The 144179-nt window shown below is 47.0% G+C and overlaps 1 protein-coding gene across 3 annotated transcripts; it reads right to left on the bottom strand.

The window, feature by feature from the left end:
• Window positions 1-30265: 30265 nt before the first annotated feature.
• PTP4A3 (protein tyrosine phosphatase 4A3) lies at window positions 30266-129984 on the bottom strand. Of its 3 annotated transcripts, XM_060277567.1 has the most exons (7): window positions 129831-129984; window positions 115347-115469; window positions 59512-60372; window positions 53996-54088; window positions 39569-39699; window positions 37284-37358; window positions 30266-35087 (listed from the first exon to the last, which is right to left on the bottom strand). In XM_060277567.1, exons 3-7 carry the CDS (start codon window positions 59614-59616, stop codon window positions 34970-34972), a joined length of 522 nt encoding a protein of 173 aa, XP_060133550.1. In that variant the 5' UTR covers window positions 59617-60372; window positions 115347-115469; window positions 129831-129984; the 3' UTR covers window positions 30266-34969. The 3 variants fall into 3 exon arrangements, with proteins under 3 accessions (XP_060133550.1, XP_060133551.1, XP_060133553.1); XM_060277568.1 differs by lacking the exons at window positions 115347-115469; window positions 129831-129984 and adding an exon at window positions 70077-70707; XM_060277570.1 differs by lacking the exons at window positions 115347-115469; window positions 129831-129984 and adding an exon at window positions 68123-69658.
• Window positions 129985-144179: the final 14195 nt, after the last annotated feature.

The raw sequence follows: 144179 nt of genomic DNA, 5'->3' as shown, positions 1-144179 counted from the left end.
TCTCATGCATGAGAAAAGAAACAGAGCTGTAGATTTGAGACTGTGGCTGTGATGCAACAATAAACAATGGTTTAGCTTTATGAAAATCGCCCTAGGCTGATAATAATAATAATAATAATAATAATAATAATAATAATAATAATAAAAACTGGGCTGAGGACGGCTAACAGCAAATATAATACATTGATTAAAATTTGACTTTAAAACAGCATAAAATACAACATAAAATACAGCATCAATATCAATAAAATTCAAAAATTCAGGAGACATTTTTTTTGGGGGGGGGAACCCCAGTCAGAAGACATCAAATGATCACCAGAGCTAACTGCCCAACTAGGGCCAGCAAGGAGGTGTGTGGGGTCCCAGAAAGGGTTTCTTCATAGAAAAAGGAAAGGGAAAATGGAATAGAGGATCAGGCTAATTCAAATTGAAGGCCAGGCGGAATAGCTCTGTCTTACAGGCCCTGCGGAAGGAGATCAAGGGGCTCCTCCATCCTTTCCTTTCATCTTATGTGGCCTGTAGGAAGAATTATGAAGCTTGTGCTTCAGCCTAACCACAGTTTGGCATTATGTCTAAACCCAGACTAACTGTGGTTAGTCTTAACTACGTGTAGTTGAAAGAAGCCAACTTCAGGCAGTAGAATATGAAGCATAGGAGCCAACTCCTAGGGGCCATGGGGGCTTTGGCCCCCACAATAAAATATTTGAGGGGGTCGGGCTCCCACAAAGTTGATGGGCATTCCTATTGAAATGGTGTGTGTGTGCATTGCATCATGTGATTAATTATGCAGGGTGGGGCTTCCCTGGGCCCCCACAATATTTTATTCAAGTTGGCCCACTTGCTGCCTTGTTTCAACTAGCCATAGTTATGATTAACCACAGTTTAGGGTTTGGATGCAACACTAAACAGTGGTTAATTGGGAGTGAAAGATTCCAATCTCCCCTTCTTGGAAAAGTCACAGGGACTATCAGTTTCCATGCCATTTCCGTACATAGATGGCCTTCCACTTTGCATTGGAACCAGCCCATTAGGAAGAATCAGGTCTAATGTGAAGGAAAACATTAGGGCAACTTTAGGGCTGCTTAGATGAGAGGTTCCCAAACTGGGACTTGTGAGCCTCATTCAGGTGGTCCACAGTGAATCTCTAAAAATACAATTAAAAATAACACAGCTCTAGTACTGCCAGGACCCTCAGAAATTTTCAGGTGACTCATTGGGGGAGGGGAAAGTTAGGGAAGGGCTGGCTTAGAGAGATTCACCATATTCTGATTCCCCCCCCCCCCAGTACTTGAATTATTCTACATTTTCCTTACAGTGCATGACTTGGGAGCTCTCAGCTGAAAGACCCGCCAGCATGAGAAGGAGAGGACATATGAAGGGGGAATTGTCTTCCATGGCTAAAGTTCAGGTAGTTGGAATGTTCAGGTAGTATGGAAGGCGGTGGTCTTTTAGGTCAGTGGTTCCCAACAGGTGGTGCCAGAGGGGTTCGCAAGATGCTATTAGAATAAAAAATATATTAAACATATTTCGTATGATAACAGATTTTTTGTTTTTGCCGCTTCCTGCATGAGCAGAGTCTAGCGCAAAACTAGAATTAGATAGAGGCAGTAGTTCTGCTGTATGCCGTTAGGTGGCACTTTACAAACACTACTGTTTTGCAAAGAGGCAGCGCGCGCATTCTACTAACGCTCACCTCCCCAATATGCTTTGCACGCGTCGGCTTCATTTGTGCACTACTGCGCAGGTACCTTGTCTTCTCCATTCCCCTCCCTCCTCCCCGGCGCGCACTGCCTCTTCGCAAAACAGTAGTGTTTGTAAACAAAGCGTTGTTTTTCGTGGAAGCTACAGTTCGCGTAGTTAAAAATGGACCGTTGGTTAAAAAGTGGTTCGTCTCATTAAGAACTGAAAATTAAAACTAACTGTATACTGATGGAGTACTCTGTTGTAACTGTAAAAAAACGTATAAATATAAAATATAAAAAGACTCTTAATTTGGCTCTCACTTTTTAATTTTAGGATTAGGAATTAATGGGGGTCCTTGTCACAATAGCGGCTCGATGAGGGGTCCTCGAGAAAATTTTGTTGGGAACCCCTGTTTTAGGTAACCAGGTCTGGCTATGTGTTTTCGTTTTCTATATGGCACTGATTATGGGGCCAGCTCTACCATTGGGCAAAGTGAGGTGTTTGCCTCAGCTGGAAGATTCTGGTGGGTAGGAGGAGCTACCGGACCACAAGTCCCATCATCCCTGTCCATTGGCCATACTGGCTGGGCCTGATGGGAATTGGAGTCCAGCAACACCTTAGCAGCTTAGCCAACCCAACCTTAAAGTAGTTGTGTGTTGTTGGTGGGAGGTGCACTTCATTCCTGTGTGTCCTTTGACCCCCAGGATTCCCAAAACAAGGAAAGCAGCTTCTTCTCCCCCTTGACTATCAAAGAGAGCTTTGTTCCACCGTGTTTCCATCTTTGCCAATTTGGATTTCCACCTTTGTCCGTTTGCACCGGCCACGTTTGGGTCTGTTGTTCAACGGCTGCAAAGCAACTGACATTCAATAAATGCCTTCCTCTGATGGAGATTTCAGCCCGTTTCCAGGACTGGGTCTCCGTGGGACACCGGCCAAGGACTCATCGCTGGGAGATGCTGTCAGGCTCTAGTCGAGTTTTATCTATCCCCATGAAAACTGCTCACAGGCTACGGGCTCATCATAAACCAGCAGAAACTCCTTTCATGAATCACTCTTTCCCATCAGTCCCTGAAACCTAGCACTAGCCCGAGTCCAGCAGGATACAGAGAGATGAGCGATTTATAACTTGGCGAAGTACTATAAAGTGGAAAGGGTATCCCCCCCCCCCAAGACTATGTACGTGCTTTCAGAGAAGGTGCAGGATTTGAGTTATGTTGGTACAGAGACTTCATTTTTGTGGAAGAGAGCATACTGGGAAAGGGCAGAGATCCTGCTTGTAGACCGCATTTTGCACTGTGCTAAGAAATATAAGATATAAATAATATCTTAAGGCAGCTCAGCTAGGCTGCCTCTCTGCTTGTTGTCTTTCCTGCAGCAGGTGAAGACTGCTTTATTCCGACAGGCCTCTGGGAATAGTGCTGTTTTTCTATCATTTGTATTTTAATAGATTTGTTGTTGTTGTTGTTTTTACATTGTTTTAATTCTGAGTTGAATTGGTTCTGGGAGACAAGGCGGGAGGGGAGGTTGTCTGGTTCTGGGAGACAAGGCGGGAGGGGAGGTTGTCGCAATTGGAAGGGGAGACACCTGTGACTCTTCACCAGCCTGACTCATCTCTGCCTCTTGGTCTCCGTAATCCCTTTCTCCTGCTTCAGCCTCTGCCTCTGATTCTGGAGATCTCTCTGCCCCAGACTCTGCCTGCTCACCAAGTCCTCTTCAGTTTCCAACAGCTCCTCTTCCCAGTCTGCTCCCTCTTCTCCCTCTGATCACTCATCATTCTCCCGCCACTGATCCCTGGGCTCTGAGCCTTCTTCCCCCCGGGGTTCCCTAGCTGGTTCCTCCCAGCATTCCTCTGCTCTGTGAGAGCAGGGCGTTTTTCTTTTTCCTTCTTAGATGAACCGGATCATTCTGATCAGAGAGAGGATAGCAGATTCCTGGAAGCTGGGGATGAGTTCAGCTAAGAGAAAGAAGGTCGCTGAAAATACAAGCATTTCAGAGGGATAGTCAGGTCAGGGGCTCACACATCTGGGGTTTCGCCACACTGGGGAAGAATTGTGGGGTGGAAAATCAGACGTCACGGTACAGTTTGGGAGTCTCTATAAGATGCTGTGAAAATGATAGTAGTATTGAGGCAGAGGAGATCCGGGAAGCATTGGTTCAATTCCCATTTCCTCTACACACACACACACACACACACACACACACACACAGGGTGAGCTTTTTGCTACTGGATGAAATCCACAAAAGATTTGGCACTGGCCATCTTCGATGTGCCTTGCCCTTTGATATCTTCTTGAATTGTTTTAAGAGGCAAAATATCATTTGAACCCAGAGTGTAGGAAGTAAACTAGGAATGTTTCATACTGGGGAGAACCCACAGCCCAAAAGTGTGGGGGCAAATACTACCCCCCCCCACAGCCCTACAACTCACAAATTACACAATGTGTTGTTGTTGTTTGTTTTTTAAAAAACCCACTTTATTCCCCCCCCTTTGAATTCCTGGGTAGCGCCGGGCACTTCTGGCTAGTTTTATTTTCACCACCTTTCTCAAAGGCTGTCCAGCCTTTGCTTTGCTAACTCTGAACTTCACCTCTTTCCAACATTTCAGGCTCCTAAAAGCAAACGCATGGAGTTTTTAAACAGTTATTTTTAACCAGCTGTCAACAATGACAGGAGAAAGAGAAGTGCGGGGAGTGTGGAGACCTGCCAGAAAACTAAACATCCGTTCATAATGCCTGTCGAAACGGGATGGCAATAAATTACGTCCATGTGTATCTTTTTCTTTTTCTTGTTAAAATAAGCAACGCGAGACACAAAACAGAGTAACGCGGCATGAGTTGTGATGGTTGGCGCAAACACAGGGAGGTGTAAATTCTCCTGTTGCTGCTAAGAACAGCTCAGTAAACTCCGAGCTCAACTTAAAATGTAAAAGGACAGAACTACCTAAGGGGGTTTCGTTTTTGCCAGCAGCCTCATTACTGACGTAGCCTCATCCTGGTTAGGAAATGCGTCTGCATCTTCAAAACTTTTCCTAAAATACCTGGGTGGGTTGCATTCTGCAAACACCCCAGCTGATGATGTCGAGATGCATCTTCAGATATTTTCCTGAATTGCCTAAGTGGATTACGTTTTACAAATGTCCTAGTGACGTAGCATTGTCCCTGGTATGGAACGCATCTGAATCTTCCAGACTTTTCCTAAAATACCTAGGTGAATTACATTCTGCAAACATCCTAGTTATTAACGTAGTGATGCATTTGAATGTGGCAGCTAGACTGGTGACTGGGAGCGGCCACCGAGAACATATAACACCGGTCTTGAAAGACCTACATTGCCTCTCAGTACGTTTCCGAGCACAATTCAAAGTGTTGGTGCTGACTTTTAAAGCCCTAAACAGTCTTGGCCCAGTATACCTGAAGGAGTGTCTCTCTCCCCCCCCCCAATCGTCCAGCCTGGACACTGAGGTCCTCCTCTGAGGGCCTTCCGGCGGTTCCCTCACTGCAAGAAATGAGGTTACAGGGTACCAGGCAGAGGGCCTTCTTGGTGGTGGCGCCCGCCCTGTGGAATGCCCTCCCATCAGATGCCAAGAAAATAAACAACTACAGTGGTACCTTGGTTTACGAACTTAATCCGTTCCAGAAGTCCGTTCTTAAATCAAAGCATTCTTAAACCAAGGCGTGCTTTCCCATAGCAGCGGGGGACTCAATTTACAAATGGAACACACTCAACAAGAAGCGGAACATGTTTTGCTTCCAAGGCAAAGTTCTCAAACCAAAACACCTACTTCTGGGTTTGCAACGTTCTTAATCCAAGTTGCAGACCTGTTTAGGGAAGTTTTTAATGTTTGAAGTTTTGTCGTGTTTTTAATATTTTTAAAAATATTCTGTTGTGAGCCGCCCAGAGTGGCTGGGAAAACCCAGCCAGATGGGCGGAGTATAAATAATAAATGGTTGTTGTTGTTGTTGTTGTTTTGGGGTGAAATCCTCTGTAAAGGCTTTTTGCCATGCTCTCTTATAACAGGACATTATGGTACAGTAGCTACCTTGAGGTCCTCAATGGCTAAGTTCTACCTCCACCACTGGAGGCAGAAGACCTCTGGATTCCAGTTACTGGGAATCCCACAGGGGAGGAGACGGTCTGGCTGGCGGGCTTCCTCTTGGAATGTCTGTTTGGCCACAGTTAGAATGGAAAGCTGGGCTACATGATCCTCTCATGTTCTTGAGGAGGCCCAACCGATGAGGAAGTAGACTCACTGTAGAATCATAGAGTTGGAAGAAACCACAAGGGCCATCCAGTCCAACCCCCTGCCAAGCAGGAAACACCATCAAAGCATTCCTGACAGATGCCTGTCAAGCCTCTGCTTAAGGACCTCCAAAGAAGGAGACTCCGCCACACTCCTTGGTAGCAAATTCCACTGCCAAACAGCTCTTACTGTCAGGTGAAGGTGAGCAGAATGGCCTCTTCTTCAAAGACCCTCCAAAAGCTGGAGCCAACCCTGGCTGGAAAGATCCACGAGGCTGCGTTATTTTCTCTTGGCAAAATAAAACAAAAAAATAAAGAAGGCAAGGAACTAAGCACACAAGCTGCCCTAGCAATGATAACAGCCTCCAGGCCAACTGCAACCCTCTTCCCACTGCGCTAGCATCCCAGTGAGTAAACGACTCCTTTGCCAATAACTCTCAGGGAAATACGAAGCCAAGTAACCTCTAGCCTCTGCAGTCTGGAAAAACCTGCCCCCTCCCAAAACCCTGCTAACTTTGAAGTTGGTCACACTGGGCTGCTGGAAAGAGCTTGGGGAGATTGGAAAGGGCAAACCATTCCAACCTAGATAGAGAGAGAGAGAGAAAGAGAACAATTTCAATGTACTGTACCATACGAGCTCTGTGATGTGAGAAATGTTGGCATCCTATTCTTAGAGCGAGTCTGCCATTTTACCTGTGTCCTTTAATTAGGCAGAGTGACTCTTTCAGTAAATCTTGATGATGTCTGGTTGGTAATGGGCCAACAAGCGGGTCTGTATGCTAGACACCACAAGGGCAGATAAAGAATTTCACACACTCCTTCCCAGGTGAGAGCAAAGGCTAGCTTTCGACTTTGGTCTGGGAGGGACAGCTTGACTTTGGTGAGAGAAGCAAAAACAGTTCGGAGGTTTGGAAGGAGTTTGAGAACAAGCCAGGATCTGAAATCATGGTTTGAACTTGGCTTGTTCTTACTAGGCATTGTTTAAACAAGCCATGGTTTCTTAAATTTGGACATCACAGGGAACTGTGGTTAGCTTAAAGCAGAATGTGAAAACTGCTACTCTCCTTTCTCTCCAAAGAGAATGAACACGCAAATTTACAGTGCCTTGAGGTCTCATTTGACACAACACTAGTCAAAATATTGACATATTATGGCTCTCCATAATCATTATGCCATCACACAAATCTATGACATAACTGCACTTGGAATACTTCGTACAGTTCTGGTTGCTGAACCTCAGAAAGGACATTGTAGAGTTGGGAAAAGATTCAGAAAATGAAACCAAAATGTTTCAGGGGCTGAAACAACTCCATTCTGAGGAATTGTTACAACATTTGGGAATTTTTAGTTTTGAGAAAATGAGAATATAAAATTATTCATGGTGTGGAGAGTGGATTGGGAGACGTTTCTCTTGAGAGACTGAGGGCAGGCAAAAGAAAGTACTTCTTCACAGAACATAGAACTGAATGATGAAATTTGCTCCCCCAGGAGAAAGGGATGGCCACTAATTTGGATGGCTTTGAAAGTGGATTAGACCAGTGGTTCCAAATCTGGAGTCCGCAGAACGCACCCAGGGGATCCACGGCCCCATCCTTTGTATTCCCCCCAACTAATTTTTTTAGTCATTTTTGCATGGTAATATCACAGGTTTTATGGTCTGTTTAAGCGCTGTGTGGTTTTTCAATGTATCAGCCAAAATTGCTTTTGGAATCACACCGCGGTAACGATTTCGACACGGCAATAGATCGCTCCTCGCGCAAGGGAGAGCAGGGCAGCACGATGATCTCCGCCAATAACACTGCTGGTCTGAGGCACCTTCCCCTCATGCTGAGGTCATGGAGGTTAAGGCTATGAGCCACAAAAGCTGTGCACTTGTATCGGAGGCCATATGCGTTTGAATACCAGGTTCCTGAGGAACGTGAAAGAGCAACAATTTGTACATTAGGGGGAAAGCGTGCATGGATGTCTGGAAGAAATGTACAAAAGTGTGTTCTGTTGGGGGTCAATTGCTGGCAAAAATGTTCATATTAGGTAGGGTTGCCATATTTCAAATAGTGAAAATCAGGGCAGAAAAGTTGAGGGTTTTTTTTGGCAAATTTGCAAAATCTAGAAGAGGAGGTGGAGGAGGAGGAGGAGGAGGAGGAGGAGGAGAAGAAGAAGAAGACGTTTTGAGCCATTTTTAAAAGAAAATTGCTAAAAACAACATCGCCGACATGGGTTGCCATACATCCAGATTTTCCCAGACATTTTAGTGATTTCTGCCCAGACACTGCTTCCGACTGCGATATTCTGGATATGTCTGGGAAATAACAGACGTATGGCAAAATAGAAAACTACATATTAGGGAAAATCTTTACTAAAATGCAAATTTTCATGAGTTTTCTTTTTAAAAACACAAACAAATAAAAAACTGATGCATAAATGAGGCAAACTGAACTTAAATTCAGCTATCCCTAAGAGGAGTGTTATGTATTGGTTCAATTTGTGTACATGAGTTTCTCTGCTAGTCCTGTAACTACCTTTCCCGCTCCTGGGCGATTCAAATGGGTGCGGTGATAGTTGCTATTGGTTAACTTGTTAGCACAATTTGGATCCTCACTCTGATAGGTTCCCGCCAAAATCTAAATGTATCCTTTCTCCAACCCCTGCTCCTGAGAGTATAAAAGGAGCTCACCCTTTCCCTCCAGTTCAGTCAAGATTCCTACTGCAATAAAGAAGACTGTTCCTGTTATACTTGACTCCTAGCAGTTCCTTGCTAGTATGCTGAATCACTATTCTGAGCTGACTTCACGAAGAGCTGAAATCACACTCACGACTTAACAACTGGCGACGAGGATGGGATCGGAATACTGAGGCTGCAAGGAGACATTCCCTTGGCCCAGGTTCCGAGTTTGAGGGTTGAGTAACGAAAACTGCTGTTCACGCTCAAGCCCTCACCGACCAGCATCAGTAAACCTGACCAGCCGCGGAATGGAGGCTGGCAGAATGTTGGAAACCTTCCAGCTCAGCTCTCCACACAAATGGGAGGATTATGCAGAGCGGTTCGAGTTCTATGCAACAGCAAGGGGTATTACAGACGCCGCCAAGAAGAGGGCCACGTTTCTCAGTTGTTGTGGCCCAGAGACCTTCGAGCTAGCAAAGGCACTGCTGGCGCCAGTTAAACTACAGGATGCCTCTTTGAGAGACATCATAGCCAAAATGACTAGTCATTTGGCTCCGACCGCAACCAAGATGTCCAGGCGGGTCGATTTCTACAAACGGCAGCAGCAAGCAGGGGAGCCTGCGGCAACGTTTCTAGCTGAGCTCCGGAAGCTTGCACAGCATTGTGGGTTCTCCAATCTTGAGGAAAGCCTGAGAGACCGTTTTGTCTGTGGCCTCAGTAGCAGCAAGGCCCGCTGCCGCATCATCGCGAAAGAAGAGGTCACCCTTGCCTCCGCTCTGCAGGAAGCCATTGCCACGGAAGCCACAGAGAAGGAAGAGTCCGCCGACGTACTCAAGCCAGCGAAAGCACCGTTGAACACCACCCATTTCACGGGAGACCCTGTAGCCAGTCCAGAGCGGAGCCCCGTGCGAGGGGTTGAGTTGGTCCGCCAGAGTACCACTGCATCCAAAAACCATCGCCCCGCTTGTGCGGGAAAAAATGCCATTTCCGTGACGTCACGTGCCGGGCATGTGGCCGGTTGGGCCACCTTGCAAGGGTCTGTCGTTCTGCCACCTCTGATTCTGCAGTGTCCCCGAGATCTTCGCACCTCAGATCTGCATCCAGCACTCACCTCGTTGATGACTGCAACTACCTCACCGTAATAAATGGGAAGACCGTACCCTTCCCCGCACAGGAGAAGACAACCATCCGGGTCCAGATTGAAGGGCATCCCTGCGACATGGAAGTGGACTCTGGGTCAGGATTTTCCATGGTCTCTGACCGAACTGCCCGCTCCTTCTTTCCGGGGGGTAAGTTTCCCTCATTGGAGACTTTTCCAGCCACACTGCAGTCATACACGGCAGGCCGCATTTCAATTTTGGGAATGTGCTCCATCAAGGTACAGTTCAGAGCCAGGACAGCCGTACTGAAGCTTGTGATTGCTAAGGGTAACCGTCCCAGTCTGTTGGGCACGGACTGGTTTCCAGCATTGGGACTGGGGATTTCGGGGCTTAATTCTGTTACAGTGACTAATGAAAAATTTGATGTATTGTACCAGGAGTTTGCAATGCTTTTTGATGGATCCCTGGGGTGTTACAAGGGGGCCCCTATTGATTTTGCCCTTGATCCAAGTATTGCTCCCATCCGGCTTAAGCCCAGGCGAGTTCCTTTTGCCCTTAAGCCAAAAATTGATGCTGAATTAGATAAACTTGTAGCCCAAGGGGTATTAGAACCTGTTGAATCCGCCAGATGGGAGACCCCGATTGTCACGCCCTTGAAGGCAAATGGGGAAGTGCGCATATGCGCAGATTACAAGTGTACAATTAACAAAGCGTTACGGGGCAATTCATACCCCATTCCAGTAGTTTCTCAGTTGCTGGCCACGTTATCTGGGGGCACGGTATTTGCAAAGCTTGACTTGGCTCAGGCATACCAACAACTGCCAGTGTCGGAGCACTCTGCTGAGGCTCAGACCATTGTCACCCACAAGGGTGCATTTAGCGTAAAAAGGCTCCAGTTTGGGGTCAGTGTGGCACCGGGAATCTTTCAGGGGCTTATGGAGCGCCTCTTACGAGGGCTTCCGGGGGTCTTGCCCTATTTTGATGATGTTCTTATCGCTGGGGAAAATGCCCAGGACCTGCTTGAGCGTGTCCGTGCTGTTTTAATCAGATTGCAGGATGCGGGGCTTAAGCTTAAAAAGGAGAAGTGCATTTTCGGGGTGCCCAAAGTCGATTTTTTAGGGTACGAGATTGATGCAGCTGGCATCCACCCCACAGCGGCCAAAACAAGGGCCATTGTGGAGGCCCCTCGGCCAGGGAACAAAACAGAACTTCAGGCCTTCTTAGGCCTTCTCAACTTTTACCACGCCTTTCTCCCTCATAAGGCGACCATTGCGGAGCCCCTCCACAGATTGTTAGAAAAAAAAGTAGTTGGTGTTGGACCCAGGTCCATCAGAGGGCTTTTGATGCGCTTAGGGGTATGCTTTCGAACTGGAGTGTTCTCACCCATTTTGACGAGTCCAAGCCACTGGTGTTGGCATGTGACGCATCACAGTATGGTCTGGGGGCCGTCCTTAGTCACAGGGACCCTGACGGGAGTGAGAGGCCAATTTCGTTTTACTCACGGACTCTGTCCGATACAGAGCGCAACTATGCTCAAATAGACAAGGAGGCTCTGGCCATTGTGGCAGGTGTTAAAAAACTCCATGATTATGTCTACAGTCGGCCTTTTACCATTCAGACTGATCACAAGCCCCTGCTAGGGTTGTTCGTCCCTCACAAACAGACCGCTCAGATGCTCTCTCCTCGCATGCTACGTTGGTCCATATTTTTAAATGGGTATCAGTATGAGTTGTGTCATGTAAAGGGTACACATCTATGCCATGCGGATGCCCTAAGCCGTTTGCCCTTGCCCCATATTTCCGACAGGGACCCTGCACCTGCTGAGTGTGTCATGATGCTAGAGGCGCTGCCGGGCCCTCTGGTCAAGGCCCCCGAAATTGCCACCCGAACAATGAGAGACCCCGTCCTTGCCCGTGTCCTTGCTTGGGTGGGGAGGGGATGGCCAGAGGGTCCCCAGCCAGAGTGTTTCAGGGCATTCAAAACCAGGCAGCATGAGCTCTCCCTGCACCGGGGGTGTCTGCTGTGGGGGGACAGAGTGATTATTCCAGAACCCCTCAGGAACAGGGTGCTGGGCACGCTCCACATGGGGCACCCAGGTATGGTCCGAATGAAATCCTTGGCTAGGTGCTATGTGTGGTGGCCTGGAATGGACCAGGACATTGAGAAATGGGTACGAACATGCACCTCATGTCAGGAGGTGAGACCCAATGTACCAAGAGCACCAGTCCACTGGTGGGAGCAGGCACGGACTCCCTGGAGCCGTCTGCACATTGACTTTGCGGGACCCCATCAAGGGAAAGTATTCCTGGTAGTAGTGGATGCCTACTCAAAGTGGTTGGAAGTGGCAGTAGTTCCCAGCATGACCTCCGCTGCGGTCATTCGGGTGTTGAGGCAGCTGTTCGCAACCCACGGTCTGCCAGAGACTATCGTGTCAGATAATGGAATGGCCTTTGTGTCTCAGGAGTTTAAGGCATTCCTGGCAGACAACTTCATTAGGGGGGCAACGTCGGCCCCGTTCCACCCATCGTCTAATGGACAGGCAGAGCGGATGGTACGGACGGCAAAAGAGGCTATCGCTCACCTGCTGGAGGGGGACTGGGCAGCCTGAACTGCCCGGATGCTATTTGTGCAGCATGCCACGCCCTGCACTGTCACGGGCAAGTCACCCGCTGAACTATTGATGGGCCATCGGTTGGTCACCATCATGGACTTTGTACACCCGGACAAAAACCCGTCCCGTCCTGCTCGAGCTCAGCCAGAGCCCGAAAGGGACACCACACGCTACCTCACCCCAGAAGAGCTAGTCTGGGTGCGAAACTATGCCAGAGGTCCGGCATGGGTGCCAGGTGTTGTCACCCGTGCCAGTGGTCCAGTCTCGTATTTCGTTACGCTGGACGACGGTCGAGTGATGCGACGCCATATAGACCAGCTGCGTCGGTGTGCCCCCAACAGTACCCAAAGTGATGGGAACTCGGCCGACCTAGAGGAAACACTGCCTGACACCGAATCCTTGCAGCCTCCTACCCAGGCCAGTTCCAGCGATTTGGAAATGCCTCCGCCAGAAGGTAGCAGCATCCCCGCTTCCTCAGAGATGCTGCCCCCAGCCAGGGACGTGTCTCCACCGCCCATCCTGCCTGCAACACCACCGTCACCCCAAGTTCCGGTGCAGCAGACTCCAGCCACTCCTGTTCCTAGGAGGCCCCAGCGGAAACGCCGGCCACCTAATTACTTAAGGGACTTTGAGTGCTTTGCGCACTAGGAGGGAAGGGGTGTTATGTATTGGTTTAATTTGTGTACAGGAGTTTCTCTGCTAGTCCTGTAACTACCTTTCCCGCTCCTGGGCGATTCAAATGGGTGCGGTGATAGTTGCTATTGGTTAACTTGTTAGCACAATTTGGATCCTCACTCTGATAGGTTCCCGCCAAAATCTAAATGTATCCTTTCTCCAACCCCTGCTCCTGAGAGTATAAAAGGACCTCACCCTTCCCCTCCAGTTCAGTCAAGATTCCTACTGCAATAAAGAAGACTGTTCCTGTTATACTTGACTTCTAGCAGTTCCTTGCTAGTATGCTGAATCACTATTCTGAGCTGACTTCACGAAGAGCTGAAATCACACTCACGACTTAACAAGGAGAAATCATTTTTACTGTACCAGCCTTCAACCAGTTCCCAAAATCATCTGTGATAAGGGTGTGCATTTGCCTAAATCGGTGGACCGTTAAAGCAACATCACTGCTCATCTTGTGTGAGCATTTTTGTAAATACTGTAATTACCATATTTTTCTGGGTATATGATGTTTTTCGCTTTAAAAGTTCATTCCGAAATTGGGGGTTGTCTTACCTTTAAGGGGACGTGGGTGGCGAGGGGACACGAGTGGTGCTGTGGTGTAAACTACTGAGCTTTGGGCTTGCCGATTGGAAGGTCAGCGGTTCGAATCCCTGTGATGGGGTGAGCTTCCTTCGCTCGGTCCCAGCTCCTGCCCACCTAGCACTTCGAAAGGTACCGCTCCTATTTCCGTGCGCTGCTCTGGTTTTGCCAGAAGTGGCTTAGTTCTGTTGGCCACATGACCCGGGAAAACTGTCTGCGGACAAACTCTGGCTCCCTCGGCAGGTAAAGCGAGATGAGCGCCACAACCCCAGAGTCGTTCGTGACTGGACTTAACTGTCAGGGGTCCTTTACCTTGTACACGGATGGTGAATGCGGAGGAGTGAAAAACAACACTACTCACATTGCCTTGGCTGCTGTGAAGAAGCGCAGTCTTATACACTGAAAAATATGGTACAGTATCCCCTTTTAGGCATGAACCAATGGATAGGACTCTGCCGCCACCTCTTGGGCATTGTTTGGTATGACACCACAATCTTGGTCAAAGTTTTTCCGTCTCCACCCTCTGCAGCAGAATAATAATAATAATAATAATAATAATAATAATAATAATAATAAATACCCTGCCCATCTGGCTGGGTTTCCCCAGCCACTCTGTGCAGCTTCCAGCAGAATAATAAAAACACGGTAAAACATCAAACATTAAAAACTTCCCTAAACAGGGAACTGGAAAATGGAATGTCCAATTGCAGATATTTTCTGCAGCATGCTCTTGACAGAATAATAGATTTATTCCGCTTTGTTGGTTGTTCTGTGGTGCTTCCCCACACTAATGCCTTATAGGAGGGCTTATAATGCAACGAAACCAGGACAAATAACCCTCCCTGAAATATTTGTGGTATGAAAGGTTGTGGCACTTCAGCAAAAAGTTACAGGGCGTGGACCAATCGGAAATGAAGTGGCATCACATGAATACTAACACACCTGAATAAAATGAGCCAGTGTAGTGGTTAGAGCATTGGACTAGGACCTGGAAGACCTGGGTTCGAATCCCCACTCGGCCATGAAGCAGCCTGGGGCCAGTGGCTGCCTCTCAGCTCGACCTACCTCACAGGGATGTTGGGAGGATTCAATGAGGAAGCGGAGCTCTTTGGACAAAAAAAGGTGGGCTATAAATGCAATCAATCAATCAATCAATCAAAAAGGAGATCAGGAAGCACTGCAGATTTGGCTACTCAAGGGAAGATGTGGATCCAACTGTGAGATGCCCCCTGCAGGGATGTCTTTACCATTGGGCGTAGTAGTGCAGTGAGCCAGGGCGTCAAGCAGTGGAGTCCAGGGAGGGGAGAGCAGGGAGGTAAGCGAGGCGAAGTGGGGGGCTTGGTGCCTGCGCACCTCCAGCGCCCGTCAGAGGCGGGAAGGGTCTGGATTAGGGTGATGACTTTTTTACAACCTCATTTCCCTGTATCATAATTTGATGAGCTTTCATTAAAGATTAGATAAAATCTTACTTTCAAAGAGATTTGATTAAAAAAAACCTCACGCACAAAATGATTTTAAAATTTTTATTTATCAGATTTTGACCGTTTTTGAAGTCACTGTAAGCAGATATAAAATTGAACCCAAGCTTTAGAGTCACATATATAAAACATTATATAGGGTCATCAAACACACAAGGAAGCCTTTTTTAGCTGCAGTAACAGTATAGACGCCGCTAGAGGACGATGTTTTGCTGGGTTCTTTTCCCAGCATGCCCGGCAGGGTCTGCCGACTGAGTTTTGAGGTCCCCAAAAGGGGCTTTTACCTTGCACAGGTGTGACATTTGCATACCCTATGTTGCTAAGAACATTCCCCATTGTGGAATGTGGTGTTGTGTCCAAATTTGATACGAAATATATAAAGAATTGTTAATACAATTTTATGAAATGGTAAAACATCACCCAAAATTTTTTTAAACGGTTTGTGCGTAACCTTTTAAAATATTTCAATGGAATATACCTCATTTTAGTCATTAATAGGCAAAAGTTCATCCACAGAAAATAATTTTTGAGAAAAAAAAATGAAAAAGTTACCACCCTAGTCCGGATGCTTTGCCGCAGCCCGGAGCTCTCTCCGTTGGCTCCGCGAAACACCACCTCCTTGGTTGTGTGGTGTGTGCTTGCATCCCAAGCTCTGCACATAATCAACGTGACGCTACCACCGCTCCTCCCATCCACTCTTGAAAGATGCCTGCGCTCGAGGCTACACACTGCAACCGCTGCCCCTAGCGCCCCTCCCTCCTTCCCCTGCTTCTCCACCACCTTGCAACAGAGCCTGCCTCCTCCCGCTGCCCCCACCACTTCTGCACTCCTTCACACTAACCGTGTTTCCTTCCCCTGCCCGATCCCCTCCCAGTCACGCTCTCTCATCCCCCCCTTCCTCCCCAAGCAAGGATGGCGAGACTGCGGCTGAGTGAGTGCGCTTCTCTGCTGTGGCGACGTGGACGGCCCAGCTCAGCATATCTGTGCCTGCCCGGACGAGACCCCCGCCTGCCTCCCGTGCCGCCCCCATTGCCCCCAGATGCCCAGCCCCACATCATAATCCCACCGCGGGAGCTGATGTCCGGCCACACGCGAGCAGCATGGGGCAGCAACGTGAGGGCGGGAGCAGCCTTTCCTAAAAAAAGGTCAACAACTTTGGGGTCACCCCTCCCTTCAAAAAGGTCGACAACTCTGGGAAAGGTGGGGGGCGCCGGAGGGATCGTTGTACCACGGCACTGGATATGCTTAAAACGGCCCTGATTCTATTCTATTTGGGAGAATTGCTTTGGAAAAAATCTGCATGTATAAGGAAAAACTGCATGCAGAAATGTGTTTATTAAGGGATATTAATAATGAAATCCTGATAAATTTTCCTAAGAAAATGTCCCCCTCTACCCAAAAAACACACACACCCTGATATAGAAATGTAGGGAACTGAACCTGAGGCTGCAAAAACAAGAAACTGAAATTCAGAGTTGTCCCTCCTGAAGTGACATCCGATTCTACAGCTACTCCAAAGCAAGCCACACCCAAGTTCAATGGTCCTTATTGCTAGACAAGGACTAAAGCCTAAAACAGAGCTGACATATGCCAGAATTTGCCGGACATAGCCAGGATTCTTTTGTCAAAAATGGCATCTGAGAGGGATTTTTGGAAAGCGGCCAAATGTCTGGGGAAACCCGAGCATATGGCATCCCATATCAGAAGTGTTAATTTTTGGGGGGCAATTTTCCTAAAAAACAAATAGGTTAAAAACTTCAATTGGAGGGAGGGGGAGATTTTGAAGGAAAAAACAGACCCACCTCAACAACTTTGGCCAAATAACAACTTTGCCAAACAAAGCTCAACAACTTTGATGTCAGGATTTCCCCCTTTTGAAATATGGCAACCCTACTAGAATCATAGAATCGTAGAGTTGGAAGAGACCACAAGGGCCATCCAGTCCAACCCCTTGCCGAGCAGGAAACACCATCAAAGCATTCTTGACATATGCCTGTCAAGCCTCTGCTTAAAGACCTCCAAAGAAGGACACTCCACCACACTCCTTGGTAGCAAATTCCACTGCTGAACAGCTCTTACTGTTTACTGGTTTACAACCATTCCCAGGAAGTTGTTGGTGATGATTATCTTTATATGCCTCCTATCTGCTGGGTTGCCCCAGCCACTCTGGGTGACTCCCAACAAAATGTTCAAAACACTCTGCGATGTCAGAGTGGGGCTAAAAGCACAGCCCCACTCCTTGCTTAAGCAGCATTGCTTAAAAGGGTTAAAGAAAACACACAGAGAGGTCCCATTTGTAAAGAAAAAAAGGCTACTTAATTACAGTTTCTTCACATTTACAAGGATGGGTTGGATCTGAAGTCTAGTGGTGAGACCTAGTTTTTTAATGGTTGCTTCATGCAGGTAGAGAAAGAGGTTGTGCTTGCAAATTTAGAATCATAGAATCATAGAGTTGGAAGAGACCACAAGGGCCATCCAGTCCAACCCCCTACCAAGCAGGAAACACCATCAAAGCATTCTTGACATATGGCTGTCAAGCCTCTGCTTAAAGACCTCCAAAGAAGGAGACTCCACCACACTTCTTGGTAGCAAATTCCACTGCCGAACAGCTCTTACTGTCAGGAAGTTCTTCCTAATGTTCTTCCTAATGTTTAGGTGGAATCTTCTTTCTTGTAGCTTGAGTCCATTGCTCCGTGTCCGCTTCTCTGGAGCAGCAGAAAACAACCTTTCTCCCTCCTCTATATGACATCCTTTTATATATTTGAACATGGCTATCATATCACCCCTTAACCTTCTCTTCTCCAGGCTAATAAATAATGTATTACAAAATGAATGATGAAGACGATAAGTAACTTTATGTGGGAAGCAAATAAGCAAGCAAGTGATAAGGCATGAAAAAAAACCCTATTTTAAACAGGGATGCACAGATGAATAGGATTCAGGCACTTTTATGTCGTACTTTGTAAGAGCTGGTTCTGTATAGGCAAAGACAGCTGCTAGTGAACTGTTAATGATGATTTATCACACTTCCTCATTGTAGATTTGATGTTATTCCTTAAATAACTGCCTTTAGCAAAATCCCATCGGGTCTATGCTGTACAGGCCTTGACAACTCTTTACCTTTAATTAAAAACCAGAGGAAACTGGTATTTGTGAGCAATTCCACACTGAAAACAACTCCCAGGTTTCCGTGGCTGGTGGCACCATTTTATGTCTCCCAGGATTCCCACAGTGAAGGTGTTATAAGAATTCTAAGGTCTCAGATACAGAATAAATATTCATAAATGCACACGTAGCTAAATATATGAACCATGTGTCTGAAATAGTACGGGAGAGCAATCCTGAAGCCATTTTGACTCTCCCAGTGACCTCAAACATTCCTCTGCAGTAAGGGAGGCAAATGGGGAAAGCCTTCCCATTGTCTTTCCCCTTACAAATCCTGTTTTAAGGGCGTATTTGCATATGAATAGGGTGAGCCTGTGACCTGGATTCAGAAACTAAAATATTAACTATCACAAAAGAATGGCCAGGCTGCCCAGGTAATGCAATCAGCAACCATTATCAGGTATCCTGGCAGGCAGGATTTCTGCTGTAGACCTCCTCCTATGAAGTGTGTATGATAATTTTGTGGTGGTCTTTAGCTAAGGGGGTTGGGCCATGTCAAAAGCCTTAAATGTTTCCTGCACACCGTTGTTCAGGGTCTCTCGCTCCTTGGAAGGAGGGGATGGGAACTCGGTTGCATCTGAAAAATAAGTATCTGCCTTGCTTTCTACTGGATCCTGCCTCCATCCATTCTTCTCTGACCGATCATGGACTTAGCGGACTCAGAGTCCCATGGGGAGCTGGGCAGCGAAAGCCAAACCCCAATTTTTACATCAAAGGCAATAGCACTGGGAATCCTGGGATTATTTTTTAAAGGCAGTTGCAGGTCCCTAAGATGTAGTAAAGAAGAAATGGAGGCAGTGAGAGATTTTACTTTCTTGGGCTCCTTGATCACTGCAGATGGTGACAGCAGTCACGAAATTAAAAGACGCCTGCTTCTTGGGAGAAAAGCAATGAAAAAACCTAGACAGCATCTTAAAAAGCAGAGACATCACCTTGCCGACAAAGGTCTGTATAGTTAAAGCTATGGTTTTCCTAGTAGTGATGTATGGAAGTGAGAGCTGGACCAGAAAGAAGGCTGATCGCCGAAGAATTGATGCTTTTGAATTATGGTGCTGGAGGAGACTCTTGAGAGTCCCATGGACTGCAAGAAGATCAAACCTATCCATTCTGAAGGAAATCAGCCCTGAGTGCTCACTGGAAGGACAGATCCTGAAGCTGAAGTTCCAATACTTTGGCCACCTCATGAGAAGAGAAGACTCCCTGGAAAAGACCCTGATGTTGGGAAAGATTGAGGGCACTAGGAGAAGGGGACGACAGAGGACAAGATGGTTGGACAGTGTTCTCGAAGCTACGAACATGAGTTTGACCAAACTGCGGGAGGCAGTGCAAGACAGGAGTGCCTGGCGTGCTCTGGTCCATGGGGTCACGAAGAGTCGGACACGACTAAACGACTAAACAACAAGATGTAGTGAAGTGCCATTCAGCCGCAGCCAGACTCTTGAATTAGACAGTGATGACCAACACAGTTTGCTTTGAGGTTCAGTTTCTTTTAAGGACTAGGTAATATAGAAAGGAAGAGGGGAATCCTCTCTAGCTATTCTTCTTCTGTTGTAACTTATTTTTCAGTCGTTTAGTCGTCTCCGACTCTTCGTGACCCCATGGACCTGAGCACGCCAGGCACTCCTGTCTTCCACTGCCTCCCGCAGTTTGGTCAAACTGTTCCTCTACTTGCATGCAATGCTCATGCACAGCCGAGAGGTGGCATCCCTGAACCATTATTCCAACACAGCAAAGGTGAGAAAGGATGGACGTGAGGAGAGCCCTGCAGGATCAGAGCAAGACAGCATCTTTCTTCATCTAGCGGCTAAGCAGATGCCTCCAGGATACCCACATAGGCAGAAGACCTCCTGATCAAGGAAGGAAATTGATGAAATCAGGCTCATTCGTGGAAAAGAGGACTATCAGTGGCTCCTAGCAAGGGTGGTTGTGCTCTCGCTCAATGCTTCTGAATACAGTACTAGTTGCTGGAAACCATTGGAATAATGCTTGTTTACAAAGTTGGTGTACTACCAACCTTACTGCATGCTTGTGAAACGTGGACCGCTTATAAACGCCATCTCCAACTCCTTGAAAGATTCCATCAACTGTGTCTCCGAAAAATTCTACACATCACTTGGAAAGACAGGCAAACTATTGGCAGTGTACTGGAAGAAGCAAAGATCACCCGTGTCGAAGCAATGATTCTTCAGAATCAACTTCGTTGGACTGGTCATGTTGTGCGGATGCCCGATGATCGTCTTCCAAAGCAACTACTCTATTCCCAACTTAAAAATGGAAAGTGTAATGCTGGCGGTCAACAAAAGAGGTTCAAAGACTCTCTCAAGGCAATGTAGTGTAAATACCAACAACTGGGAAACACTAGCCTGTGAGCCAGGAGCGTCTTACCCATAGAGGCTAGTGGCGCAGGGCTCCAGGGCGCCAAGTTCTGGAGGGCACCAGGGAAGAGGTGGAGGCTGGACGCGGTGCCTCCTGGCATCAGCTCGCCACCCTCGCTTCCACCATGCCACGCCGAAGCAGCGCTGCGCTCGGAGCCTCTGTCTGCCATGGCCACTGCGGCACGAAGCAGCCAGCTAAGCCGGAAGGCGCTGCATCCAGCCTCCACCTCTTCCCAGTCAGAGGAGCCGCCCTCCAGCCACTGCCCGCCTCCTCCAGCCCCGCCAGCAGTGCTGTCCTCCCTTTAAAAAACCTCTGGGAAACCGGTGTGTGTGTGTGTGTGTGTGTGTGTGTGTGTGTGTGTGTGTGTGTGTGCTAGAAGGAGCTTTGCACCACAGTGTTGGATATGCTTAAGATGGCCCTGCTGCGAGTGCTCCAATTGGAGACCAGCCTTTACCAAAGGTGTCATGGACTTTGAAGACACTCGAACTCAGGATGCAAGGGAGAAACATGCTAAGAGGAAGGCACGCTTGGCAAACCCTCACCCTCACATTTGAATAACGTCCAGTTCAAGGCCTCTTTACCGAAATCTGACCTTGCATTGCGGCAGCATTCCATTTTTTATTAAAGGCCGGCTTTGAACATTGGCCTAATGCGCCGGAACAGTCACGGTCCCCGGGAACGTCTCTCCTGTGTTAGTGCTTGCCTTGAGTTTGGCCTCGGACGTCCTTCACTTCCCAGCCATATGTTTCGCATCCAGGACTGAACAAAAGCTTCCTTTTGCAGGCTGTGCCCTTGAAAGCAGGAAGGGCATGCAGAGGTCTATGTTGCGCACACAGAGGCATTTAGGGGAGGAGAAAAGGGGGAGAGATGCCTCGTGCGATTGAAGAAGAAGAAGAGTTTGGATTTGATACCCCGCTTTATCACTACCCGAAGGAGTCTCAAAGCGGCTAACATTCTCCTTTCCCTTCCCCCCCCACAACAAACACTCTGTGAGGTGAGTGGGGCTGAGAGACTTCAGAGAAGTGTGACTAGCCCAAGGTCACCCAGCAGCTGCATGTGGAGGAGCGGGGAAGCGAACCCGGTTCACCAGATTACGAGTCTACCGCTCTTAACCACTACACCACACTGACAAACAAAGGACAACTGGACCTATAAAGGGCCCCATCACCTTCAGGAGCTTAGGGCCTCATCCAACTTAAATCCAGCCCTGGCGGTGAGGACCCAGAACAGCACCCAAGCACCCACCCCCTCCTCCCCCGGACGTAGCCGGCGGCAGGAATGTCAACCCAAAACTCCAGCCAGGTTTTCCTAGTGCAAACGGAGGGCAGAGTGTCTGAGCGCAGTTGGGCCAGCAGAAAGGGCCTCTCCTCTTCCCTGCTTGCGATAGCTCTGGTGCCAAATAGCACATGGAGCTCAAGCTGAGATTTAACCTCTGTTTGACTTTTGAGTTTCCACCCTCTGATAACTTCAGCAGATGTGCATTTATGGGTGGGACTTGTGAGCGGGGAAATCCAGCCTTCCTCTGTCTTCCTTCATGGATTGAGGAGGGGGGGGGGAGAGAGAGAGAGCTCAAAGGGTCCACAGCGAACAGAAGAAATCGGCTTTCTTTTTGCAAAGGTCTAGTCTTCTGAAGGAAGCAAGAAAAACAAAAAGACCTATCCCTTTGATGGGCCACCACAAATATATAAAAAGGGCAGGGGTTTGCCCCTGCCAACCGTCTTTCCGCACTGACCTGCGTCTGGCTCCTGATTTATGGCACTTTTATTGTGGCACCGCCACAGAGTGTTCTCCAGCCCCTTCAACCTTCAAGCCAGGGCCCAAAACTCCAGGCGGCACTCGGTCAACTTGCAGGGCCCCCAGCCAAGGTGTCACAAGGGGGTTGCACAGGTGATAAGGATAAATGCTGCATCGGTTTAAGCTCAAAAGCGGGAAATATATACTGTAATTTATCAGGAAAAGTGCATAATCTGCTGTCTTTTATTTTAGCTAGACTGCCTCCCTGCTTGTCCTTCCACCAGCAGGTGAAGACTTTCTTGTTCCAACAGGCAGTTGGGAACTGGCTGCTTTTAATGAAAGGGCTGGTGCTGTTTTATTGTAATTATCTGTTTTAAACATAGTCTGAAGCATAGTGTTTTAATTCTGTCCATGTTTACATGTTCGGTTCGGTTTTGTCTATGTTTTTATCCGTGAGCCACCTCGAGTCCCATCATGGGGAAAGGCTGGGAATGAATGAATGAATGAATGAATGAATATTTATTTTAGTGCAGCACCAGATGCCACCTCAAAATTCAGAGGTGTTATGATTTCCAGTTACGGAGTTATGGTGCTCTTAACTAACGCAACAGGCATTGCAGGAATCTAACTGCAAATCTAGTTTGGTTTGTAATCCTTGCTTCTATATTCTTAAGGCAGCTTGCCAATAATTTATCTGACTTGTTGCCATGTTCCTTATTACGGAGATACGTAACCTGTCGGACTCCAAGCCCCCATCACCCTTAGCATGGCCAATGGTCAGGGTTGATGGGAGTTGTAGTTCAGTAGCACCCGGATTCAGTAGCTTCTTGGGAGAAAAGCAACAACAAACCTAGACAGTGTCTTAAAAAGCAGAGACATCACCTTGCCGACAAAGGTCCGTATAGTTAAAGCTATGGTTTCCCCAGTAGTGATGTATGGAAGTGAGAGCTGGACCATCAAGAAGGCTGATCGCCGAAGAATTGATGCTTTTGAATTATGGTGCTGGAGGAGACTCTTGAGAGTCCCATGGACTGCAAGAAGATCAAACCTATCCATTCTGAAGGAAATCAGCCCTGAGTGCTCACTGGAAGGACAAATCGTGAAGCTGAGGCTCCAATACTTTGGCCACCTCATGAGAAGAAAAGACTCCCTGGAAAAAACCCTGATGTTGGGAAAGATTGAGGGCACTAGGAGAAGGGGACGACAGAGGACGAGATGGTTGGACAGTGTTCTCGAAGCTACGAACATGAGTTTGACCAAACTGCGGGAGGCAGTGGAAGACAGGAGTGCCTGGTGTGCTCTGGTCGGACACGACTAAATGACAAGCACCCGGATGGTGTCAGGTTCACAATCCCTAAATTAACCCAATAGCTGCAGGAAGAGTTCTCTGCTCTTGACTTTTATTCCCTCACCTCTTCCACTCTTTAAAGATCTCCTTGATTTCTGCCTCTGTCAGATTGTGAGGCTGTGTGGGCTGGAACTTTCTTTATTATTATTACTTTTAAAGAAAATTAATCCGAGGTTAAAGTGCTTGTTTTTCCGAAGTATATTGCACCTAGCAATAAATATCACTTTTGCCAAATGAAATCCTAACAGCAGGACGAGATTTCTTTGGCAATCACTCGTAATTGAAACTATCAACAGAACTGTACGGAACAAGCTTACATTTACAGAGAAAAATATCCTCTTGAATTATATACCCAGCACATGGATTATATACCCAGCACAAAAGGACAATACGAGTGGAGTCTGTGTGCCCTTACCACAGCAAAAAGATGATCCTAATGAATTGGAAAAAATAAAAGTGCAGCTCCCTTCTACGATTGGATTGATGACTTATATAAACTTGCAACATATGTACAACTTGCATACAAACGCAGACTTGCCATGGACAAATTCAATGAAATTTAGAATCCATTCTTACAAATACTGTAATAGGTTAAGAACTGGTGAAGTACAATAACAAGGTTCTACAGTGGTACCTCTGGTTACAAACTTAATTCATTCTGGAGGTCTGTTCTTAAGTTGAAACCGTTCCTATCCGGAAGCGCGCTTTTGCTAATGGCGCCTCCAACTGTGCATGCGCCTCTGGCACGCGACTTCCGCTTGCATCCTGGGGCAAAGTTTGCAACCGGGAGCAACTACCTCCGGGTTAGTGGAGCTTGTAACCCGAAGAGTGCGTAACCAGAGGTTCCACTGTAAAATATACAGTTTGGGGTTTTAATTGTGTACTTTTTGAACTTTCAGTAAAGATGTTTTTTTTTTTAAAAAAAGGATTGTCTTTCATGAACACGGTTTTAACAGTGAGAGGACGAGATAAGGCAAATTCCATACCAGGAGTCATGGCAATTTCCACACCGTTTGCCATAATGAGCTTTAATGAGTCTCTTGCGTCATTCGCAAGTTTATGAAAAGTTCTGGCTGTTGACTTTGCTTCAGATGGCTTGCCTCTCGATTCCCAACAGATGTCAAAGAGGAAAACAACTACCAGACTTTTAGAAGACACCTGAAGGCAACCCTGTTCAGGGAGGCTTTTAATGTTTAATAGATTATTGTGTTTTATTCTTCTGTTGGAAGCCGCCCAGAGTGGCTGGGGAAACCCAGCCAGATGGGCGGGGTATAAATAATAAATTATTATTATTATTCGTGACCCCATGGACCATAGCACGCCAGGCATTCCTATCCATAGGAGAATGTAATAGAGGTGGTACCTTGGTTCTCAAATTTAATCTGTTCTGGAAGTCCATTCCAAAACCAAAGCGTTCCAAAACCAAGGCACGCTTTCCCTTAGAAAGTAATGCAAAATGGGTTAAATCCGTTCCATACTTTTAAAAACAACCCCTAAAACAGCAATTTAACATGAATTTTACTGTCTAATGAGACCATTGATCCATAAAAAATGAAAGCAAAGGACAATGTACTGCAGTCACACAATCAATCAATCAATCAATCAGCTGAACTGGGTTCCACACAGTCACAAAAACAAAACAAAAAAAGAGCCGCAAAAACGCAAAACAAATAGCAAAAACAAACAGACCTCAGCGTAACACTCAAAACGGAAGTGTGGCACTCAAAACAGAGCATGTTCGGCTTCTGAAAAAAGTTCACAAACTGGAACACTTCCTTCCTGGTCTGCAGTGTTTGGGTTCCAAGTTGTTTGAGTACCAAGACGTTTGAGAACCAAGGTGCCGCTGTAAAGGATCCCTGATAGGTAGCTTTCAATGGGATGCTTTTGGGAAATATTAGAGTGGGGGCCCTGGAATCAATAAGCAGCATGCAATTTGTCTTCAGGTAGACTGCATGAAAACTGATTGCACTTTGGAACACGTAGAAGTTTGTAGAGTTCGAAGGGAACCCCGAGAGCCATCTAGTCCAGCCCCCTGCAACGCTAAAGAATCCTCGACAGATGGCCATCCAACCCCTGCTTCAAAACCTCCAGGGAAGGACAGCAAAGTATAGGATAAAGTTCCCCTGCTTCTCAGTGCATGGCCCACACAGCATTATGACAAAGGAAACGAAAAGCGAAGGCACACCCAGAGATTTCAAGGATGCCTGTCCACATTCCAGCCCTTAGCCGTGCCCTGCAAAACAGGTGGGCATTATCGTCTGGGAAAATCAAGAGATGCCAACAGCAAAGCTAACTCTGGCCAGGCAGAAATGTGTTTGAGCTGGCAGGCAGAGCCCCACAGCTGCTGAATGCAGCTCACGTGGCGCACAGAAGAGAGCTAGCCTGTGTCTGCGTTGTTGCTAGCGGAGCAAGTGGCCTGCCTTTTTTAAGGAAGAAGCTACTGTCGGAGGGGGGGGGGGAGTCCACTCCAGTTGCAAATATTACCCCCAGAGCAGGGATGGGGCTACTGCAATGCAGATTTGCCACCGCTTCTTTAAGCAGCTTAAGATAGCCATCTTAATTGCGCTGCTCTCTGGGGGCGAGCAATGCCATCGCTGTACATGTGTGATCGCGAACTTTCCCACCCTTAAAAGGATCTGAATCACTTCTACTCATGTTCCACCTGGGCTTTTGGTGCATTCCAGCGCCTGCTCTTCCCCTCCCCTCCCTCCCTCCCCCAGCCACCCACGCCAATCTTTAAATGACCCGAGGCTGCCAGGTGCCCAATTGCAATTTCACTTTGCTTTCTACACAGTACAAGGGTGCTTTCTATCTTCTTAGGCCATTGCTCCATCAAGCCTAGTACTGTCAGCACTGGCTGGCAGTGGCTCTCTAGGGGTTTCAGGCAGGGAGAGTTCCCAGGCCTACATAGAGATGGCGTTGCAAGTTTGAATCTGGAATTTTCCAACATGCAAAACTCTGCCACTGACCCACAAAATCTCTCCAAGGGCACCTGCCCCATTATTACCTATTTTATTTTTTAAAATAATTTTTAAATTAGTTGTTACACATATTTACCCCAGAGTCGGACACGACTGGACCTGATGGTCAGGGGGCCCTTTACCTTCTTACCAGCATAACATCCTTTTAAACATCATTTCGAAATTTATGGCTGTCACAGCCTAAGGCTTCCTTCAGCTGCGACTGATGGTTTTCTAAAGTCTAATGATGCATTTTACTATAATTATTGCTATAAACTCAAATTTCCAACACAGTACATCTATTCTTAATTCTTTTCACAATAACTTATAAATTACTCTTTACAAAACTTCTTTTAACCCTACAAGTGATGCCAATTGATTACAATTGCTTTCCAAATATATGGAAAACTTCTTCCATTCCTTTAGGAAAGTCTGGTCCTGCTGGGTCCGATTTTTCCCTGTTAGTCTCGCCATCTCAGCATAGTTCATCCGCTTCTCTAGCCAGTCTTCTTTAACTGGTATTTCTTCTGGTTTCCATCTTTGGGCTAATAGTATCTTTGCTGCAGTTATCGCATATAAAAACAATATTTTTATCATTCTTATGAATTTCTGTACCCACAATACCCAATAGAAGGGCTTCTGGTTTTTTAACAAATGCATATTTCAACATTTTTTTCATCTCATTATAAATCATATCCCGGAAGTCCTTCACTTTCTTACATTCCCACCATATGGTAAAAGGTATCCTCTTTTTCATTTCCAACATTTATTATCTGTTTTCGCTGGTGTTATATACCACCTATATATCATTTTCATGATGTTTTCTTTCAATGCACTGCAGGCAGTAAATTCCATTATTATCCATTTTAAATACTGGTCTCCAGACCTAGCATTCCTCCCAACCTCTGTCTCCTCCTTCCCCCAGTTTAACTGTCCTATTTTGTGGTGTGCTGCACCAAGGTATCTCAGTAGAGTATGCAGCTCTTAATCTCAGGGTTGCGGGTTCAAGTCCCATGTTGGGCAAGAGATTCCTGCATGGCAGGGGATTGGACTAGATGGCCCTCGGGGTCCCTTCCAGCTCTGCAACTCCATGATATGTGGATAGAATGAGAGATGGGGTGGGGCCCCTGAACATTTGTAGACGAAGTGCTGGACCCAAACTGTTGGTAGTGTATGTGGACCTTTTGCATAGTATTTTTATTTCTGTGTTAACTCATTATTCTCCCCCATTTGGTTTTAAGCTGTTGATTATTTTATACTGCAATGCAGAACTGGTCTCCAAATTTCAGCTAATCTAGGATTGCCCAAGTCCAGATTTTCAAGGCGGAATTGACATGCGATGGGAATTTCTGAAAGAGGGCTCTTTGTCCTGGATGCTAGGCAGGAAAAACTGTGGTGGGTTTTTTTTTTGTGTATGTTTTTATAATAAAGAAAGCTCAACCACTCTTGGGTAAAAAAAGAGAAGCAAACCTTTAAAAAGCTAACAATTTCGGTGGTTTCCTAAAAAGGCAGCTCAACAACTTTCAGGGTGTCCTGGTTTTTACTTTTTGAAATTTGGTGCTGTGGTCTAAACCACAGAGCCTAGGGCTTTCCGATTATAAGGTTGGCGGTTTGAATCCCCGTGACAGGGTGAGCTCCTGTTGCTCGGTCCCAGCTCCTGCCAACCTAGCAGTTCGAAAGTTCGTCAAAGTGCAAGTAGATAAATAGGTACCGTTCCAGCAGGAAGGTAAACAGCATTTCCATGTGCTGCTCTGGTTTGCCAGAAGTGGCTTAGTCATGCTGGCCACATGACCCGGAAGCTGTCTGTGGACAAACGCAGGCTCCCTCGGCCAGTAAAGCGAGATGAGCACCGCCAGCCCAGAGTCATTCGCGACTGGACCTAATGGTCAGGGGTCCCTTTACCTTTAAGATAGAACCAAAGGTGCAGAAAGGTTGCTGACCCCCCCCCCCCCCGCCCCAAACCAAGATAGCAGATAGAAATTAGCCAGGCACATTTTGTGATTGGCACGTGTCCAACTGCGACCACACGGAGATCTCTGGATGCCAGTGATCTGGTCTGACCCCTCCACCTGTCTGGTCCCCTCCAGCAGATCAGCAGAAGAGCTTATTCATTGCATTTATATTGCACCTTTTCCTTCAAGGACTACATGGTTCCCCCCCCAAAAAAGTTAATCCCTACAACGACCCTGTGAGGTAGGTTAAGGGACTGCAACAGACTCCAAGGTCACCTCGTGGGTTTCATGACAGAGGGGGGATTTGAACCCTGATCTCCCAGTTCCTAGGTCTGTCCCTCTAGCCACTACCCCCCATTGGCTTCTTAAAGGACTTCTGCTATGAAGCAGCTCTACAAAGTCAGTAAATAAATATGAGGAAAGCAAAATGTTACGTAGAAAAGGATCTGAAATATTTTCCATGAAGTTTGAATTTTATTCTGGATTCGTTTTCTTTGCTGTTTTAATGTGTTGTGAATAGCTTTGAGATAACCCCCCTTTAAAATATAAAGCCGTATAGAAATGAAATGAACAACAATAATTTTCGCAACAAAAAAAGGCACCTAGACATTATGTTGTGGTGACCACAATGTAAGTTTTAAAGTGCCACTTGGAGATTAGCTGATATATCTGGTTTTCTACCTAGAATGAGCAATTTAGGAGGCGTCTAAGCTCAGAGTTCAAACCACAATGACTTGGAAAGGAGTCAGATTGTGGTTATTTCAATGGACAGCTTCTAGTTTCACCGTAAGGGAAGGAGAGATAAATAAATAAATAAATACACTACAACACAAGAGTCTCATACAAAACAGTGAAGCCTTTTTATTTTTTAAATTTTCCTTTGTTGTTGCGGTCGGAGGCAAGGACAGCCTTATTACACTTTTAAGGAAACCTCTCACAACTAAAAAAAAGTGAATACTTTAAAAAAGGCATTGACAGTTTTACACAGGACTTGAGCAGAAAAACAGACAAGTTTTCACTTTTTTTTTTATAATTCTTCTTTTAAAAAAGGGTTATAAAGTGTCTGGACCTCGTTGGCGTCTACCAAAGTGATGCTTGCCCGATATAAAAGCACTGGGTATAATAGTAAAAACCAACAATAATAATTTAGCTATGGCTCAGAGGAAAAACGAACAAGCCAACAAAAAAAAAAATTGCCCCAAATAACTGTTCTCCGCCTAAAACAGCCTTCCCCAACCTGGCGCTCTATGTTCCGAATTACAACTCCCAGCTGAGGGCGGGGCTGATGGGAGTGGCAGGACGTCAAATTAGGGAAGGCAGACCAATGAACTAATGGCGCACCAAGTTTTTAAAAAAGGGAGCCATGGAAAATCCCACTGCTGAAGGCATCAGAAGGATCCTACGATGTATCTTTGGGAAAACACATTTAAAAAAGAAACATATTGAAGCCAGGCGTACCAGTCTGGAAACATGCCCCCTTGTGCCCTCAAGCTTACAGCAGGGATTAGAAGTTGCCCTCGATTAAAACATTAACCTTTCGCCAGCGATTTCACCAAGGTTTAATTCGCTTCCCCGCCGCCAGGGCAAGGCAAGGTGGGAGCTGTTTTTCCGTGACATCTTCCCACACTAGCCTGGGAACATTGGTGTGCCAGGCCAACTGCATGGCTGCCCCCCGCTTGCTCGGCCGCTTGGGGTCAGGTGATGCTTAAGCTAGGACACCCCCCCCCGTCGCGATAGCGCAAAAGCAGTGTGGGAAGAAGCCGGCGGAATTTAAGGCGCTCCCAGGCTGCTGGAAGATTGAACGGGGGTGTGAGGTCCATGTGGCGGAAGCCGTTCCAATTTCCTTCCTGCCAGGTCTGTCCCTTTCCTCCCCTCTCTTCCCAAAAGGCTCTTTCAATGCCCCGAAAGATGCCATCGGACCCCACCGTGCTGCACGTTCAATGCAATTGTTTGCTTTCAGGTGGGAAAAACCTGCGCATGGGGAAATGTTGGAAAAACTGTACACCCATCACTTCCAGGATGTTACATCGAGGGTGCAACAGAGGAGGGTCTGAGCAATTCTCTGGTTGCCTTGGGGTGGAACGACCCTTGGAGCTATGCTGGAAGCCCCCTTTCTCCCCTGATCTCGATCTCCTTGAACATAAAACGTCATTTCATCGCAAAGTTTGCATTAGCAGTTGGAAATCCCCCCTCTGAAACACATTATTGTCGTTTTTAATAATCATAATAATAGTAGAAAACACACACACCATTTAAATTCACATTCCTGGACATTGTAATGAGCCATATACCAGAGCTAAGAGGGTGTTTCAAATCCCCACTTTGGGCTGCAATGCCAGTGCACAGCGCCTTGAGATCTGCGGAGGAACATGATCACTTTTGCTTTACAACAGTCGGGAGAGAGAAATCACCTCTCCCAGTACCACACACACAAAAACCACAAGAGGCATTGCAAATTTATATATATGTTCCCCCCACCCTCCCTGCTAGAGGATACACGCAAGCTTTCGTTTTTTAAATTTGAATTCAAGATTTCCACACTATAAGGCTATTTAAAATGCTGGTATGTCTCGTGTCTGGGCTGAGCCGGAGCTCTGAAGTAAGGTCTGAAGACATTTTATGTGCTATGATTTTTTAAATTTTATTTTTCTAAAAAGAGACCTATGGGGGATTTTTATTTTGCAAAAGGTGCACGTTTGAGGGATAGAACAGCGCTTTTCGGAAAGGATCTTTAAAAAAAGTTGGCGCTTGTGCCCTTTTAAAGAACATTCTTGATGCAGCAGGTAGATAAAAATAACTTCCCCCTGCCTGGGCTGACCATTGCTCTCCACCCCCACCCGCCACCAGGTCGTGGTCTGCACAAATGGTGGTCACTTTTAATTTGAGGGAGGGCACTGTGTTCCCAGAGACTTCTCTTGGGCTCTGGAGCAAGCTGAGTGGCGGCCAGACTCTACCGTAAAGATGGCATCTCCAGGCTATGAAGTTTCACCACGTTTGGGTACATTATGTGCTGATGGCAGAAGGTTGCTAACTAGGGGCTAAAATGAGGAGCGAGCTTCTTGAAAGACCCCCTCAACCTGGAGGCTGGCAGTGACATACATGAACCGGAACAATGCTTCTCTCCTTGGAAGGGAAAACTACAAGCAACATTTAAAAAATAAAATTTAAAAAATTAAAACCAGGAGGTCAGGAACGGTCGGGTGAAGTTGTGTTGGCACGACCACCTCTTTCCGAGGCAGGCATCCCTTTCCTAATTTGCACCACTTGAGTCTGAGGGAAGAGGAAATCCATTATCTGAATGGTTCACATGGGAGGCAGGATGGGGGGGGGAGGAGAATCCCAGCAGTGCACATGAAAGCCATATGCCAGAAGAGGCGGGTGGGCCGAGTCTTCTTTCTCCCTGACAGGCTAGCTGTCTACATGCAAGGATCCCATGTGCGTGAAAGCTTCCGCACAACACAGCCTCTCTGCCTGCAGCCTGAAACCCTGGGGAAATGGTGCAATCCTGCTTCTGCCACAATAGTTAGCCCAAATTCTGGCGCAGGCGCAAAGCCATGCACATTTTGTGCTGCGATCTGCTTGAGTCCACCCTAGTCAGCAAAGCTCCCCGCCCCAAGTCTCACCCCCCCAATTTGGTAGAAGCTCACCCAAAGCAGCTGCCTGCCTGCCCCCCCCAAAAAACTGTTCCATCCACCAAGTCACGCCCTTTGCAGGCTGAACAATTCCCACCCTTCCTCCACCCCATAACCTGCTGGCTGCACACTTGAGCTCTCAGCACAGGAAATCGCTCCCACCCACGCATGGAAGCTGCGAGCGATTTTTCACCAAGAGGACTGCACATTTATCGTCAACCGGAAGAAAGCTTTCTGGGCCAAGGAAGACAACCTTCAAAGTTTAAAAGCAAAAATGCTGAACTTTTTGCTTGAAGGTATTAAAAACGCAACTGAAACTTCTGCTACAAAACCAAGAGGGAAGCATTAGCTTCGCGGCATCTGCACCACAGCTGTGGGGTCTCTGTGGGCTGCGCATCTCAGATTGGGGCAAGTTCACCTTCAGAGCACTAATAATACCAAGGCTTACAGGGAGAGGCAGGGCAAATCTCAGTGCACGTTTGCCAAAAGCAAAGATCCTCGATTTGCTCATGGGGACTTTAATTCATCTATTTCCGACACGGATTACCACTTCAGCCAGGGTCTTCTGCATGCAGATGAAATGTGTGCACCTCCAAACAGTTGCATGACTGTGATAACATTGCATGCCACTCCGAAGTGCCAGAAAAGGAGGAGAGCGCACAAAAAGTGGCTATGTACTCAGAACTCCCATTTTTGGTAGCAAATCAAAACCAAGTTTCTGGATCTCATGACTTTTGAGCAATCCCTGAAGATTTTCACGATTTGGAAGTGTGGCTTCAGTAGCCAAGCTGCAAAATAGAGGACTAGGGAAACCAGAATGAGGCAAGAGGGACAGAATTATTATTCCTCACCCGCCCCCCTGGCAGTCCCCTGATTTCTTGGCCCATAATATATTGGGGGGTAGAATTGTTACCGTTGTTTTTTGCACCGAGGGGCACATAGCCTTAGTCCTCTTTCAGGGAAGAGACAGTGAGCGGCTCCCTAGAACAGCCATTTCCCTGCTGAGGAACGCCGAGGCAGAACGGATGCTTTGGGGGCTGTGATTTCTGCAATGCAGGAGGTTGGACTAGTTGACCCTTGGGGGTCCCTTCCAACTCTACAATTCTACGAATCCAGTATAGGACCAGCCGCTGCTGCTATTCTCACACAGCCCATTGCTGGGGCAGCAAATCTGCAGGAACCCAGATGGCAATGGCGCGATTTAGCTGCGCAAAGACAAAATCACCAGAAATAACTTGTGCGTTTAATAGAGATTAAAAATGTTAAGCATCAAAACAGAAGGTGTGGCTTGGGTGCTCTCGACAAGGGCAAAACCGCAGCACGGAAATGGATTTTAAATCTTCTGGTAACCTCCTCACAACCTGTGAAGAGTCAAGAGAAGATTTATTACTTCTCCTGGGTCAAGCTCCCTCTGTCTCTGAAAACTGGGCCTATGAGGTCCCGGGATCTCCCTGGGTGCCAAAATTACATCGCAGGCTCATTTATTCTTCTCCCGCGAAGTGGGATCTCCTCGCAAACTTCCCGCGACCACAGGAATAGCTGCAAGGGGCAAGAGCGGTTGCTATCTCCTGGCCTGATCTCTTCAGGCCTAGGGCGGAGAGAGGAATAAATTGTGCAGTCCTCCATGTCAAAACCCGGTGTCGTTCCATGCACGAAACAGTTTTCTCTGTCTCACGCCTCTTCCCAATTCCTGAGCCCAATGCCAAACATTCCTGAAGCCCTCTGTTCTCAGACCAAAAACCATTTTTTACTAGCTCCCTGCCTCCCCTGAACTCACTCTGTTTCTCGTGCAGGTAAGCCAAACCTTTGCCAATGAGATACAACCCTAGGATGTCCTTGCAAGGAGGGGCAAGGGTGGGAAATGGATGAGAGGAATTATAGCACCTGGGGGACGAAATCTCACAAGGTAGAACTATGGTGCCTTTGGCAGAGAGCCCGTTTGCTTTCCTGATGTGCATTGCAGAGAAATTTCCCTGTACCTTTCCCAAATGGAGTGAGGAAACCCCCCCCCCTCATGGAGTTAGATCAAAGAGCAGGTCACCCAAGATGACCACAGGACTACCTTGCAAGAAAGGCTACTTTGCAAGAAGGTGGCAACTAAGCCATCACCCCATTACCCAATCGATGCCATCCCTCCGACCAAAGCCAGCTTTCCACCTGGGTTCCAGAAGGCCTGGCAAAAACTGTGGTGCCCACCAAGTCAATCTGAGACACCCCCCCGAGCAGAAAGGGGAGGCAGTGGCAGAGTGGCACTGCCAAAAGACAGCTTTTGGCTTGGTGGGTCGGAACCCACGCTGGCATCAGAGAGAGGGGAGGCAGTGGCAAAGGGTCTGAGCTACAAGAAGTCTATCCCACCCAAAGCAATCCCACTCGGCCCCTGCTGGGGCCTGCCCCTGCCTGGAAAGGAAGTTTTTTTGGGGGAGGATGTGGTGGTCCCAGATAGATACACCCCCGCACCAAGGAAAAAAAGCACAATTGCATTGTGGTTTGCCATCATCGCAAGGTACTCTTGGCAAGTGTTCTGCGAAGAGAGAGGGACCGGGGGGGGGGGGGGAACCAACAACATAATTTCTAGATTTTTTGCGGGGGGAACTCAGCCACCTTCCCTCCTAGGCTCAGATCCCAGCGCTGCCAGATTTGGCGCCGCCGAACAAGGGGAATCTGGCCAGGTGGGAAAGGTAGTCACCGCCTGTGACTTCAGAGATCAAGCCCTGTGTTTGTTTTTGCGGAGTTTGTGTGTGTGTGTGTTTTGGCAAGAGGCTATTACTGAGGTTACATGATGCAGCATTTGTTCTTGTGGTTCTGAGGGTCCTTGAAGCGCAGCCGCTGCTTGGGCCGGTACTTCTCCAGGTACGTCAGCTGCTTGCTGTTGATGGCTCCGCGGCGTTTCCTGGCGAGGCGAGAGAAGGGAGGGGATACAAAAAAAGCAAAGCTTTGGCGTGCTGGTCAAAAACACCTTGCAAGTGTTTGAACAGACACACATGGCTTCTTGACACCCCCCCCCCGGAGTAAAACCTTTCCTGCGGTCCTGGCCTACCAAGAGACGCTCACATGCCACAAGAAAAAGCTCTTTGCCAGCCCTAGTTGGGTGCTTCCGAGGCTGTGCAGCAGCAAAACTCTTTTCTTCCGCGGAGGGTCGGGGGAAAAGGGCTGCGGGTTGGTCGGAGCAGGCCCAGCTGCGCCCTCGACTCCAGATATGGGAGGGTGGGGCTTAGAAGCGAGACCCCCTGACGTTTACGGCCATTCAGCCCCTTCCCCAAGGTCCTTGTTCTGCCAAGAGCACGAGGGAAAGACTGAAGGAACAATCCCCGTTCCGTGGCCGGAGCAGAACACGCTAAGGAGATTAGAGGAAGGGATTGAGAACAGGGCGCCCAGCTGCAGCTCCTAAGGAGAGCTGGCTGCGATGAAGGGCTCACACAGCTATTACAGTTGCAAGCCAGGCGATGCGGCCAGATGGACAGTAATCCTCGCCGGATCCGGCCGGACAGTTTTCACTGGATTCCACACACACACACACACCAGGTTCATTTTAGTCCTTCCCTAACCCCAGATGACTTTCTGGCAGGGCAACAACGCCCCTCTCCCCACAAATAACCCCCCTGAAAGGAAGAGGCGTGGGTGTGTGTGCCATGCGACAGCACAATGGGCTGCACCTCGGAGGGAGAGCAGTTGCTTGGCATGCAGAAGGCTCCCAATGGCATTGGTTATTGCAGAATTCTGCAGCTTCCCTTGCCATGGGATCAAAACATCCCTGACCCAGACTGACTGTTTCTCAGTAGATTGGCAGGGTCTCTCTTTAGATACTGTTTCTGCTAGCGATGTGGGATTTGGGGAAGGGTTGTAGCTCAGCCGGAGAGCATCTGCTCAGCATGCAGAACGCTCAGGGTTCAATCCCCCAAGGGCGTCTTAGGGTGCAGCTAGAAAAAGACTCCCTGCCCGAAAACCTCAAGAATGCTGCCAGTCAGTGTAGACAGCACTAAGTTAGAGAAGACCAATAGCCTGGCCTGTATAACACAGCTTCCTATATCGATGTGATGCTGTCACTGTTACAGGATTACAGGAATCCTCTTGCATCTTTGCATGGGAAAGGTTAGCCTCTCAGGGAGAACAAGGCTAAGCTAAATCCTACTTCTTGATACGCTAGCTTTCTCCATTTAGGTTTTCTGCCGCCGTAGGAAGGGCATTCATTAGATGTGACACACTGCTTAGGACTATGAAGCGGTACAGCCACTTCTATGACTCCAGCGGAGTAGAATGATAGAATCTTAAGAGTGGGAAGGGGCCCCAAGGGTCATCCAGCCCAACCCCCTGCTACACAGGAATCTCAACTAAGCATCCGTGACAGGTGGCCATCCAACCTCTGCTTTAAAAAACCTCCAAGGAAGGAGAGTCCACCACCTTCTGAGGGAGACCGTTCCACTGCCAAACAGATCGCTACTGTCAGAAAGTTCTTCCCGATGTTTAGCAACAGGACCAGAACTGAGATCATCATCAGGTATGTCGAGAGTTGAGTTGTTGAGGACAGGAGGAGAAAGCTGAGTGGCTTGTCATAACAAAAGCCAGCCCCCTAAAGTCAGTCCATTTACAACCCAAGCAGTATATACCCATTACCTTGATCAACTATGGAAGACCAAGGATGGGGTCCAAAAGCTGCGTCTTGAGACATGGGAGTGCCCAGAAACATTTTACAAAGTGCTTTTCAAAGTCCCCTCCGTAGCACAAGAGCAATTTTGGGGAGGAGGGGGAAGACTGCTGTTTAAATTTCCATGAGCCTTGGATCCTGGCCATAAACAAACAGCTTTGTCTGTGTAAATTTGTAGATCAAGTTCTGATTCATTCAGCTAAACCGAAATAAAGAGTTAAAGAGAAGGGGGGGGGGGAAGAGACACTCGTCCCAGCCTTCTTTTATGAGTCTGCACCCAATCGGCTTTCTGAGTGGAACGCACCCATGCCAGCGAGCCGCACTCTCGTCATTTTTGGTGCGTTCCTTAGGCCGAACGACCCCTGCCTTTTCCATAAGTTCTCCCCACAAGCATCAAACCAGCCTGGGAACGCTGGGCAATTGATCTGGATCAGAGGCACTTACTGTCTAATAAACTGAATGGCATCTTCGTATTTCATCCCGCTCTCAATCAGCGCCAGCGCGACAAGAACCGGAGCTCTGGTTAAAGAGAGAGAGAGAGAGAGAGAGAGAGAGAGAGAGAGAGAGAGAGAGAGAGAGAGAGAGAGAGAGAGAGGATTAAACTATCGCACTAGAAAGAAGAAAGAGGGTTCAACTAGAGAAAAACGACTGGCATTTTTAATTTTGCAGGGGGGAGGAGGAGGAGGAAGGCACAGGACTTCATTCACAGCTGCAGTAAACGTAATTAAACACACATCCCTTTCCAACTTGAGCATTTAGATATTTACAGCTGGTTAAAGCCCTGCACAGGCCCTTGTCACTCTCCCTATAAGCCTAGATGGTTGCCTCTTTGGCATTTTGCTCTATGCTTGCACCTCACACTTTTTTCTTCCTAAAAAGTAAGGAGAAATGTCTGTGCGTCTTATGGAGTGAATGCGGGAATGGAGCTGAATTGCCCAGGGGCAAAAAGCAGATGCTTTTTTTTTTTAAAAAAAGAAAGAGCTAAAGGCTAGCAAGAGGGAAAGAGGATTGCAAGAGATCGGGGAGGGAGATAAGGGACACTAGCTCCCTTCCGCCCCGCCCCCTTGTCCAGGCCTCCATTGTTGAATGTTCTGCAGAGGGAGGCTGTTTGTTTCCCCAGCAACATGTGACTGGCTGATTGGATATACTGGCTGATTAGATTATCAGAAGCTGCAGAACTCTTGAGTTGAACAGGATTTTTTCCCTTTGCACAGTAACCTCAACAACTTTGAGCTGATCTTTTAAAAATGGGGCTTTCCCTCTTTCCAAAAGAACCTGCACAATTGTGAGCTGACCCCCCCCCCCAAAACGGGGCTTCCCTGCTTTCCTCCTCAGAAAACTAAGTGCGACTTATGGTCCGGTGCGTCTTATGGAGCGAAAAATACGGTGTTGCCCCGGACCGGTTTGAAGCCCGTATCATGATCTTGTTTCATAACACATTTTGGCTTCCGTCATGATCTCTTCAGCTGGGGGATGGGTGGGTTTTCATCTTGGGGGGTGGGGGTGGATAGCCATCTGTCATGGACATTTCAGTTGAAATTCCTGGAGTGCCCCCTCCCACAATATGATCTAGCTGAGATAGAACTGCAGAGTTGGAGGAGTCATCTTGACCCAACCCCCTGCATTGCAGAGCTCAAATAAATCATACATGACAGGTGGCAATATCCTTCTCCAGTCTAAACAGACCCAGCTCCTTTAAACGCTCCTCATAGGGCTTGGTCTCCAGACCCTTGATCATCTTGGTCGCCCTCCTCTGCACACCTTCCAGCTTGTCAACATCATTCTTAAACTGTGCTGCCCAGAATTGGGCACAGTATTCGCCTGAGTGGTGCATGCTCTGGTTATCTCCCGCTAGGACTACTGCAATGCGGTCTACGTGGGGCTACCTTTGAAGGTGACCTGGAAACTACAACTAATCCAGAATGTGGCAGCTAGACTGGTGACTTCGAGCGGCCACCGAGACCACACAACACCAGTCCTGAAAGACCTACATTGACTCCCAGTACATTTCCGAGCACAATTCAAAGTGTTGGTGCTGATCTTGAAAGCCCTAAACGACCTCGGCCCAGTATACCTGAAGGAGCGTCTCCACCCCCATTTTTCTGCCCGGACACTGAGGTCCAGCTCCGAAGGCCTTCTGGTGGCTCCCTCACTGTGAGAAGTGAGGTTACAGGGAACCAGGCAGAGGGCATTCTCGGTAGTGGCACCCGCCCTGTGGAATGCCCTCCCATCAGATGTCAAGGAAATAAACAACTATTTGACTTTTAGAAGACATCTGAAGGCAATCCTGTTTGGGGGTGTTTTTAATGTTTGATGTCTTATGGTGTTTTTAATATTCTGTTGGCAGCCCCCCAGAGTGGCTGGGGAATGAATGAATAAATTATTACTATTACTATTATTATTAGACAATTATTTCCCTTGATCTAGTCCTGGGTTTCCAAAACGTGGGTCTCCAGCTCTCTTTGGACTACAACTCCCATCATCCCTGACCACGGGTCTTGCTAGCTAGGGATGATGGAAGCTGTAGTCCAAAAAAGACCCAAGTTTGGGAAACCCCCATCTAGTCTGACCCCTGGAAATGCAGGATTCTTCCGTCCAATGCGGGGCCTGAACCCACGACCCTGAGATGAAGAGCCTCATACTTTCCCGAGAGAAGAATGGCCCGACTTAGACTGAGGGGAGTTCCATGTATTCACAGGCTCTTTTGAGAGTGGCAAGCTCCGGCTTACCGTCCCAGGCCAGCCACGCAATGGACAGCCACACAGCAGCCGGGGTCTTCACAGAACTTTGTTTTCAGCAGGTTGAGCCAGTCGTCCACAATCTTGGTGGGTGGCGGAGCACCGTCGTCAAAGGGCCAGTCCTGGAGAAGAAGGGGCAGAGAGAGAGGGGGGGGGAGTTATTCTCAGAATTACTCTAAGCACCCTAATGAGACTGATACCGATGAACTGGAAGAATAGAGATACGATTCCCCTTAATTAATGGCTTTGGCAACCTAACAACATATGAACATAACAATATACGTTGTTTTTTTTTTACAAGCAGTTTACAGTGGTACCTCTGGTTGCGAACGGGATCCGTTCTGGAGGCCCATTCGCAACCTGAAAAGGCTGCATCCTGAAGTGCTGCGTCTGCGCAGGCATGTGACATAATTCGGCGCTTCTGCGCATAGCACGATTTAGCGTTTCTGTGCATGCATGCACGCCGAACCCGGAAGTACCCTGTTCCGGGACATCTGGGTTCGGCGCGTCCGTATCCCGAAAAGATGCATCCTGAAGCAGACGTAACATGAGGTATGACTGTGTTGATTTTATATATATCATAAACACATTTTAAAACCGTAACATCTTGCTTTCCACTCCCCTTCTTGGTTCCATTATTTTATACTTGTTCATGCACGTCTATAACACCTTATATTTTTAACAATCCATTTTTAAAACCTTCTCCGTTGTGATATCAGTTCCATAATTTCTGACCTGGCAATATATCGCAAATCAAGATGCGTGTGTTTCGTGTGCTACGCGAAAAAAACACAACGCAGGAAAAAACTGTGCAGCCAGCCAATGCACAGCTCCATCCTTATTTCAGACATCGTGATATATCAGTACATCACAATACAGATGTAATATACAGAGACTTTCTTTGGATAAATACAATGATATTTGGAGTGAGTTTTACACAAACTATATTAGGTTATTGATAACTATATGTGTATTAAGGACAGGGCATAAAGTAATAATCTGAAGGCAATCCTGTTTAGGGAAGTTTTTAATGTTTGATGTTTAATCATGTTTTTAATATTCTGTTGGAAGCTACCCACAGTGGCTGGGGAAACCCCGTCAGATGGGTGTGGTATAAATATATTATTATTATTATTATTATTATTATTATTATTATTATTATTATTATTCCATAACAATCTATAGAAATGTAACTTTTTTCTCCTTTTCATTTTTCCATTCTTCTTTGTCACACTATCCTTCCATAAATCAAATTCTTCCAATACTGTAAAATATATTTTTAGAAGAGCTTTGGAGAGCTTCTGCCATTCAGTGCAGACAAAACTGAGCCAGACGGGACGTGGGTCTGACTATATAACACACCGTTCCTGGTTGCTAGGTGCTATGTGGCATGGGATAAATCCGTCTGGATTTCACTGTGCAACCGTGTTGGGATCATCCACGAGTTCCAGGGTTGACAAAAGGATTTCAGCCCTGGACTGATTCCACCCCTTTGCAAACAAGAGCACACACAGGCACACGAAAAACCTTCTGCACCATAAACGGCCACCGAACGAAGACAGGCTTGGATAGGAAAGGGAACAGGGAGGAGGCGGGGGGCAGCCAAGCCTGAAGAAGGCTTTCTCCCAGGGGGCCTGCGATAAATCCACTGGTTGTGCGTAATCGGCGAGGCACCGACCCAAGGAGGAGGTTTCACAGATGCAGCTCGTAAATAGTTCATTTCTAGGACGCGGCCCGTCTTCTCTCCGGGCTACGGAGACCTGGAACGCAGGCTCTTATGAGCAGCCTTGCAGCAGAGCCCGTTTTGCAAAAATGAGAAAGAAAAGCCTGTCAGCAACAACCCCCCCCCCGAAAAAGCAAGATTGGTGCCCTCAAAGAGGGTTGCGGAGAGAGAGAGAAAGGGAAAAGACAAAACTCCGAGTGATCTGATTTCTCTCTGGAGCCCCAAAGCTGCATCTTGCAAACAGGCTTGCTCTCTCTTCTTGCGCACAGTGAGAAAATGTTTGCAAGCTGGCCGGTGTCCAGGGGTGGACCGAGAGGCAGCTCTCGACAAGCTGCCCATTTAGAACGGGTTTGGGGTTAGGCAGGGGGAAGAGACAGAGAGAGAGAGAGAGAGAGAGAGAGAGAGAGAGAGAGAGAGAGAGAGAGAGAGAGAGAGAGAGAGAGAGAGAGAGGAGTTCACCAACCAAGCCTCTGCGGATCCTTTCCAAGGACCGGGCGGGTCGGGGAGGAAAAGGGCTATCCAAGGTAAATAGGACAGCCAGTTTTCAGGCTCCTGGCCGCAAAACGCGATGTGAGGCCGATAAGGAGGAAACCACAATGTTGCCTTGTTCGACGTGAAACGAGAACCATGTGGGGGACGCAATCCCCACCGGCACTCGCACAAAGCAGAAACAGATTCAGGTGCATGAAAGCCCCCTTTTGTTTCGTCTCTTAAGAACAAGGAAGCAGGATGTTGAGAACGTGTGTGCAGGGGGAGGGACGATCCCAGAACGAGAGTTAAAACGGCTCCACGTGTCCAAAATTCAGTGGTGGACTTTGGGCTTTGAAATTTCAGTGGTGCCCAGTGTGACGCCAAAATTGGGTGCCTCCACCTTGCCCGCCATTGTTGGGGCACCCAGGGCAGGCAAAGCAGTCAAGCACCCCTGTATTTGCCTCTGCCAAAATTTCACTTGCCATTCGTTTATTGCATTTATGTATCACCATTTTCTTCCAAGGAGCCTAAGGTGGTGCAGATGCCACACCCCCCCTTGCAAAAAATAAAATAAAAATCCATCCTCACAACAACCATGCAAAAATGCATCGCAGGGGGTTGGGCTAAATGACCCTCGAGGGTCCCTCCCAACTCTACGAATAACAGCAGCAACATACACCCCAGCACAACAACGATGTACACACAACACAACTCATCGGCTGCAACCGAATGCTATTCTCAAGCCTAATTTCAGCGAGGGGGGGGGAGGGTTGGTAGAGGGTGTGACTATGCTAATACAACAAAGAGAAAAAAGCGGGGTCAAGTTATGTGGAAGAGGGTTCCTCCATCCTCTCAGCCACCCCAACATTTCGTGCCCTGGGAAACAGTGTTAGAAACTCGGATATGTAAGCTATTTGCCAAATGACACCTTAAACCCTAGGTTATGGTCGGTACAACCAAATGTCTAGGCACAATTTTCCCCCTTGTGGGATTTTCCCCTTGTGGACTACTGCAATGCGCTCTACGTGGGGCTACCTTTGAAGGTGACCCGGAAACTGCAATTAATCCAGAATGCGGCAGCTAGACTAGTGACTGGGATCGGCCGCCGGGACCACATAACACCGGTCCTGAGAGATCTACACTGGCTCCCAGTACGTTTCCGAGCACAATTCAAAGTGTTGGTACTGACCTTTAAAGCCCTAAACGGCTTCGGTCCCGTATACCTGAAGGAGCGTCTCCACCCCCACCATTCAGCCCGGACACTGAGATCCAGCACCGAGGGCCTTCTGGCGGTTCCCTCATTGCGAGAAGTGAGGTTACAGGGAACCAGACAGAGGGCCTTCTCGGTAGTGGCACCCGTCCCGTGGAACGCCCTCCCAGCAGATGTCAAGGCAATAAGTAACTATTTTACTTTTAGAAGACAACTGAAAAACTCCCCCTGTTTAGGGAAGTTTTTAATGTTTAATGCTGTACTGTTTTAATATTCGGTTGGAAGCCGCCCAGAGTGGCTGGGGAAACCCAGCCAGATGGGCGGGGTATAAATAATAATTTATTTATTTATTTATCATCACCATCAATTTCATTTCTATAGCGCTTTATATTTTAAAGGGGAAAAAATCTCAAAGCGGTTTTCAACACCTTAAAACTTCAAATGAACCAACCTGGAATAAAACACAAGCTCCAAGGAGAATATTTCAGATCCGTCTCTAAGTGACATTTTTGCTTTCCCCGTATTTATCTCCCTACTTAATTGATAGAGCTGCCCCATAGCAGAATGACTCTAGAAAGGCAGGGTGGTGTAGTGGTTAAAGTGTTGGACTAGGGCCTGGGAGTCCAGGGTTGAGATCCCCACTCAGTGCAGACAACACTGAGCCTGATGGACCAACGGTCGGATTCAGTACCAGACTGCTTCTCATGCTCTTAACTTGCAGGAACTACTTCATTAGCCTCAGGCATCTGAATCGGCCTTTGGAGGAGCCGATTTGCTCCAGCACAAAAAACAGCAGAGATGCTACTGGATCAGGCCAGTGACCCATCGAGTCCAGCATCCTATTCTCCCGAGTGGAACAGCCCTCTCTCCCATCCTGCTTTTCCCGGGTGGGTACACATGCCTCACTCACGTGTTGCAGTAAGCAAACATCAAGCCAAACTATGGCTTACTGGCACTGTGAGGATGTGCTGGTTCCTTCTGCTCCTCTGCTGTGCCCAGGAAGAGCTCGTTTCTCGCTCACCATGAGCTGTAGCTAAGAATAAGCCTTGACAGCAGCCCACCCCACGTCTTCCTTATTTATTGAGATTTACAAACAATGACAGATCGTGAAGCTGAAGCTCCAATACTTTGGCCAGCTCATGAGAAGAGAAGACTCCCTGGAAAAGACCCTGATGTTGGGAAAGATGGAGGGCACTAGGAGAAGGGGACGGCAGAGGACGAGATGGTTGGCCAGTGTTCTTGAAGCTACCAACATAAGTTTGACCAAACTGCGGGAGGCAGTGCAAGACAGGAGTGCCTGGCGTGCTCTGGTCCATGGGGTCACGAAGAGTCGGACACGACTAAACAACAACAACACAAACAATGAACCTGAAGGGACAAGCAGTACATTATTATTATTATTATTATTATTATTATTATTATTATTATTAGGCAGATTGTGCAAATAAAAGCTCAAAGGGACTCTGCCGCCTGCCTCTGTGCCTTCTATTTTTACCCAAATCCTGCCCTGCCTTAGCTCCTTGACAGTTAATCGCCTTATGCCAGGCTCACAAAGTCTGGCCCGTGCCTCCGGATGAAATCTTCGCTCCCAGCTACACCCCTTCGCCTTGGCTCATCTGCCAGCCACTCGTAACAACACCCCATCTTAAGGGATTTCTCCCTCCGCCCCGATAAGACTCTGAAGCAGGTTTCTCGTGCTAATTTTGCAGTGTTTATCACAATCGATATTTATTAATCCGAACGACTGATGGATTTTATTGCATTTATATCCCACTTCCCCCCCCCCAAGGAGATCAAAGTTGCATGCTCCCCTCAATCCTCATTACAACCCTGTGAGGTAGGTTAGACTGAGAGGCTTGACTTGACTCCAAGGTCACCCAGTGAGCTCCGTGGTTGAGCTTGGGATTTGAACCCTGGTCTCCCAGGTCCAACACTCTAACTGCTAAACCACCAGTGGCTCTACCTCTCTTGAGTGGGCTATCGGTGCCGCAAGCTAAAAATAAAACAAAAATTGTGGTACGGCACAGGTGCTAAAATAAAAAATAAATAGGCAGCACAGCTGGAGAGATGGGTGCCATAAAGTATGTTTTTCTACAGAACTCCATTCCTGATGGCCGTTTCCGGCACGGGGCAAGGGAAGTTTTGCAATCTGCTCCTGGACTGCAAAAAAACGGTCCTTGGAATTGACAGCAACCCCCCGGGTCTCCACTTAGCCAAAATCACCATCGCAGATCTAACGGTTGGATAGGCACACGCAGGAGGCTACGAAGCGAACTGCGTCAAAAAAGGTATTTCATTGTTAATCTACAGGTGGAAACCTTCGATTCCAAGTCCCTTGATCTGCTCCTGGTGCGAATGCATGCACAGGTCACAATTCCTCCGCAGCACAAAAAGCGCATTGCGCGCAGAATTATCCGCTAATTTTGGTTACTTCGAAAAATGTTTGGAAGCTACTAAGTGCGCTCCTAAAATCAACATGGAAAAGGGGCTCAGCTTTCACTCATACTTTTTTTTTATAAAAAAAATAAGCTTCTAGTCCATATGGCCGTGGAGATACGCTTGAAGCTACTTGGCGACGACTGCTGAAATTGCAGGAAGTGAGAAATGGTTGAATATGTTTTTGGGTGGTGGTTTTGATGCTCTGCATAGCTCTTCCCAAAGACCAACCAAACCATTTCTTAAAAATTATTGTTACAGGTAGGTAGCCGTGTTGGTCTGAGTCGAAGCAAAATAAAAAAATTCCTTCAGTAGCACCTTAAAGACCAACTAAGTTTTTATTTTGGTATGAGCTTTCGTGTGCATGCACACTTCTTCAGATACACTAGAAACAGAAGTGTCAGACCCTATATATATACAGAGGGTGGTAGGGGTGGGTGGGAATGGGAGATGGGCTGATGGGAGTGGTAAACCTGTAGATGGGTGTTAATGGCTGCTGATGGCTGCAATTAGTCCTGGGTTGAGGTGCTAAAGAAAGCTTGATCATGCATAATGAGATAAGAAATAATGAGATAAAGCTCATACCAAAATATAAACTTAGTTGGTCTTTAAGGTGCTACTGAAGGAATTTTTTTATTAAAAATTATTATTATTATTTGCAAAATAGTAAAGATTAAAAGAGTTTTAAAACCTAAGAAGAGACCTTAACTATACTTAACTGGCCAGATACCCTGTTTCTCATATTTTAAGACATACCCATAAAATAAGCCATAGCAGGATTTTTAAGCATTCAAGGAATATAAGCCATACCCCGAAAATAAGACATAGTGATAGGCGCAGCAGCAATGCCGGCCGCGGCAGGAGGAGGAAAAAAAATAAGACATCCCTTGAAAATAAGCCATAGTGTGTATTTTTGAGAAAAAAATAAATATAAGACATGTCTTATAATATGAGAAACACGGTACCACCATGAGAGCAAATACCACCTGGAATTCTGTGTACAATTATGGGCACCGCAATTTCAGAAGGGTGTTGACAAGCTGGAACCAGTGCTAGAAGGAACCAGTGGGATAGGAATGCTAGGAGCCATGTGGCATCTCCTATCCAGTTTCAAAAGGCCGGTTGGCAGTTATAAAAAGCGACTGGTGCCCAGCTCATTTCGAACGCTGAGCATATTTAGCCTGGAAAAGAGGAGATATGATAGCCATCTTCAAATCTCTCAAGGGCTGTCCCATGGAAGAGGGAACAAGCTTGTTTCTCCTGCTCTGGAGGGTAGGACTCGAACCAGTGGCTTCAAGTTACAAGAAAGGATTCTGAAAGCAAAAGCTGTTCACAGTAGAACTGTCTCCCTCGGGAGTTACTGCTCTCTCCTTCCTTGGAGGTTTTTAAGCCGAGGTTGGATGGCCATCTGACATGGATACTCTAGCTGGGATTCCTGCATTGCAGGGGGTTGGACTAGATGACCCTTGGGGGTCCCTTCCAACTATGATTCTATGAAATCTTCATGAATGATCAACAAAATGGATGTCCAGGGGCCACCACTGAGTCTTTTGCTGGGAAGGAGGCAGGTGCTTCTCGCATTGCCTAGGTACATTGGTACCTTGGTTCTCAAATGCCTTGGTACTCAAACAACTTGGAACCCAAACACTGCAAACCCACAACTAAGTGTTCCGTTTTGCGAACTTTTTTCGGAAGCCGGAAGTGCTCCGTTTTGAGTGTTACGCTTCCATTTTGAATGTTACGCTGAGGTCTGTCTGTTTCTGCTATTTATTTTGCGTTTTTGTTTGTGTGACTGTGTGGAACCCAGCTCAGTTACTGACCGACTGACTGATTGTCCTACTGCAGGACATAGTTTATTGCTTTCATTTTATGGTCTCAATTCATGTTAAATTGCTGTTTTAGGGGTTGTCTTTAAAAATCTGGAACAGATTTATCCAAAAGCGCGCCTTGGTTTTGGAATGGACTTCTGGAATGGATTAAGTTTGAGAACCAAGGTACCACTGTACTGCTTCTCAGATATTACCAAAATTCCTGTGCCTCCCGACTTTTGGGAAGCAAATTGCCCTGAGTCCGGGCTTGAAACTAGACAGAGCTGCCTGAAAGAATACTACTGAGCTGGAAGCATGCATTCTGGAGCAGGAAGCAAAGATTACACCTGAGCGAAGCCACAACCTTCTCCCACGCCGTTCCTTGCCCTGAGCACAGAAGATTGTGCCTTAATGCCGTCTTTAATTATTTCTAATTAAAAGGGCAGAACAGGCGTTTGAAAATAATCAGTGCTTTTTCTTTTGCTGACGGCTTCAAACAATCAAAGGCAACTGCTGAAACATGCGCAATTTCATTCGTTCCCTGCGAGATAATCACAGAGGGTAACGCGAGCAGCTGGTTTCGTATACAAGCCCCTTTAAAACTCTCCGCCATTCCCTGCAGAAGTCACAGGGTGAGCGGTCATCCAGCCTTCTTCCTGCTTTTGAGGGGGGCATTCCCTGAAGCAGGAGGGGGCTGCACCCACAGGTTATTTTTCCATATTGCTCATGACTCCCGAGCACAAAGACAACCGAGATGTCTCATAAAGGTAAAGGGAACCCTGACCGATAGGTCCAGTCGCGGACGTCTCTGGGATTGCGGCACTCATCTCGCTTTACTGGCCGAGGGAACCGGCATACAGCTTCCGGGTCATGTGACCAGCATGACTAAGCTGCTTCTGGCGAACCAGAGCAGCGCACGGAAACGCCGTTTACCTTCCCGCTGGAGCGGTACCTATTTATCTACTTGCACTTTGACGTGCTTTCGAACTGCTTGGTTGGCAGGAGCTGGGACCTAGCAATGGGAGCTCAGCCGGTCGTGGGGGTTCGAACCGCCGACCTTCTGATTGGCAAGCCCTAGGCTCCGTTAGAAATGTATAGTTGGAAGGACCCCCAAGGTAATGTAAGAATCTCAACTAAAGCATGACAGATGGCCATCCAAACTCTGCTTAAAAACCTCCAAGGAAGGAGAGCCCACCACCTCCTATAGAATCATAGAATCATAGAGTTGGAAGAGACCACAAGGGCCATCCAGTCCAACCCCCTGCCAAGCAGGAAACACCATCAAAGCATTCCTGACAGATGGCTGTCAAGCCTCTGCTTAAAGACCTCCAAAGAAGGAGACTCCACCACACTCCTTGGCAGCGAATTCCACTGCCGAACAGCTCTTACTGTCAGGAAGTTCTTCCTAATGTTTAGGTGGAATTTTCTTTCTTGTAGTTTGAATCCATTGCTCCGTGTCCGCTTCTCTGGAGCAGCAGAAAACAACCTTTCTCCCTCCTCTATATGACATCCTTTTATATATTTGAACATGGCTATCATATCACCCCTTAACCTTCTCTTCTCCAGGCTAAACATACCCAGCTCCCTAAGCCGTTCCTCATAAGGCATCGTTTCCAGGCCTTTGACCATTTTGGTTGCCCTCTTCTGGACACGTTCCAGCTTGTCAGTATCCTTCTTGAACTGTGGTGCCCAGAACTGGACACAGTACTCCAGGTGAGGTCTGACCAGAGCAGAATACAGTGGTACTATTACTTCCCTTGATCTAGATGCTATACTCCTATTGATGCAACCCAGAATTGCATTGGCTTTTTTAGCTGCTGCACCACACTGCTGACTCCTACCAAGACTCCTAGATCCTTTTCACATGTACTGCTCTCAAGCCAGGTGTCTCCCATCCTGTATTTGTGCCTTTCATTTTTTTTGCCCAAGTGTAGTACTTTACATTTCTCCTTGTTAAAATTCATCTTGTTTGCTTTGGCCCAGTTGTCTAATCTGTTAAGGTCATTCTGAAGTGTGATCCTGTCCTCTGGGGTGTTAGCCACCCCTCCCAATTTGGTGTCATCTGCAAACTTGCTCAGGATGCCCTCAAGACCATCATCCAAGTCATTGATAAAGATGTTGAACAAGACTGGGCCCAAGACAGAACCCTGTGGCACCCCACTAGTCACTACTCTCCAGGATGAGGAGGAGCCATTGATGAGCACCCTTTGAGTTCGGTCAGTAAGCCAGTTACAAATCCACTGAATGGTAGCATTGTCTAGCCCACATTTTACCAGCTTCTTTACAAGAATATCATGGGGCACCTTGTCAAAGGCCTTGCTGAAATCAAGATAGGCTACATCCACAGCGTTCCCTTCATCTACCAGGCTTGTAATTCTGTCAAAAAATGAGATCAGATTAGTCTGACATGACTTATTTTTCAGGAACCCATGCTGACTTTTAGTGATCACAGAGTTTCTTTCTAGGTGCTCACAGACTGTTTGCTTAATGATCTGCTCTAGAATCTTTCCTGGTATTGATGTCAGGCTGACTGGGCGGTAATTGTTTGGGTCCTCTCTTTTCCCCTTTTTGAAAATAGGGACAACATTTGCCCTCCTCCAGTCTGCTGGAACTTCGCCTGTTCTCCAGGAATTTTCAAAGATTATTGCCAGTGGTTCTGAAATCACCTCTGCCAGTTCTTTTAATACTCTTGGATGTAGTTCATCTGGCCCTGGAGACTTGAATACATCTAAACTAGCCAAGTATTCTTGTACTACCTCCTTACTTATTCTGGGCTGTGTTTCCCCTGCTGAATCATCTGCTCCATATTCTTCAGGTCGGGCGTTGTTTTCTTTCTTGGAGAAGACTGAGGCAAAGAAGGCATTGAGGAGTTCTGCCCTTTCTCTGTCCCCTGTTTGCGTTTTACCATCTTCTCCTCTGAGTGACCCCACTGTTTCCTTGTTTTTCCTGAGGGAGACCGTTCCACTGCCGGACAGCTCTTACTGTCAGAAAGTTTTTTCCTGTTTAGTCGTGTCACAGGCGATGCGTTGCGACTACTCTAGAGTAACGACTCTCCAGACCTTTGCCTTTTCATGCTTTTATTAAGTGCAGGCTATTTACAGTGCTAGAGCTATACAGGATACATCCGCTCAGTCTGACCCAGAACCCTGGAATGGCACGCTCCGCGTCCTCTTCCAACATAAGAGTCTGGGCACCCCAAATCTCCTCCCGCGTTTCCTCCTGCGTAATTCCGGAACCGGAGGGAAAAAGGGTCTCCTTTCCATGTTTTCCTTCTCCCCCTCTTTCCCCTCTCTCTCTTCCTGTCCCACGTGCAGCAGGGGCTCTCCTATGCTGCTAGAGCCCCGTCTCCTCCTTCCTCCTTGGACTCTTCCCCCTCCCCGCTGACGCTACTGCTGGTGGAAGAGCTGCTCCTCATGATGGGGGGGGGCTCTCTGTATCCTTTCCCCCTCACAAGTCGGAATCTCCTTTCTTGCAACTTGAAGCCATTGCGTCCCTCCATAGCTCTTTCGCTGCCCCTGCTACTATCCTTCAGGACACACTGACCACAGGCTCTTCACCACAGAATCTCAGATTCTAAGTCTTTCCAGCAAGTAAGATTTGGGGCTATGAGATATGAAGCCAAAGCTTCGAGGAGTCTGAGTTGGCAGTTTTAGACCAAGTCAAATGACTGGTCCATATAGATCAGTGTTGTCCTTCCTGGTTGCTAAGAGTTCTCCAGGCTTTCAGAGGCAGGGGTCTTTACCAGCCCTGCCAGAATCCAAGCCTGTTTGCATGCCAGCATAGGATCATAAAAGTGTACAAAAAGCTCAATTTATTGCATAAAATCTGCATTCCACTTTGCCTGGCCGGAATGTGAACAGAGAGACTCTGGATCAGGCCAATGCCCCATCTAGCCCAGCACCCTGTTCTCACAGCAGCCAACCAGATGCTTGTGGGAAACCCTCCCCTCCATGGATATGCCTAATTCGCTTCTGAAACCATCCAAGTGGGTGGCCATCACTGCCTCTAGTGGGAGAGAGTTCCACAGTTTAACTGTGCGCTGCGTGAAGAAATACTTTCCTTCCTTCCACCGATCCTGAATGTGTTCTTGAACTGTGGCGATGCCTCTGGTTGGAGGGATGGGTGTTCATGCATATTTTTAGAAGCATCCAAGCTTTACGTGGCTGGTACGAAACGCCCCCCAGGGTCACCGCACCATTCAGTTATCTTCTTTTCTCTGCTGGCTGCACATACTGTGTTTTCCCCTCCATAAGACACACCTTTTCCCTCCAAAGGAGGAAGAGAAAAAGTAGGGGGGGTCTTATGGAGCGAATGCCATAGCTCCCACCCGTCCCTCCTCACACCTCCCTGCGAGCGAGGAAAGCGTGCCTCTTTAACCCCATCGGGGCCGGCCGTATCTGCGCCGCTGCTGCTTCCCGCTCGCTGGCTCCGAAATGGTGGATGCGCTGAGGCTGGAAGAGTCGCCCTTTCCACAAGGATTGGGACACAGGTGGAAAGGGTGACTCTTCCAGCCTCGGCACGTCCACCATTTCGGAGCCAGCGAGTGGGAAGCGGCGGCAGCGGCACGGACATGCCCAGCCCCGATGGGGTTAAAGAGACTCGCTCCTCCCTCGCTCTTTGCTGGGCAGAGGCGCTGTGCCTCACCCAGAAAAGAGCGAGCGAACATGTCCATGCCGCTGCCACCCGCCTTGCCTCTCCTAACTGCTGCTCCTATGAGAGGCAGGCAGCGGCGAGAAACGGCAGCTTTCGAGGAGCGGCTGAAACGGTGCTGCTACTGTTGCTGCCGCCGCCTCTCCTGCTCGGGACCAGCGGCGGCGGAGGGGGGGGGATAAGCGGAAGAGGCGGCGGCAGCAACAGCATCACTGCAACCAGCCCGGCCTTGGCCCCTCCGCGCCCTCCTCCTCGCCGCCCCTCAGCTCGCCTTTGCCCCTGCCGCCTCGCCGCCCTGCGGGGCCCTCATGCCACCCTCGCCCTCCTCCCCCTGGCCGCTTCCACCACCTCCTCACTCTCCCCACAGGTTAGGCACGCAGGAGGGCGAGCCAACCGACGTTCCTGTCTCTTTTCTCTCACCCCCCTTCAATGACAGCCCTTGGAGTCTAGCCAAAAGCTGAGCAGCTGATGGGCAAGTCATTGGGAGTGAGACAAGGGACACTAGCGATAACAGAGGCTGCCTTTGGGGGAGGGGAGAGATAAAAACACATGGATCCTCAGGCCACAGCATGAACCACAAAAAAATCATACACCCACTGTTTCGTTCAGAATATTTTTTCCCATGTTTTCCTCCTCTAAAAACTAGGTGCGCCTTATGGTGTGAAAAATACGGTGCTTCCTCCTGTAGCCCCTAGTTCACCCCTGGGAAGTGGCCCTTGCCAGGCTGGCCACAAGGGCATGTGGCCCCTAGGCTGGAAAAGTCCCCCCACCTCTTGCCAAGGCATGCCAAATTCTAGAAGTCCCAATAGTCAGTCTCTCTTGTATGCCTCTACAAAAAGCCACGTTGCTGCCTTGCAAGGGATTATAGGAAATCAATGCCATACAACATTTGAGGTATCACTTCATTACCAAAATTTTTCAGTGCCGAGTCAAACCCTTTGGAAAATAAAATAATTCGCCAGTGTCCCTATCATTCTCTGCGCTTTGATTTCCGCTGCCTCGATGGTGCCACTTCCAAGATAACACAAACAAATAATTCCAAGGTATTTTAAGGCATGGCTTTGCTCTAGTTGATCCCATCTCCATTCATATTAATAGACTCTTAGAGCTGGAAGGGAATACCAAGGGTCATCTAGTCCAGCCCCCTGCAATGCAGGAATCTTAGCTAAAGGATCCTTGACACTAAGCCATCCAATCTCTGCTTAAAAACCTCCAAGGAAAGAGAGTCCACCAGCTTTCTAGGGCAAACATCCCCAAACTTCGGCCCTCCAGATGTTTTGGACTACATTTCCCATCTTCCCCAACCACTGGTCCTGTTAGCTAGGGATCATGGGAGTTGTAGGCCAAAACATCAGGAGGGCCGCAGTTTGGGGATGCCTGATCTAGGGACAGCGTTCCACTGTCAAACAGCTCTTACTGCCAGGAAATAATTCCAAATGTTTAGTTGGAATCTCCTTTCTTGTAACTTGAAGCCATTGGTTCGAGTCCTACCCTCCAGAGCAGGAAAAAACAAGCATACTGAGAGCTACGTTTCCCCCAGAAACAATTATTTTAGTCTTGGAGGAGATGGATACCTGCATCAACCGTATTTTACCTCACAGAGAAATGCCGTCATGTCAGGTAGGGGTGAGTGGTCTATCAATAAATCGCCTGAAACCAATTTGAAGTTAAGATTGCTTGGTTGGCTTCATAATGACAGTATATCACCACGAGGGGCCATCGCTAGGAAGGACATGCTGGAGCGATTGCTGGGAACCACTGGAGGGTTATTTCGCTCCTCTTGCTCCCTCCCTCCCTAGCCCAGGACCTCAACATCATGATATACTGGTGCATTGCGATAGTGAAGTTTGCGATTTATCACAATGTTGGAAACCAGATTATTGCAAAATCCTAATGTTAGGTGGCCACAATGTGAAGGTGCGAACAGTACAGAGCTAAAAAGCACTCCTTAAATAACCAATGTACACCAAAGCATTGTACGAGGATACCTGTCTGATGGCCTGTGAAAAGTAAAACAAAACCCACCTGGTTATCAGACCTGGAAACTGAAAGACGTTTGAGACGCTTCAGCCTCCCATACGAAGTCTTCCAAAGGCTGTCTATAGGACCAAGGCACTTACCATGACGGTGATGCCATCTTTCTCCAGCGGAGTCTTGTCATAGGTAACTTCGCAAACCCTCACGACTGTCGTCGCACCGTATTTCTTCAGGTCCTGCGCAGGAGGGGAAGAAGGGGAAAGGAGACTTTAGCTCGCCTGGCCCGGCCTGAATCATGGCTTCGCAGACTGACCACAAGGGTCATCTTGTCCAATCTCCTGCTGTGCAGGAATCTTTGGCCCAACGTGGGTCTCGAACCTGCAACCCCGAGATTAAGAGTCTCACACTCTGCCAACCGAAAACCCAGTTCAGAAAGCTGTTTTGCTTCAGTGAGGCAGGAGTCCTGCGACGGTCCCTTCCAACTCTATACAGTTCTGATTCCATAAAACTCAAATGCGGACTAAATAAAACAAGAGATCTCTTATTTGAGGGGCAGCCGCAGCTCGGTGGTAGAGCTTTGCACCCCGGGTTCAATCCCTGATGTCTCCTGTTAGGTAGCAAAAGAAGGCAAAGATCTTTTGTCAGTGAGCCACTGAGATACGAGAAGTCAGAAGGCAGCCTGCTTAAGTTCAGAAGGCAAGGGCATGAGCTGCATCCTGATCAAGGGAAGTTAAAGTGCCACTCTATTCTGCCTTGGTCAGACCACAACTGGAGTTCTGAATCTTAAGAGTTGGAAGGGACCCCCAAGGGTCCTCTAGTCCAGCCCCCTTGCAATGCAGGAATCCCAGCTAAAGCATCCAAGGCAGATGGCCATCTGACCTCTGCTTTAAAACCTCCAAGGAAGGAGAGTCTAACACCTCTTGTGGGAGTCTGTTCCACTGCCAAACAGCTCTGACTGGTCAGAAAGTTTTTCCAAGTGCAGTTCTGGGCACCACAATTTAAGAAGGATGTTGACAAGCCAGAATGAGTGTAGAGGAGGGCAACCAAGATGATCAAAGGCCTGGAAACCATGCCTTATGAGGAACAGTTGCTGTTTTATTCTGGATTGTTTTATTTGATGGTTTCAATGTGTTGTAAACCAGTTTTAGATTTTTAAGCTTTAAGCTACAAAGTGGTAGAGAAATGAATACAGTAATGCCAATAATAAACTCCACTAAAAAAGATGAGTAGACAGTCCACTGTGGCGACCATAACTAGGTTTAAGGTGCCGTTTGGCGATTAGCTAATATATGGGGGACACCTGGCTCACTAGCAGTACATGTGAAAAGGATCTAGGGGTCTTGGTGGATCACAAGCTGAACACAAGCAGTGTGATGCAGCAGCAAAAAAGGCTAATGCTATTCTAGGCTGCATCAACAGATGTATAGTGTCTAGATCAAGGGAAGCAATAGTACCACTCTATTCTGCCTAGGGCTTGCCAATCAGAAGGTCGGTGGTTCGAATCCCCGTGACGGGGTAAGCTCCCGTTACTCAGTCCCTGCTCCTGAGAACCTAGCAGTTCGAAAGCACGTCAAAGTGCAAGTAGATAAATAGGTACCGCTCCGGCGGGAAGGTAAACGGCATTTCCGTGTGCTGCTCTGGTTCGCCAGAAGCAGCTTTGTCATGCTGGCCACATGACCCAGAAGCTGTCTGCAGACGAAACACCGTCTCCCTCGGCCTATAGAGCGAGATGAGCGCCGCAACCCCAGAGTCGGTCACGACTGGACCTAATGGTCAGGGGTCCTTTACATTTATACACCTTTATTTATTCTGCGTTAGTCAGGCCACACTTGGAATACTGTGTCCAATTCTGGGCACCACAATTTAAGAAGGACAGGCTGGAAGGTGGAAGGACAAGCTGGAGGGAGACCAAGATGATCAAGGGTCTGCAAACCAAGCCTTATGAGGAGCAGTTGAAGGAGCTGGGTATGTTTAGCCTGGGAAAGAGGAGACTGAGAGGCGATACGATGCCCATCTTCAAATATCTCAAGGGAAGAGGGAGCAAGCTTGCTTTCTCCTGTTCTGGAGGGTCGGACCTGAACCAATGGCTTCAAGTTACAAGAAAGGAGATTCCAAATAAACATCAGGAAGAGCTGTTTGACCGTGGGATAGAAGGTGGTGTCTTTTAAGCAGAGGTTGGATGGCCATCTGTCATGGGTGCTTTACTTGAGATTCCTGCATTGCAGGGGGTTGGACTAGATGAGCCCCGGTGTTCCCTTCCATCGCTACTATTCTATGAAGCCATCAGCCACAACTTTCTCCTCTTAGGCTGTGTGCACATTTTACCTTCAAATCACATTCCATGCGCATTTGCCCCCCCCCCCCCCAAATTATTCTGGGCAATGTAGTTTGCCAAGGGTTCTTTGGAATTGTGCCTCTACGAGGGGTAAACTACACTGCCCAGAATTCTTTGCTGGGGGGAAAGTTATCTGATTCTGCTTTAAAAGTTTCATCATGTAAACTTAGCCATAGTTCCCCCCCCCCAAAAAAATTATAGGGGCGGTTGAGATGCAAGTATTCAGACTACATTTGGCAGGAGTTTTTGACCGCTTTGGCGGTTGAGCTTGTCCAGGCAAGATCTCTGGGAATGCTGAATTACGTCACCTGATAACCAAACCAGGTGCCTGGCTTGTTCTTCTTCCCAAAAGCACCGCTTGGTATTGAGCAAAGGGATTTTACTTTGCATGAATGTACTTCCTTCACTCTGCTTTGCCAAAGGTCCCTTCCTTTGTCTCTCATGCCTTGCCCCCCCCCTAAAGCCCACCCAGCTCTGCTTAACATTTGCTGGGCAGCTTTTGCCCTCCCCTTTATACCTGGGCTTATGGCCAGGATGCTGTTTTTAGCTGTTAGTCTCTTCTCTCTCTCTCCCTCCCCCCCCCCCGGCCCCACTCAGGCCCCCAAAACAGCTCTGTTGTCCGCAGATGTTGATCTGGTTACGTGGGCAACTCGGCAAACTTGCAGCATACCTACCGGGATTAAAAATAAATGCCCTTGTTTGCCCTTTGAGAGAGAAGCAAGGAATATTGCTGCCTTCCCTGGCTGAAGTCTGTTTTCTCTAAAGTAGGACTTGGAAGCAGAACCTTGTGGAGGGAGGAGCGACTAGGCCAAGGATGGTGGACCTCAGCCAAGTGTAGCCTTCCAGACCTCTCTCTCTCTCTCTGGCCCATGAGATCTAGTAACTTCATCCTGTATTTAAAACCCATGACATCTACTGACAGCAAAAGACAGTCGTCGATGGCCCCACTTAGGATGGAAGCTGCATCGCGGGCATAGAAATCTAGAACTATAGAGTAGGGTCGTCAATCTCAACTAAGGCATCAATGACAGGTGGACATCCATCCTCTGTTGAAAAACTTCCAAGGAAGGCGAGTCCACCACCCTCCAAGGGAATCCGCTCCACTGTCCAACAGCTCTTACTGTCAGAAAGCTTTTCCTAGTGTTTAACCAGAATCTCCTTTCTTGTAACTTGATGCCATGGGTTCGAGTCCTACTCTCCAGCTTGCCAAAAGGCTTCTTAAATTGTGGCACCTAGAACTGGACACAGTACTCGAGGTGTGGTCTGACCAAGACAGAATAGAGTGGTACTATTACTTCCCTATGTCTGTTGATGCAGCCTAGAAAAGCATTAGCCTTTTTTGCTGCAGCATCACACTGCTGACTCCTGCTGGGCTTGTGGTCTTCTAACACCCCTGGATCTCTTTCACATGGCCTGCCAGTAAGCCAGGTGTTCCCTGTCTTGCATTTATGCATCCAATTCTTCCTGCCTAAGAGCAGAACCTGACATTTGTCCTTATTGGAATTCATTGGGTTAGTTTGGGCCCAGTTCTTCAATGTGTTAAGGTCACCTTGAATCCCAATTCTGACTTCTGCGGTATTAGCTACCCCCTCCCAGTTTGCTCTTCCAGGTGCAGGTTCCATTAGCAACTTCCATGACCCCCGGCCAGCAGGGCCAAGGATGGTGGGATTTGTAGTCGAGCGCCCTCTCGAGAGGCTAAAAGGTTGACCACCCCGTTTCAAATGGGCAACTTGCTGTTTTGGGGGGCTGATTGGAAACTCTCGGGGCTGAAGAATGATGACACTTTGAGCTCTTCCACTGGCTCCATGAAGACAGCTTTAACCTTGCTGGTCTAAATATTACCTTACTTTCAAAGGTAAACTCCTTTTGACTATTGACTCTGTTGGCCCAGCCAATTACAATTACAATTCAGCCAAAAAAATAATAATCTTTCTGCCAATCAGATCCCTTGTCAAGCAGGTAAGAACCACCTCCAGGAAAACAGGGGGGGGGGAGGTACCACCCGCTGGGGGACACTGGGATTACTTGGGGGTCTGTGCTAAGGGGCAAGCAGGGTGCGGAATGACTTTCGCGCTTTGAAAAGCTGGTATTTATCCAACTAAATAGTTCTAGTTGCATTCTGAATGAATGTGCAATTAATTGTTACTGTTTTGAAATTCATTGTGTTATTATCTTCCTAAGTGGCTTGTGCAAAACAATATTCTGATTGACCCTTTTTTTTACAGGGCAGGCCAAGGGGCATTGGGGATGAGTTTATGGAACTGAGGAGTCCTGAAAGTGTCTGGGAACCACAGATCTATCCAAAATGGTTTTATTTTGCAGCCTACACGGAGAAGGACGAAAGTTCAGCAAGTGAGTAACTTTTAAGTAGGCTAAACAAACGGTCCCTCCGTCTAGGAGTTGGATGTGAAGACAGCACAACAAATTTTCTGCAGGAGCAACGGTGCCAAATGTTTGTGGCTTATCTGAATTGCTGGCAGCCAAGGTCCTTGAGAATATTCCAAGTACGTCAGAACTTCAGGTAATCTTCACATACTCTGGAGCAGGCAGGGGCTCCTATGGTGACTAAGGAGGCTTTCTGAACAAGGCACCCAACATTCAAACTGAATCCCTCTCAAGTTAACAGTGAGAGAAATGTTGGGGGGAAACACACCCTTCTTTGTTTGACATGAAAGGATGTGCAACTTCAATATAATATAATATAATAATAATAATAATAATAATAATAATAATAATAATATATTATTTATACCCCGCCCATCTGGCTAAGTTTCCCCAGCCACTCTGGCTTAAGACTCTCACCCGCTGTCTTTAACTGGGACGGGAGACTCCCCAAATTCTACTCTACAGCTGTTCCAACTCCCTGAAACCCCTGGGAGCGCTTTTGGGGTGGGAGAGAGAAAAGAGTCTTAACTCAATGTGACCTTGACCTGAGATTGGACAGGGACTAGGAATCCCCTCCTCCCTTGCAACATTCCTGGAACAGACTCCTGGAAAAGTGATGTAGTTGATAACTTTTTTGGGTTGTATTCAAAGCAGTAAGTATGGGATTCTCCCTCCCTGGTTATCGCCTAAATCTGTCCTGCGGTTTCCCATAACCAAATAAAGCAGATTTGGGGGTGGCGGTAGTGTCCCTTGCGCAGGTTCCTCGTTCCCCTCGCACAATTGGCCGCTGCCCGTTGCGTTGTCCATCCCCCTCAAAAGCATCTGCTAGAGCGGAACCCCAATATTCTGGGTGGGACCTGCAAGCGGGCATTTAAAGCAATGGGCGAACGCAGAATCGGATTCGACCCCCGTGTTTCCAATTTGCTCAGGTGGACTTACCTCGATGAAGGTGTTCATAGTGGCGTTGGTTGGGTTGTGGGTGATCAGGAATCTCATGTTCTTGTAGCAAACCTCCACAGGCGCCGGGCGGTTCATGCGGGCCATGGTGGAGGGAGGAGTGGGGGTCTCAAGATTGGGTTGGAGGAGGAGGGAAAAAAAAAACAAATGCACACACACCAAAATCCAACACGCCCCCAAAGGAGGCGAAAAAGAAGAAGATGATTTGCAGGGCGAAAAAGGAAATGGAAGAGTTTGGCAAAAAGGCTAGCCTTTTCTCCACCCCCGACCAACACAAATGTTGTGCAAAATATTCCCAGCTTTGGGGAGAGCGCAGGCTGGATTCTCTAAACCATCCAGTTAAGAAGAAAAAAAGGAACCCTGTGCTTGCTGCTGAGCAATACTTCCAAAAAAATCAAAACAAAACCAAAACCTGCTGTAGTGTCAATTTCCTTTGTGTGTGCAATTTTAGACGTCCTTTGCTGCTGCTCTGCTTCCCTGCCTGGGCTCTCTACTCTCTCTCTCTCTCTTTCCCCTCTTTAGAAAGGCCTCTGCATTCGGTTAACCCCACCGGCGTCTGTCCTGAGCCATCACGTTACCCCATCTGGATATGTAGAATATTTCGGGGCAGCGATGGGGACCCGGGGCAGCTCAGGCTGGGGCAGCAGGCGGCAAAAGTCCTCCTCGGGCTGCAAGAGCCATGCACAGGAGACCTGAATGGTGAAGCCCAGCGACTCAGGGCGCCCAGTTTGGGGCGGGGAGGCGGCGTCCTTCCTTCAGCGGGCAGGATGTTGCGCGGCGCAGTGCTCAAAGCTGCGCCCGGGACCCTCCATAAATCCACAGCCTTTCAGCATACGACACAATCTGGAAGAAGGGGAAATGGGGGGGGGGAGAGAGAGAGAGAGAGAGAAAGAAGAGAAGGGTCTCTGGTCAGTGGAAGAGTCTCCATCGATAGGGACATGTTCAAGGGAAATAAGAGTTATAGCACAAAGGTGAAAATTTAAAGCCGTCACGGGCATCTAAGGACTTGTAGTTTCACCTGCCTGCTTCATGAGCTACAGAACTGACTTTCAGCCCAAAGTCCAATGAATGCAGAATCATATCAGAGGGACATCTAGCCCAACACACACTCACTCACACTCTCTCTCTCTGAAATGAACATTTCAAAACATTCATTTAAACCTTAAGTCAATGACTTCGCTCCTTCTCTTTCCGTGGCTCATTTTGCGTACCGTAACACACCTTTACAAAAACTAAACCATCCAGTAAATCCACTGTTACATCTATCAAAACTTATTAACGCCGTTGAATTTATCTTAACACTACCAGCGTTTTTAAATGAACACAGTTTTCACCCATGTATTCAGTAAACAGGTTCCAGTTTTCTTTAAATGTACATTCTTCTTTGTTCTCTTATTCCATACGTTAAATCTGCAAGCTGCCCAACTCTCTCTCAATGCAGACGGCAACTTCCTTTTTTAGATAAAGCTCGTTTATCTATGACGTTTTTACGCCTCCTTTTCCTCCAATGAGTTTAGGGTGGTGTATGTGGTTCTACCCCCCCCCCCGGGCGTTTCATCCTCAGTGTTCAAAATTTGCCAGGCGCCAAGTGCATTTTGTACCTGGCTATCTATCGGCCACTGAAGATGCCAGGGCGCCAGGATGGCACCTAACACTTCTGCCATCTGGAGCTGCATGCCTGGGGATCGTTGCATCTCGACTGTTTTCGCACACTAACACTCCCATCCTGTGGAATTCGATCTGTTATATTTTATCCGCACAATCGGAATGAATTTCAGGAAACCAAAATGCTTTTTCTTTTTCAGGCTGAGCAGGATCAGTCACCATTCAGGAAAAAAAGAGGCCAATATATGTGTGGACTGTCTCTAGATCAGAGGTGGCCAACTTCCAAGAAACTGCGATCTACTCACAGAGTTAAAAACTGGCAGCGATCTACCCCCTTCAGGTCAAGCTTTTTTTTTTTAGGAAGGAAAGCCCTGTTTTGGGGGGTTCACGTAAAAGTTGTTGAGCTTCTTTGGGAAGGAGGAAAGTGATATTGGAAGGAAAGCCCTGTTTTTGGTGGTTCAGGTCATTTTAGGGGTGCAAGGCAAAGGTGCTGAGTTTTTTTAAGGGAACCAAAGTTTTTAGCTTCTTTGGGGGGAGCCACTGATCTACCTACCGGTGATCTACCACAGACATCCAGTGATCTACCGGTAGATCACAATCTACCTGTTGGACATGCCTGCTCTAGATCAAGTAGCTTTTCTTCTTTCAGTTCTCAAAGTTCTTAACCCACCTCAAGGCTGTCCTCTGAACTAGACCAATGTTTTAACTGAGAATCAAACATTTGGAAAAAGAAGACTATAGAACCGTCTTGCCCCAAAATGGCAACCAGATGTTCCATTTCGGCGACTGCAACCTTGATTTAAAGGAGCCATTTGGCACCTAGTTTATATATATGAATTTATAGATACATAGTACAGTGGTACCTTGATAATAATAATAATAATAATAATAATAATGTATTATTTATACCACGCCCATCTGGCTGGGTTTCTCAAACTTAATCCATTCTGGATGTCTGTTCCAAAACCAAGGTGTGCTTTCCCACAGAAAGCAATACAAAATGGATTGATCCGTTCCAGACTTTTAAAAGCAACCCCTAAAACAGCAACTTAACATGAATTTTACTATCTAATGAGAAAACTGATCCATAAAATGAAAGCAATAAACAATGTACTGACTGCAGTCATACAATCAATCAATCAGTAACTGAACTGCGTTCCAACCGAACAAAAAAAGCAAAATAAATAGCAAAAACAGACAGACCTCAGCGTAACACTCAAAACAGAAGTGTGGCACTCAAATCGGAAGCGTAACGCTCAAAACGGAGCACGTTCGGCTTCTGATAAAAGTTCACAAACTGGAACGCTTACTTCTGGGTTTCCAGCGTTTGGGTTCCAAGTTGTTTGAGTACCGAGGGATTTGAGAACTAAGGTACCAAGGTACGCTGGTAGGAAGCACTATCTAAACACTTCGTTGAAAACAACAACAACAACAACAACAACAACAACAACAACAACAGGCACCCACTTTTCTATCCAGTACGGAGGAGTGTTGCACAGCAGATAATCTCTCCCCCGCTCTCTCTCTCTTTGCTAGGAAGTGGGACCCAAAAGGTTGACATCACTAGCCTGAGCATGCCCAGCCTATTCTGCTGTCACAGGATGTGACATGAGGTCACAATATGGACCAGGGAAGCCAGCCTCTAGCCAAGGGGGAGCAAGGTCTTTTTCTCTTTTGCAAACCGCTTTGAGACGTTTTGCAACCAGGAGGTGTACAAAGTTTACAAAATGAATAGGACTAAAACGACAGAAGTAGGGGGTGGGGAGAGAATAGGTGCCTTTCTAAATCTGCCCCCGTTCTTCATCCTCCATTAATCCTGCACTGGGAAGGGGCTGGACTAGACCAGTGTTAGAAACTCAAAGTATGTAAGATAGGAATCAAACAGCTCCTTGAACCAGGGTTACGGTGACCAAAATGGAATGTCTAGCTGCCATTTGGGGGCCAGGCGGCTCAAAGGTCGTATTTTTTCAATATGACTCTTTGGTTCCTCAAATTCATTCTTTTTTATATTTAAATTCTTATTGGTTTTATAAACTTTACACAAAATCCAATTCATACACTTTTCTTAGCGATTCGACTTCCCATCCTTACATTCATGAGGTTTTCCCCTACAGATAAATTACGTACCTCTACTTACGAATAACTCTACAGTGGTGCCTTGCTTTTTGCATTGCGAGTTTTGCATTGCGAGAGGCATTCGTAAGACGACAAAATTTTCTATGACCGCCGCTTCGTGTTATGAAGCGCGGCTATAGAAAGCGGCAAAGGAAGATCAGCTGTCAGCGCGGGAAGCTGACAGCTAACCTTCCTTTGCCAGGGGGGACGGAGCCGAAACGCGGCGGTGCGGCGGCTGCCCCTGCCTGTCTTCCCCTTGGCTCGGGGAAAACAGGCGGGGGCAAGCAGTGCCCGCTGTGATTCGGCTCCGCCCCCCGGAGCCACCGCACCACCGGGGAAGACAGGCGGCGGGGGGAGAAGTGCTTCTCTCCCCCGCCGCCTCGCTGCGCACCAGCGGCATATGACGGCGCTTCGGAGAAGGTCTCCGAAGCGCCGTCTTATGTTGGGGGAGGCAGGCGGGAGGCGGCGGCGGGAGAAGCTCTTCTCCCGCCGCCGCTTCTCGCCCCGCAAATCCGGCATGGAGCACAACTTCGGAGACCTCCGTGTCGGGGGAGGCAGGCGGGAGAAGAAAAAGTGTGGGTTAAGGTCCGTAAAATACGGTAATTTTTTTTTGCTTCTTGGGGGGGGGAAGCTGCCCCCCTCACCCCTTGCTGGGTACGCCCATGGTTGCAACTGACCCATAGCCAGTTGCAAAATCATCCTGGCAAATTTCAACTGCTGGGTTAAACGACCCTTGGGGTCCTTTCTACCTCTACAATTCTGTAATGAAGGGGATCACAGCAAATGATCCGAGAGCCCAGCGAACTCAGGGAATGGAGATGGCACCATGTTTTAATGAGTCTGTGTGTCAAAGCAAGAGGATTTTGACAGTCTGAGTGCAGCTTCTCCCAGGAAGCTACTTTATACCAGATCAGAATATCTGACCGCCTAGCGCTGTCACTGGATGTCAGACTGGATGGCTAGCAGCTCTCTAGCCAAGGTAGGTCTTTGTCAACACCTTCTACCTGGTCCTTTCTCAACTGGAGATGCCTCAACCAGTGTGATGTGATGTGACCTTTGCCAGGAAGGAAAGCATCTGGACCAAGCATATTGAGATGGTTGCCTGTGGACATCACCCCTCTCCCCCTTCTTGCCTCTGCCTGCTGCCAGGCGTATGGAATGGACTTCCCAACTGCACCCGGAACCTGAAACCTGCAACGCTAGCAAGTTTGGAGCCGACTCATACATATGCAAGCATCGGTTGCAAACAGCCGTTACTGAACAACTTGCAGCTGAATATTGTAAACTGCTGACTCAGAAGAGCAAGGTGGTTCGGTGACCTCGGGTGATTTTGAAGTTTTGCCCGTGGTTCATCAGCATGCATGAACTTGCCCTTGTCAGGGATTCAAAAGATGAGGAAATAAATATGTCACCGGATGTGGGGCAGAGACACTACACTCGCTTCCTGGCAGGAGAGCTGCGGCTGTTTGCAGGAGGAAAGAGGAGGAAGGAAGGAAGGAAGGAAGAGGAGAGGAGGAGGAGGAGTGTGGATTTGATACCCTGCTTTATCACTCCCCTTAAGGAGTCTCAAAGCCGACTAACAATCTCCTTTCCCTTCCTCCCCCACAACAAACACTCTGTGAGGTGAGTGATGCTGAGAGACTTCAGAGAAGTGTGACTAGTCCAAGGTCACCCAGCAGCTGCATGTGGAGCGGGAAACGAACCCGGTTCACCCGATTACGAAGCCACTGCTCTTAACCACTACACCACACTGGCTCTCAGTGGAGGTCAGTGCGGCACAAACACACTGGCAGAGCCTCTCTGGTGCGCCTGCTGCTGCTGTGTTTGCACCGAGCTGACTTCCCTGCTACCTCCCCACCTCCCCCGGTGAGCAGCGGTGTCCACTTGCTGGGAAAAGAGAGACATATTTTCCTGCTGCTGTGTGCATACACACCTAGACCAGATCTGCCCAGAGCCGCCCTGTTTCCTTCCAGCGGAGGAAGAAGCAGCAATTTCTGCAACTGAGGCATTGGCAGCAAGGCAAGCACAGATGAAGCAATTTGAAGACGCCTGGCTGGGGTCACACTCTCACACACATCTCAGGTCAAAATTCAACAACAGAATAGACCATCTGTCCATTTCTAGATGGTGTCCACGCAACCCCACCTGGGTTAAAAAACCTGCTCAGGTAGCAGCACACCTGAGATTCTTCTCCCTGGGCCTCTGAGTGGGATTGTGAACAGAAGGAGCTGAAACAGCTTCTATGACTGTGCTGGGTGACCTTCACAAACCCCAAGGAGCCAGCCCCAGAGCTTGGCATCCACCAACAATTCCTGACAAAGAGATTATCTTCTGCCCCTTGTTTCAGGAAACTCTCTGAGGTCCGGAGTCACCCTCCTTTCCATAGCCACCAGAACCTGCCTGGTCCGTCATCCCTGCCCCCAAGGAGGTAGGCGAGAGAATAAGCTTCACCCCCTTTGTCTCTTCTTACCCTCCTTTGTCTTAGGAATGCACCAGAGGAACACCTAGTAAATGCACAGGAATGTATTACAGTGGTGCCTCGCTAGACGAATTTAATTCGTTCCACGGGTCTTTTCTTATAACGAAAAATTCGTCTAGCGAATCCCATAGGAATGCATTGAATTTTTTTTTTGCCCATAGGAATGCATTAATTGAATTTCAATGCATTCCTATGGGAAACCGCGATTCGCTAGACGAATTTTTCATAAAACGAATTCGTCTAGCAAGGCAACCTCCGCTCGAAAAATCCTTTCGTTAAGCGAAAATTTCGTTAAGCAGGGCATTCGTTAAGCGAGGCACGACTGTACATGAATCCTGCACAGTGGCAGAGCTCCTGTTTTGCATGCAGAAAGCCCCCAGCTCAATCACTGGCGTAGCACCTGCAGCTGAAAAGGACCAGGTAAGTTGTTGATGGGAAGGACCTCTGCCTGAGATCGGAGAGCTGGAGTAGACAAGTCAAATAGTCTGATCTGCTGCAAAGACGGTGTCCTACAAGTTCCAATCTTCCCAACGACCTTATATCCTGTTCTGTTCCACTTTAACTGCAACGGCTTGCAGCACGGAGATGAATTTGCCTACAGCCTTATTAAGTTCTGATTAGCCCTCCCCTACTGGGGAAATCCCAGGCCAGGAAAGTTGTGGCAATGATGTGGTATCAGACCACGTTGACGGCACCTGTAAGAGGGAACGGCCAAGAGCTTGTCAACGCCGCTTTGAACTTTTATCTCGCTCTCTCCCGAGAGCCCTGCCAAAAAAGCAAGATCTAGCCATGGCCTCATTTCTTCCTTTGAAAAGATCTCGGCCCTGGCTACATGGGCAAGAGATTTGCATCTCTCCACCGGGCCAAGAGACGGGGTGCTAATCCGAAGCAGACCAAACAGCTTCTTGGACCGGCTACAACACCGCTGGTTCTTTTGGGAGAGATGCAAGCACTGAGAAACATATGCTCTACTCGGCAGATCGCAAATATTCACACACCCCACCCCTCCAGGAAAGAATTGCTTTTACCGAGGCTCAAAGAGAGAAGCGTGGAAAAGGGGGCACACACGACATGCCCAGAAAGCAAAACAAAAGAACAGGTTGCCCGATAGCGGAGGCTCCCAGCTGTGGGGAACGGGTGTGTCCTAAAAAATTTCCTGTCCCTTCCCTATTGTTCCCGAAATCAGTCCTGGGCGAGGCTTTCCTACCATCCCATTAACCGCAGCCATGCCCTTCCTCAAAGATGCCAGATTACAGACTGTAAACCCTCCAGAACAGGGGAATTCAGAGCATGGGTATGTAAAGTAAAAATGTATAGGGTTTTTTCTTTAATTAAACAAAAAAACCAAATTTACTTATGATGAAGGATTTGCCACAATATGCCCTGCGGTGCAGCGCTATCAGTAAAGACAGGCCAGCTGACTTAGAAGAAGCCAACAACTTTTGTGTCCCATTAACACAAGAGAAAGAAAAGAAGGTGCGAGAGAAACCAAAAAAATCTTGTTTCCTATCCGCAGTGTTGATAACCACCGGTGGGTGGGATGGGGCTAGGTACATTTCAAGAAGTCTCCAGCCTCATTAATTACCTCGCGAAACTGAGGAGATGGGACCGGGTTGAATAGAATTCAGTTTATTCTGTTGCAATGAAATGTGTGTCGCCTCGGTTTCCTCTTCTGTAGGCTCAGACATGTTTAGAACAGCTTTAAACAAAAGACCCTACAAACTACCCTGTTTCTCGTATTTTAAGACGTAGTCATAAAATAAGCCATAGCAGGATTTTTAAGCATTCAAGGAATATAAGCCATACCCCGAAAATAAGACATACTGATAGGCGCAGCAGCAATGCCAGCTGCGGCAGGAGGAGGAGGAAAAAAATAAGACATCCCCAGTGTTGTTGTTTTTTTGAAAAATAAATATAAGACGGTGTCTTATTTTCGGAGAAACACGTGTACAAGCCGAAATCCAGGATGCATAATATCGGTAAGTCTCTGACCCATCCGATGTGAAACCTCTGCAATCGTATCAGAATCAGAGAGCACTGGATTGGGACCAATACAGTAATTTTATTGGTGCTTAATGACTACCCAAGCCTCACTTTGCTTCTCAAACAATGGCAGTCTTATTCTTTCCTTTGATGCTAATCACACACACACAGAGAGAGAGAGAGAGAGAGAGAGAGAGCGCTAGCTGGCTTTTCACTGCTGAAGCAAGCCTTCCTTTTTAAAAAAAGAAAAAGGAGTTGAACTATTTTAGGTTCAATGTGCTCACTTTGCAACGAGACTAGGGGCTCTGCAGAGAGAGACAGGCCCATCCTTCTCAAGAGAGGGGATGCCTTTTGAAGGAAATCACGCACCAAAAACGAGTGTGCGGGGATGACAGCCGACGGACGCCTTACCTTCCCCTGTTCAGAGATTCCCAACACAACGCACATCGAACACTGGTGTGGCAAGCCGAGGCACGCACTACAATCCTCACACGGCTCCAAAAGCACTGGGTAAGCCTCGGGACGTGGTTCTGTGAGCAGGTTCCGGGTCCATTGAGGGCAGAAGGCTCCTAAAACTTCCCAATGTTACCTTCGCTTTGCGCGAAGGTGCTTCTCCCACCTCCTCAGAGGCATTTTGCTTCCCAGTCCCTGCCTCTTCTCTTCTCTCTGAAGTAGGAGAGGCACTCCTGCGAGCGGCCAGAAAGCCTCTCCGTGCGTGGCGGAAGGAGCACCGGCAAGCGTGAGCCTCGGGTGCGCTGGGGCTCGCTCTGGCAGCGACTCAAGAGCTCTGAAGCTTGCAACGTGCTAAGAATAAGCCGGAGGCAAGCATCAGCTATGCGCGCCCCTCCTACGGAAGCCTTGGGTGTGCCAGGCCCTCGTCACACCAGCAGTTTCCTCTTATTTCCAACCCAGAAACTGCTGTGTCGAGAGAGAGAGAGAGACGAGCGCACAAACATCCGCAGACCAGAAACACGCTGAATCGGAAACGGACTGGGATCGCTGCCAGCGACGCCGGCTCGCTTGGGTAGCCAGGGCCAGGAATTGGGGTGAGAGAGAGGGGGGAGGGTTGGTGTTGCTCTAAGGATCCCAGGGCTTTTGGGGAGGAGAACCCCCTCGTCTTGCAGATTCTAAGTCTTTGTAACAAGTGGGGTTGTGAGAAAAGACAAACTGAGATATGAAGCCAAAACTTCGGGGAGTCTTGGTTTTAGACCAAGCCAGGCCACGGGGTCCATATAGATCAGTGTTGTCTGTCCTGACTGCCAAGGGGTCTCCAGGGTTTCAGAGGCAGGGGTCTTTGGACTGAACCCAAGACTTCTTGTACACCATGCATAGATAGGATCATAGAATTGTACAGTTGGAAGGGATCCCCCGAAGGTCCTCTAGTCCAACCCCCTGCAATGCAAGAATCTCAACTACCACTATTCGTTATCATTGCTGTCAAACTCATTTCAGGTAGAAAAGGAGGAAAGGATTCTGTTCTTACAGTTGTATTTTTTTTTGGGGGGGGTGTATGCATGAGATCATAGAATGCTAGGTTTGGAAGGTACCCTAAGAGTCATCTAGTCCAATCCCCTGCAATGCAGGAATCGCAACTAAAGCATCCATGACAGATGGCCATCCAACCTCTGCTTAAAAACCTCCAAGGAAGGAGAGTCCACCACCTCCCGAGGGAGACCGTTCCACTGTCAAGCAGCTCTGTCAGAAAGCTCTTTCTGATGTTCAGTCGGAATCTCCTTCCTTGTAATCTGAATCCATCGATTCAGTTCCTACCCTTCGAACCAGCAGCAAACAAGCATGATCCGTCTTCCATGTGACAGTCTTGAGATATTTGAAGATGGCTATCATATCACCTCTCTGTTTCCTCTTCTCCAAGCTAAACATGTCCCGCTCTGTTCCCCCTACGGGGCTCTCCTACAATTCAAATTCTCTCCTACTAAGCGATGGACCTTCCCCAACAGAAGAACCCGCCTGGGACTTTGAAAATACCCCCCCCCAACTTGGCAACTTTCCCCCCACAATGTATTTACTCCTGCTTTCCTTTTTCCAGAACCCCTACCAGCTTGCTGCAACATGTTGCTTTGACGAGCTGGTAAATTATAAATTTGGAAATCTGCAAACCCATAGCTTAGGAAGAGCTGCGTGTTAACCAAACCTGGGTTTGGTTAAAGGAAGGGAGGAAGAAGCAATTTTGAAAGCAGCTTTAAGAAGGCATCGCCCGTCCACGCAGGAACCTTCTGTTGTAGGAAGTACAAAGCGTTCGTCCCAGGGTGGGGGAAAGAGGCTCGGGAGAATCGCTCGCTGAAGTTCCTCTCCTACAATAACAGAACCCGTCCCTGGAGTCTCACTTCCGACACCCGAGGCTTACCTTTCAGAAGAGGAGCACCCCCAGGTTGCCCAAACGCCTCTTGCAGCCAGATTTTCGCCCTGCTGAGGACTGCTCAGTCCCCCTTCGAAGAGGCTGCCGGCTAAGCCAGTGGCGTGATCTGCCTGACAGCTCTTGTTTTGCAACGCTTACCTTCAGCAGGGTCATCGGCTGCTTAGCACCGCGTGCACACAGCCTCAAAATAGAACACAAGGGCTAAGCACATAAGTAAACGGGAACAGGGAAGCCGAATGAAGCGAGGGATACGCCAGCCGGCAAGGGGGACGGATGGACGAGAGAGAGAATCTTTGTCGATCGCTCCCCCTCTGCACAAAACAGCAGCAGCAGCAACGAAAAAGGAGAAGGCAACTTTTTTTGTTATAAAGAGAGTCCCATGCCAGCTGTTGTTGTTGTTGCTGCTGCTACAGGCTACTTCCTGCTGCTAGCAACTTTGCATTTTGGTGGGTGCCTGTGAGAGGCAGGCGATATAAAGGCTTCAGAATGTGGCAGGGAGGCAAATGCCCAAGGAGGAGACCCCTTCCAACTTTTGCAGCCCTTGGGAAATATTATTGCTGTTTCTAAATCCCATTAGCTTTTAAGTGCAAGCCCTGTTCATCTGGCTCACCCTTGCTACCAGTGTAGGTCATGTTAAATCTACACACACACACACACACACACACACACACACACACACACACACACGCCAAAGCTCTAAGCTTGAATCTCAGAAGCCAGGTCTCTCTCTCTCTCTCTCTGTGTGTGTGTGTGTGTGTGTGTGTGTGTGTGTGTGTGTGTGCACATTTGCAGTAGCATTTTTTTTTTTTGCGGGGAGAGGGAGCGATTCAGTGTTGCACAAATCTAACTGCCCTCTTCTGTGACTAAAAAAGAGAATCTTGCAAATGAAGCTTACTGGTGCAGATCTGCTTATTTTAGGTAACGCGTGCAGGTCGCAAGCAATTCAGTGTTTCCAGGTGCAAAGATGAGCTCTGCGTTTGTGCTTGTAAAATGTGAGAAGGCATGCGCATGCCTGAGTGTGCACAATGCGCAAACTGTTCCACCAGCGGTCTCTAGAGTTACCCGTTCCCAGCAAGGTTGCATCCATATCCCATTTTACAGTAATTATGAGCAGTACTTATAACAACGACAGTACCTTGGAGAGTTTTACAGCGGCGATAGTAATGGAAAACCACTATTTAAAAAATTGCAAGCAGTTACTCCCAGTGGTGCTATACCACCGCCTCTGGCAACTTAGGGATAATGTTGATAACCAGCAAGCCCCAAAGGCATATAGGGCTTATAATGCTAAGGAAGAAATTATCCCTTGACCCATAGTTCTTGATGATGTGATTAAACAGCCCTACACGTGGGACGTGGAGCGGGGAGCAAACCGGGCGAGAAGTTCTGGTATCCCCCTTGGGAGAGAGGGGAGCAAAGCGGAGCTGCTTGGCCAGGGGTCTATTTATAACCGTAAATCACATCGCCGAGCCTGCCAGAGCCAGGATGCAGCCGCTGGGCTAAGGCAGCTTTGAAGGACATGCCCTCATATCCTGTGCAAACTTCTCAGGGCTGTTTGAGAAACATTGGCAGGCTCCTCTCTCGCAATGGACACCTGCCCCACAGCTGCTTGGCGCACACATCTGGCTTTTGTTTTCAAGATGGCAGGGGGAGGGAATCGCTTCGATTTTACGAAAACACTTAAAGAAGCTAAGAACAGCCCTGTTAGTTTCGACCAAATAAAATCCACCTAGTTCAGCATCCTGTTCCCACCACAACCCCTCAATAGCAGACAAGCCTATCCGGAAGCAAAGAAGAAAAGCACAAAGGGGGCGCTGTTCCCTCTTTGCTGTGCCCAGAATTGGAGAGCTGGAAGGGACCCCCGAGGGTCATCTTGCTCAGCCCCCTACCATAGCTGCCAAGTCTCCTGTATACGCCGGGAAATCCCCATTTTTCCAGCTGTTCCTAGCTGGAAAAACGGGTTTTCCCCCCCCCCCCGGTTTATTCTGGCGCGGCGGCCATTTTGGAACTGGGCAGAGCATGCTCAGAAGCGACTTTTGATGCTGCTCTGCCCAGTTCCAAAATGGCTGCAGTGCGACTTCTGGCGCGGCGGCCATTTTGGAACTGGGCAGAGCAGCATCAAGTCACTTCTGAGCATGCTCCGCCCAGTTCCAAAATGGCGGCAGTGCTACTTCCGGTCTGCTACTTCTGGCCTGGTCCCTTATTTCTCCGACAGCAACTTGGCAGGTATGCCCCCTATATGCCTATAATTCAATTGTGTCTGGGATCTACCATGAATGCAGCCTCCTGAAAATCCAAGCACGCTTGCACAGACCAGTGGACAAGCATGCCTTGAAAACTTCACCGGGTCGATGAAAACAGGAAACAGAGTGCTAGTTGGCTCCGCCGCCAGCCTCTCCAGATTTGGAAAGGGTTTATTTGCTCCTTCACCAGGCTAATTTCATCTGGGTCAGGCTCTCTTCTCTTCCTAGCCAGCCTGCCCCCCATACAGATGCACAGAGCCTGCATGGGGTTTCGTAATCCCAGCCAAACCAACAAGCGCCCCTTTCCCCACAAGGCTAAGCTTGCGAACATTCCGCTGACAGTTCTATCAGTCACAGAATGCCCACAAACATTTCAACATCACTTGCAGTAAACAAACCAGCGTCCGAACGCTTCAACGCCGGCAAAATGTACACTGTGCAGGCGGGCACAAAAGACACACACACACACACACACACACACACACATACATACAGGCAGAGCCAACAATGACGCCAGCTCACCACCTGCCAAGCTATTATTCATCTGGCACCTCTCTGCATGCATCACAGAAGGAGTAAGTGCTCAGGAGGACTTAGGGAAGGATCACAGGGAGATCAAACTCTTAACCAACTTGATCCAGATTTCAAACACATCGAAAGCTACTGAAGTGGAAAAGGCTAAGGAGGCATCTTCTCCCCACCGTTCTCTGGGGAGAATTTCGCCCTGAAACGTGGACTGGGGACCCCAGGGAATGCACGGCGCATGTGTTTTCTTTGCACCATGTACATTGCGTCGTGACGCAGGGTATTCCAGAGCAATATACTCTGAAATGGAGCAAACTGCATGACTGGCCCCTCCTGCAGGTCACAGAGCAAACCTCCTCCTCCTGTTGCCGCCACACCCCCTGCGGAAAACCAGAAAGCTGTCAGATAATGGGAAGCAGTGTTCAAAACTCCCATTGTTCCAGGCGCATTTTGCAGCAGGGAATTTCATTAGCGCGAGCAGCTTCTGAGCTCTGGGCTCAGTATTGGGCCTACGATTTCAGATTAAAACTGCAGAGTGGAAGGCAAGGAGGGCCTTTATTCTGCCTCCTCACTTCCAGCTACTCTGTGAAGACTGGAGAAGAGACCCTCTTAATAATAATAGGGTGTGGGCAGGGGAAGGACTAGACCATGTGGAAAATGAACATATTTTAGCTGCATTTCATTCATTTTCATGTTCTTGTTATAAAAAAAGCATGCCTAGACGTTCTGTTGTTGCACCCGTAACCTAGATTTAAGCACTTAAGACGAGCCCCTCGCCCGCCAGTGTTAGAAATTCCCCAGGCGCCAGGCACATTTTGCAACTGGAACGGGTCCAACTGCGACCATGTGGAGATCTCTGGGTGCCAGGCTGGTGACAGGTGTCTCCACCTGGCTGGTTTCTCCAGCTTTCTTAAACAGGTAAGCAGAAGAGCTTATTCACTGCCTTTATCTCCCACTGCATTTTTCTCCAAGAAGTGCCTGGTTCACCCCCCTCCTCAAAAAATCCGCACAACAACCTTGAGATGTAGGTGAAGAGGCTGTGGATGACTACAAGGTCACCCAGTGAGGTTCATGATGGAGTGGGTATTTGAACCCATTATCTCCCAGGTCGTAGTCCGGCACTCTAACCACTACAGCCCGTCAGCTTCCAACATTGCCAGGGGAAGAAGTTGCAAAAGGCTGTATTTCAAGTTTCACACAGTGGAAAGGCCTAGCCTTTCATGTCTCCTCACTACTACCCCATGTGAACTCTGCAGGAATCCTGCAACATGCACAAAAAATGCAAGCATGCACTGGCGGGAAAAAGCTTGCAGTGGCATGGAAGATGTCGATTCTCGTTTCTCCCCGGACATGTGGCCATCGAGATCAATACCTTTTAAACATTAGCAGAAATTATGCTGTTCATCATCAGCACCATGGGCCTTCCCTACCGAGCCCCTTTCCCACCAACCGGTTCTGAAGTTTGGAGACAAAAATCTGGAGGAACAGAAAAAAAACAACCATATGAAGGTACTGGAATATTTTAGCCCCGGAGGCCTGGACCAGTTTGAACATGGCTGAGAGGAAACCATTCTGCCTGCGTGCAGAAAAAGCTTTTCATCAAAGGCTGGAAAGAGGAAAACTCATCACCTGGAAGGCAGGTAGGGACTGCCCCTGTTTTGTATGCAGAAGAACAAGTTTCTGGCAGAGTCAGGAGGAAAACGCAGGACTCCGAGCCCTGTGCTTTGTCGCGAAAGGCGTTGGGGGAACTCAACACGAAGAGACGTGTGTGTTACTTCACACAACGCATTATGATTAAGAAAGCCAAAAGCAGGTTCATCTAGGGCAGTGGTCCTCAACCCCCGGGCCACGGACCGGTACCGGTCCATGGATCAATTGGGACCGGGCCGCCCAAGGAACATTAAATACAATTAAATTAAAATTATTAAATCAAAACAATATAAATAAAATATAAACAATCAACATCCCCTCCTCAGCGGGCTGTGAAACAATCAACGCCCCCCCCTCAGCGGGCCACAGTAAAATTATCAAACGTTGACTGGTCTGCGGCGATAAAAAGGTTGGGGAGCACTGATCTAGGGCAGCTGGAAGTTTCGGGACGGATCAAAGAAAAGTCCTTCTTTATGCAGCACATAGTTCAACTATGGAATTCGCTTCCGCAAGAGGCAGTGGTGGTTTTAAAAGATCAGACAAATTCTCTATTAGCAATGGCGGCTGTGCTCTTGTCTCCACAATTGGAGAAAGCGATGCTTCTTGTGCTAGGACAGGCTTCCTCAACCTGGGCCCTCCAGATGTTTTTGGCCTACAACTCCCATGATCCCTAGCTAGCAGGACCAGTGGTCAGGGATGATGGGAATTGTAGTCTCAAAACATCTGGAGGGCCGAGGTTGAGGAAGCCTGTGCTAGGATCCTGCATGTGGGTTTCTCACGGGCACCTGGTTGGCCACTGTGAGAACAGGATGCTCTGATTCAGTAGGAGGCAGAATCCTACGTTTCTTCCTGCCTGGAACATCCATAGGCATACATCTCTGCAACTCTCCCAGTTTGAGCTCCAGCAGCTCCTGCTTGGGGAACTGGATGCCAGCCTTAAATCCTGCACAGTAAACAATGCTCAGCTTGACAGGTGAGGCGTGGGAAAGCCAGCGGCCCCAGAGAGCATGACGCCACCATGCACCTTGGCGGTGGATGACTTTAGCCTCAAAGGCCACCCTGGAAACTAATCGTCAGCCTGACAGCTGCCACAGATGTCTGCATGTCCCTGTAAACATAGGCAGCGTCGCTGGGATAATTGCAAGGTGATGGCTGTCTAGGCTTTGCACCAAGGATATAGAGGGGATCAGTGACGCTCGACAGTTTGCAGGAGCAGCTATAAAGCTGTTGCCTTCTAATGTACAAACGTCAGTGCTGACTATTGCTGGGTCAATCCAAGTTTCATGCAAGTGCCCCTGAGAGAGGTGGAAGAAGGAACTTAAACTACATCAGATTGCAATTGGGGAAGATAAATAATAATAATAATAATAATAATAATAATAATAATAATAATAATAATAATAATATATTTCTACCCGGCCCATCTGGCTGGGTTTCCCCAGCCACTCTGGGCAGCTCCCAACACAATATTAAAAACACAATAAAACAACAAACATTAAAAACTTCCCTAATCAGGGCTGCCTTCAGATGTCTTCTAAAAGTCAGATAGTTGTTTATTTCCTTGACATCTAATAGGAGGGTGCCACCACCGAGAAGACCCTCTGCCTGGTTCCCTGTAACCTCACTTCTTGCAGGGAGGGAACCGCCAGAAGGCCCTCGGAGCTGGAAGCTCAGTGTCCGGGCTGAACGATGGGGGTAGAGACGCTCCTTCGGGTATACTGGGCCGAGGCTGGTTAGGGCTTTAAAGGTCAGCACCAAAACTTTGAATTGTGCTCGGAAATGTACTGGGAGCCAATGTAGGTTTTTCAGGACCGGTGTTATATGGTCTCGGCGGCCACTCCCAGTCACCAGTCTAGCTGCCACATTCTGGATTAGTTGTCGTTTCCGGGTTACCTTCAAAGGTAGCCCCATGTAGAGCACATATATAAAAAGAACCCCCAAAACAACAGGAGGAAAGTTTCCATCCCAGCCTCTTCCCTGCGATGCGGTCTGCGAGGTCCCTCCAAACTCTAAAAATTATTTGATTCTATACTTGCAGGGAGGAATTACTGTTCTTGCGGAGGGAGTTATTGCTTCCTCCCACCTGAAGTAGGAACCTACTGCGTTCCTATAACAGAGCAAGATCCATTATTCTGCTCCCAATAGCAAACAGATGGGGTAGAGCAGTGTGCATTTACTGCTTTGAACACAAGAAGGGTACAAAGCTTCTCTCTAAGAGGTTGGTTTATTTGGAAAACGCAGCCCAATTGCAAGAGGAAGTTTACCATTACACCAGCCTTGTTTTAAAAAGTGTTTTCATTTGGAAGTTCATGCATCATGGTAAACTATGAACCACGCTTTACTGTACGCAAGGAAACCGAATCTGCTCAGCTTCTTGCATCTGGGAGGAGGAAACAAACCATGATGCTTAGCAATATGCCCAGAGGACGGATTAAGACCTGTAGCCAAGGTGTGTGCTTGGCTTAATGATAGTGGGGTTGTTGGAAGGGGACACGAACCACAACCCCTGGCTCAGACACAAGGCTAAAGCCAGGGATTGTGGTTTCCGAAAAGCCATGGTGATGTGTGTTCACAGTAAACCGTTAACTGTTAGTGTAACGTGCGCTCTGGACTCTAATAAGGTGTTTAGGCAAAGGAGAAGGTTACGTACTTAAATAAAATGGGGTTCAGACCAAGGTTAGCTTACGAGCAAATCCCAGGGTCAGCATGCAATTCTTAAAATTCTTAAATGTGGGACGGGATGAGAGTCGCCACACACAAATTACGTCAACCCCTTCAGAGCCTAGAAATTACTATTAATATATTTTTATTTATATACCCACCTTTTCCCCCCGACAGGGACTGAAGGTGGCTTACAGGTAAAAGAAAGAACAGCTAAAGACATAGGGGTGAAAAACCATTAATTAAAAAGCAATTAAGTCACATTCCTTGCACTTTTGCCTTTCACATAAGCAAGATGGAAAAGTTGAGCTCCCTGTTTTTTTCTGCTACTGCCAGGAGCTGTAATGCATTTTATGTGATCTTGTATCTGAAGAAGTGTGCATGCACACGAAAGCTCTTACCAATGACAAACTTAGTTGGTCTCTAAGGTGCTACTGGAAGGAATTTTTCTCTTTCATTTTTATTTTGTAATCTTGTTATATTTATATTGCCGAAACATTGGGCTTTTGGGGGTGGGGGTGGGGAAGGGGTATCCTTGTCATATTTGCTGTTGTGTTGTTCTACAGATGCTCAAAGAACCTTCCCTTAACCTGGCACCGTACAAGTGATTTGGCCTTCAACTGCCACCAGCTCCAGCCTGCAGAGCCGTCGGATTCTGTCAAAAAACCCTGTGAGATTCTGGCACCAGCAGAACAATTTTATGCCTCCTGATTTATACAGGCACAAGCAGTAATTTTCAGGTACGGACCAAGTGAAACTCCAGGAAATGCCGAGCCTTTCATTTTCTCCTTAACGAAAGGCAACAGACACGCAACGGGCAGGCTGCTATTAAGTTTTGCCGCCAGCTCCTTTTCCAGAACCCTCAAATTGGCCGTAACTGCAGAAGCCGCGAACAGGATGGGACAGGGGAGAGGGAGAGAAGAGGGTGCCATCTAAAAGCAGCCCACTCACCCTGTAACTACCACTTCCCAGATTGCCTTGCTTTGAACTAAGGTGCATGTTAAGCAGGGAGGAAACTTTCCTTTGGCTTTGCTACCCCTGCTGGGATAACCACCCAGAAAGAAAAGCAGAACTCTTTTGACCTATGGAGGGTCGGTGAAGCCCTGGGTTCAAATTCTCCCCGTCCTGAGGCAGAAAGGTACATTAGGAAATGCAAGGGAAGGGAAGGGAGCGGTGCAAGCAAGCTGTGGGTGCAAGCGGCTGCCTTATGAGGAATGGTTGAGGGACTTGGGCAGGGTGGATTTGATTTAAATCAAACTGATTTAAATCACGATTTAAATCACGATTTAAATCACTAGTCAGTAAGGCTTGATTTAAATCATAGTTGATTTAAATCATAAAGACTAATTCTTGCTGGTATAACTTTAATATGCAAGTAGATGAAGATTTTTAGAATAACAACTTTTCATATTAGTTTTTTTTTATCCCCAGTTTAATAGGTTAATCATTCATATTTGGACAACTTTACTGTTGTACTTAGGAAGGAGAAAAATAATCATTACCTTAATAATAACAATTTAAATAGATTTATTCAACTGAAACAATAACATTTCAGCAAATGTTATTTGCTTAAACAAACATCCATGTTTGTTAACTAATTTGGCTAAACAAAAACAAAATATATATATTATAAGAAACTTAGACTGTCAGCCCAGCCTACACATGAAAAACTTAAATACTGTCCACTCCAAACAATCAGAAAAATATTGTTTCTATTCTATTCACTGAACTTCTTGAAACTTAGCACTGAAGGGGTTGTTTCTGTATTCATAGGTTTGTAGAACAATAGGAGTAAGGTATTTTTCTCAACTCTGTTCATGTTATAACATTTTTGCTGTGAAGAAGAGGCATGTGATCTCTGTTGAGTCAAATTCAGTTTTGAGAACTGCAAAAGTAAACCAAGTACCTGTGATAATATCTTGTAGGCAGAGAAACTGCCCAATAATCTTACAAAAACCTCTGGAAGAGCATGACATTGTGAATGGATTAATGGAATTTATTTACCCCCCCCCCCCAAATTAAACATATACAACCTTATACTACAAAATTAAAAAACTAATCTTTATTTCATGATGGAATAACCTTTGGATGGTAATATGTTTTCCTCAAAAAGCATTTTATTAAAAAAAATCCAATTTAAATTAAAAAAATCGATTTAAATCAAAAAAATCTGATTTAAATTAAAAAAATCCGATTTTTTTGATTTTTTTAAAAAAATCATTGATTTTTATCCACCCTGGACTTGGGTACGTTTTGCTTGGATACGGCGGCTGCCTTCAAATACGTGGGAGATGGAGCAAGCTTGTTTTCTGCTGCTCCAGAGGGCGAGACTGGGAAGAAATAGATCCAAATGACAAGAAAGGAGATTTCGACTAATCACGGATGCAGCGATTGAAGTGCCATCACATTTGCAAAGCGAAGCAAGGTCCGGTATGGTTCCAAATTGGCTCTCCTTCCTTGGAGCTTTTTAAGCAAAAGTTGGATGGCCATCTGCCGGGGAATCTTTAACTAAAATTCCTACACTGCAGGGGGTTGGACTAGAGGACCCTCGGGGTCCCTTCTCACTCTACAGTTCAATGATTCTATATGCGCTGCAGCTGAGAATAAATGAGGTTCCTAGCCAGCTGTGTGTGATAAAAGCAAAAGCAAAAAACAAAAAAACATGCAGCCAGGCCTCCACCTCTTGCCACAAGGCTGACCATGTTAATCTCATTTATCTCCCTGCACCCAGCTGTTGGGGAAAAAAAATCAACAAAACGTAGAACTCTGGGGAGTAATAGAAAATGCCTAGGACGAGAACAAAGGGTGAATCTTCAATTTTCAATTCCTGGAGAAGCCTGGGAAGTGTAGTTTACCCCTCACACAGTTCCAATTCCCAGCACCCCAAACTAAAGCTCCCAGGTAGTGGTTTCTTTCCTTAAGGGGGTGGGATGTGCTGTGACCGCACGGCAGGGGCATAAAGGAGGAAAGATTCATCCCCCCACCTCCAAGAATGGCAGAGCAGGAGGTTGGGCATAATATACAGTTGGAGGAACAGGAAAGATTATGGAAAACAAATTTAAAGTTTGAAGATTGTATGTTATTAAGAGAAAATTATTTGAAAATGATATATAGATGGTATATCACACTGGAAAAAATTGCAAAAGTACATAAAACAGGATCTAAGGTATGTTGGAGATGCAAAGATGTATGGTGGGAACGCAAGAAGCTTAAAGAATATTGGGAAATGATATATAATGAATTTTTTAAAATGTTGAAAAAAAACCTTTGTTAAAAAACCAGAATCTTTCCTGTTTGGGATTTTCGATTATGATATAAGAGAGGGAAACTGGAGATTGTTTATGTATGCGACAACAGCAGCAAGAATTTTATTAGCACAAGTATGGAAAACAGAGAAAACGCCAGCAAAGGAAGAATGGCAAGCCAAGCTTATGGACTACGCGGAACTGGCTAAACTGACCGAGAGGATACATGAGAAAGACAACACTGATTTCAAAAAGGAGGGGGAACCATTTATAAACTACTATATAAAAAGACAGTACAGTCAAGTACAGTCATACCTCGACATCTGAAGGCTTCGACTTCCGAAGTTGAAGCCTCTGGAAGTCCTCCTGGCGCACGTTCGGCGCATGCACAGAAGTGCAAAATCGCGCTTCGCGCATGCGCTGTAGCAGCGCTTCGACTTCCGAGGACGGCCGCGGAACGGATCGTCTTCGTAAGTTGAGGTACCACTGTATAAAGAGTTGGACTCATTGGCAGGTTTTGACTAAACTTTCACAACTATATAAGAGGTAAAACCAGCAGGGTATAGAAATTGTTTCATAAGTCAATACGGAAATACGGGGGAAGCCAAAGAGGGGGGAGGGGAGAAATATGGATATATAAATTGTTTAATTAAGATTTGTGGAAAATTTGTTGTTCTAATTTGAAAATTCAACACACACACACACACACACACACACACACACACACAAGAATGGCAGAGCAGTCAGGAAAGGGTGCAGCAGAAGGCAACCAGGTGGGCATCTCGCCAAAAGTATAACCTGCAAATCAACCTAGATTTGTGCATGACCCAGATGAACAAAACTTGGGTGCTCCTAAGCCATCAAGGGGGGGGGGGGAGAGGCAGCCGCATTAGCTCTCTCTTTCACCTCGCCCAGGTACAGCCACATCTTGCAAAAATCCTAGGATTAGATTGCTCACTGGAGATTAAACTGTTGAGACACAGCACGTCCGCTCATTCCTCCTTGGGCTCCAATTCCCTTTCCTCTCAAAGACGGCTTCCTTTGAGATGAAAGATTTATCTGCCCCCATCACCCTAAAGCTGTCGCAGCACAGCCTGACGAGCTGCCTCCTATTCAGGGTGGATAAAAATCAATGATTATTCTTTTTATTAAAAAAAATCAGATTGTTTTTATTTAAATTGGATTTTTTAAATAAAATGCTTTGGAAGGAAAAACCTTTCTAAAGATAGATTTCTATTTAGGTTGCATTATAGTCCAAAGGCTATTCATTAGGAAATAAGGATTTGTTTTAAGATTTGCATCATGTGTGCTGAAACTCCATCTAGGGTTTTGTCGTGGTTATTTTTTTAAAAAAGTTTAACCACATCGGTTAACAAACATGGATACATATGCTATAATGTCATTGTTTTATTTAAATAAACTGTTTAAATTGTTATGGAGGAAATGATTATTTTTCTCCTTCTAATCAAGAACAGCAGAAAAGTTGCCCAAATATAAAGTTAACTTATTAAACCTCACAATAATTTCATAATTATCTGTCAATCAATTTCTAATGGCATAACCAAATCAGTAATTTTTGATGTAACTGCAAAAGTTACTCTGAAAATTTATTATTCCAAAAATGAAACCTTCATCTGGTTGTAAATATTAAGATTATACCAGCAAAAAAAGAAAAGAAAAGTGATTTAAACCAAGTCTTACTGACTAGTGATTTAAATCGGTTTGATATAAATCAAATCCACCCTGGTCCTATTCCTCGCCCAGGTGCAGGTAAAACTGTGCCACCTTGGCGAACTTCGGCTCAACTGCATCTCAAGGCATGGCCTGGAGCCACCGCTCCCAGGGGCTCAACCCTACGCCAACGTTACAAGGCCAGAAAAGCAATAAGTTACAGCGACATCCTTCCTTTCCCCCTCCATCCTGCTATATATATATATAAAGGATACCGGGCAGCTGGAGAAGGTTCAGAAAAGGGCCACAAAAACGATCAAGCGTCTGGAACATTGGTAGGCAACCTAAGGCACGTGGGCCGGATGTGGCCCGGGAATCAGCGTGTTTTTACATGAGTAGAATTGTGTGCTTTTATTTAAAATGCATCTCTGGGTTATTTGTGGGGCATAGGAATTGGTTCATTTCCCCCCTTCAAAATATAGTCCGGCCCCCCCACAAGGTCCGGCCCCCTGCTAAAAAAAGTTTGCTGAACCCTGCACCAAAACGATCAATTGTCTGGAACAACGCCCCAATGAGGAATTCTTTCTCCGAGTTCTCCTTTGTGTGCCTCCTCCACGAGAAATCTGAAGGGTGGTGTAAGGGGGGGAAAGTACAGAGAACCTCCCCCTTGCATCAGAAGTAGCTCCTCCCCAGGCAGTGATGGAAGGAAAGAGAGGGGGAGAAGGGAGAAAAGGAAAGCATGGAGTGTAGACCCTTTCCTCCGGTTCCGGAATTACGCAGGAGAAAGAAAGGGAGGAGATTCACTGTCCCGAGACTCCTATGTTGGAGAAGATCATGTGGGGGGGGGGGGCAGTGCCGGATTCTGCATCGGAATGAGCAGACATGTTTTACACACCCGTCTCACTGTAAATAGACTGCAATAATAAAAGCTGTTTAAAGACAAGCATGCGGAGTGTAGTTACTCTGGAGTAGTCGCAAGAACCCCTGACAGGTGGCAACATGAAAACGGGCCTTTTCTGTGGTGGCTCCCCTTTTGTAGAATGCTCCCCCCAGGAAGGATCGCCTGGCACCTTCATTCCATATCTTGAGGTGCCAGGCAAAAACATTCCTCCCCTCCCAGGCCTTTGGCTGATCAACATCCAATACACTTTTGAATGTGTTTGGGGGAGTATTGATTTGTTCTTGTTGATTTATTTATTTTTATTGATTTATTGAATTTATATACCACCCTATACCAGGAGGTCTAAGGGCAGTTCACAGAAAAGATCACAACCTATAAAATCAAAATAAGAGTAATAACCCCCCTTCCCCCCCAAAAAAGAGAGCCACATTTTAAAAGGGCATAGGATGTCAATCAAGTCAACCAAAAGCCTGGTAAAAAAGGAACATTTTTGCCTAGCGCCTAAATGTGTCTAATGAAGGCGCCAGACGAACTTCCCTAGCGAGAGCATCCTACAGACGGGGAGCCACTGCAGAGAAGGCCCTGCTCTCATATTGCCACCCTCTGGACCTTGTATTTCTATGCAGTGAACAGCCCTGAAATCTATGGATGAAGAGTGGCATACAAATCTAATAAATAACAACAATAGATGTTCTGTGCTTTGTGATATTTTTAATTTTTTTAATTGGATTTTTAAAATAAAATGCTTTTGGAGACAAAAATCTTTCTAAATATAGTTTTCTGTTTAAGTTACATTATAGCCCAAAGGCTATTCATCAGGAAATATGGATTTGTTTTAAGTTTTTCATGTGTGCTAAAACTCAGTCTAAGTTGTTGGTTTTTAAAAAGAAAAACCAAACAAAGTTTAACCACTTCAGTTAACAAACATGGATACATATGCTATAATGTTATTGCTTTAGTTAAATAAATTGTTATTAAGGAAATGATTATTTTTCTCCTTCCAATGAAGTACAGCAGAAAAGTTGCCCAAATATAAGCAGTTAATATTAAACCTCACAATAATTTCATAATTATCTATGTATTTCTAATACTGTAGTATAACCAAATCAGCAAATTTTTGATATAACTGTAAAAACTACTCAGAAAATTTATTTTTCCAAAAATGAAACCTTCATCGGGTTGTAAATATTAAGATTATACCAGCAAGAATGAGCATTTCTGTAAAAAAACAACAAAAAAAACTCCAGTCTTACTGACTAGTGATTTAAATCAATTTGATTTAAATCAAATCCACCCTGCTGTATACCCAGATGAGACCTACATGGACAACAAGAATTAAGGCTGCATTTTATTTAATCTTTTTTTGCTAGCACAACTTACTCTGTTGTTGCTAAGTCTGTCAAGGGGGTGAGGAGTTCTGGAGGGGGAGAAATGGGTCCTGCCTCCAGCTATGAATAAACTTCATTCAGGTGCCCTCTCGACTTCTGCGGTTTACCACAGTTTGCCTACACATTCCCCAAATATAGCAATTGTGATTGAGGCGAAAGAGGGCCGGTTCTTAATTTAGGGGCCTTGGGGCAAATGGCGGTTTCTGCGACAGCGCCTTGGACCACATCACTCTGCTCATGCAAAAATTCAGAAGCCTTGCAAGAAGACCCACAACTGACCCTCCTTGCTACCTCTTCCTCTTTGCCCTGCTTTCCTGTCCGTTTTTATCCTACAAAAACATTGGAAGAGGAAGAAAGGGCCTGGTTTTGTCCCCCCACCTGCTAAACTCTCTCATGCATGCTAATAATAGCGTGCAAGTCAAAACTGGGCAAGGTCTGATGGTACCTGGTATTGCAAACTAGCTGAAGTCAAAAGGGTGTATCGGAAGCTAATTCATAACCCAGGCCAGGGGTTGGCAAGGTTTACCGGCCATGGGCCGAATCACTCCCACAGAGATAGTCTGTGGGCCGGACTGGCGCAGCACGCTGCCAGAAATCGTGTCAGTGCATGTCCGCGGCGCCTGAAATAGTTTCTGCACATGGCCAGACGCTGAAAATCTCACTTGCACAGAAGCCATTTCCTGCGTCTGGACATGTGCAGACACGATTTCCGGTATCTGTGCGTGCGCAGACGCGATTTCCGGTGCTGCTAGGTAAGTCGTTGCGCCAGTTTAAAACAGCGCTTGCCGAGGGGCTCGCCGAGTGGGCGGCTCAGTTCGGGGCGGCTCAGGGGCCAGTAAAACGGTCTTCGTGGGCCGCATTCGGCCCATGGGCTGCACGTTGCCAACCCCTGACCCAGGCAGACAATTTGTCCACCAAGTGCGTCCTGACTGGTGGCTGCTTTGCAAGCAGAAACTGCCCTCTGTCCCATGCTGCCCGAGACCCTCTTACTAGAAAGAAAGAAGATTCTACCTAAACTACAAGAAAGAAGATTCCACCTAAACATTAGGAAGAACTTCCAGACAGTAAGAGCTGTTCGACAGTGGAACTTGCTGCCAAGGAATGTGGTGGAGTCTCCTTCTTTGGTGGTCTTTAAGCAGAGGCTTGACAGGCACATGTCAAGAATGCTTTGATGGTGTTTCCTGCTTGGCAGGGGGTTGGACTGGATGGGCCTTGTGGTCTCTTCCAACTCTATGATTCTATGATTCTAGAGATTGTCTGCAGCTGAAATTTTGGGGCTTTCTGCATTCGACGCATGTGGTATACACCACTGAGCTAATCCAGGGTTGTCCAAACTTTTTTCAAAGAGGGCCACATTTGATGAAGTGAAGGGCCGTGAGGGCCAACCAAAGTTGTTGAGCTTTTTTTTTAGGATTGAAGTTGTTGAGGTTTTTTTTTAGGATTTTACCCCAGGAAATAAACTGCCACAGGGGCCACAGATTAAACCGACCAGCAGGCCGATTAGGCCCCTGAAACGGACTTTGGACATGCCTGCGCTAATCTCCAGGTCTGGAAAGAGTACAGATGGGGAAGTATGTGGGAATCCTATGGATGTTTCCTGTGTTCCCATTAAAAAAAGAAAAAAAAGAATCTGCTGGATCAGGCTGACCGCTGTTAGAAACTCATAGTTGTATAAACTAGGCACCAAATGTCTCCTTAAACCAAGGTTACACTCACCAAAACAAAATGTCTAGTTGCCATTTTGGGGAAAGGTGGCTCTGAGTCTTATTTTTCAAATGATGGACTGGTTGCAATTGATTCTCAGTTAAACATCTGGTTAGTTTACAGCAGTTTTCAGGGGGGGATGGGATCATAGAGTTGGAAGAGACCACAAGGGCCATCCAGTCCAACCCCCTGCCAAGCAGGAAACACCATCAAAGCCCACAAGTTGAACAATGCCCACAAATTGACACATCCTTCTGAAAAAGCCAGTACAAATAAAATGGGTGGGGGTTTTTTGCACCCAAAGAAAAGAGTGTTGGAGCCCGTCTAACTTTAATCACGGGGGCAAGGCCCCACAAAAGGCAGCTCGACCACTGCTACTCAGTCACATGCACACACCCCAAATCCACTGATATATTGGGGTGTTCCTTGGGGGAGGGATCACCCTGTTCATTCAAGGCACTAATCACAATGGCTCAGTGCATCTAGCTGTTCACCAGAAGGTTGGTGGTCCGAGCCCACCCAAGGGATAGCTGTGGGCAGGATTCCTGCATTGCAGGGGGGGTCAGACTGGATGATCCTTGGGGTCCCTTCCATCTCCAAATTTCTAAAATTCTAGTGGAGCCCAGGAGGCAAGGCTATGCACCAAGGATACTTGCAAAGGTCATGAAGCAGGGAAAGGAAACCAGAAGTAATAAAATGAACCACAGTGTCAAGATATGATAGTAACCTCCAGTGGAATACAAAATAAATGGAGTTACGAATCGTATCTAGAAAGAATTAGGAGTAATGGGGATAAGAACAGACAGCATGTGGTTCAAGAGGGCATCGTGCAAATGAAATTTAGCCTGTTTATCTATTTACTGGCATGCCTTTTAACCCTGATCAGGCACACAAATTTATACTAACAATTTTATACTTTTGCTCCGATATTTACAGAAGACAATGATAATGATGTTTGGATTATTTATGCAATTGCATATTTAAAATACAGAGAGAGTTGTGTTAAAGGAAAGAGGCGATCTAATACAGTCATACCTCGGTTTAAGTACGCCTCGGTTTGAGTACTTTCAGTTTAAGTACTCCGCAGACCCGTCTGGAACGGATTAATCCACTTTCCATTATTTTCAATGGGAAAGTCCGCTTCAGGTTAAGTACGCTTCAGGTTAAGTACAGACTTCCGGAACCAATTGTGTTTGGAAACCGAGGTACCACTGTACTTATTTACGATTTGCTCTTTAAATGACCCTCTTCAATTCTGAATGGATTTTTGTGCGTCAACAGGCATAATAAAATTTAAGTTTAGCTTTTTTTTTATTAAAAAAGAGAGAAACCAAACTGGGGATGTTTTAAGAGCCGGCACAGGAGCAGCAAAGGATTGGGACCCACCCTACTCTATCCTGAGGACCTCTGCTTGCATTCACTCCGGTGGCGGCTGGATTCCTCGCTTGCAATTTCGAGGACTGTTTTGCAGACAAAAGAAAAAGGGGGGAGAGAGAGAGAAAAGGGAGAAGCAGCTGGGTGCGTCTGGCATAAGGAGGGGAGCAACAGGAAAGCAACTGTTCGGCCCAATTCCCAGTGGGTGGAAGGGCGTGGAGAGGCAGGATGTCGAAGATGAAAGGGTTAGAGGGAGTGAGGAGAGGCGGGGACCCAACCGCCCCAAACATCTGCAAGTGGAAGCCGGAAAGATGGGAAGGGAGCGCGAGAGGGGGGCGGAGGAGGGGAGAGGAAGCAACAGTGTCATCCGCCCAGACGTTTCCCCCCCTCAATGAACAAAAGCCACCAATAGCCGCAGACATCTGCCCCTCCGGCAGGAAATGTGCAGGACAGCTCCAAAGAGAGAGGGACTGTCCAGAGAGCCTCTGCATTTGGAAGCAAAAGGAAACGGCATCTGCTATAAAAAGGACGGACGTTCAAAAATGCACATTCCGAGAGTTCACCTTCCTCTCCCCACCCTTTCTCTCCTTCTGCTTCCTTTGGGGGTTTTCCTTTCTTTCTTAAAAAGCAAGAAGAAGATGACCGAACCCGCAAACGCACACCGGCGTGTGCTCACAGTGACCTGGTCGGAGGAGGAAAAGGAAGCAGAGACGCATGTACCTTCCTGTCCCTCTGGATGACTCACGAACCGGAACCTCTGTCCGGCGCTCCACCCCTGCACTCGGGAGCATGTGCCGTCCTTGGGATAAACTTCCATGTGTTAGAAAGGAGCAGGGAGGGAGTTTCGTTGCTCTGTAGGAGCCGGAGGGAGAGAAAGGGCTGGAGGGGTTGGAGAAGGGAGGGTTAGAAAGAGGAAAGGGAGCGGAGGGGATAAATAAATGCAGGAATGCATGCGCCAAATAAATGCAGGCATGCACCCATTGCTCCATGCGCCCTTCCAGGATGGAGAGGAGCACATGAAAGAGAGAGCGCTTGCCGTTATTGTCTCCAGGGGTCCACCAATGCGGTTGCTAGGGGAGGCAGTGAATTTAATTTCGGAGACTGCTGCGTGCTGGAAGCCGGTCTCAAGATGAGTCAACCTGTCTCCCCCACAAATACCTTCCTCTCCAAGACATCCACACATCTCAGACAGCTTCCTGCGCAATCACTGCGGTGAACAAAAGCAGTGGAGTGGAAAAGGGACCAGAGGGTCATCTAGCCCAGCCCCCTCCTGTGCGGGGACGAGAAGCAGCAGTCCACGCTCCGTGTTCTGCTGCTGCTTCCATGCCGCAAACTTGACGCCAGAATCACACTGTTCTGGTGTCAGGTGGTGGCAAATCCCCAGTGGGAGATTTGAACCCGGATCTCCCCGGTCCTAGTCTATCACTCTAACCCAGGCACAGGCAAACTCGGCCCTCCAGATGTTTTTGGACTACAACTCCCATCACCCCTAGCTAACAGGACCAGTGGTCAGGAATGATGGGAACTGTAGTCTCAAAAACATCTGGAGGGCCGGGTTTGCCTATGCCTGCTCTAACCATTAGACCACCCTGGTTTCCTAGACTTCTTCTGCTATGGGGCAGCTATATAAATGAGGCAGGTAACTATGTATGGAGAAAGCAACCTGCCACTTAAGAGAAGAATCTGAAATATTACCCTGGAAGCTTGAATTCTGTTTCATTCGGGATTGTTTCATTTGGTGTTTTAATGTGTTGTAAACCGCTTTGATATCCCCCCCCCTTTAAAATATAAAGCGGTGTAGAAATGCAAACAACGACAACAACTCCATGGGGGGGGGTGGCACCTAGACATTCCGTTGTGGCAACACTAACCTAGGTTTAAGTGCCATTTGGCAATTAGCTGAGATTCCTGTATTGCAGAGGGTTGGACTAGATGAAGCTTGGGGTCCCCTTTCCGACTCTACAGTTCTCTAATTCTATGATCCGAGTTTCTGTTGCTGATGATCACCTATGTTGAAGCTCTCTGAACAATGAAAGCTATATGCAAATAAAAGAGGAAGGTTTGCCGATGAAACTCGCAACCCAACAGGCTCATTCCCCCCACCACGAGATCAATAAAAGCGAAAACCATAAAATATTTGGGCAGCCGGGGGGAGAGAAGTCCCCGGGGTGGCTTCACAATAAATAAGCTATAGAGAGCAAAACGGATTAAGACAGCGAACCAGAAAATAAAAAAAGGAATATAAATAACAGCAGTAAATGGATCTCGCAGCAAAACTCAATCCCTGGCCTTTTGTCCATTTTATCAATCTAGCACATCGATTCTCTTTCATTTGTAGTCCACCTTTTCACCATCGTGAAACCCATCTCAGCAATGAACAGGTGCAGAGCTGCTTGGCTTCAGCCAGGCGGCGTGGCGTAGTGCAGATTCATGGGATTGCAGAATGGGGAGGGAACACCAACGGTCATCTAGTCCAACCCCTGGCAATGCAGGAATTGCAGCTGAAGAGTCCCTCCCTGGAAAGATGGGCATCCGGCCTCTGCTTAGAACTCTCCACCCCCCACCCCCCTTCCGAAGGATTCCTTCCTACCCTCAAACAGCTTTTGCTGTCATACCATCTCTGCAACAGACAACACTTCCTATCTCCTTCTTCTACAGCGCCTAGCACGGGGGCAACGTAAGCCTCGCGCAAGCGGCTGCAATGCTCAAATCAGGGCATGGTTGAAAGGGAACTTCCTGCAGCATGCATTTATTTCCTGCAGGCCCCTTCGACTACTCCAGCTTGTAAGAATTAAGGCTGATCCGGCAAAGGCACGCACAGCTCCGGCGCTTTGCAGAGCCTGGAAGCAGATAACGTCAGGGGAAGAGAAACCCTCACCAATGGCATTTTCTGGGATTTCCCCGCCAAGCCGCCACCCCCCCCCCCCCGCCTTGAGCCAACAGCTGCAAGTCCTCAACCTCAAAGGGAGAGACTTTCCCAACCCTGATAGTTCTCCAATAAATCTCCCAGCGCTTCCAGGAGGCTGTGGACGACCCGCAAAAGAGCTTTCAGAGAAATTCCGCCTGCGCACTCCGGGGACCCACGGCTGGCTTCTCCTGACGTGGCCGAAACAGGCGTCCGGACCTACCTTGAGAGTCGCCCCCACTGCGGACAGCTGTCGCTTCTGCCGCCTCCCCCCCCCAAAGCAGAGCGTCGCCTTTGGGGACGGGAACCTGCGGGGCGTCTTCCAGAGAAAAGGACGGGAACGCGAGGCGTCTCTCCGTCCTGTCCCGAGCGGCGGTGTCTGCCTTCAATTAGCAATCTCAAGTGCCAATTTGAAGAGGAAAGGCAGCGGCGGGGAGGGAGAGGGGAAGCTTAAGAAGGGAGAAGAGGGAGGCCAACTCTACGGGGAATCGTAACATAATCATTTAAACTGGCAGCTTTGCAAAGGCAGAGCACTCCAGCTCTGGGTGGCAGCCTGCCAAGGCCTGGAGCAGCAGCGGCAAGAGACAGAGAGAGAATGTGAGCTACCAAGGGGCCTGGCAGGGGGGGGAAACACACCAAGGGGGGCAAGCTGGATCCAAATCAATATGCAGCGAGGGAGCGGAGGAACAGGCCAGTTTGCTGACATGAGCTCAGCCTCCACAACTGGACAAAGCAACGCTTCCGAATCTCACTTGCGGGAAACCACGGGAGGGGAAACTAGCTCTCGCACTTGAGGGTTTTCCCTTTGCAGTATCTGCTTGGCTGCTGTGAGAGCAGGATGATGGGCCGTTGGCCGGATCCAGCAGGCTTTTCTTATGCTCTTCTGGAATCTCCATTAATTCTCCCAATCCTGGCTTCTTAGCTCCATTGGGACCGGCACATCCACTTGCCGGTTTTCATCTAGGGAAGAGAGTTCACTGCAGGGCAAGTGCTAGAAACTCATAGAATCACAGAATCTAAGAGTTGGAAAGGTCATCTAGTCCAACCCGCTGCGATGCAGGAATCTCAACTAAAGCACCCATGACAGATGGCCATCCAACCTCTGCTTAAACACCTCCAAGGAAAGGAGAATCCACCACCTTTCATGGGAGTCTGTTCCGCTGCCCAACAGCTCTTGCGTCAGAAAGCTTTTCCAAATGTTGGTCAGAATCTCCTTTCTTGCAACTTGAAGTCATTGGTTCGAGTCCTACCCTCCAGAGAAGGAGAAAACAAGCTCTTCCATGTGACAGCCCTTCACATATTTGAAGATGGCTATCCTATCTCTTTTCCAGGCTAAACATACCCAGCTCCTTCAACTGCCCCTCATAAGGCTTGGTTTCCAGACCCCTGATCATCTTGGGTCACCTTCTCTGCACACCTTCCAGCTTGTCAACATCCTTCTTAAATTGTGGTGGCCAGAACTGGACACAGTATTCCAGGTGTGGTCTGACTAAGGCAGAATAGAGTGAATAGAATAGAATAGAGTGGTACTACCGTATTACTTCCCTTGATCTTCTGGACCCTATACAGTGCTAGCTCTACTTACGAATTTAATGCGTTCCGAACGCACATTCGTAAGAAGAAAAAAATTGTAAGTTGAATCCCATAGGAATGCATTGGGAGAAAAAATTCGTAAGTAGAAGCAACCCTATCTAAAAATTCGTAAGTAGAAAAAATCCTATTTAAACAGCATCCAAGATGGCGGACGGAGCTCCATTCGTAAGTAGAGTTATTCGTAAGTAGAGGTACCACTGTACTTCTGTTGACACAGCCTAGAATAGCGTTAGCTTTTTTTTTGCTGCTGCATCACACTATTGACTCATGTTAAGCTTGTGGTCCACCAAGACCCCTAGATCCTTTTCACATGTACTGCTAGTAAGCTAGGTGTTCCAGATGCATAAGCTAATCGCCAAACGATACCTTAAACCTATTTATGGTCGCCACAGTGGACTGTCTACTCGCCTTTTTTTAGTGGAGTTTATTATTGGCATTATTCATTTCATTTCTATACCACTTTGTATCTTAAAAGTAAAAAAAAAAAACCTCAAAGCAGTTTTCAACACATTAAACCATCAAAGAAAACAATTCAGAATAAAACAGCAACAAGACATTTCCACAGATCAGCCGGCTGGGCTGTCACGCAGCGGCGCTTTTTGACTGCTGGGCGGAGCGCAGAGAGACGAAACGCCCTGGTGTATCTGCAGCAGCTCAACCAGATGCCATCATGTCCCCAACTGCAACAAAACATGTCTCTACGGCAGTGTAAGAAACTCAGGTGTATAAGCTAGGCGCCAAATGTCTCCTTAAACCAAGGTTACACACACGAAAACGAAATGTCTAGTTGCTATTTTGGGGGCAAAATGGCTCTAAAGTCTTATTTTTCAAATGATGGACTAACTCTGATTGATTCTCTTTTTTTTATATATAACATTTTATTAAATTTTCCAATTATTGCACATTTAAACATACAAATTACAAAATAACACCTTAACCTACATTCTACTGTGACTTCCCTCCCTCCCCTCATCGGGTTTTCTAATCAGAGCTTATCTCGCAGTTTCTTTATTTCTTCCCCTTAAGTTCGATTCGCAGGATTTACTTCAACCCTGCAAAAGTTTTTAAACTTCTACAGTTCTTTTCCATATAATCCACATATTTACTCCAGTCTTTTAGGAACTTTGCTTCCCCCTGGTCTCGGATCCCGCTAGTGAGTCTCGCTAGTTCTGCATAGTCCATCATTTTTGTCTGCCACTCTCCGATCGTCGGTAAATCCTGTGTCTTCCACTTTTGGGCTAGTAAAGTCCTGGCCGCTGTTATTGCATATAAAAATAATACATTATCTTCTCTTTTAATTTCTTGACCTCTCATTCCTAACAAAAATAGTTCAGGCTTTTTGGGAAAAGTATATTTAAAGATTTTCTTCAGTTCATTATATATCATTTCCCAAAATTCTTTAACTTTATCGCACTTCCACCACATATGATAAAAATCTCCCTCCCTCTCCTTGCATTTCCAGCACATTCTATCATTCATTCTATACATTTTAGATAATTTCACTGGAGTTAAATACCATCTATATATCATCTTCCAAGTATTCTCTTTCAGTGCGGTACATGCAGTAAATTTTAACGATTGATTCCACAGCTTTAACCAACAATCATAATCTATGTTCTGCCCAACATCTTTTGCCCATTTGATCATCACCTCTTTTGTCAGTTCGTCTTTTGTATACCATTCTAACAACAAGTCATACATTCTAGACAATAATTTTGTTTTGCCTTCTGATTGATTCTCAGCTAAGCATCTGGCTAGTTCAGATGACAATCTTGAGGTGGGCTTTAAGAGCTCTGAGATCTTAAAGAAGGAAAGTCACTTGACTCAGGGACAGTCCATATATAGGCCTATTCAGACCTCTTTTTCTCAAAATGGTGACACGGATCATAACATTCACAACTGTTAGCAGGGCAGTGGGGTAAGTCAATCTGCAACAATTAGTTATAACGCTGTTCACTTCTCCTGCTCAGGGTGCACCAAAAAAGCAAACTGCTTCCTGAAATTCATTCTGACCGTGCAGATAAAAGGTCACTGAGAGAATTCTACAGGGTGGGGTAGTGGCGTGTGAAAACAGCCCTGATCCAATGGTCCCCAGGCATGCACCCCCAAAAGTTGGAGATGTCAGACGCCATCCTGGCACCCTGGTATCTTCACTTGGTCCCAAGCGACCAATAGCTAGGCGCATGCAAAATGCGCCTGGCTAATTTCAAACATTCTTAAGGAAATCATATCCATTCTTACGGAATATCTTTAATATTAATGGATATTAAGGAATATCCATTCTGAAGGAAATCAGCCCTGAGTGTTCACTGGAAGGACAGATCCTGAAGCTGAGGCTCCAATACTTTGGCCACCTCATGAGAAGAGAAGACTCCCTGGAAAAAAAAACCCTGATGTTGGGAAAGATTGAGGGTACTAGGAGAAGGGGAGGACAGAGGACGAGATGGTTGGACAGTGTTCTCGAAACTACGAACATGAATTTGACCAAGCTGTGGGAGGCAGTGGAAGACAGAAGTGCCTGTCGTGCTCTGGTCCATGGAGTCACGAAGAGTCGGACACGACTAAACGACTGAATAACAACAATTTCAAACAATGATCTAAAGCGACAGCAGGTGCTACGACCTTCCAACAGTCTGACTTCACCCCCAGAAACACACCCTTCCATTTTCTCCCAAGACAGATGGATGCCAACAACAACAACAACAACAACTGATGCTATAGGTCACTCTTTACCAGCCGGGTGTCTTCAAGATCTTCTGGAGTCCTGTATCAGGTCCCAAGCTTCCAAATGCTGTAAGTAACGCGCCCAGGCCTCTCCTTCTCTGCCTACTCATGTTATTCCTTCCTCTTTACACATGGAGTGTCTTTCCAAAATGCCAAGCAATGATCTGGACCTTTCCAATGCCAAGCTCTCCCACACCAATGCAAACAAATGGAAAACGTCCCTGGTTTGTTTCCTCCCAATGCTTCACTTGCCAGCTTCTCCATCTCCCAAGCTATATTTGCTAAGCATCGCCCCCTTCCAGCTTTGCGACTTTGTCATAGTCCAGCTCCAAAACTCCACTGGGGGGAGGAAAATGGGGGGCTGCGTTCATTGCTTGCCAAGTGTCTCTCTGTTTCTGAACTACTCAACTCTGGGAGCCAGTGAACAGCTCAAGAGGATGAGGAATGGAAGTGGCTTCCATAAGATATTGTGGAAAACCCATCCTTGGTTCGCCACAAAAAAAAGGATGTTGCAGAGCTGGGAAAGGTTCAGAAAAGGGCAACCAAAATTATCAAAGGGATGGAGCAAGCTCTGCAATGGTGAAAGCTTGCAGCATTTAGGAATTTTTAGTTTAGTGAAAAGGCAAGTAAGAAGTTTATGGAAAGTGGATAGAGGAAAGTTTGAAGGTCGGCGGTCTGAATCCCCACGACAGGGTGAGCTCCCGTTGCTCTGTCCCTGCTCCTGTCAACCTAGCAGTTCGAAAGCACCTTAAAGTGCAAGTAGATAAATAGGTACCGCTGCGGTGGAAAGGTAAATCCCGTTGCGCCAGAAGCTGCTCAGTCATGCTAGCCACATGACCCGGAAAAACTGTCTGCGGACAAACTCTGGCTCCCTCAGCCTGTAAAGCGAGATGACCGCCGCAACCCCAGAGTCGTCTGCGACTGGACTTAACCGCCAGGGGTCCTTTACCTTTACCAATATCTCTAAGCTCTTCACAACACATCAAAACATTCAATGAAACAATCCAGAAAGAATCAAATGCAAGCTTCAAGGAAAATATTTCAGGTCCTTCTCCAAGTGACATTTTGCTCTCCCCATATTTATTTATTAACCTACTTAAAATTGACAGAGCTGCCCAATAGCAGAAGGACTCCAGGAAGTCATGTGGCACAGTGGAATAGGACCTGGGAGATCGGGGTTCAAATCCCCACTCCGTCATGAAGCTCACTGGGTGACCTTGGCATCAGTCACAGCCTCTCCTCACCTACCTCACAGGGTTGTTGTAGGGATTAACTGAGGAAGGGGGTGAACCATGTACTCCTTGGAGGAAAAGGTAGGATATAAATGCAATTAACAGGTTATTCTGCTTACCTGCTTAGGAAAGCTGGAGGGGCCAGCCAGATGGAGACATCTGTCGCCAACCTGGCACCCAGAGGTCTCCACATGGCCGCAAATGGAGCTGTGCCATTCGCAAAACGTGCCTAATTTCGAACACTGGTGCAGACGACATAGAGTTGGAAGGGACGCCGAGGGTCATCTAGTCCAACCCGCTGCAATGCAGGAGTCTCAGCTAAAGCATCCATGGCAGGTGGGCATGCAATCTCTGCTTAAAAACCTCCAAGGAAGGAGAGTCCACAACCTCCCGAGGGAGACCGTTCCACATCTTAAAGATAGCGCCCATCACTACATTTTCTGGCTGCGAGCTCAATCCTTACTTGCTTTTCTCAGTCTCTAGACTCAAAGGAAAGGAAACTTTGTGGAAGAAGAAAGTGCTAGGTAGGAGAGCGCAAAAGCATTTTTTTTGGGTTTTTTTTTGCACCCCTCCAAATGTTGGTAAAAATATACCAGCCTTTTCTCTGCTCTTCTTCCCATGCTGGCCACTTTACTGGCACAGCGGTGTGAGTGTGTGCTATGTTTATTATATAACCCATTGTGCAATATCTAATTAAATCACAGACCACATAATTAAAACAAAGCCCAGGCTGCAGAACTAAAACTGCACCAACCAATAATTAGGGCACTCCTGTGAAAGCTGGGCGAAACAGGAAGGCCTTCCTGGGTGTTTGCAGGGCCAGGAAACTTGGGGCAGAACTGGGTTTCCAATGTAACATGCGCAAATCTGTGGTTCTGCAAGGGGCCTGCCTCAACATCCAGCTGGAAGGGACTCCCAGGGCAGAGCATAATGGATTGGATGAGTGCAAAAAAGGTAAATGTAAAGGAACCCTGGATGGTTAAGTCCAATCAAAGGCGACTATGGGGTTGCGGCGCTCAACTCGCTTTTCAGGCCGAGGGAGTTGGCGTTTGTCCACAGATAGCTTTCTGGGTCATGTGGCTAGCAGGACTAAACCGCTTCTGGTGCAACGAGACACCGTGATGGAAACCAGAGCGCACGGAAACGCCGTTTACCTTCCTTCCACAGCCGTATCTATTTATCTACTTGCACTGGCATGCTTTCGAACTGCTAGGTTGGCAGGAGCTGGGACGAAACAACGGGAGCTCACTCTGTCGCGCAGATTTGAACTGCTGACCTTCTGATCAGCAACCCCAAGAGGCTCCGTGTTTTAGACCACAGCGCCAACCGCTCCCTTTGGATGAGTGCATCCTGTATGGAGAAGAACTGGTCAAGTTCACAGAGATCTGGCCCGAAAGCCAATGGGCCACCCATTCCTGTGACCCAGTGTTTGTATCGGACATATACAGTACACATGTACACACACACACACACACACACACACACACACACACACACACACACAAAGAGGGAGACAAAAGACCAACCTCAATGACCCATCTCCAAGTGACCAATGTCAAACAAACCTATCTGAGGAGCAAACTTTCAATGAAACTCTATGTGCTCTCAGCGGGCAGGACTTTCAAATCTCTCGAGACGATGAGAAGTCGTCTCAAGGGATGTTCTGCCTGGGTGGGATCCAAATTGGAAGCTTACCTCCCATGCTAAACTGACTCTGATTAAACCACACTTTGCTAGCCAGCAATGAGCATGCTGCAATTTTCAGGTGCCTGAGTAAGCAGGCGATTGTGGGAATTTTGCACCCCGGATAATTCGTCTGCTATATATTTTGGAAAGCTGCCGGGCTCTACCTTTGGACACCTCTTTTGGCACGGTGCCAATCTGAATCAAGATGGCGGAGGAATCTTTTCAGAATGGCACTGATTTTAACCGGCGATTTCAAAATCGGATCTTCTGGTTTCTGGGAATTCCCATGCAATGCCCGGCACAAGGCCGCCAGCTAGAAAGCGACTTTGCAGCCTGTCTCAAAATGGCTTGGTTTTGGTTTAACAGCATGCTCTGAAAATGCACATCCTCTCCTTTCAAATGGTTCGTGGGATTTAACAGGCAAGAACAAAACGAAAAGCAAACACGATGCTTGACCCAAACAGTGAGGTGTTTTTTGTTTGCTTTTTGCACCGCACATCTTTAACTTGGCATATAACCATAGTGAACTAAGACTGCTGGTGCCTGTTACGGTAGTACCAAAGATTCCAAGATAGGCTGCGGCAATTTTCATTAAAATGCACACTGTGTTGCAGGAAGGCGGGGGAACGCACAGGCAATAGCCCACCTCTGGCAATTTTACTGACATTTACGGCTGAACTCAGTGGTCAAAAGCAATAGTCCTCACATTGTTGACTTCAACAGTACACCTGCTAGCGTTTATTCTGATATTAGTAACAGATCCGCCGTCCTGAGGCTCTTGGAAGGCTACCTGTCAAACAAGGCTTGGACCCTGCAAGACGTATTAGTTATTTTCCCCTGCATTCCTGCAGAAACGCGAGATCACTTTGCATCCTTTTGTCTCATTTTTCAAGGCCTCGCAATGAGATTAAACACGGTGCCAACTTTCACGGTTCTGTGCACACGTCACTTAAATATAATAGCTTCCCACATACTTGCAAATCAGTATTTCTGCCAATAACCCCCCCCCCCTTTCTGAATGTTTCTGCTGACGCAGCCGGGATTGGAGGGGGGGGGGGTTGTTGTCAGAAAGCTGAGAGGGAGGCAAAAGTAGGAGACGATGCCCATTGCTGCTAAGAAACACAAGTGGGGGGGGGGTGCCATTTCCTGCAAAGTTAGGAACAAAAGCTGCCTTTGTGTCAGCAAGACCACTCCACCAATCCCTGACCTCATCTCAGTGCTATTTGCCTGAACAGAAACCAAGGGGGAATGACAGCCACGCCGAACAGGCCCAATACCATGAAGTCAAGAACAAAAGATCAGCCGCCACGGGAACCAGCAACTGTCTAGAAATGCAAATGGCACCAACTTGACTCGCTGCAGAATGAATTCCAAATCACAGAGCATCACACATGCCTGCTGGCTGCCTGGCATGTCCACAGGGTGGGCAATAGTTGCAGAGCAAGGAGCTGAAGGAGGCGGCATTCGGTAGAGCATGAGACTCTTGATCTCAGGGTCGTGGGTTCGCGGCCCACGTTGGGCAAGATTCCTGCAATGCAGCAGCTTGAACTACATCAGGGTTTCCCAAACTTGCATCTCCGGCTGTTGTTGGGGCTACAACTCCCATCACCCCTAACTTAGCAGGACCAGCAGTCAGGGAAGATGGAAGTCGTGCAGCAGACATCAATGCTCTGAAGATCCAAAGCAGCAGGGCTGTTTCTGGCCTTGCAAATTCCTCAGTTGAACCTAAATGCAATAGGTCGCAAGGCTGCAAACGACTTCAAAAACGCCCATCGGGAAAAAAACCCCAATACTTAGCTATGCATTGCAATAAACTCTCCTGAGATCCAGAACGCTAAAGAACGCCGCTTGGGACATTTGCGGACTAAAAGAGGGAGAAGAAAGACTGCGAGACAGAGCACAGAAATTAATTGTAGCTGCCGAAGATTTGGGGTTTGGTACTGTTTCCTCCAAGATCCTTTGCAGCAGCTCTTCAAGCTCTGCCATAGCGGAGCCCAACCGAAAAGATCACCACTTTGAGTCTGGAAGCCACCCATTGAAGCTGAACTTTGGAAGAATCAGGACAGGTAAAAGGAAGTAACTCTTCATGTGGAAATTGCTCCTCTCAGTCTCCTCTTTTCCAAGCTCAGCATACCCAACTCTCTCAACCGTTCCTCCTAGCAGGAGTGCCCAAACTTTTTTTTTCCAAAGAGGGCCAGATTTGATGGAGAGAACATGCGTGAGGGCCGACCAAAGTTGATTGGCTTTTTTTAGGTTTTTACCCCAGGACATATGCTGCCACGGGGGCTGGATTAAATCAACTGGCGGGTCGGATTAGGCCCCCGAAACAAACTTTGGACATGCCTGTCCTAAGGCTAGGTTTCCAGACCCTTGACCATCTTCGTCCCCCCCTTGTCTGCACACCTTCCAGCTTGCCAACACCCTCCTTAAATTGTTCTGGGAGCAGGTCTCCAGGTGGGGTCTGCCCGGGGTCAAATAGAGAAGGATGAACGAAGGGCAGGGGAGGATCAGACTTGTAGAGACGGAAGGGGGCTCTGAGGATCATCTTAGCCTAACCCCCCCCTGCAATGCAGGAATATGCAGCTGTCCACAGCGGGAATCAGCACCGTGCTCTAACCGACTGAGCTATCGTTTTTTGCCCCGTCCCATCAAGGCCACCTCGCACCTTGAAGGTTGCCCAAAAAGGGAATGCAACACCCTGCTGGGGGTAGGAAACGTTTTCAGCATTTATTTTGGTTAACTGATCCAAAAGCTGCAGGGCTTAGGCGAACGGGGCTGATGCTCAGTTCAACACAGCTCAGGTTCCCTGCGTGGTTTGTTTGTTTTTAACATGAGGTCCAGAAGGGAAAGTCCTTGGCAGGCACAGTTCCTTCTAACCCACCCAGACAGCGCTTTTCTCCTGTGATGCAACAGAGCACCCATAGATTAATACCGTGAAAGGCACAGGGGGGTCATGCGAGGTGAAGATCGCTGGCATCCTGCTCAGAGAGGGAGCACCTGACTCGAGCTAATAAAATTGGGGGTGGGGGAATATAGGTGGGGAATACCCTCCCTTGTGAACGTTTGCCTGCTTAAAGGAATATAGCCGGCGGGGACTAGGTCAGACAAGGCCAATTTTTGGGTGATCAAAGGTAGGTAGTATTGTACGTTGCAATTAGGCTCTGAAGCAGTATTCTGCAGCTGCGGGAATAAAAAATAATAATAACAACCCAGAGATGCATTTTAAATAAAAGGACACATTCTACTCATGTAAAAACACGCTGATTCCCGGATCATCCGCGGGCTGGATTGAGAAGGCGATTGGGCTGGATCCAGCCCCCGGGTCTTAGTTTGCCTACCCATGCTCTAGCCTTTAAGTGATCACAGTTGTTGGGCTTTTTTGGGTAAATGCCATACACAAAAAACTAAAAGAATACAAAAGCACGCAATGATTAAAACAATCATCGTATCCACAATCCACATCTACAAACACCAATTGCGAGGAGGAACAGAGAGAGGGGGTCGGAAACATTCATCCCCCCGTTATTTTCATCTCGCGATTGATAAGGGTCCCACGATCAACAGCAAAAACAACAACTTCAAAACGGTTTACAAAAACTATACGAACGGTCAACAAGCACTTCAGACTTTCGAAAATATCAAATAGCGAAAGGTTAAAACTCGCATCAATGTTGTAAATATCTGGACAGGCTTCTCTAAACAATAATGCTTTCAGCAGGTGCCGAAAAGGGTAAACAAAATTAACTTCCCGATGTCAAGAGGCAGGGAGTTCCACAGTGCAGGTGCTGCCACACTAACATATGGAGTTCTCACAAATGGGGAAATGGGTATTATGTGGTACTTGCAGCAGTGCCAGCCAAGTTAGAAACTCATATATAAGGTAGGTGCCAAATGGCACCTTAAATCTGCCACCACGCTATTCGTCGGGGGTTGGACTAGATGACCCTCAGGGTCCCCTGCAACACTACAATTCTATTATCTCAACTATATTGCTTGACTGTAGCTTGCTCTTACAACAATCCACTTGCCCCTTTATGCAAGGAGGAAAAACACACACCACAGAGATGGAAAAGGAATTAACTATGGAATTACCGGTAGCTAACGGTCTTATTAACTAAGACAGGGGCTTTTAAACTGTGATCACCAACCTGGTGCCCAAAAATCTCCACGTAGTCATTAAATTAACTGGACCTATGCTAGCAGCAAGATGCTCCTGGCGCCTGCCTAATTTCTAACACCGGCGCCAGTTTCTCCAACTGAAGCGGCTGTGTGAGCATATATAAGGGTAAGGCGATCTCGTGATAGTAGTCATGCAAGCAGTGTGTTAGAAATTCTCCAACTCTGCAATCCTGAGCATTTACATGGGGAATGCACATGGGAAGAGCGTAACGCCTGAAAGTGGTTTTGCGCAGACAATTGTGCGCGAGCTCAAGAAACGAATGCCCTGTGCGTCTCCCGGCGAGATTTCAAATTTGGGCGCCACCGCAGAACTGTGAGAAGTACCTCGCCCTTTCAGCCGCCCATTGGTGACGCTTGCTGTGACATTCCGAAGGCGGTCTTGGCAGAATTCCAAGTTTCCCGGGTAGGAACGCATTAAGTGCCCCCGCCGGATTAAAATCAGAAGCGATCTCTGGTGACATTTAACTTTTGAGGCCGTAGCGTTCCTCCTCACATATCGACACAAGGAAAATGCTCTGTGCATGCAGAAACCATGCCAGCCTCCCTGACAAGCAGGCGGTCCTATCCTATGCTCCCTGCCCTTGGCAACGGATGGCAGCGCCAAGAACTCAAGAACGGCTGGCTGTTTCTCTCTCTCACACACACACACTGCACACTGCCTGTTTGCAGATTTCCTGGTCTGCATCTGGGCTGTCAACCAGAAACAGAAAGTAGGTTACTGTCTCATCATGCGCCCGGGCCTCTGACTCGAATCTTCAAGTGCCTTTTGCAATTCAGCCGGAGCGGCACTAACAGTGACAATGAGACAGTGAGGCCACAAAACAGGGGTCAGCAAACTTTTTCAGCAGAGGGCCGGCCCACTGTCCCTCAGACCTTGTGGGGGGGCCGAACTATTTTTTTGGGGGGGGGGGAATGAACGAATTCCTATGCCCCACAAATAACCCAGAGATGCATTTTAAATAAAAGCACACATTCTACTCATGTAAAAAACACCAGGCAGGCCCAACAAATAACCCAGAGATGCATTTTAAATAAAAGCACACATTCTACTCATGTAAAAAACACCAGGCAGGCCCCACAAATAACCCAGAGATGCATTTTAAACAAAAGGACACATTCTACTCATGTAAAAACACCAGGCAGGCCCCACAAATAACCCAGAGATGCATTTTAAACAAAAGGACACATTCTACTCATGTAAAAACACCAGGCAGGCCCCACAAATAACCCAGAGATGCATTTTAAATAAAAGCACACATTCTACTCATGTAAAAACATGCTGATTTCCGGACCATCCGCGGGGCGGATTTAGAAGGCGATTGGGCTGCATCTGGCCCACGGGCCTTAGTTTGGGGTCCCTGCCACAAAAAAACACACACACAAACACACAAAAGCTGCTGCGGTTTCGCTTTCTTTGCAAGCCAGGACTTCACGCGGACTATTTTAAAGGCAGCCAATGAAGATTTCTGCAAATTCCCATGCAAACCATACCTCGAACTCCGAATGTGCTCTGATCGGAACAGAATCACATTTTGAATTTTTGCAATACGATGTGACACTCAAAAAGTGCCCCCACCCCCAAAACAAAAATCCCTATTCGGAAAAAATATGTATAGAAATGAGCACAAGGAGAGAAGTGTGTTCAGTTCTTGCCTGCATCCCATGGCCCATCTAGTCCAGCATCCTGTTCTCACAGTGGTCAGTCAGATGCCTGTGGGAAACCGGCAAGCAGGATTCGAACACAAGAGCCCTCTCCTCTCCTGTGGTTTCCGGCAGCTGGTATTCAGAAGCATTGGTGCGTGCAACGGTGGAGGCAGAACGTAGCCATCCTGGCTAGTAGCCATTGAGAGCCCTTTTCTCCTCCACAATTTTTACCAATCCTCTTTTAAAGCCATCCAAGTTGGTTGCCATCACTGCCTCCTGTGGGAGGTAGTTCCACAGGTTAACGATGCACCTAATTAGGCTTCCAGCAGGCTCACAACTGTGGGCTGTGCTTCTTGGGAGCGAGCATAAAACGTGTTACCTCCAAGGAGCTCGAGATGGTACACATGGTTCTTTTCCCCTTCCTTGTTCATTCCCAACAACAGCTCTGTGAGGTAGGGTTAGGCTCAGAGAAGACAGAAACTGGCCAACAGTCACCCAGCGCGCTTCATGCCCGAATGAGGATTTGAACTCTGGTCTCCCAGTTCCTACTCCGAAAACTCTAGCCACTACGCAACACCTCCTCTCACTTTTAACAGCTATCTGGTGCTTGGCAAAGCATGGGCCTCCCTCAAGTTCTCAGCACGCAGCTCCCATTACCCTTTGGAACTCCCTGCCTCTTGACTCCAGGCAGGCATCTTCCGCAAACGCCATTCGTCACCTGCTAAAAACATTTTTGCTTAGGCAAGTCTGCCCATATATTCAGAATCCCGGTGTGTGTGTGTGTGTGTGGTTTTTTTAGGTCATTGCTGGCTTCAATTCTTTGAACATTAAGTTTTCACTAATAATTTTGTTTCGTAAAATGCTTTGAGGTTGTTGGTTGTTGTGTTTTAACAATCAAATGGTACGTAGATTTCATGAAATAAATCAGAGGTCAGCAAACTTTTTCAGCAGGGGACCGGTCCACTGTCCCTCAGACCTTGTGGCATACCTGCCAAGTTGCTGTCAGAGAAATAAGGGACCGGGCCAGAAATAGCAGACCGAAAGTAGCGCTGCCACCATTTTGGAACTGGGCGGAGCATGCTCAGAAGTGACTTTTGATGCTGCTTTGCCCAGTTCCAAAATGGCCGCCACGCCAGAAGTCGCACTGCAGCCATTTTGGAACTTGGCAGAGCAGCATCAAAAGTCGCTTCTGAGCATGCTCCGCCCAGTTCCAAAATGGCCACCGTGCCAGAATAAACCGGGGGGAAACAAAAAAATCCGTTTTTTCAGCTAGGAACAGCTGGAAAAACGGGGGTTTCCCGGGGAAAACGGGAGACTTGGCAGCTATGCCTTGTGGGGGGCCGGACAATTTTTTTTGGGGGGGGGGGGGAATGAGCGAATTCCTATACCCCACAAGTATCCCAGAGATGCATTTTTTTTATTTAAAAAAGCACACATTCTACTCCTGTAAAAACACACTGATTCCCTGACTGTCTGCAGGCTGGATATAGAAGGAGATTGGGCCTTAGTTTGCCTACCCATGAAATAAATAAACTGGGTGGAGGGGGGAATGGGAGGGGACAAGCCCAGGTCATGGGGTTACCTGTTCGGTCAGGATATGTGGGCACCTGGAGATATAGATGGGGCCAGTGGGGGGGGGAATAAAGACAGTTTCGTGTCTTTAAGTGCACCAATGGTCAGCTTAGCAGAGAGCAGAGGTCTGCCACCTCATGACCTCTCAAAGCCCTGGAATGCCTCCAGGATTCTAGCAGATACCACCAGCATATTTGCAAAGCTGCTGAATGTGATTTCTTAAATGCTAGCAGCTCTTATCTGGAGAGAGACAGAGAAGTGGGGGGGGGGGGACAGAGAGACATGGGGGGGGGAGAGAGAAAAACAGGATGAAACACAGATGTTGAAACCCTCTGGCTGCAGACCCTTGATAATTGCTGGTTAAAAAGCAAAGCAGGAAACTCACAGCTTATACCTGTGTGTGTGTGTGTGTGTGTGTGTGTTGCTGTTTTTTTCCTCCATCCAAAAAAAGAATCACACATCCAGCTGTTAGTGACTTTTGTCAAGGCAAGTGCCAACCAGAACCCCCCCCCCCGCACACATTTAAAAATCACTTCCCCTTTGTCACAGCCAATTCTGAAATGCAAAACTCTTTTTTTTTTAAAAGTGCTTAACGCCGCACATCTGCTTACATTTTTAATTCTATTTGCATGAAGAGCGGAATCCTTGGAGAAATGCAAATATCTTACGGGAAAAGAAGCTACTCGAGCAGCGCAGAACTCGAAAAAGGCAGGGGGGCCTTTTCCTTCCGCAATGATTTCGGCGCTTACGGTAAAACCCGGCTGGCCCGAAGAAAAAGTCCCTGCAAATGTATGGCAGAGGACAGTTAATGAGCACCTGACACACCTCAGTGTCTGATTTTCTTGTACTTTTTGATTCATTCAGAATATTGTTTCTCTTTAATATTGGGACCTGCTGATAGCATTGGGCAAGGATAGCCATCTCAACCCACTTCCAATGTTTACGCTCACCCAATGAAGGGTTAATCCGAAGGCAGAATAAGGAAAAGGCAGCTCCAGGGGGATTTAGCCTGTTTTGTGTCTAGTGAATTTGCTGATCCTTGAGCCAAAACGTGGAGAACTTCTATTGCCATGGTTCAATCACATACAAGCAAAACCTGGTGGCACAGCTATGAGTGATTGGAAGGTCTTGAGAGGGGTCGTCAACCTAAGGCCCATGGGCCACAAGCAGCCCATAGGGGTCGTTTAACCGGCCCACGAGCCACCCCCAAACCGGCACAGTGCAGCGCCTCGCTTCCACGGCGCCGGAAATTGTGTCTGCACAGATGCTGGAAATCGTGCGCGCGCAATCCGGCCCATGGAGGGATCTCCACTGGAGTGAACCGGCCCAGGCGAGGTACACCTTGCCGACCCCTGGTCTTGAGCAAAAATCCCACTTCTCCAAAAGATGATTTTTTGCAGGAAGGAAAGCGACAGGGAAAATGCACAGCATCACGGTCACTGCATCACAGACCAGGACAAATGTGTTCTCTCTAAACAGTCAACTAACTCAGTGGTTCCCAAAAAATTTGGGGGCAATGCCCCCTCAGTGCCATAATAAACGTCATCATTCAAAAATGGCAGTTTGCACAAGGAAGCGAGTGACACACACACACACACACACACAAATTTAAGCAGTGACAATTAATTGCACATTTATTCAAAATCCAAATGAAACTATTTAAGTATAGTTTTAGCAACATAGATTTTGAAGTCTGCAGAATCCGGGACTGGCAGCCGTGTGACACCGGAAGTCGCGTCTATGCACTTCTGGACATGCGTAGATGCGACTTTTGAAGCCGGCGGCGGCCATTTTTGGTGCCCATAGAAGGGCAAATCGGAAAGGGAAAAAAATGGCCGCCGGCAGGAGAAAATAATGGAGAAAAACGGGAGACGAAGTGATACAGGGGACCACCGGGAAAAGTAGCCCCACCCCCACCACACACTTGCCTAGTAGCCCCACCCCCACCACACACTTGCCTCAGCGCCCCCGCTAGGTAATCCCACTGCACCTCTGGGGGAGGGATGGCACCTTTGGGAACCACTGATCTAACTTCGCTGTAAACCAGGCCCTCCAGCTGTTTTGGGACTACAATTCCCATCATCCCCGACCACTGGTCCTGTTAGCTAGGGATGATGGGAGTTGTAGTCCCAAAACAGCTGGAGGGCCAAGTTTGGCCATGCCTGCTGTAAACAAATGAGGATGAACCATCTGTAAATAAGAACATCAGAAGACCTTGCTGGGCCCATCTGCTCCACTGTACTCCACCCACCCTCTTCTCACAGTGGCCAACCAGAGGCCTGCAGCAAACCAGCAAGCAGGATTCGAACACAAGAGCCCTCTCCCTTCCCACAACCTGTATTCAGAAGCATTTCTGCCTCCAACTCCGGAGCACAGCCATCACCAACAGCTACCGTGTTTCCCCTTTTTTAAGACACCGTCTTATAACTTTTTTCCCTCAAAAAAACACAGGGTGGCTTACTTTCAGTGGGATGTCTTATTTTTATTGCATCAGTATGGTACGGTACAGCAATCTACATTTATTCAATTAAAATTAAGTCATCTTCTTCTGGAGCATACAACAATCAACATTTATTCAATTATAGTTAAGTCGTCTTCTTCTGGAACATCATCATAACACTCCAAACCCGGAATTCCATCCTTCATTTCTTGCAATTCCAGTTCCTTTAGAACCATTGGCCCCAATCTTTCATGTTGAGCGATAGAGCTCTCAGTAAATGAGCACCTCTTATCCAGGTAACCTGCTCGGAGTGCATTGGCAACAACACTGTCAGTGATTTTATCCCATGAATTCTTCACCCAATTCACGACCTCTTGCAGGTTAGGTTTCACAAAGTTTCCACGCTGATTTCTTGTCATTCTATTTTCAATGTAGTCGTTGATTTCCATACGCAAATGGTCTTTGAATGGCTTGTTTATTGCAATATCAAGAGTCTGCAGATAGGCAGTCATTCCTGCAGGAATCATTATTTGATCTATTCTTCTCTCTGCAAGGAACTTCTTCATGTCTTTAGCGCGGTGAGTGCTGGCTGAATCCCAGACTAGCAGACCTCTTTGACCACCTCGCGTAACAAGTGGCAGCATTAAATCAAGCCACCTCCTTATAACTGCTTGTGTGCACCAGGCTTTTTCGGATTCCAGAACATAAATGCCAGAAACACGTTCAATCTTATCTTTCTTGCCCTTAGCGATGATAACAGGTGTGGCTTTCTTTCCATCCAGACGAATTGCCAAAATACAGGTAACTCGAGAACTTTCATGACCAGTGGAGGGAACGTAGATTGAGGAGGCACCCCTCTGTTCAATTGTTGTTTGGGCTCCTTGGCCCATAAACACTGCAGTTTCATCCATAGCAATCATGTTGCAAAGTTGGTATTTAGAAAAGTCGATGCCATCAACAAAGGACTTGAATGCAAGTGCTCGCTTAACAACTTCAGCATCTTCCAACCTAAACAGTGTTGTTGATTTTCTGAGAGACAGTTCATATCGCTGAAGGAAGCCATCCAGCCAGTGTTGTGATGCTTTGAATTCAGGGGATACTTCAAATTGTGATGCCATTGCTAGGGCAAATGCTTGAATATCAGCCCTGCGCACAACCAAAGCCTTTGCTCTCCTTTCAGCGATCCACTCACTGATCATGTCTTCCAGCTCAGGAACTGAAGGTTGCCGACCTGCACCACACTTACGCTTCTTAGCATTTCCTATGACCACCTGTAGACTGAGGTTATCGTATTCTGCCCGCCATTTTTGGACCATTCGGATATCCAAATTCTTCTTCTTGCAGAAAGCTGTAAGATTCTTGCCCTGGGAGTCCTCCACAATTCCTTTCTTGTACTCAACTGTATAGCTCCTTCTTTTTGCAGCCATATTGTCTGGGGGTTGTTTCTGGCTGGTTATGGGGGGATAGAGAAAAATGTTAAATGGCTGCTTTTAGGTGTCCAGAAATGGCTAAAAAGATTAAATTTTGGCACCTCAGGACAGGGGACTCAAGAGCATATTGCAATTTTAAGTTTGGCACAATTAAAGTGGATTAAAGAGCTGAGTTGTCCTAGTGCAACAAAACCACTTTGTTGTTTTTATTGGAACTTTGTGTTGTTTGGAAACTTGAAATCCACTGAGAACTGTGGGATGAACAAATTGTCAATGGAAAAACCTGCAAACACCCTCCACAAGCAAGTTGGAATGAATGCTTGCTCAATGAAGTCTGGATGATAAAGACTAAAAGCTTTGAGTTTGAATGCCAACAAACAGGTCATATGGAAAAGCCCTTGGTTGTTTTTTAAAATAAATGGAAGAGGGAGGGGAGGAGAGAAGCTTCCCTGTCCTCCTCCATAAAGATCTGTTTCCTCGGCAGATTTTTAAGGAATCACCCCTCCTTCAGCCACAAACACCAGTGGCTGGGCAGGGATAAGCAGGAGGAAATCTGCCTTCAGGCAAAGCTGCCTTGATAAACGCAAGGAGGGAGAGGGAAAAAAACTTCCCTGTCCTCCATAAGGATCGTTTCCTCGGCAGATTTTTAAGGAATCACCCCTCCTTCAGCCACAAACACCAGTGGCTGGGCAGGGATAAGCAGGAGGAAATCTGCCTTGATAAACGCAAGGAGGGAGAGGGAAAAAAACTTCCCTGTCCTCCATAAGGATCGTTTCCTCGGCAGATTTTTAAGGAATCACCCCTCCTTCAGCCACAAACACCAGTGGCTGGGCAGGGATAAGCAGGAGGAAATCTGCCTTGATAAACGCAAGGAGGGAGAGGGAAAAAAACTTCCCTGTCCTCCATAAGGATCGTTTCCTCGGCAGATTTTTAAGGAATCACCCCTCCTTCAGCCACAAACACCAGTGGCTGGGCAGGGATAAGCAGGAGGAAATCTGCCTTCAGGCAAAGCTGCCTTGATAAACGCAAGGAGGGAGAGGGAAAAAAACTTCCCTGTCCTCCATAAGGATCGTTTCCTCGGCAGATTTTTAAGGAATCACCCCTCCTTCAGCCACAAACACCAGTGGCTGGGCAGGGATAAGCAGGAGGAAATCTGCCTTCAGGCAAAGCTGCCTTGATAAACGCAAGGAGGGAGAGGGAAAACTTCTCTGTCCTCCATAAAGATCGTTTCCTCGGCAGATTTTTAAAGAATCACCCCTCCTTCAGCCACAAATCAGCTGGGCAAGGAGGAGCAGGAGCAAAGCGATCCTTGGGGCAATGCTACCTTAAAAAAACGGGAGGAGGGAAAGAAGGAGAGAAGCTTCAAAAGCGCCAAGTTCTCAACAGGGGTTCCTTACAGTTTTTATCTCCTGTATTTATCTCCTTGCACGAGACAGTGCTTCTCGCTCCTTCAGTCGTCTTTGTCCGCAAGTTTCCTCTGAGTCCCGGTGGCGGCAGGGCTCGGGCAAGAGGAGTCTTTTTTTTTTCCCACCTCTCGCTCTCTGGCTCCCTGCACGCTAGAAGCAGGCTGCAGAACTCCGGCAAGAGGCGCCTTTTTCTCCCGCGCCTCTCGCTGGTTTGCTGCTCCCGGCAGAAACAGGAAGTGGTGTCTTTTTTTTCGCGCCTCTCCCTTTTGTTCTCCCCGCGAGTCAGGAGCAGGCGGGGCAGAACTCCGGCAAGAGGCGTCTCCCCCCCCCCACGCCTCTACCGGTAGCTGCTTTGCTGGCGATGGGGACAATGGCGGCACTATGGCTTACTTTCAGGGTACGTCTTATTTCTCCTACTTCTAAAAAAACCCTGCCATGTCTTACTTTCTGACTACGTCTTAAAAAAGGGGAAACACGGTAGTAGCCATCGATAAAGACTTCTCCTCCACGGAGCTGTCCAATCCTCTTTTAAAGCCATCCCAGTTGGGTGGGTCCTTCCTGTGGCAGCGAGTTTCACAGATTAACCATGTGCTGTGCGAAGGAGGATATTCTTTTTACCTGTCCTCGAATCTTCAGCGTTCAGCTGCCTGGATCTGCCCTGCTTTCTCTTCCCCGAGCCTTATCACTTACCGGCAGATTTGGAGCAGTCTGCATGCCTCGATCCAGTGCACGAGAGAGAGAGAGAAAGAGAAAAAGACTTCCCCTAAGAGTCAGACGCAGCTGTTCGCATATCCCTGGCAGACGAACAGCCCTGCTCTTCCAGCTGCAGTGGGAGAGAGGGAGAGCCGGCAGGCGTGCGAGAACAGGAGGGGAGGACACCGGTCTAGCAAGATCCTTATCGGAAGGTCATTTGTTTGCCTCTCGCAGGAGGAGCTGTGGGAAACAGAACGTGCCTCCTGCGCCGCCAACCGCAACACAGCCTCCCCGCCTGGCACCAGGTGCGCGGCTCCAGTTAGGCAGCTTCCCGGCAGGGCGAGAACCTGTTTGAGGTTCTCCTACTTCCCCCAGCACCGCACCCCACCAAGCCACAGAGAGATCGGCACTTTGATCCCCGGCCTGCCAACTGCAACTCGGAGTCTGGCAAGCGAGCAGCCAGCCCTGTGGCTGCAGATCCCTGAGGAATGAATTTAATCAAGCCTGGTACTATTTGGCTGAGCTGGCTGGCACGCTGAACGCTGCCTGTTTCAAAAGGCCGGGCGCGCATCACAAACTGGGGAGGGGAGAGAGAACCTGCTTATATACCATATAACACCGGTCCCGAAAGACCTACATTGGCTCCCAGTATGTTTCCGAGCACAATTCAAGGTGTTGGTGATGACCTTTAAAGCCCTAAATTGCCTCGGTCCTATATACCTGAAGGAGCGTCTTCACTCCCATCATTCAGCCCAGACACTGAGGTCCAGCACCAACGGCCTTCTCAGTGGTGGCACCCTCCCAAAAGATGTCAAGGAAATAAACAACTATCTGACTTTTAGTTTGGCATGGAGTCTACAGGTTTCAAACAGTCACTGTTGATTTTCGGATCCCTGTACCACACTTGAATCAGCGCCTGAATTAGCTTCTCCACAGTCATACAGTCTACAGCACAGAGGTGACTTTTGCATATAGCCCACATATTCTCAATGGGATTTACCGTACGTCCGGGGAATTCCCTGGCCAATCAAGTACCTGTATTTGCTGCTCTGTCATTACTTTCTTTGCCATTCTATAGCACTTCTGATCTGGAACAGCTCTGTGAATTAAGGAGGTAAATAAATATGGGGAAAGCCAAATATCCCTTAGGGAAGGATCTGAAATATTTCCCTTGAAGCTTGCATTTGTTTTTATTCTGGATTGTTCTGCCTGATGTTTTAATGTGTTGTAAGCTGTTTTGAGTTTTTTACCTTTGAAAGGTAAAAGCAGTATAGAGAAATGAAATGACTAATACTAATACTAACTCCACCGGGGGGGGGGGGGAGAGATGGCGCCTAGGCGTTCTGATGTTGTGACCGTAACCCAGGATTAAGGCGGCATTTGGTGATTAACTTATATATCTGATTTCCTAACACTGATCTAGTCCAACCCCCTTCATTGCAGGAATCTTTTGTCCAGCGTGGAACTCGAACCCACGACCCTGAGATAAACTGGCTTGAGCCTCTTAATAGGAGGCATAGGAATGTCCTCCTATTACAGCAGGAATGTCCAACAGGTCGATCTAACAGGTCGATCCAACAGGAATGTCCAACAGGTCGATTACAGGAGGAATGTCCAACAGGTCGATCGCAATCTACTGGTAGATTCCCAGGACGTTTTGGTAAATGCTGCTTTAAAATAGCGGAGGTCATATCCGTTACTAATGTACGTACAGTGGTACCTCGACTCACGAAGACGATCCGTTCCGCGGCCGTCTTCATAAGTCGAAGCCTTAGCTTGTCGAAGCGGGGCTTCTGCGCATGCGCGAAGCGCAATTCCGTGCCTCTGCGCATGCGCCGACCGCACGCGCCGCTTTGTGCAGGCATGGAACACGCGCGTGGGGCACACGCAGCAAAAAGACTTCGGGGTTGTCGACTTCGGAAGTCGAATCGTTCGGTTGTCGAGGTACCACTGTCTATGTGAGTTTTGTACAATAAACTACATTGTTTGTTTCAATTAATTTGCACAAGGGTGTAACTGGGGACAGGCAGGGAAGAAAAGCAAGAGTTGGGGAGGGATGAGGAGGGGAGTAAGACCCCTCCCAACCCTCCCCACCACGAACATACAACCCCCTCCCCGCAGTCTCTTAAAGCTCCCCAGTGGAAAGGGGATGTAATCTGCCAGCAGTCGAGGTCGTGTGGAAGTATTTAAGATTTAAGCTCTCATAAGGGACACATTTTGCCAACCCTGCTATTCCCCAGCGCCGTTCCAATTTAATGCTGTGCCTCCCCCCCCCCCGCCTGCTCTCCCTGCTTTGGTGTTGCAGCTGCATTTCTGATGTGGTTTAATAGCTTGCTTTGAAATTCAAATCGCCAGCTGAGTCGAGGGGGGTGGTCCCTTGTGTGCCTGGATCCTTCCACCGCTCTCAGTTACGTGCACCCCAATATGACGCATAGGAATTGCGGGTTCCCTTAAGCATGTGTGATGCATTACACACAAACATGCTTAAGTTTTCAATGCATCCTTTCCTTATTGGACCCGTAACTGAATATACAGGAACAGATATGCTAAATGGGCACACCCTCCGTCTTGTTTATTTCTGTTCCGAGCTAAGCAACTTTGCCTTTTGCACACTGTATCGGCAAAGTTTCTCAAGACAGCACGGTTGTCTTTGCCCTAGGCATGGCACAACTGTCAGCAGAAAGGCCACATATTTTCGAATTGCATTGCCCTACTCAGTACTTCGCTTGACCCATCGTCAAAAATGGACTCCTTCAGTAGTTGCCACTTCTATCCCTGTTCCAATTCCATTTTTTAAAACAGAACTTTGTCTAATGTTGCTAAGTTATATTTCCAGTTCCTGGCAACTGTTGAATTCTGTTTTTCACAATTAAGCTAGTTACAAAAATCAAATCAGTTCAAGCGCCCAGGCTATTGCAGATTCAATAATCTTGTGTGTTGATCCAATGAACTTAATGCTTTTAAAAAGCACTTGACCAAATAATTTTGGCTTAGAATCATAGAATCACAGAGTTGGAAGAGACCACAAGGGCCATCCAGTCCAACCCCCTGCCAAGCAGGAAACACCATCAAAGCATTCCTGACATATGCCTGTCAAGCCTCTGCTTAAAGACCTCCAAAGAAGGAGACTCCACCACACTCCCTGGCAGCAAATTCCACTGTCGAACAGCTCTTACTGTCATGAAGTTCTTCCCAATGGCTTGTCGAAGGCCCAGCACTGGTGTATCCACCTCACAATGCAATTACCACTAGTACCCACCAAAGTCATCTTCCTTGCTCCAACTCTGACGCTCTTTAGAAAACTAACAAGGCAGGCCCACGAAAGTTAAGGTACGGCTAATATCCCCTAGGAACCAAATAGCAAGCCATTTGTTGTGCAGGGGGGGGAAATCACGTCGCGCTTCCTGACTGATAACCCGGAGAATATTCCGCTCGCCTTAGGCGAGCAATGTAACAACATGGAAGCACTCTTGGGTATTTTGGATGTGTGGGGAACCTTCTTTGCCACGGGGGCCACATTCCCTTATTGAAAACCATCGGAGGGCCACATGCCATGGCCAGGGCCAGAGGGCAAAAGTGTGTGGGACAATGAATTGAAGTTTTTTCCCTAAGTAGGCTACTTTCCACAGACAACCACAACCACGGAGGCATGTCAGTAAAAGAGTGATCTCTACCCTGATCTGCATACAAGCTGGAATCCTGACACAGAGGGAGCCAGGAAAGGGTAAGGGAGGAATAGAAAAGGGTCACAAAGGATGAGTGCAAACCTGTCGTGGGGAAGACTTTAAGATCAAGGGCCACACACCCACACCTGGGTAACCTTCCAGGGGCCAGATCTCAGAGGCAAAATTCAGCACAGCAACAAATGTGATTTTAAAAATCATTTTTCACTGGGGTTGTTTCAACAAACTCAAACACCTCTATTCTTCATATGGGGGGGAGGAATGCATGACCAGAGCTCAAGAACACCTTCCAGCCAGGTAGAAAAACTCAAGGAGGATGTGAAGCCAAAGGAGGGCCAGGCACAGAAGCCCAGAGGGCCACATTTGGGCGCAGGGCCCCCTGCTTTTGGCCCTTAGGAACATGACGCACCTTCAGGTTGGTAAAAATACCTCTGAAGACCAACACACAGGGAACCGCGTTTCAAAACTCTTTCTCCTTCTCTAACGGCGCAGAGTCAAGACAGGAAATGCCCTTGAACCGTTGCCCAGAATGCTGACCGTGGGCTGGACCCAAAACGACAAGCGAAGGAAAGATGCGCAGAAGTCAAAACTCCGTCAACACGGGGCCTGCGCATAGGAACGGCGTCAGGTGTGCTCCAGAGGCAGCGTGGACCACAACCATGTTGTTTTAATAATAAAAACATAAGTAATAAAAATAAAAGTTACTTACCTAAATCAGCACACGCATCCGAGAAAGCTCCCAACAGACTCAAATGCCGGGAGCAGGAAATTCATCTCCCTCCAACAAATTCCATGCTCAGCAGTTTCCCAGGTCACCATCCAAGCCCCACGCCTGTAAAGATATTGACAACAGGAACAATGATTTGTATTATTATTGTTGTTATTATGTTTTTGGGGACCCAGGTGGCGCTGTGGGTTAAACCACACAGTCTAGGGCTTGCTGATCAGGTCAGCGGTTCAATCCCTGCAACGGGGTGAGCTCCCGTTGCTCGGTCCCAGCTCCTGCCCACCTAGCAGTTGGAAAGCACATCAAAGTGCAAGTAGATAAATAGGGACCGCTCCGGCGGGAAGGTAAACGGCGTTTCCGTGCGCTGCTCTGGTTCGCCAGAAGCAGCTTTGTCATGCTGGCCACATGACCTGGAAGCTGTCTGCGGACAAACGCTGGCTCCCTCGGCCTATAGAGCGAGATGAGCGCCGCAACCCCAGAGTTGGACACGACTGGACCTGATGGTCAGGGGCCCCTTTACCTTTTTATTATGTTTTTAGATATGCTGTAAGCTGCCAAGAGTAGATGGGGAAACCCAGCCAGATGGGCGGGGTATAATAATAATAATAATAATAATAATAATAATAATAATAATAATAATAAATAATAATAATAATATCTGCTAGGATGGATCTTTAGGATTATCTTTAAAATCCACCTCTGCCCTAACCACCTAACTTGGCTCACTTTTTCTGATCTTGCTGTTCTCAAGCACATCACTGCCAGTTACAGACCAAAGTAGATAGTGCACTAGATATTGCCTCCTGCTGCACGAGGCAGCCAAGGTTAGCAGAATTAACACTGCAGAAATCCTGGTGTCCCAAAACATATATTTAAAACCACCCTGCTCTTTTTCTTTTTTGCCACAAAGATTCTTTACGAAGCTGCGAGGCAAATGCATTTAGCACAATCCCAAGTTAAAATACGGATTTGCAGGGAGAGCAGAATGTACATGGATGGCTGCTGAGAAAGAGACACACACTTGACTTTTTAAAGATGGGCATGAATACAGCCTGAGATTCTATGACAGACAACAACATGGAGACACTCAAAAATTGCTACGGGTTGCAGATGACACACATGCATTTCCTGCAGTTAAGTAAGAAGACTCAGGGGCTCTGCTTCACGGCAAGGTTTCTAAACACAGGAAAACTGTTCAGAGCACACAAGGTTTTGCATGTTACATTCTATTTTGATATGGGAACACTCTTGTCCCTACGTTTAAGCAGTCGAGTGAGAATCATCCCCAACAGGTTTCTGTTCTGCGGGAGCCCATGATCTCACCTTACGGGATGCTATGGTGAAAGCTGTCGAGTCAGGTGAGGCAATACTTGCAAAACAACCTACAGCAATATAGCCCAACAGGAAGAGGCTAGTTACAAGCAAGAAACACAGATTGCAATCCCTAGCAGAGCCACGTTCATCAGAATCAGTGCCCCCTCATTTTTCACTTGAAAAATAAGACTTTAGAGCGATGTGATGACCCAAAAATAGCAACTAGACATTTCGTTTTCGAGAGTGCAACCTTGGTTTATGGAGCCACTTTGCTTATATATCTGAGTTTCTAACACTGTTGGTTTCTCATTCTAGGTTTGCTGCCTGATTGCAAGCCACGGTTTACCCGTTCGGACACCACACTAAACTATGGCTGAGCTAACTCAGCAATGGTGTGGATCGACCCCTAGATCAGTTTAGTGAACTTGGTTTGCTTCTTTGTGAAAGAAAGGGGACAAAATAGGTCTTGCGTTGTTGCATCAAGTTATAAGCATTTATTCCTGTCAACCGAACATCATGATTGCTTTAAGACACAAGTAAAGTCATTTTAAACTTGCAATGACTTCAGAGGGAGAGAAACAGGAGTTTGCTTTAATCGCTCACAGGAATCAGTGGTATTTAAATAGCCCTAACGTCCCGTTGAATTATGGCCATACTGTGTCTCATAGAGAAACACTGGCCCCCCAATACAGCCTGATATGACTAACTCTCTTTGAAAGCAGTGGAGGTTAACTTTATTTTCAACTAACTTCTATCAATTAAGCCAGTGGGACTTAAGCATATGCTAATACAGTGGTTCTCAAACTTTATTCTCAGGACCACATTTTCGGAATAAAAATTTGCTTGCACCACACCATTTTTTTTTTATTGATAAGAAATGCACTTGAAAACAGAAAAGCAGCAACTCTTAGCAATGCTTGATTTATAACATAGAACGCAGCGACTTTATAATACTACCATGGGACACCCAGAAAGTACAAAAAATGCAGCTACTTAAGAACATGAACCATTTCCAAAATATAATTATAAAAGAGTCATCTCTAGCGCTCCTTTTGAACAGCGAATCTGGATCACAACTCGGATTGCCCTCAGTATCACTTGACGCTCTTTGCTCTCATTTTGAAAAGATGCTTATTCATATTCTGAAAATAAATAAAAAATATGAGCAAAGACCAATTTATGCGCAGCCACGCACGAACGCTGAACCCGAAAGTGACTTTAAAAATTGCAAAAGCCCCCAAAATAGGCCAGAAACGTCAAAAAATGTGTGAAAACAGCGCCTAGTGATCCCACAAGCCTTTGCAAGTGCAATCCCGGGGGTCCTTGTACTGACCATTGAGGCCTGTGCTGCTGGTTTTTTGAAGGGTTTTTCGAGGGTTTCCAGAGGCTTAGAGGGTGTTTGCAGGCTTTCCGAATGGCATTTCAAAACGTATGTGATTTCCCGTAAACGTGCGTGCCTCGGGACGTAACCCGCACATAAACGGGGAGTTGCCTGTAATATACTACACAGAAACGTCTAAATGTTTCTTTGAATGTCCTTGAATCTTCCCATCAAACTTGCCATCCTCTCCTGCCACACCCTTTGAGAACCACCGTACTAATATATAATGGGAAGGAAAATGTAATCTCCAGTTTCTGTTGCGGAGAGGGGGTCCTTTGGTGATTTAAATCAAAGTAGCTTGCAAAGAGATGACAAATAAGGTTGTGGTTTTTAAAAAAACAAATCATTTTCTTAAGAATTGCAGCTACGAAATAAATTTATGCAATCTCTGGCCAGGTCACTTCCTGGGAACGTTTTCAGGACTTTGCAGCTCAGCATCACAGGAGAGTTCCCGCAGTAACCCAAAAATATTGCCGTCTAGTCAAGTGTTTTCTTCCCTTGCGATTCAAGAGGTCAGGTCTCTCTAAGACTAGGGCAGGGGGCTGAGGAAAGTTACTGGGGAACAAACCATGTATTCAAACATTTGGCCTCTTCGAAGCCTTTGGACTGCAGAGAGATTCAAAGAGCCCTTTTTTAAACATTTATTTTGCAAAGCGAAAATGCACCTCTATAAAAGAGAAATTGAAAACAAAATGAGAACATAGGCACAAATAATAATAATTACAATTTATTACCCGCGCTTCACCCTAAGGTCCCAGGGCGAGCTACAAGAATTAAGACACATCAATATTAAAAGGTCATATTAAAAACTGCTTAAAACAACTCTACATTATAAAAATGCAGCGAGTCCTAAAAGTACACCTTCAGCATCAAAAGCCAAGGTGAACAGGCGTGTCCAACATTCAATGAAAGATGCAATTACATATTTAATAAAATGTGCTATTTATTTAGAAGTTTTGCTTATGCTGGTCTGTGACCATAATAAAGTAACTTCATTCATTCATTCAATAAAATGTACATACCACCTGATTGTAAATAAAACCTCAAAGCAGTTTTTTTAAAAAAAGATGAAATGAGAAAATCAAGAAAAATCCACAACCATCACAGTTAAGGTGCTAAAACAGATTAAAATTACCTGAATAATTTTTTTTAAAAAAAATTGACTAGTAGCACCTTAGAAACCAACTAAGTTTCTTCTGGGTATAAGCTTTCGTGTGCACACACACACACACACACACACACACACACACACACTTCACTTATTTCGACTGTGTCAGACCAACACGTCTACCTACCTGAATCTTAAAATTACCTGAACTTTCTAAGCATCTGGGTGGGCTTGTCTAAAAAATCTGAATGTTTCTAGCAGGCGCTGAAAAGAGTACAGGAAAGGGGCCTGCTTGATCTCAATAGGCAGGGAGTTCCAAAGTGGAAACAATACAGCGCTTACAAATGCGGAATGGGTAGTATGGAATCTCAGAGATGGATTAATCCTGACATGTGCTCTTAGTTGGGGGGGGGCATTTTTACTCTTTACATGTCACACACAGAAGCCTTTATTTTTGTAGGGACCAGATGCCTGGCTGCGCAGGAAAACTAATGGTGGATCGCATTGCCGCAGCTAGCATGGAAGGTTTCTCTAAGCTGGAGATCTGCTAGGGCGAAGAGAAATTGCGCATTGGTGAACTCCACAAGCTTGCGATGCGCCCATCTTTTCCCACCTTGCATTTACATGGGAAACCCAGCCAGATGGACAGGATATAAAAATAAATTATATTATTATTATTATGCAGGAGTTTCCAAAACTAAGCCAGCCTGCTCCGTTCTCCGGAAGAGGGCTGCAAAATACCACGCCTGACTTTCGAAAAAGCTTGCGCCACAAGAACATCTGCCCTCCTACGCCTGCTATAAGTCCGCAGTAAGTCTGACTGTTTTCAGTGGGGGCTCTCGTCAAGTAGAAAGGCATCAAAAGCATCATTCGTATCTCCAGACAAAAAGAGGGAGAAAGCACCTCCTGAAACCAGCATCTGTTGCCCTGCGCAAAAGTCTGCAGCTGTCTCTTCAAGGCCTGATAAAAGTGGGAGCTGTGTTCTCGAGTGCCGGGCCAAAGTGGTCCTCCCCTGCTATAAGCTGCTACTACTAATCAGTTCAGCTCATTAACCGAGCCTCCCAGGTTTCCCAAGCTTTCCTCCCCACTGCGCAACAAGGACGCCAAGCTTGCAATTAGAAAGTGACGTTGCAAACAGCATAAAGACATCCCTGCACCTCGATTGAGTGCAGTGGCTCTGCAACGAGAACAGGCTGCAGAGCACGGGGTGTTTTTAGTTTAGAGGAGAGGAGAGGAAGAGGCAACAGGTTTGTAAAACTTATGCACGGCATGCAGGACGGTACAATGAATTCTGCTCCCCTCTACCCGCAATTACAAAGACACCTGGAAACAAAGAAAAGAGGACAATTTAGACAGCAAGACACTAAATTGAAGCTAGTGGTGGACATGAACAGAGGGTGAAAATAAATCCAATATCCCCTCCCACCCAATGCAATTTTAGAATTATATATTGGAGAAGCGAGAGAAACGAAGGACAGCAGACTCTTTGGCAAGCGTAGTGGGCAGACTTGCAGAACTACAAACGAGCTGGGAGATTGCAAAACTGTTATGCTTACATGGGGAGAAAAAAAGCAATTTGGAGTCTTAAAAAATAAATCAATGGGGAGTTTTAATGTCCGAGTACAGATACAGGAAACTTGTTTCTCTGTCCAGCATTTGCTATCCTCTACCTCCTATGACTGGCTTCCATTTTGCTACGGGAAAATTCATCATCAACTTCAAACAAATTTGAAAAACAGCACTAAAAAAGGAGGGCCATGGGGAAGAGGTCGTGATGGGGGAAACGAAATAAGAAACCCAAATAGGAAATACGCAAAAACCCAAATAGGAAATTTGCTCAAATGAGTGTCATCTTTGCAAATAATGCATTCCACTCCAGCTCTACGGCAAGAGTGAGGAGAATTAGCTTCAGGTTATTATGAGGGAGAGCTTGCTGGCAGCGCGGGATGGAACGAGCGGAGGGAGAAAGTGGCTTCAAATGTTCTGTCTGATTACATCCAATGATGACATCAATTTTGGAGAGAATGAAGTATCCATTCTCCCCGCACCCCGGGAGAAGCCGTCGTTCTTCCAGCAACAGCAGAAATTAGTAATCGACAGGCTGGAGAGGACCCTGCAAGGTTCGGAAATGAGCTTCCCAAAGGTAGGAATGAAATTGTGACTACATCAAAGGTTTCTAACAGAGGTAGAAGCATGGCTATGGAGCAGATAATCAGGTGTGGGAGAGGACGACTGAGTCAGGGACATAGAAAGCCTGGTGCTGATAATGCCAAGGTTGCAGGTTTGATCCCCGTATGGGGCAGCTGCACAGTCCTGCATTGCAAGGGGTTGAGATTTAAGAATTGTGCCATAAGGGAAAGCAAGCAAAGCCACAATGTGACTGGGAGCGGCCGCTGAGACCGCGTAACACAGGTCATGAAAGGCCTACATTGGCTCCCAGTACGTTTCTGAGCACAATTCAAAGTGTTGGTGCTGACCTTTCCAGCCCTAAACGGCCTCAGTCCAGTATCCCTGTTGGAGTGTCTCCACCCCCATCGTTCCGCCCGGACATTGAGATCTAGCGCCATGGGGCTTCTGGCAGTTCCCTTGCTGCGAGAAGCCAAGTTGCAGGGAACTAGGCAGAGGGCCTTCTCGGTAGTGGCACCTGCCCTGTGGAACGCCCTCCCACCAGATGTCGAAGAGAACAACTACTACCAGATTTTTAGAAGACATCTGAAGGCAGCCCTGTTTAGGGAGGTTTCTAAAGTTTAATAGACTATTGTATTTTAATATTTTGTTGGAAGCCACCCAGAGTGGCTGGGGAAACCCAGCCAGATGGGCGGGGTATAAATAAATTTGTTGTTGTTGTTGTTAATCAAGCTTTCCAGTTTAGCCAAGCAGCTCAGCAAAAATCAACACAAGATATTTGAAAGTTGTTGAGCTCATTTTAGAATTGAAGTATTTAAGTGTTGAGCTTTTGGGGGGGGGGGAATCTCCCGCAGTTGTTGACCTTTGGGGGGGGATTGAAGTTGCTGACCTTTTGGATTTCACCCTTGAAATAAACTGCCACAGGGGCAGGATTAAACTGACCAGCGGGCAGGATTAGGCCCCCGGGCCAGACTTCGGACATGCCTTGGTTAAATGGTGTCAGCAAGTTACACCCCATTAGGGGACAAGCACCGGACAGGATAGGTGCACATTAAGATATATGGCCTCAGCAACTTTAAATAGGGAACAAATAATGCAGGATCCAAACTCATTTGGCAATGTCTACCCGTGGGAAGGGTATACCTGCTTTTATAAACATACAGGGCCCAAATCGCACTTTACGGTGAGATGCGAACATTTGACAAATTAACAGAGCTGTTTTCTAAACATCAGATGTATACCAATCTTCGGCGCTGGAGTGAACATGCGAACCATGAGGGCATCACATCACGGATTAGTGATGTGATGGCTCTGGATGCGGTGGAGCCAGTCACCTGGCAAATTTATTTGCTGATTTTGCAGGTCTTGGGAGATGAAATGCGGAACAACATGCAGGTAAGCTAAAGAGAGGGCGATGAAGCATCACTGAACGCTCAGCACATCTTGCATGGGAACCGAGGTTCCAATCGACATGCGCTCTCACGGAAATGTAGTATCATTTGCGGATGCAGGTGCCGTTTGCGCCCCTGAGCATCAAACAAACCCACAGCTCCCATGGCTCAACAAAACCAGAGATGGGAGGGAGCGAGTTTGTAATGCAAGCCCCTGGCTGATGCAGAAAACCCAGAGCTGGAGCATCCCACAGGTGGCACAATGTGAATTAGCCTGATCCTCTATTCCCTTTCCCTTTCATAGAAGCATAGAGTTGGAAGAGACCACAAGGGCCGTCCAGTCCAACCCCCTGCCAAGCAGGAAACACCACCAAAGCATTCTTGACATATGCCTGTCAAGCCTCTGCTTAAAGACCTCCACCACACTCTTTGGCAGCAAATTCCACTGCCAAACAGCTCTTACTGTCAGGAAGTTCTTCCTAATGTTTAGGCGGAATCTTCTTTCTTGTAGTTGGAATCCATTGCTCTATGTCCGCTTCTCTGGAGCAGCAGAAAACATCCTTTCTCCCTCCTCTATATGCCATCCTTTTATATATTTGAACATGGCTACCGGTATCATATCACCCCTTAACCTTCTCTTCTCCAGGCTAAACATACCCAGCTCCCTAAGCCATTCCTCATAAGGCATCATTTCCAGGCCTTTGACCATTTTGGTTGCCCTCTTCTGGCACGTTCCAGCTTGTCAGTATCCTTCATGAACTGTGGTGCCCAGAACTGGACACAGTACTCCAGGTGAGGTCTGATCTGAGCGGAATACAGTGGTACTATTACTTTCCCTTTCTGGGACCCCACATTTAAATTCTTCCCTGGTCTCCTTGCTGGCCCTAGTAGAACCAACTTGGCCAGTTAGCCCTGGTGATCGTTTGATGTCTACTGACTGGGGTTCCCCCCCCATGACCCCTGAATTTTTGAATTTTATTGATATTGATGCTGCATTTTTTGTTGCATTTTATGCTGTTTTTAAGTCACATTTTAATCAATGTTGTATATTTGCTGTTAGCCACCCTGAGCCCGGTTTTTAAACCGGGAAGGGCAGGTATAAATAAAAATTATAATTATAATTATAATTAATGTGTCAAGAGAATCTCTGACTGTTAACCAGAAGGCTGGTGGTTCGAGCCCACCCAGGGAAAGGCTTTGGGGCAGGATTCCTGCATTGCAGAGGGTTGGACTAGATGACTCTGGAGATCCGTTCCGACTCTACAACTCTGTGATTCTATTATCTCCATCAGGTGGTTGTCCTGCCGCATCTCTTCCCTCTTCTGTGTGAGCTGAGCTCCTATCATCCCTGCTTATTCCCAGGCTTGCTTTTCCAGGAGACATTTGCGATACAGACGCCACAGCTGCAAAGCCAACTCCCAGAAATGCCTTTTCTCTCCTTAACCCTGGGATTTAAGAGCAAGGCGTCGGACACATAGAGGCTACAGCTGCCAAGGAGTTCAAAGCCAGCCCCCTGACTCACAGCCATTCTTTTTGATGCGCAGACACCCACTTCTAGGTCTCCCACGGTGCCCAATTGGCGCTTAACGCCGTCTGCAGACAGCGTAGGGTGAATTACACGCGAAGACCTTCGACGGCAATGCTTTTTAAGGAAAGAAAAAGCACCCAAAGGGTTTGGAGGTCCGCATGCCAGATTCTGCACCTAGGGCTTAAGCGGGTAACATGATTTCACCAAAATGTCGGAGAAACTGGAAGGGTTCTCACCTTTCACTTTAAGAAACGTGAACCTTCCTAACCAGTGTTTCCCAAACCTGGGTCTTCAGCTGTGGGTTTTTTTTGGACTACAGTCCCCATCATCCCAGACCACTTGTCCTGCTAGCTAGGGATTATGGGAGTTGTAGTCCTGAAAACAGCTGGAGACCCAACTTTGGGAAACACTGTTCAAGACCAAGCATTAGGAACCTCCAGGTGCTAAGAAGGGCCATAGCTCAATGGTAGGCTTATCTGCCCTGCAAGCAGGTCAAAGGTTCGATCCTCAGCATCTCCTCTAACAGAAATCCTCGAGAGCCCTTGAACTAATGGTATAATAAGGCACACACATACACACAAGCCCCTTAGGAAACGAAGCCTGATGAGGAACGGTTGAGGGAGCTGGGTATGTTTAGCCTGGAAAAGAGGAGACTGAGAGGAGATAGGATAGCCATCTTCAAATAGTGCAAGGGTTGTCCCATGGAAAAAGTGGCATGCTTGTTTTCTCCTGCTCTACAGAGGGCTGGACTCAAACCCATGGCTTCAAGTTACAAGGCAGGAGATTCCAACTTAACATGCAGGGGAAACTTTCTGACAGTAGGAGCTGTTTGACAGTGGAACAGTCTCCCATGAGAGGTGGTGGACTCTCCTCCCTTGGATGTTTTTCTTCTTCTTTTTCTTTCTTTGGCGATCCCTCATAGCCGAGTAAGATTGTCTTCCATAAACACAATTTTAACAATGGGTCCGTAAGTGACTGTGGAGGCCAATTCTGGATCCACACGTCCTTCCACAGTGGGGACATTGGTTTCTGGGTGGGAGTTGATCACGGTGTGGATTTTTAAGTAGAGGTTGGATGGTCATCTGTCATGGCTGTTTTAGCGGAGATTCCTGCATTGCAGGGGGTTGGACTAGATGACCTTTGGGGATACCTTCCAACTCTAGGATTCTGTGCTGCAGGGCTCAAAATACCAGCATCCCTGGCTAGGCCTGATGGGAGATGGCGTTCAATAACATCCGCAGGACGACATGCTCCCTGCTCCCATCGGATGTCAAGGAAGTAAACCACTACCTGACTTTTAGAAGACATCTGAAGGCAGCCCTGTTTAGGGAAGTGTTTAATGTTTGATCATGTTTTTTAATATTCTGTTGGGAGCAGCCCAGAGTGGCTGAGGAAAAGCAGCCAGATGGGTGGGGTATAAATAAATTATTATTATTATTATTATTATTATTATTATTATTATTATGTACTTCTGTTCTAGACCGGCTGTGAAGAACGTTTGAAAGGATGCAGGAAATGTGTGCTAAGGGCTCAGAAGTCATTAACAGTTCCTAGCCTTTTGCCACATTTACTAAAAGCATGTCAACTGTGCAACCCAAAATGCTTTCACTGTTATCTTGCGATGCTTGTGCAGGAATCTCCCTCTGCCCGCCCAGCATCCAAATGAACCCCCTTCTCCAGTTTCAGTGACGTGGGCTTTTTGGGGGGGGGGAAACTGTCTATACAAACTAGGCTTGCATGGGGAAATTTTCTGATCCCCTAGAGCAGGCATGTCCAACAGGTAGATCGTGATCTACCGGTAGATCACTGGACGCCTGTGGTAGATCACCGGTAGATCAGTGGCTCCCCCCCCCCAAAGAAGCTAAAAAACTTTGGCTCCCCTAAAAAAACTCAACACCTTTGCCCTGCACCCCTAAAATGACCTGAACCACCAAAAATAGGGCTTTCCTTCCTAAAAAACAAACAAACCTCAATGTTGCTTTCCTCCTTCCTAAAGAAGCTCAACAACTTTTACGTGAACCCCCAAAACACGGCTTTCCTTCTTTAAAAAGCTCAACTTTGACCTGAACCCCCCAAAAGGGGGTAGATCACTGCCAGTTTTTAACTCTTGTGAGTAGATCACTGTCTCTTGGAAGTTGGCCGCCCCTGCCCTAGAGTAATCCAACTTGGTGTGTTTGTTTTACAAAGCTATGGTTTTCCCAGTAGTGATATATGGAAGTGAGAGCTGGACCATAAAGAAGGCTGATCGCCGAAGAATTGATGCTTTTGAATTATGGTGCTGGAGGAGACTCTTGAGAGTCCCATGGACTGCTAGAAGATCAAACCTATCCATTCTTAAGGAAATCAGCCCTGAGTGCTCCCTGGAAGGACAGATCGTGAAGCTGAGGCTCCAATACTTTGGCCACCTCATGAGAAGAGAAGAATCCTTGGAAAAGACCTTGATGCTGGGAAAGATGGAGGGCACAAGGAGAAGGGGATGACAGAGGATGAGATGGTTGGACAGTGTTCTCGAAGCTACGAACATGAGTTTGACCAAACTACGGGAGGCAGTGCAAGACAGGAGTGCCTGGCGTGCTATGGTCCATGGGGTCACGAAGAGTCGGACACGACTAAACGACTAAACAACAACAACAAGTAAACAAAGCTAAAAAACTTTGCAGTGGCCAAGCTTGCCAGATATTGCAGTAGCAGCGGGCACCCACTCATTGCTACTAACGAACTCATGAAATGGAAAACCTTGCACAGAAAAATTAAAAACCTGGAAAATTTCCTGCTCCAAATCTGGAGCTGAAAAAGGGGCAGTGTTAGAAACTCAGGCATATAAGATAATCGCCAAATGGCACCTAAAACCTATAGTCACCACCACAGAAAGTCTAGGCGGCTCCCCCCCCCCCTCCAATGGGATTTATTAATATTATTCGTTACATTTCTATTTCACTTTATAAAGGAAAAAAACCTCAAAGCAGTTCACACACATTAAACCAGCAAATAAAACGATCCAGAATAAAATAAATTCAGGCTTCAAGGAGAATATTTCAAGCCCTTCTCTTAAGAGGCATTAGGCTTTCGACCATATTTATTTGCCTACTTGATTTATAGCGCTGCCCCATAGCAGAAGTCTTCTAGGAAGCCGGGTGTGTGTGTGTAGTGGTTAGAGCGTTGGACTACGAACTGGGAGATCGGGGTTCAAACCCCCCACTCCATCATGAACCTCACTGGGTGACTCTGGAGTCGGTCATTATAGGGGTGGGTGGGTGTGAACCATGTAGTCCTTGGAGGAAAAGGCGGCATTTAAATGCAATGAGTAGATACAGTAATAGATAACCTTTATTGTCATTGTCCCATACAGAACGAACGAAATTGAAAAAACTCTACATCAGACATTCAAAAACCAGCAAGCCTGCTATCCCATCCTGATTAGCCCCCCCCCAGACTCTGATACCCCATAATTAAATACAATATCCTCCCATAGAGACTACCTTACACTGCATTTAAAACCAAAATTGCATTTGGATAGAAACTGTTTCTCAGGCAGCTAGCCCTCGTCTTCAAGCTCTTTTGCTGACCTGCTTATGAAAGATGGAGGTGGCAGCCAGGTGGAAATGTCAGTTGCCAACCAGCCACCCAGAGATCTCCACATGGTCGCCATTGGACCCCTGCCAGTCACACACACAAGGGATTTTTTTGCACTTTTTTCCCTTTATAATATAAAGCAGCATAGAAATGAAATTACTCTATTACTAATTATTCACATGGCACACAGCCAGGGTTCAGCAAACTTTTTCAGCAGGGGGCCAGTCCACTGTCCCTCAGACCTTGAGGGGGGCTGGACTATATTTTGGAAAGGGAAAAAAACACAATTCCTATGCCCCACAAGTAACCCAGAGGTGCATTTTAAATAAAAGGGCACATTCTACTCATGTAAAAACACGCTGATTCCCAGACCGTCCGCGGGCCAGATTGAGAAGGCGATTGAGCCGGATCCAGCCCACGGGCCTTAAGTTGCATACCCATGGTTAAAACTATAGAACTCACACGAGGAAGGGTGGCCACCACCCTCACTTAGAGAAGGATCTGAAATATTTTCCTTTGACGCTAGAATTTGTTTTATTCTGGATTTTCCCTTGAAATGTAAAGCGGTATAGAAGTGAAATTAATAATAATATTATAATACCCATTCACGGAGAGAGGGCAGTGGGTGGCTAAAAGCCACGGTGGCTATGCCAGTTAGTAATGCTCCCAAATGCCAGTTGCTGGAAACCACAGGTTTCCACTACTATTGGGCTCAAATCCTGCTTGCTGGTTTCTCACTGGGGCATCTGCTTGGCCACTGTGAGAACAGGATGCTGGCCTGGTCCAGCAGAGCTCTCCTTATGCTCTTAAACTAAAGTTTCCCCTATTGGCTGCAAACCTCAAGACTGAGCCAGACAGCTCGATCAGCGCATGGAGGACATGGAAAACGTCCGTCTCTGTGGTGTTCAGTATGAACTGAACTGGGCCTTCCCTATCCATGCGCAGCAACATAATGCATCCTGCAGGCAGCAGGCCTGGAAGAGCAAAGAGGAACCCCACAGGCCAGTTGGGTGCATCTCACGCCAACCCGTTGCCACATGGATGCCCACAACCCACATTCCATGCGCTACGGGTTCGTAAAGGAGGCAGCACTTAAAATGAAGAGCAGCTTTCTGCCCTCCAGAAAATCCCCCGTCCCCAACCCCAAAATCAGGTCCTTTGCATTTATGGAGAATCATACAGGTGGCGCAAGGCTGGTGCAATCCAGGATGAAGGAAAAGGTGCGCTTGGTCACAAAGAACTAGCATGCAAACTGTCTGTGGGTTGCATGGGCCACAGCCACCCTTTCTCCCCACAGCAGCGATCCTCTTTCAACCTTCACCTCACCCGCTTGTGCACTCTGGAAAGCCAGGGGGCGAGAGTGAAGGCGGAGGCCGGGGGGGGGAATTATCTGCAGGATCGCCTGCTTCCACCCCCGCCCCCCCCCGTTTCTTGAGTCCACCGAATGGCACAGGCGCGCGCCCTCCCTCACCCCGCCACTCCTCTCCTGCACGTCAGAAACACGTACGAGCCATTTTTTTTAATTTTGCAAAATCTCTTCTCTCTCTCTCTCTCGCTTGCCGTTTTGCAGCCCCGCCCAACGCTTTCGCGACGCACCCTCTTCCGTGGCGGCGCCTTCCCTTCTTGCAACGATGCATGCGTTTTGAGGTTCTTGCAACCCGACCTGGCTGGGGACCTGACGCCGGCGGCGGCGGCACGTGCGCGCGCAGCGAAATGCAACGCAGACAAGGGGCATGCATTGCAACTGCAGACGGAGCCTCTCTTCTTCAACGTGCGCGCGAGGCGCCCTTGCCTTTGCAGCGCACACAATGCCGTTGCCGGGCGGAAGGAGACACACAAGGCGCAAAAACAGCAATGCGCGCGTGTTGCAGCAAACGCACAGACGATGCAATGCAGCTGCATGGACTTATTACAATAGATTGCAAAACACATAGGCACTGCAATGCCGTAAAACGCGGTGCGACTCTTATTTGCAAGCGAAGGGGGAGGATAAAGGCGGGGAGACCCCCCCCCCACTGATGCACACAGCCCAGCTTCCACTGACCTGATTTGCCCGCTGCCTTGCAAGCCAGCCGGCCGCCCCAGCAACAGCAACGCAGCCTCGCGGCTCCCGCATGCCAGACCCGGGGAAAAAGAGAGAGAGTGAGAGAGAGAAAGGGCGGCGTGCGCGCGTGCGCGCGCCGGGCTCAGCGTTCCACGGCAGCGCGCGGCCGGCCGCACAGGGGCGGGTGTGCGGCGTGGGAGGGAGAAACAGAGAGCCAGCCGGAGCCAATCAGCGCGCGCCCGCCCGCCCTCCTTTTCCGCGAAGGGACTGGCAAGGGGAGGGAGGCGGAGGAGCCAATCAGAAGTAAGACGAGGGGAGGGGAAACTGTGGGAAAGGAGGGAGAGGGAGCCTCTCGCGCCTGCAGGCAGAAATCCAACAGGTCAGGCCAATTTCCCCCCCCACACACACACACACATGCAAAACCACACAAAAATTGCATACTCATTCACTCTCTCACTCCTAAAGCATTGAAGTCGCAGTGGATGGAGGCGGTTTTAACCTGTTGGACTTCTGCCTGGCATATTGCTGTAAAAAGGAAGTGAGAAAACCCCGGAAACAAACACACACTTTTCAAGTACTGAAAACACAGAAGAACATAAGTTTAAAGAAGATTGGAAAACGTTTATTGACTATATAGGAAACTCTGGCACCATTAGGATAAATTCAACAAATCAAATCAAATCAATAACCTTTATTAGGCATGACAAATTCAGAAGCTTCAGAACAAAATTATGAATAAAACATTCGCATTATAAACTTCATGAAATAAAATACATATTAATTGAATTAGTATTTTAGAACAATATAGATAAATTCAACAGTGTAAACTTGATGGATGCAGTAATGGAATACTGTATGGTATAGTTTTTGTAAGATTTATGATATATAAAATGAACCATGGAAAGAGAAGAAAGGAAGTCATTGATATCTTAAGGATGTAAAATGTGTCTTTTAAGTTGCGAAACAGAAAAATAAAATAAAATGTATATACAAAAAGAAGACACAGTTTTGGAGGCGTCTCTTTTAACCTGTTGGGCTTTCTGCCTGGCATATTGCTGTTAAAAAGGAAGTGGGAAAGCCCTTGATCTTTTTTTTTTTAATGTAGGTAGACACAAACACATTTTGCTCAAGTACTGAAGACACAGTTGATGGAGGTGTCTCTCTGAACCTTTTGGACTTCTGCCTGTCATATTGCTGTTTAAAAAGAAGCAGGAGGGGGAGTCACCATGTTAGCTATTGCCAGTTAACAGATTTGAATAGGGTGAGCATATATTCACAGGCCATTTTTCCTTAATTCTATTTTTTTCTCCTCTCTCGCACAGAACTTTTTGCACGTGGCTTAAGACTGAGGACCCTGAGGTTAGGAGTCACCTGCCTTCTGCCCCAAACCATGTTGTCCCAAGGACTGGGGTGATGGAGGAGGAGGAGAATGATATGTTTGCAAGTATCCTGGGGTTGGTGGTGATGGTGGTTCTGGGGTAGCATGAGGCTTCTAGGATTCTGGTGCCGTTATGTTGGGTCAGCACCGGAACCAAGCCTTGGCAGGTCAAACAGCAGCTAAAAAGGAAAGGAAAAGGGGGAAAGCCTTATAATTTCCTAAGTTATGCTTGAGCGTGCATTTCCGATGCTAAGTGAATCGTCTCCAATTGGAGGGGGGTCACTACTGTGGAGGGAGGGGTGATTTAAAAGCTGCCAAAGCTTGCCGCTCCAGGGCGGAGGGTCCTTGTCTTAGCCTGTCCGTCTGCCTATAAATCATGCCGGGTATCTAAAGCCTGGAACAAAGAGCCCTAATAAAGTCATAAGAAATGAGAAGAGGCCACCTCGCCACTTAACTCCGTTCCGATTTACAAGGCAGTCTGCAGGACTGTTCACGAGAGATTTGGTTTGCCGCACAGACTTTTATCTTTGGATTTTGTGGCACTGATTCTGAACTGGCTGTGCTGGCTTTCCGAAATGTTTCCGGGCTCGGTTCAAAGATGCAGAACATCTCTTCCCCTGTGACCTCATCTGGATGCTTAGTTTGGCATCGGAGAATCTCCTCCAAGATCCCCCTCTGGCAGGGCTAAAAGAGAGAGGGCCTTTTCTGTGGTGGCTCCCGGGCTATGGAACACTTACCCAAGGTTTTTTTCTTTTCTTTTCTGGAGCCAGTTACAATTTTTTCCTGGAGCCAGTTCAAGACTTTCCTCTACCCCCAGGAATGCTGTCCTTCCTTTTCTCTCCTGTTGCTTGATGGTTTCTATTAACTTGTTTTAATGGTGATCATGCTGGTGTACTTGGGAAGGTGGGCTTAACTGTTGGAATTAGTGTGTGATTACTTTCGCAAGAGGCTTTTGTGCCAATCCTATTCAGGCTTTATTTATTTAAAGTGGTACCTTGGTTCTCGAACTTAGTCCCCAAAAGGTTCAAAAACAAAAGGCACGGCTTACGATTGGCTGCAGGAGCTTCCTGCGCTCAATCGGAAGCCGCGTCCGACTGCAAACCGGAACACTCACTTCTGGGTTTGTGGCGTTCAGGAGCCAAGCCATTGAAGAACCAAGGTACCACTGTATTTATTTTATGTGTTAAATTTATAGACCGCCCAGGATCACAGAGCTGTTTACAGTCTGGAAACTAAAAAATGGATTATAACCAGTGCTTTTTTTCTGGAGGGATGCTAGGGTACACACACCCCTAAACATTTTGGGACGCTTTGTACTTTTGTCCATTTACTGTATTTATTCTTCCCGATTTGAACTATAAAATGGTGATTTTCGTGAGTCAAAATGAGAGTACGCCTAAACATTTTTTAAAGGAAAAAAGCGCTAATTATAACAAACAAAACAATAACCCAGCCGAAACAGCAAACCTCCTCATAGTGTAACTTTATTCCCCAGTACTTCGGTTGTGTCTTTATTTTATATTGCAATTTTATTCCCCAGTACTTCCGTACATGCAACCAAGGGAAGATGTGAGTGTGGAGTCCTGATTACCCAGCCAGCTGCCGCTGGATGATCTAATTTCATCCTGGCTCTCCTTGCATTGTTGAAGTTCACTCATTTTTGCACCCGAGGCAGACAACAGGCAGCTAGACGGTGCCACTGCTTGAATTGACAGTAAGAGCTGTTCAGCAGTGGAATTTGCTGCCAAGGAGTGTGGTGGAGTCTCCTTCTTTGGAGGTCTTTAAGCAGAGGCTTGACAGGCATATGTCAAGAATGCTTTGATGGTGTTTCCTGCTTGGCAGGGGGTTGGACTGGATAGCCCTTGTGGTCTCTTCCAACTCTATGATTCTATGAATCTGGACAGGGACTCGAATGAGATGTTTTTGTTGTACATAGAAAACGTTAGTACATTAGTCCCCACTGGCTCAGCCTTGTCTACACTGACAGGCAGCAACTTGCAGAAGGACAAATCTTCGAGATCCTATATAGGCAGTTTTGCAACAGAACTTCACTGGGGTGATGATGCAGCAATACGAGGTGCAACTAGGGGAGAAAAATCTGAACTAGAAATGGGTTGATTTGCAGTTGCACCTCCTAGATGTTCACCTGTTCGTGGTGCAGAGCAGGACCTACTCGGTGCTGGCACCTGCCTTGTGGAATGATCTTCTGGCAGAGATTAGGTGGCTGCTCATGTGGGACGATTCCCACAGGAAGTGAAAAAATGTGCTTGTTACCCAGATGTATTCCTGACAGTTTCTGCTGCTGTTTATTATGACCATTATTATTTATTTTTATTCACAAACAAACAAGCAAGGCACTGAAAGTAACGGGGAGGGGAGAGACAGTCATAAGGGCAGGAGGAATAAAATTGCAATATAAAATAATCATCATTAGAAGCTTAAAAAAGAAAGAGTGGCATAAAATATATTCCAAAGTGCAATGCAAGGTGCACCAAACATCAAATAATCATGCAGGTTGCCAAATAAACTCATATTCAATGCAAATATGCTTGAGATTGTTTGGTGATGTAAATAACAAAGTTTCCCCAATCAGAAGCAAAGTTGGAGGGGTCCATATCACCCCGGGCGATATGTATTTTATGAGTCAGGTCCCCCCCCCCCAAAAAAAAATGGCAATGGTGATGACTTTTTAAAACCATAGATCTATTTAATAGCAAGATGTGTCCTTCCCAGGGTTTTTTTCAGGGGGAACTCACCAGAACACACTGGTCCTTCCACCCTTTGAGAGCTTTGAGGTAAGTGTTGGTACTTACCTTTAAAGCCCTAAATGGCCTCGGTCCAGTATACCTGAAGGAGCGTCTCCATCTCCATCATTCTGCCCGGACACTGAGGTCCAGCACCGAGGGCCTTCTGGCGGTTCCCTCGTTGCGAGAAGCCAAGTTGCAGGGAACTAGGCAGAGGGCCTTCTCGGTGGTGGCGCCTGCCCTGTGGAACGCCCTCCCATCAGATGTCAAAGAGGAAAACAACTACCAGACTTTTAGAAGACATCTGAAGGCAACCCTGTTCGGGGAGGCTTTTAATGTTTAATAGATTATTGTGTTTTATTTTTCTGTTGGAAGCCGCCCAGAGTGGCTGGGGAAACCCAGCCAGATGGGCGGGGTATAAATAATAAATTATTATTATTATTATTATTATTATTATTATTATTATTATTATTATTATTATTATCATCTCTCTTTGGTGATCACTCGTAGCCGAGTAAGATTGTCTTCCATAAACACGGTTTTAACAATGAGTCCGTAAGTGTCTGTGGAGGCCAATTCTACATCCACACGTCCTTCCACAGTGGGGACATTGGTATCCGGGCGGGAGTTGATCATGGTGTGGATTTGCCAAGTGTTCCGTCCTCTTAGCACGTTTCTCCCTTGCATCCTGAGTTCAAGTGTCTTCAAAGCCCATGGCACCTTTGGTAAAGGCTGTTCTTCAATTGGAGCGCTCGCAGGCCGGTGTTTCCCAGTTGTCAGTGTCTATACTACATTTTCTTTAGATTTGTCTTGAGACAGTCTTTAAACCTCTTTTGTTGACCACCAGCATGACGCTTTCCATTGGATACCAAACCAAGAAACACCAGGACTGGTTTGATGAGAATGACAGTGAGATTGAACGCATGATCACTAGGTGAGCAGCAACCAATAGATATAAAATTGATTGTTGAGAAGTAAGATCCATCAGCACCATCAAAAATAGATAAGAGAAATAGCCTAGTGTCCAATGTAACCTGTTTGCTGATACTGTATTGACTTAGTTTCCCCTCCCCTTTCTTTCTGCTGTTCTGATTTGGTTTTGATAATTGGGTGTTAATATATTACATTATATTTTATATGCAAACCGCTGCAATCATCCACGGAATCAGCAGCTGCCACAGAAGTAAAAAGACGCATATAATTCTTCCAAGTAAATAAATAAAATCCTGCTGTTTTATGTTCCCAGACCTTGATTTGTGCTCGTTTTGCTGCCAAACAATCCTTGCCCCTAATGAAGAAGGCAGAGTGAAGGTGCCACTGGTCTTCAATTATTATCAAATGGCTACTTTCTTTTTAAAAATAAAAATAATAAAGCTTAAAAGAATGGGACAACAAAGAAAGAGAGTGCAGTTGCCTTGGCAACTACCGGTAGTTTGTTTGAGAAACCGAAGAATGCAGACGTGAATAAATGGATGCCTGCGTATTTATAGTGAAATTTCACGTTGGGAAGATGATGTGGTACAAACAACCAGTTTTAAAAATTCATGTCCCCTCTACCTATTATGAACACATCTCCTAGATGTTATTTTTAAATATTCATTCCAGGAAAGCAAGGAGGGAGGAGAAGAAGAAGAATTGGGAGAGGAGGAAGTGCCTCATAGCAAATGTCAGCCTGATGAAATAAAGATGAGCCAAACATCAGATTATAGATACACAACTCATCAGGGCAGGAGCGAGCAGCTGTTGGACAACAAACCTTCATGAATGGACTTCGCAGGCAAGGCACAAGAGAGCAGCCCTGACATCTTTGAGTTGAGGAAAGAGCTCCCGATTTGTCGGAAACCATTCCTTCTGTCCCCAATGCTCAGGATGTGAGTCTCATTGCTTGTGTAACCAAAACAGCACCACTCATACACAAACGGGATGCAGGGAACATAATCTGCAGGTTCAGGGCAACCCTAAGGTTTGCCGAAGGGGGTGCAGGTGGCGCTGTGGGTTAAACCACAGAGCCTAGGGCTTGCCGATCAGAAGGTCGGTGGTTCTAATCCCCGCGACGGGGTGAGCTCCCGTTGCTCGGTCCCAGCTCCTGCCCACCTAGCAGTTTGAAAGCATGTCAAAGTGCAAGTGCAAAGCTCCAGTGGGAAGGTAAACGGCGTTTCCGTGTGCTGCTCTGGTTCGCCAGAAGTGGCTTTGTCATGCTGGCCACATGACCTGGAAGCTGTAGGCTGGCTCCCTCAGCCAATAATGCAAGATGAGCGCTGCAACCCCAAAGTCTGTCATGACTGGACCTAATGGTCAGGGGTCCATTTACCTTTAAGGTTTGCCAAAGCACCAAAAAATTGCTTTAGGGAAAATCCTTAGCTGCAGAAACACTCTGTGCTGCAACATTTTGTTGCAGATCACACACACACACACACACACACACACACACAAACACACACTTCACTAATTTGCACAAACTGTCCTTGCTCTCTTTTCTCTTGCTGCAACCTAAAGGATCTCCAGGAGAGAGATCCCTTCATCCAAAGGCAGCCCAAGGTGGGAAAAAAGATGGCAGTGGAAGAGATAACATTGGAAACATTTACTGGGAGGTGAGGTTATGATGGAAATGTGCCCATGATTGGAAGCCCCGACGCTGGCAATGGGACGACACATTCTCCACAGACTCCTGAAGGCAGCAGGCCATGGTCAGAGGGCACAGGGCAGGCTAAGTGGTACACACAGCTCTACCCTCCAGCCTCTCTCACCTGATCCCCACCCCTGAATTTGCCACACGAGGCAGCTGCCTCATTCTGCCTAATGGCAGAGCCGGCCCTGAACAAATAAGAAATTCAGTTGTGCAGGACACAAGCAACTGCAAATGGGCGGAACATTTGCTGATGCGGTTCGTATGCTTCCAGATATTCGCCTTCATGAGGGCAAGAACCTTCCTTAAAATCTAAATGTGAGCACTGCACCGGATAAACAGGAATCCCTTGCGGGATAGGTTCAGGAAGACACAGTGAGGTTTTCTCACTAGCTTTAGCCAATGGGCACAGATTGCAACGACTGGGAAAGGAGAAACCACACCAAATGTGACTGGGGGAAAAGATTTGACCTCACTCTGCACCGTAATGTCATTCTGTCTTCTAGCCTGGGATTGAATGATCTTTTCTTTGTCTCCTCTTGAAAGTCTGCCTATCTAGTATTTTGCTTAGTACAGTTGCATGATTGCAGAAGAGGTTTCTTTCTTTGGTGGGTATTTCTGTTTCCCTCAAGATAAGGACAAGGCCAGAGTCCCGCGCCTGGGTGTGCCATACAGCTTCTCACAGAGATCAAATTATCTTAAGCTTTGACCTGTGACAGCCTCAGAGACTTACCCTAATCTTCTTAGCTCCTTATGAAATGTGTGGCTCCTTACAGGCTTCTCCTTTCAGGGAGAAGACCTGCTCCTCCTTTCACAGTTAATGAGAAATAGGAAAATGGACTGATCCGCACTGGAATAATTAATGCCACCCCCTACGACATAGGATTTCCCTCCCCTCTCTTTCCCAAGACAAGGGTTCTGGTGGATGAACTTCTTTGAATCAGCTAATGTCATGTCCTTGTTTAGGTCCATGGATTCATTCTGTTCTGCCTTGGAATGCTGTGTCCAGTTCTGGGCACCACAATTTATGAAGGACGTTGACAAACTGGAACGTGTGCAGAGGAGGGCGACCAAGATTATCAGGGGTCTGGAAACCAAGTCTTAGGAGGAGCAGTTGAAAGAGCTGGGTGTGTTTAGCCTAGAAAAGAGGAGACTGAGATGAGATATGATAGCCATCTTCAACTATCTCAAGGGCTGTCACATGGAAGGGGGAACAAGCTTGTTTTCTCCTGCTCTGGAGGGTAGGACTCGAACCAAAGCCTTTGTTATGTACTGAGCTGAATCATAGAAAAATAGGATCCAGAATCAGCAGTCTGATTGGTCCGCAGGAGCCACCCAATCCAACTCCAGGTGGAAGTGAATCCGCAACCTGATTGGCCTGCAGGAGCAGCCAATCAGGTGGCTGGCAGAAGTGAATCCACAACCTGATTGGCCTGCAGGAGCAGCCAATCAGGCTGCTGGCAGAAGTCAATCCACAAACTGATTGGCCCACAGGTGTAGCCCTGAAGTAGCCAATCATGCAAAGCCCATTGTGTAAATAATGTATATAAGCAGATGGTTTGGGGAAAAGGGCATTCTTCTCTTCTTCTCCTTGATGACTATGAGCTGAATAAAGAGCATGAAATTCACTCTCGACTCCGAGTATATTTCAGCCTTCAAGTTGCAAGAAAGGAGATTCTGATGAAACCTCAGGAAGAACTTTCTGACAGTAAGAGCTGTTCAACAGCGGAACAGCATCCTTCGGAAGGTGGTGGACTCTCCTTCCTTGGAGGTTTCTAAGCAGAGGCTGGATGGCCATCTGAAATGGATGCTTTAGCTGAGATTCTTGCACTGCAGGAGGTTGGACTAGATGACTCTTGGTGCCCCTTCTAACTCTACAATTCTATGTTTCTACGATCCCACCCCAACCCCCTCTGATCACAGAAGGACCACTGACATATGGCCCATGGAATGTTACCCTTGGGTGAATGCGGCCCTCAGTCTGAGAAAGATGTCCCTGGCTATAACAACAATAACAACAACAACAACAACAACTTATTATTTCTTCTACCCCACCCATCTGGCTGGGTTTCCCCAGCCACTCTGGGCAGCTCCCAGCAGGATATTAAAAGCACAATTAAACATTAAAAACTTCCCTAAACAAGGCTGCCTTCGGATGTCTTCTAAAAGTCAGGTAGTTGTTTATTTCCTTGACATTTGATGGCGGGTGTTCCACAGGGAGGGTGCCACCACTGAGAAGGCCCCCTCTGCTTGGTTCCCTTTAACCTTGCTTCTCGCAGGGAGGGAACCACCAGAAGGCCCTCAGAGCTGGACCTCAGTGTCCGGGCTGAACGATGGACTAAATGGAAGTGGCAGCAGAAGAGGGAAATTTACTTAAGCAAAGGGTTCTCCTTATGCAGCAGTAAAGCAATGGAACCCCTTCATGGATCAATGCCTTGTCGTGGCGAAGGGGCTTGAATAACTCAGAGAAGCTATGAGCTATGCCATGCAGGGCCACCCAAGATGGACAGGTCATAGTGGAGAGTTTTGACTAAACGTGATCCACCTGGAGAAGGAACTGGCAAGCCACTCCAGTATCCCTGCCAAGAAAACTCCATGGACAAAGACAACAGGCATATAAAAGTTATGACACTGGAAGATGAGCCCCTCAGGTCGGAAGGCGTCCAACATGCTACTGAGGAAGAGCGGAGGACAAGTACAAGTAGATTCAGAGCTGATGAAGCGGCTGGGCCAAAGCCAAAAGGACGCTCAGTTGCGGATATGCCTGGAAGCGAAAGGAAAGTCCGATGCTGTAAAGAAAAATATTGCATAGGAACCTGGAATGTAAGAACCATGAGTGGAGGTAAGCTGGATGTGGTCAAAAATGAGATGACAAGAATAAATATCGACATCCTGGGCATCAGTGAACTAAAATGGAAGGGAATGGGCGAATTCAGTTCGGATGACTATCATATCTACTACTGTGGGCAAGAATCCTGTAGCAGAAATGGAGTGGCCCTCATAGTCAACAAAAGAGTGGCAAAAGCTGTAATGGGATGCAATCTCAAAAATGACAGAATGATCTCGATACGAATCCAAGGCAGACCTTTTAACATCACAGTAATCAAAGTTTATGCACCAACTACCGGTGCTGAAGAAAATGAAATTGACCAATTCTATGAAGACCTACAACACCTTCTAGAAATGACACCAAAGAAGGATGTTCTTCTCATTACAGGGGATTGGAATGCTAAAGTAGGGAATCAAGAGATAAAAGGAACAACTGGCAAGTTTGGCCTTGGAGTTCAAAATGAAGCAGGGCAAAGGCTAATAGAGTTCTGTCAAGAGAACAAGCTGGTCATCACAAACACTCTATTCCAACAACACAAGAGACGACTCTACACATGGATATCACCAAATGGACAGCATCGAAATCAGATTGATTATATTCTCTGCAGCCAAAGATGGAGAAGCTCTATACAGTCAGCAAAAACAAGACCTGGAGCTGACTGTAACTCAGAACATCAGCTTCTTATAGCAAAATTCCAGCTTAAACTGAAGAAAGTAGGAAAAACCACTGGGCCAGTAAGATACAATCTGAATCAAATCCCTTATGAATACACAGTGGAAGTGAGGAACAGGTTTAAGGATTTAGATTTGGTGGACAGAGTGCCTGAAGAACTATGGATGGAGGCTCGTAACATTATACAGGAGGCAGCAATGAAAACCATCCCAAGGAAAAGGAAATGCAAGAAAGCAAAATGGCTGTCCAACGAGGCCTTACAAATAGCGGAGGAGAGGAGGCAAGCAAAATGCAAGGGAGATAGGGAAAGATACAGGAAACTGAATGCAGATTTCCAAAAAACAGCAAGGAGAGACAAGAGGGTCTTCTTAAATGAGCAATGCAAAGAAATAGAGGAAAACAATAGAATGGGGAAAACCAGAGTTCTGTTCAAGAAAATTGGAGATATGAAAGGAACATTTCGTACAAAGATTACCATAATCAAGGACAAAAGTGGTAAGGACCTAACAGAAGCAGAAGACATCAAGAAGAGGTGGCAAGAATACACAGAGGAATTATACCAGAAAAATATGGAGGTCTCGTACACCTCAGGTAGTGTGGTTGCTGGCCTTGAGCCAGACATCTTGGAGAGTGAAGTCAAATGGGCCTTAGAAAGCATTGCTAATAACAAGGCCAGTGGAAGTGATGATATTCCAGCTGAACTGTTTAAAATTTTAAAAGATGATGCTGTTAAGGTGCTACACCCAATATGCCAGCAAGTTTGGAAAACTCAGCAATGGCCAGAGGATTGGAGAAGATCAGTCTACATCCCGATTCCAAAGAAGGGCAGTGCCAAAGAATGCTCCAACTACCGCACAATTGCGCTCATTTCACACGCTAGCAAGGTTATGCTTAAAATTCTACAAGGCAGGCTTAGGCAGTATGTGGACCGAGAACTCCCAGAAGTGCAAGCTGGATTTCGAAGGGGCAGAGGAACCAGAGACCAAATAGCAAACATGCGCTGGATTATGGAGAAAGCTAGAGAGTTCCAGAAAAACGTCTACTTCTGCTTCATTGACTATGCAAAAGCCTTTGACTGTGTCGACCACAGCAAACTATGGCAAGTTCTTAAAGAAATGGGAGTGCCTGATCACCTCATCTGTCTCCTGAGAAATCTCTATGTGGGACAAGAAGCTACAGTTAGAACTGGATATGGAACAACTGATTGGTTCAAAATTGGGAAAGGAGTACGACAAGGTTGTATATTGTCTCCCTGCTTATTTAACTTATATGCAGAATTCATCATGCGAAAGGCTGGACTAGATGAATCCCAAGCCGGAATTAAGATTGCTGGAAGAAATATCAACAACCTCAGATATGCAGATGACACAACCTTGATGGCAGAAAGCGAGGAGGAATTAAAGAACCTTTTAATGAGGGTGAAAGAGGAGAGCGCAAAATATGGTCTGAAGCTCAACATCAAAAAAACCAAGATCATGGCCACTGGTCCCATCACCTCCTGGCAAATAGAAGGGGAAGAAATGGAGGCAGTGAGAGATTTTACTTTCTTGGGCTCCTTGATCACTGCAGATGGTGACAGCAGTCACGAAATTAAAAGACGCCTGCTTCTTGGGAGAAAAGCAATGACAAACCTAGACAGCATCTTAAAAAGCAGAGACATCACCTTGCCGACAAAGGTCCATATAGTTAAAGCTATGGTTTTCCCAGTAGTGATGTATGGAAGTGAGAGCTGGACCATAAAGAAGGCTGATCGCCGAAGAATTGATGCTTTTGAATTATGGTGCTGGAGGAGACTCTTGAGAGTCCCATGGACTGCAAGAAGATCAAACCTATCCTTTCTTAAGGAAATCAGCCCTGAGTGCTCCCTGGAAGGACAGATCGTGAAGCTGAGGCTCCAATACTTTGGCCACCTCATGAGAAGAGAAGAATCCTTGGAAAAGACCCTGATGTTGGGAAAGATTGAGGGCACTAGGAGAAGGGGACGACAGAGGACAAGATGGTTGGACAGTGTTCTCGAAGCTACGAACATGAGTTTGACCAAACTGCGGGAGGCAGTGCGAGACAGGAGTGCCTGGCGTGCTATGGTCCATGGGGTCACGAAGAGTCGGACACGACTAAACGACTAAACAACAACAAAAGCAATGGAAGAATTTCATCTGTCAAATGTATGACATCTATACCGTAAATGAAACTGAGCAGCAATGCATGCATTCGATCGCTTCAGCGGCACGATTTGCAGAAGTGACCCCCAAAGTATCTTTCTTACGGAATAATGCAATTTGGCTTTCCAGTTTACTGTGCGATAAAAGTTGGAGGGCAAAGAGAAGATTTTTACGAGAGCCTTAGGAAATCGCACCATCAATGCAGGATTTTCTGGGAACAGTTAGAACATGCCATTTAAAAAGTTATGGCATAATAAAAAAGCGACTTAGACTATCAAGCAGCCAAGAAGTAAAAAACTGCAGATCCTCGGAGCCAGAAAAGCCAGACTGGAAAGCAGATGTGGTCTCCCATTCTCATGGTCGCCAACTTTTTAATTACTATTATTATTTATTAAATTTGTATATCACCTTTCATCTGCAGATTTCAGGGCAGTTCAAAGCATAAAAATGCAAAATGAAAATACAAAATACAGAATAAAAATAAGAACAAGAACAGAACAAAACAAACCAATAATCCGTGCTCCCTCTACCTATTCCCACAAACAAATTTCCCATGCGAAATGGTCGTCGACTGTACTGCACTGAAAAATTTCCTTGCTTGTCCTTGAATCTTCCCATATAATATTGAGCCTGAGAACATGCATTTCCGCAGCTTAATCCTATGTATGTCTTAATTAGCAGTACATTCTCAAACCTTCCAAGTGTCTCTGATTTCCAGGGATAGTCCTGGATTTACAGAAGCCATCCCAGGTTCTGATTTGATCCCGGAATGTCCCGCTTACCTTAAAATCTCCGTATTTTCATTGGAGAAATGTGGGAGGGTATGGAGTTATTTGGACCCCAAGCCGTCTGAAGGCAGCCCTGTATAGGGGAGCTTTTTTTAAAAAAATGTTTAATGTATTATTATGTTTTTATATATATTGGAAGCGGCCCAGAGTGGCTGGGGCAACCCAGTAAGATAGGTGGGTTAGAAATAGAAAATAATGATGATGATGATAATAATAATAATACAGTGGTACCTCTACTTACGAATTTAATGCGTTCCGAATGCACATTCGTAAGTTGAAAAAAATTGTAAGTCGAATCCCATAGGAATGCATTGGGAGAAAAAATTCGTAAGTCGAAGCAACCCTATCTAAAAATTCGTAAGTAGAAAAAATCCTATCTAAACTGCATCCAAGATGGCGGACGGAGCTCCATTCGTAAGTAGAAACATTCGTAAGTAGAGTTATTCGTAAGTAGAGGTATCACTGTGGTACCTCGGTTTAAGTACACAATTGGTTCTGGAAGTCTGTACTTAACCTGAAGCGTACTTAACCTGAAGCGAACTTTCCCATTGAAAGTAATGGAAAGTGGATTAATCCATTCCAGACGGGTCCATGGAGTACTTAAACCGAAGCGTACTTAACCCAAGGGTACGACTGTAATTGGTTCCAGAAGTCCATACTTATCCTGAAGCATACTTAACCTGAAGCGAACTTTCCCATTGAAAGTAATAGAAAGTGGATTAATCTGTTCCAGACGGGTCCGCGGAGTACTTAAACTGAAAGTACTCAAACCGAAGTGTACTTAAACCGAGGTATGACTGTAATAGGATAGGATATCCCTATTTTCATTGGGGAAATATTGGCGGGTATGCATTCCGTTAAATTCAGTGGCACTTACTCCAAGGTAAGACAATCTAAGTACTGTCCCATATTTTTGATTTCAACAGGAAAGCTCATGACACGCTTTCATTGAAACAATCACAGCTTTGCTTTGATAGCCATGGGGCAAGATCCAGCTCACTGAAACCAATGGGCCCCCCCCCTTACCAAAATCGCTTTACCCTGGCTGGATCATCCGATACGTTTCTTGCACTTTGAAGCTATCCATGTTTACTTGGGGAAACTCCTGCTGAGTTCCGCAGGCCTGTCTTCTGCATGTAAATGTTGAGG

The sequence above is a fragment of the Zootoca vivipara genome, chromosome 8 (assembly GCF_963506605.1).
Source record: "Zootoca vivipara chromosome 8, rZooViv1.1, whole genome shotgun sequence".
NCBI lineage: Eukaryota > Metazoa > Chordata > Lepidosauria > Squamata > Lacertidae > Zootoca > Zootoca vivipara.
The sequence above is the reverse complement of the archived record's forward strand: the minus strand, read 5'-3'. Positions and strand labels throughout refer to the sequence as shown.

Excerpts from the sequence above, each read along its gene's own strand:
- PTP4A3 (XM_060277567.1), bottom strand. The coding sequence starts at position 59,616 with ATGGCCCGCATGAACCGCCCGGCGCCTGTGGAGGTTTGCTACAAGAAC. Across the intron at positions 54,089-59,511 it reads CTATGAACACCTTCATCGAG|GACCTGAAGAAATACGGTGC; the intron begins GTAAGTCCACCT and ends CCTCCTGCGCAG. Across the intron at positions 39,700-53,995 it reads AAGATGGCATCACCGTCATG|GACTGGCCCTTTGACGACGG; the intron begins GTAAGTGCCTTG and ends CTTCTTCTCCAG.